This window comes from Oryx dammah, unplaced genomic scaffold (assembly GCF_014754425.2).
Source record: "Oryx dammah isolate SB20612 unplaced genomic scaffold, SCBI_Odam_1.1 HiC_scaffold_23, whole genome shotgun sequence".
In the NCBI taxonomy this organism is placed as follows: Eukaryota; Metazoa; Chordata; class Mammalia; order Artiodactyla; family Bovidae; genus Oryx; species Oryx dammah.
Window position 1 is genome coordinate 20,929,729 of NW_024070207.1, and position 144,179 is coordinate 21,073,907.

The following is a 144,179-nucleotide window of genomic DNA, read 5'->3' on the forward strand; positions in this document are numbered from 1 at the left end:
TTTCCTTCCCCAGGGTGTGTTGTTGATATTTGTTTAGTGTCTTCCCTTAACCAATTCTTCAGAGATTATATTCTTAGCTTTTTGTGGCTACTGAAGTCTCTATTCAGATAGCTCAGTGGTTAGCTAATGACTGAACAGCAGTTACCTCAACCATCTCAAACTAGTAAGCCTCCTACCTTTTACTGAGGTAGGTGGTTTGTTGACAAATGCCTTTAATATTGGCAGTTTACAATCCCATCTTAGCCTTTATTTCCTGCTTTTGCAGAACTTCAAGGTCAGCCAGATAAGAGATTAGGTCTTCTCAGTTCTTTCTTGGGTATTTGCTCACACATGCACATGTTCATGGCCACCTAGATCCCCAGGGATACATCAGAACTTTTCAAAGATTCCTATGGACACTTCATTCCCCAGATTTTTAAGTTTTTGGGTTGCTGCCTGTTTGTCCCATCCATTGATGCCCCCTGAAGAGACTGTGATGTTAAACAACTGCCTCTAATTTTTTTTTTTAATGAAAAGTGTTCTAAGGACAGACTTTCCTCATCAAGCAAGCCCAGAGTCAGGTCAAACAAAAGCCAGTTCTGATAACAAGGATTTCCCAGAGAAATACCAAAAGGTCAAATGTTCTGGGAATGAGGCTCTTTGGGGAGCTCCAAATCCATTCTATTCCTTTTTATGTATGTGAGGCTGTAGTTATTCACGGCTCACACGGTCCTGACACTGTTGGTTTTCAAGGCTACCCCAGAGCTCACAAAAGGAGAATGGAAACAGGGCAAGTCAAAATTTCATAATGCCTACTATTTTACTGAGATTCATTCATTTCTCTTAAATAAATGCTGTATTGCCACAAGGCTTTAGTAAATCAGAGTTGTGAAAGAGTTAATTTTGACAAATTTTGCTGTTCTCATTTCTTCTATGAAGGAACTGATTTCCATAGGTCCATACACTACCAATGTGGAAGTGCTTCTCTCATCATCTATTTTGATTGACTCTTTTTCTCAAACCATTCATTCCTCCTATTTTAGAATACTTTTTCTTTAATCTTTTAGTTGTTACTGTATTTTCTTATACACGCTTAAAGTCCAAAGTTAAAAAAAAAAAATCTTACCTTCTCCTGAAAAGATAAGCATCATAGAACATTAACGTAACAATGTCCTCTCAAGGTATGTTAAATATGGTCGGGTATTTTATCATATATAGTCTTTTTAGCCATCACTGTTATAATTTAATAATCAATGTTTATTCTGATTTACCCGTATGTTTAGCTTTAGTCTTATTTATCATTTGTTCTTGAATCTCAGATGATCTCACATCATTTTCCCTCTACCTAAAGTGCTTCCTTTAAATTTTTCATTAATGTGATTCTATGAGTGGTAAACAATCTTATTTGTTGTTGTCGCTGAGTCACTCAGTCGTTTCTGACTCTTTGGGACCCCGTGGACTGCAGCATGCAGACTTTCCTGTACTTCACCATCTCCCGGAGTTTGCCCAAACTCATGTCCATTGAGTTGGTGATAACATCCAACCATCTCATCCTCTGTTGTCCCCTTCTCCTCCTGCTTTCAATCTTTCCCAGCATCAGGGTTTTTTTCAATGAATCAGCTCTTCACATCAGGTGGCCAAAGTATTGGAGCTTCAGCTTCAGCATCAGTCCTTCCAGTTAATATTCAGGGTTGATTTCCTTTATAAATATTTTGTCCTAGTTTTGAAAAACCAGTCTGACTATACAATTCTAGGTTGATAATGACTTTCTAATAGATACTGAGGATATTATTCTACCGTCTTCTAGCTTTCATTGTTTTAGAGAAATAAGTAATCAGCATAATCACTGATGGTTTGTAGCTCATTTCACTCTTAGTGCTTTGTCTTTTGCTTTACCTCTGGCATTCTATATTTGTTTGTAAGTTTGGATATCTATTTATTTTGCTTGAGATTTGTTGGTCTCTTTAAGAATTATTTTTTATTCCATTTTGGTAAATTTCAGGTTTCTTCTATTCAAATATTCCCTCTCGCCCATTTTCTTTCACCTCTTCTTTTGGAAATCCCATTATAGAGATTAGACCTTTCCCCTTTTATCTCCCATATCTAAATTTCTCTATTCCTCACTTTGATGAATTCCAGGTAATTTCTTCATTCTCTCTTCAGCTACCTCTGTGCTCCAAAATCTGTTCACTGAATTTTTAAAATTTAGTGATTATAATGTTATTTCTGGATCATTTTGATAGTTTTAAAAACATCTGCTTGGTCTTTGTTATAGTCTTTGGTCCTTTATTCATACTATCAATTTCCATATTTAATATCTCCAAACACTTTCAAAAATCTTTATATTCTGTGCTCAGTAATTTCAACATCTAAAGTCTTTTCACTTCTTAGTCTATTTTCTATTATCTCTGTTGAACCCTTGTCTTCTTGTGGTTTGTTTTTGAAATTTGACTGTGAGTTTATATTCTATAAAACTCTGAGAATTTGTCATTGAAGATTCACTCCTCCAAAAGAGACACTCTTTTGCTTTGTTCAGTTCAGTTCAGTTGCTCAGTCATGTCCGACTCTTTGCAACCCCATAAATCACAGCACGCCAGGCCTTCCTGTCCATCACCATCTCCCGGAGTTCACTCAGACTCACGTCCATCGAGTCCGTGATGCCATCCAGCCATCTCATCCTCAAGTCGTCCCCTTCTCCTCCTGCCCCCAATCCCTCCCAGCATCAGAGTCTTTTCCAATGAGTCAACTCTTCACATGAGGTGGTCAAAGTACTGGAGTTTCAGCTTTAGCATCAGTCCTTCCAAAGAAATCCCAGGGTTGATCTCCTTCAGAATGCACTGGTTGGATCTCCTTGCAGTCCAAGGGACCCTCAAGAGTCTTCTCCAACACCACACTTCAAAAGCATCAATTCTTTGGCGCTCAGCCTTCTTCACAGTCCAACTCTCACATCCATACACGACCACAGGAAAAACAGCCTTGACTAGGCAGACCTTAGTCGGCAAAGTAATGTCTCTGCTTTTGAATATACTATCTAGGTTGGTCATAACTTTTCTTCCAAGGTAAGCGTCTTTTAATTTCATGGCTGCAGTCACCATCTGCAGTGATTTTGGAGCCCAAAAAAATAAAGTCTGACACTGTTTCCACTGTTTCCCCATCTATTTCCCATGAAGTGATGGGACCGGATGCCATGATCTTCGTTTTCTGAATGCTGAGCTTTAAGCCAACTTTTTCGCTCTCCTCTTTCACTTTCATCAAGAGGCTTTTTAGCTCCTCTTCACTTTCTGCCATAAGGGTGGTGTCATCTGCATATCTGAGGTTATTGATATTTCTCCCGGCAATCTTGATTCCAGCTTGTGTTTCTTCCAGTCCAGCGTTTCTCATGATGTACTCGCATATAAGTTAAATAAGCAGGGTGACAATATACAGCTTTGACATACGTTACCTGGAAACATTACCAATCTGAGTACACTTCAATTAAACTCTATGTGTGAGGCTTTTGGAATATACACAAAAAATGTGTAATAAGTTACAAGCCCATGCTGGACATGGTTAATTTGAGGTTTTAAATAATTATGAGAGATTTTTTTTTCTTTTCCACTTAATGTCAAAGTCAAGCAAGGCAATTTCCTTTCTCTCCTTATTACACAACCTTTTGAAGTTTAAGCTTTATGCCACATTCTCTTTTGGAATGCCAACTTTGAAAAATCTCAGATTTTATCTCCTATCCTCAAGTCCCATGCAACTGTCAAAACACAATATTTTCAGAAAACATCAGGCTAATCTGCAGCTATGGTGCCTTAAAACTCAGCAATGTCTTCAGCAATATATTTTATTTTTGTAGTATGACCTCATAACTATTATTTTATATATATATATATATATAATCAAGTACTTTTAAGGAGGTGGATGGTTCTCATGTTATTTCACTTATAATAACATAGGAAACAGACTATCTTGAAGTACTGTTCTAAACATCTACATCTCATTAAAATATGTGAACTGCACTGATATCAATATTCCAGACAAAATTTTAATTCTTATTTTTGCTTAATATTTTTCATAAATAATTGAAATGAATTAAGCTAAGCAAAAGTAGCTTTTCATGGCATGTCTAAAATATGTAGAAACTAATTACAGGCACCCTGAAACTTTAGAAACACCTACTTACCATTATCTAGATGATTTTTAAATCAATCATAACTGTATATCAAGCATTCCTCCACATTTTCATCATAGCCAGGAGCCTAGAAACATGCAAATAGATGGAAGTAAGAGAATGAGAATTTCAAAGTATTTTGGTCTAATTTGTCAGTCTGTCTGAGTTTGTTGAAGACTTGGCAGAAACTAAGCTGGTCCAAAATAGGGCTTATTACTAATAATACCGTTAACCAAAAATTGCATCTTCAGTGTTTTCAGGATCCTGGCAATGTACAGAGAGATTAGTAGGCAGCTTCCTGTGGCAGTTTATAGAGCAAATTTAATTTCTTTTTATGGTTTTTCCTGGCAGGCAAGTCAGGGAAAGTCTTATTTTTAATGCATCTTATTCCTGAAGAATAAGGAATAAGATATTTACAAAGCTTTATTTACAAAGCTGCTCATGATTACTTTATTTGTGATTAAGAAATGTGCCTAGGTCCTTGCTACTCAAAGTCTGTTCCACAGACCATCAGCAACAACCTCACATAAAAGCTTGTTATAAATGCAAAATCTCAGACTCTTCCCCAGACCTACTTGATCGGTTCATTTTAACAAGATTTCCAGGTAATTTGTGTGCACATTAAAGTTTGAGAAGCACTGACCTAGATGACTCTGGCAGATTCATAACTGGTTGACAAATGACATTCACAGTGTTGATTGCCATCAATAGTCAATAAGATCTCAACCAGACTACCACATTCATAAAATGCTGAACATCACAATGTATAAAGACTTAGATGAAGACATAAATGGTGTGATTATAAAATTTTGAACTGCAGAATCAAAACTCAAAAAATATTTTGGAAAGGTCTGACAAATCACAAGATAAAATATATTGAGAAGAAATGTAAAGGTTCAAAAACTAAACTGTACAAATACAAAAGAGGGGACTCTGGTTTAATAGTAGCTCATATATAAAATACCTAAACAAGACTTCCAAAGGTCCTGTCAATGATGGAAAACGAGCAAGATTACTAGCTTTTTTCCCCATTAATTTTCAAGAAACTATACAGGTAAACATAGACCCAAATAACTAATTTTAAGAAATTCCTGAAAACCCCTTGTGAAGGTGTGACAACGGGCTGAAGTCTGGTGCAAAGGTTTGCTGGAGGCAGCAATGAGGGGAACGGTTAGGAAAAGAAGAGGTTTATGTTTTGGTTTTGTCTCTAGTCTGCATCTCCTTGAAATACGCATAACATAGGGCTAGCCAAATAAAATATGAGGTTTAAAAAATCATTATGAAGAAATATTTATCCTATGAATACAAAGCTGAGTCAACATCAGAAAATCTGTTAATATAAATCTTTGTATAATAGACTATTGGATTAAATTACAATTGATGCAGAAATATATTTGGTAAGGTTCAACATCTATTTATGATTATTTTTAAAAGTCATGAAAGCTGGTTACTTGATAAATGTTCAAAAACTTATAGAAAATATTATACTTAACGGAATAACATTAGTTATATTTCCATTAAAACCAAAATGAGTACAAAGCTGCCAGCTATCACTGCAGTTTAATGTAGTATTGCAGGTTCCAGACAATGTTATAAAAAATACATAAAATATAAAGAAGTTTAAAGATTAGAAGGAAGACCTTAAAACTATTGTTTGAAAATTATATGATCATTTGCATAGAAGAATGTGTAGAATTAGTAAATCATTAAAACTATGAAGAGTTAAGCAAGACTTCCAGATACAAAATCAATAGCATTTTCCCATGCCAGCAACAACCAATTAATAGAATTTAAAATATAATATTCACAATTGTATCAAAATTAAAACAATATCTTAGGCATTACCTTAATCAGGAAGGCCTAATACCTTTATGGAGAAAATTATTAACTCTAATGTAGGAAATATAGGTGGTATTGGAGAAGACTTTTGAGAGTCGCTTGGACTGCAAGAAGATCCAACCAGTCCATCTTAAAGGAGATCAGTCTTGAGTGTTCACTGGAAGGACTGACGTTGAAGCTGAAACTCCAGTACTTTGGCCACCTGATGCAAAGAGCTGACTCACTTGAAAAGACCCTGATGCTGGGAAAGATTGAGGGCAGGAGAAGAAGGGGATGACACAGGATGAGATGGTTGGATGGCATCACCGATTTGATGGACATGGGTTTGGGTGGATTCCGGGAGTTGGTGATGGACAGGGAGGCCTGGCGTGCTGTGGTTCATGGGGTCGCAAAGAGTCAGACACGACTGAGCAACTGAACTGAACTGAACTGAACATAGGAAACAGATGAGCTGAATAGAGATATATTCCATGCTCTTGAATGGGAAGACTTATTATAAATATATCAATTATTTCCACTTTAATATTTAAATTCAATGTAATCTCAACCAAAATTTCAGCTGATTTTTAAAGAAACTAAATAAATGTAATAAAAGTGTACACAGTGTAATAAAAGCCCATAAATTGCTATGCCAACCTTAAGATAGGTGAAGAGCCATAATAACATTTTTACTTTTTAAAAAACTGATCTTTTTGCAACAAATACTTATCCCATTTCTTAAAGCCTTACCTCTCCAAGATTACAATTTATCAATTTTCTAAATATTTCCAAATTCTTCTTTCTTTTCTCCTTTCTCCACCTCTCAAAAATGCTCTTTAAAAAATAGAAATGAAGAAAAAAAAAAAGAAATGGCTTTCTTTTAACTATTACTTAACTCTCTATTTTCATAAAATTGAAGACTTAATAACTACATAAGAATTTTACAGAAAATAATGAAAAACTTTTGACTGTGGGTATATAGATTGGAGCCATCGATGAACTATGCATGGGGCTTCGGTGGTTCAGTGGTAAAAACTTTGCCTGGCAACATAGGAGACACAGGCTTGATCCTGGGTTGGAAAGATCCCCTGGAGAAGGAAATGGCAACCCTCTTTGGTAATTATGCCTGGAAAATTCCATGGACAGAGGAACCTGGTGGGCTATAATAGTCATGGGGTTGCAAAGTGTCAGACATGACTTAGCAACTAAACAACTGATATAAATCTTACCAACTAATTTTCAAATAATATCAAAAGTACCTAGAAACAAGCACAGAAAATAGTGAAAATTTTCCTGCTACTTTATAATTTGTTTTAAAAAATACTTTTGATTAACATTTTCATAGGCCAAAATTACCAGAGCTTCTGAGTAATATTAATGATTTATCTGCAACAGAACCATAAACATAAAAGCATTATATTTAAGCTAATGTGAAATATTCTAAAACAGAGAAAGACTTCAAAGTTAACTGCTTTAGAAATAAACTGTTTTAAGCAAAAGAGACACAGATGTATAGAACAGGCTTTTGGACTCTGTGGGAGAGGGAGACGGTGGGATGATTTAGGAGAATGGCATTGAAACGTATAATATCATATATGAAACAAAAAAATAAAAATAGTTGAAAATTTGAAAAAAAATAAAACCTAATGAAATACATTGTTTTCTACATAGAATATTTTACAAATCTATGGGATATATCAATTTTCTCCATGAAAATATAGCATACAATCATTCAAAATAATTATTTTTTAAAGAAATATAACTGTCATAACCAACTAGCAGAAATGAATAGTCAATGACAAACGTAGTACTGAGAGGTAAATTTCAAAAATTAAACTTGCAAAATATGAGCATGAAAAACAATTAAATTCTAATAGGTGGCAACCTCATTGACATCAGTCTTAGCAATGTTTTTGCAGATCTGACTCAAGGGAAACAAAAGCAAAAATAAACAAATGAGACTACATCAAACTAAAAAGCTTTCACACAACAAAGGAAATCATAATCAAAATAAAATGGCAATCTCCTGACTGGGAAAGATATTTGTAAATCACATATCTGATAAAGGGTTAATATTCAAAATAAATAAAGAACACATACAACTCAACAGTAACAACAACAAAAAAACTGATTAAAAATGTGCAGAGGATCTAAATAGACATTTTCCCAAAGACATACAGATAACCAACAAGTATATGAAAAGATGTTCAACATCACTAATTATTAGGGAACTGCATATCAAAACCAAAATGAGATATCACCTGCCTGTAAGAATGGCTATCATTTAAAAGACAAGAAATAATAAGTGTTGGCAAGGATGTGGAGAAAAGGGAACCCTTGTACACTGTTGGTGGAGTAGTGAATTGATAGAGCCTCTATGGAAAACAGCAGAGAAATTTCTCAAAAAATTAAGACTAGAACTACCGTAAGACCCAGCTATTCCATTTCTGGGTATTTATCTAAAGAACACAAAACACTAATTTAAAAAAATATATGCACCCCTATGTTAACTGCAGCATTATTTACAATAATCAAGATATAGAAATAAACTAAGCATCCATTGATGGATGAATAAAAATATGGTTTATATACACAATAAAATCTACTCAGCCATAGAAAAGAATGAAAGTCTGCCATTTACACAAGGATGGACCTTGAAGGTATTATGCCAAGTGAAATCTAAAAGAAAATAAAACAAAAACAAACTGATAGATTCCAAGATCAGATTAGTGGTTTATCAGAGGGTAAGGGGGTGGGGGAAAGGCAATATAGCTGAAGTGGGTAAACTGTATAGTGATGGATGGTAACTAGCTTTGTGGTGGTGACCACTTTGTAGTATATGTATACATGTTGGATTATAATGCTGTATACCTGAAACTTATATAATGAAAAAGAATAATAGCCCTAGGGTATAATTTCAATTACTACTTTATAAATTATACAACATTACTTTGTATTTCTCTGCATTAGAAGTGACTGAGGTATCTAAACAAAGTTCCAGAAAATTCAACTTGCTAACTGAAAAATCTATTTTTTTCCATGTATTTACACATGTACATAATACATTTCTTATTTATTTAGGTAGCGACTTGATGCATACTAATAGAGCACAGTAAAAATAAATTTATTTTTAACTTTGAATGACAGGAAGCGCAGAGAGTCCTGTATAGGATTAAGATGACATCATTTTCTAAGATATCCAAAGAAACCATTTTTTTAAAAGAAAACATTGCATACTAAAAATATCATGATGTACAGAAAATCTGGACTAAACTTACTTTGAATATCCTCTCAAAGTCTATTTTTCCATACTAGGGAACATAGACACAAGTTATCAAATACCTACAGAAAATGGATGCTGTGATATTAAGAGAAGAGGTAGAAAGGGAAAAAAAGAAATCTCAGCCTTTAATTTTTGTGTTCAACTTTATACACAGTTTGCATCGGTAATATACATTTAGTGTTCCATTTATTTTTAAATGCATCAGAAAATCAATCATGATAGATCTGTGACCAATACAAACATTTCTGAATTCAAAAAATTCAGTTAGAAAAGTCAATAAACTAGCACTTCTGTAAAGATAATTATTAAACAATGGTAATGTATATTTACTCCTTATTTCAGTTCTAACATATCCAACGTCACTCCTTTCTTGTGCCATATAGGAATAAAATTTAGCAGGAAGTAAGCTATCTACTATGTTTTAGGGCCTAATAAAATATTTTAGTTTGATTACTTAACGTTCTTCAAATCACAAATCCAATTCAAATAATGATAATCATTCCTTATTCAATAACTGGTGAAGTAAATATATAATAACCATAAAAACTATTTTGAATAAATTTTACACTTACTCAAAAACTACTAAAAGAAATACATCAGAGACTTGGTATAATGTTTGCTTGGGGACTATGCTGTGAAACTGCCAGAGAAGTGTTCTTTTTGTCACTCAGTAAATAAAACTGCCATGGTATTGACCTCAGATAGACCCATCTTAAATGGAACTTTGCTTTACAATAAAGAATGTTGCAGAGGTTCTGGTGTATTTTCTCTTTAAAGTAATAATTAATTGACAAGTAAGTGAAATGCAATAAGGAAATGGCCTATAATTTCACTAGTATTTCAATGATACAAAACATGAAAATACTTGTAAAATAATTAACATCTAGATTAATTAACAAGAGGAATTCTACAGCATGATAACTATGAAAGCAGTATGAATGATTGCTGTAGCTTTTTAATGATCACTTTATTTGTAACACTGTCAAATTTTTACATTAAAAACTAAAAACTAAGGTACATATTTGTAATTTCTTACTTTATTACCGAAGTTTTCACTAGAGAGAGATTTTGTCAATGACTTTTTTTAGATCCAACTAAAAAATAACTAATTAGCTCAAATATTTAAAGTAATAAATTATCAATAATTTAATTTTTAAAACTTTTAGTCATAAAAAGCTTTAATTCTTTAAAAGCTCCGATTTGACCCTCGGGGAATGTAAAGAACACATCTGTATCCTAAAGCCAAAACTTAATTATATGGCTTCATGCCAACTGATCAAAAAAAGTAGAGTTGCTCTTAAACCAATCCTTATTATATCATTTGGCACAATAGTTTTCACCTTTTTTATATATCATTGAAATACCCAGGCCAACATTTCTAATAAGTTACATCCATATTAAGAGGTAACAAGTGCAAATAATCACATACTTAAGATATGATACTTGCTTGACTACTACAAAAGTAATTATACTTAAGTTTTTCTATAGGAAACTGAGTTATTCATTACAGTAATGTTTTTGAAAAATTCCTGCACTACTAAAAATGTAAATTTATCCATCTTTAAATTAAACAAAGGCTTTATATAATAGTATGCTAATGAAAAGACTTATAAAGTGGTCTGTATTTATTTCATCATGTTAATTGAGGATCAGTTAAGATTTACAGGATCCACAAATGGACATATTTTCTAATAAAAACCTATTCCTCAGCTGCTGCTCTCTGAATCTGAATATAACCAAAGGCAGCATACTGATGTAGTAATGTTCCTGAAAGTCAAGACATAAACCCAAACTTTGGCAGTTTTATCAAAATCTCCTTGATAATTAAATACTCTGCTAGTTCTCAAAAACCTTACTGCTTTGTGTAACATTCTCATTACAGAAATAAAATACTCTTCAAATAATACATTTCAAAAGATGATTAAGTTTTGCAAAATTAAATAGTATAAATTAAGCATATTAACATCGTTTTTCTGACAACATGAAATAACCAGTTTAAGAAAACTGCAATGGACTAAATAAAAAACACAAATGTCACAATGTGAGGCACATTTATCCTCACATATTACTGAACTTACAAAATCTACTAAAATATTTTAAAATTCCATTAATACATTTAAAAAACTGCAAAAATGCTTAAGACTATAGGAGAGTCATGAATTACACAGGCACTTCACATGTAAACAATCTACAGTACAACTGAAAATATTTTGGCACCAACCTATAATACTAAAAGAATTCAATATAAAGCCAGAGTTCTGTAATTTCTACTCACTTTTTTCTATAAAACTAAGACCAAAGACTGAAGAAATTATGTATAAACTAGAATCACAAGTATATTAAATAACTCAAATATAGAATTAATTTTAAATTGGTAAAAAAATGATTACCTTATCCAGATGTTTACCAGTATGCTATGATAAAAAAATTAAACCTAATGTGATTAAATTGAAATCACATTTTAAACTTAGTATTAATCTGATTATTGAAAAATAATCAAGATTATTAGCTAACTTAGTAAAAAGAGAATTTGAATTTATCAAAAACTCTTATTAAGTGGATCTAGTTTTCCCTCAAAAGAAGTTTGGGCAATTCAAAATTGAATTTTGATGTTTTAACATGATTTTTCTTACATCTAAAGCTTGAATAATAAAATTATTTTTGACTAGACATCCTTATTCATAAATTTGAGATATTTGAAATCACTTCAAATAAATGAAACTAGACATTTAGGATTTTTTAATGTTATGTCAAGCCGTAGAAAGCTGAGATGCCTTGGTTGTAGGTAATTCAAGAAGAGCCTGAACTGTGACACCAACTTTCACAAGACCTCTTTCTTCCAAAATATGATGAGGCAAACAGAGTCTTTCCTGAAAAAACAAAACAAATGATATCTAAACATGTGCTTTTTAATAGTACAGCAAAACCTCAGTTAGTCAGAACTGAGTTTTTATAAAACTTCAGGTAAAAATTATACAATTCTAATGAAATAAACTTTAAGATGTCTGGTTCAATAGATTTTTATGGTATGGAATTCTATTTTATGGGCTGTATTTTTATCTGAGGTTGATCTGATCTACACAATAAGAAAATATTTTTAAGTGAGACAGCGGTGCTAGATGTTCCCTAAGCCCTTGTGCTAGAGCAGAAAGAGCACTCTATTTCCAGCCAAGAGATCTAAGGGTCATATGGAGTACTAAAGGTACTAAAATTCCCTGAGATACTGTTTTTTCATCCTGAAAATGGAACTGTACGAGAAACAAATAGAAGAATCTATATATGGAAGCATTTTAAACATTTTGTAACCTGCTCAGTCCTATACAAAACTAGCCACTCTGGTTCCTTCTACCAGTTCTTAGGTTCCATGGTCTGTGATGTATATAGCACTTCAGTACTTTTTTTGTCATAAGATGACTTCCCTCCAGCTTCTAGTGATGTTGTGTTGCTTCTTAGTTCAAATAGTCTAGAATTTGATAAATAACAACTGTCTTCTCTTCTAAGTCATTATATATGTCATTTCTTCACAATTCTATGAGAAAGAAGGTTTAGAGACAACTTTGCATTAGGTTTCATTAGCCTTCAGTGATCCTCTTTTAACATTCTTAATGTTTCCAAGGGTTCTGTCTTCACCCTCTTCTCTTTCTGTACTGTATTCTCTCCTTGGTATTCTCAAAGCCTCATCAAAATCACAAAGATTTTATTTGAAGATATGCATGAATGTGCACAGCATCAAATAAATTTGGTAGCATTTTTTGAAGAAATGATACAGTCTACTGCTTCAGTTGGAACACTCACTCATCTCAGGAAAATAAGCTAGTAGTCGATAGAGTAGACAGCAAACAGACCATTTATAGGTCCCATATGGTCCATGATTTGTTTTAGGTGACTAGCATAGTGTTTTACAACATTACTTTTTTTAATCCAGTTTTTCTTGAAACATTGGAAACTTTGGCAAGATAAGGCCCCTAATCCCAATGAGTAACAACTGTATCTTCCATCCTGATAATTTTCAAATCTTTATTTCCTGCCAAGATCTCTCTACTGAGCTCCAGATACAAACGTCAACTTGATACAGCCAAACGGATGTCCAACAGACATATCAAAATCAATGTCCACAACAGAACTACTTCCTTACTAAATTAACTTTTCTGTCTGTATTCTATACCTCAGTCAGTAATACACTATTCAGTCTCTCTCAACATAAACCTGGGAATCATAATCGTGTTTCTTCCTCATTCCCCTAAATCAGTCATCAGATACTACTGATACTATCTCATTTATCAAAATAGTTCTCAAAAACTATCTTCTCACTCCATTTTCACTGCAACATTTATTGCCCTCCTAATATTTCACTTGTTTATTCAAATAATCACCAACATATATCAGAAACTAAAAAAGGTTTCAAATCAATGGCATCAGCTCCCACCTTAGAAACTAGAAAAAGAAGAGCAAATTAAACCAATGGTAAGCAGAAAGCAGGAAATAATGAAGGTGAGAGAGGAAACCAATAAAATTAAAAAACAAAATATTAGTGAAAAAAATCAATAAAACCAAACGTTAGTTCACTGAGAATTTTTTTTTTAATTCACAAAATCCCTAGCTAGATTAATCAGGAAAAAGAGAGAACAATACACGAATTAACAATATCAGGAATAAAACAAGTGATGCCACAGGAGAGTCTAAAAATACTAAAATGATAACAAGGGTGACATTATAAACAACATTATAACAACACGTTTGACAAACTAGATGAAAAGGACAAATTCTTTGAAAGACACCATATATCAAAGCTCATACAAGAAGAAACAGAAAATTAGAATAGCCCTATATTCATTAAAGAAATTGAAACTGTAGTTAAAAATTTTCCTACAAAGAAAACCCCCTGCCTAGATGGATTCTAAGTTCAATAATGACTGTGACTAAATAGTTAATGAGTAAATAATATTAATTCTATCCATAATATTGAATAAAAGTAAAGAGTGGGAAATACTTCCTAACATGTTCCATGAGGTCAGCATTACCTTGACACCAAAACCAGACAAAAACTTTAAAAGAAAGAAAACTAACGAACAATAACCCTATTGATATAGATGCAAAAGGGCTAAACAAAATTTTAACAAATTGAATCCAACAACATAAAAATAGTAACAACAACAAAATCCATCATGACCAAGTGGGACTGATCCCAGGAGTCCAGGTTTGAGTTAATATCTGAAAACCGACCAGTGTAATTAACTATGCTGTGAAAGAAAAAAATGTTAACTCAGTAGATGTAGAAAAAGCACTTGACAAAATTCAACATTCATTCCTGGTAAGAACTCTCAGCAAACTAGAATCATGTATCTCACAAGGAACTTGTATCTGGAATATATAAAGAAATAATAAAAGGTGACTAATTCAATTAACAAATGAGCACAGGATTTGAAAAGACATTTCTCCAAAGAATATATACAAATAGTTAACAGGCACACAAAAAGATGACCAGCATCATTAGCCATTAAGGAAAAGCTAATCAAAATTTAAATTAAAAAATAAATTAATTAATTTAAAAAAAAACACAATGAGACCACTTCAGACCTCCTACTAGGATGACTAGAATCAAAAAGGTAGACAAGAATAATTGGTGAGGATGCAGGGAAATTAGAACCCACATACATTGCTTCTGTGAATGTAAACTGGAAAATAACTTAGCAGTTCTTCAAAAAGATAAAACAGAGAGCAGATATAACAGATATAACCCAGCAGAGAGCACCATTTAACCTACCATATAACCTTGTTAACTAAGAGAATTAAAACAAGCATTCAAACAAAAACATGTTCATGAATGTTCACAGTAGCATTATTCATAATAAACAATGAGTGGAAACAGCCCAAATATCCATCAACTGATGAATGGTGAACAAAATGTGGTACATACATACAATGGACTATTACTCAACCCCCCAAAATGAAGTACAGTCATGCCTCAGAGATAGTGAGACTCCAGTTCTAGACCACCAAAATAAAGCATATATTGCAATAAAGTAAGTCACATGAATTTTTGTTTCCCAATGTATATAAAAGTTATATTTACATTATACTCTAGTCTCTTAGTGTGCAATAACATTACATCTTTTTTAAAAAACTTAATTAAAAAATACCTTATTACTAAAAAATACTAATCATCATCTGACAGTGCAGGGTTGTCACGAACCTTGAATTCATAAAAAATGCTGTATTTGTGATGCACAGTAAAGTGAACTGCAATAAACCTGAGTATGTCTGTACTGCTTTATGCTACAACATGGATAAACCTTGAGAGCATTATGCTAAATGAAAGAAGCCACACACAAAAGACCCCATATCATATGACATTATTAATATGTAATGTCAAGAATAGGCAAATTCATACAGATAAAAAAGAGGCGGGACTGCTAACAGCTAAGAGTTTTCTTTTGGGGTGATAAAAATATTCTACCCTTATTAATAGTTTGCTGTCCAACTCTGTGACTATACTAAAAACCACTGAATTATACACTTTAAATGGGTGAATTTTATGATATATTAAATATTTTTTAAAATAAAAAAACAATGTGTACGCCTAGGACTAAAAAAAAGATAACTTCAATCCATACCTTTCAACATATATAAAAATTAACTAAAATTTGATTATAGACCTAAATGTAAAAATTCAGACCATAAAAATTCTAGAAATAAATATAGGAGAAAATCTTTGTGACCTTAATTTATCCAAAGATTTCTTTGGTTTGACACCAAAAGTACAATCACTTTTTTTAAATGACAAATTACAAAAAATTTAAAATTTCTGCTCTTTGAAAGATACTATAATGAGAATGAAAAGACAAGGCAAAGACTGGGATACAGTATTTGTAAATCATATATTGTATCTGATAAAGGACTTGATCCACACATCCAATAAAGGACTTTATCTATAATTTATAAAGAATCTCAAACTCAGTAAGAAAACAACTCAAAAGATAGACAAAAATTGGAACAAACACTTCATAAAAGTCATACAAATGGAAAATAAGACCTTGAAAAAATGATCAACATCATTAGTCTTCAGACAAATGGAAACTAAAACCACACTGACAAACTGTACATACCTATTAAAATGAATAAATTTAAAAAGACACTGACCATATTGAATATTACTGAGGATGTGGAGGAACTGGAACTCTCCTACGCTGCTGATGGGAGTGTAAAATGATATAACCACTTTGGAAAAGTTTTATACTCAATGTTAAGCATATACCTCCTGTATGTTCTAACCATTCCACTTTCATGTGCCTATCCAAAATTAAAGAATGTATATATCCAAAGACTGGTACATAAATATTCATAGCAGCCTTATTTATAGTAGTCCCTAAAACTACAAACAATCCAAATGGCCATCAACAAACGGGTCAATGGACTGACAAATTGTGATATATTCATATAATAAAATACTACACAATAATAAAAAGGAATGACCTTTTTATACATGCAATATTGATGAGTCTTAGAATAGCTACACTGAGCAAAAGAAGCCAGAAAAAAATCATACACATTTTATCATTCCAGTTATATATAACTCCAGATGGAAAATGAAAACTAAACTATAATAACAGAAAACAGCTTTTAGTGGTTGAATAGAGGATTGCAAAGGGATAAAAGGAAACTTTTGAGGCTAATGGACATGTTCATTATCCTGACTATGGTAATGATTTCATGGTATACGCATATGTCAAAATTCATCAAACTGTATACTTATATGAACTTTATTGTATGTCAATTATACTTCAATAAAACTGTTAAAAATACAAAAATATCCTAAAAATTTAAATTTAAAAACTGACTATATATGATCATTTTCAAGTCAGGGAAAAACAAATTGAAGCTAAAAATAAAATCTCTCCTTTCGTTACCAATACCTAGAGAGTTTTGAAAATGAAAGCTGATGAGCCACCTTTATGGTGAGGATGGGTGAGTCACTAACTCTATCACAGAACAAATAGGAGAAAGAAGATGAAAGCATACTAAGTAGAATGGTTTTCATAAGACCTTTCCTGTCATTCTCCTTGCCTAATGTATAAAGAAAGTGTCAGGAATAAGTTAGATTGTCTTTCATTTCATGTAAAAGAACAGAAATAGAGAATATCCAAGTTAGAGGGTGGGTTCTGGAATTAGATCACTGGGATTCATAGTTTGCTTCCACTGTTTACTAAAGTTTTAATAAAAGTAAAGTTTAGCAAACTTGGACAAGTTTTCTCAGCTCTCTGTGCCTCAGTTTCCTCATCTGTAAAATGTCATTCATTTAATAAATGTTGACTGAGAACCCTTCATCAAAAAACTCTTAAAACAAAAATTGACAAAACAGGAAAATATATACAATGCAATAACAAACTTGAAAAATAACCATCCTAATTTTTCTTTCTCACTAAGAGATTAAGAGTGAAGTATAAAAAGAAAGAACTAACATAAAAATGCTTAGGAATTAAAATTGCAAAACATCATGTCAAGCATAGACAAGAAGTAACTAGCTTGCATATAGCTTCCAAATTAAACAGTAATTCAACTGATTCTCTCTATATAAATTATATTTATTCACTTGCAGGAAGAGGTTACAGTAGAATTTGTAAACCAGATTATTATGACACTATTGAAAAGAGAACTTAATAATCATAATATTTAAGTGTATCAAAACAACACATGGTACACCTTAAACTTACAAAATGTTATGTCAATGATATCTCAATAAAATATACTTTAAAAAATAAAAGGAAAAAAGTACAACTACATTGTGATCTGCTAACAATTCCAAGTCCTCTCAACAGTTCATCATGTTGTTAAGTTTATAATGTTATCAAAAAAGCAATATTTTGATTTTTCATTATATATTTATAATATTGCTTTGTTAATTTAATACTATTACAATTATTATATAAAACATAAGCTAATTTCTACAAATGTCAGAAAAAGTTTATCCAGCGAGGTATTATCATGTTACTAAGATTTCCAAATTGACATTTTAAATAAAGTTTTAAATGTTGTTCACACTGAATGCAAATTTCCAATCAGAGTCTATTCTTAAATTAAAGGAATCCAAATATCCTCTATCAGGAAAAATAAGAGTAGCAACAGCATCACAATCAACCTGTCAAATGACCAGTAAGTTATGTTTATTTGATGATGTGCATGGTTAGTAAATTTTTCTACATATGTAGCTATTTTATAATTACTTTAAAAGCAGCTTAAAATCATTCAATAGACAGCTTTTACATTCAAATATGGAATTCAGTAGAAGGTGAAAAGGAAGGTATTCATTTTCATGTTCAAAAAGCATTACTCATGCCTACTGTGAAGAGGCCAGTTTGTATGTAATAAATTCATATTTAAATGATCATTTTGTTAGAAAAATAATTACCTGTGAGACACCCAACTTTTTACAAGCATCAAGAAAATTTTCTACATTTCTTCGACATTTCGCCATGCTAAGTTTAGGCTGTAAAGTAAGAAAAATAGTATATTTTCAGGTATATTTGTACAAAACTTATAAAAAGTGAAAATTATATTTATTGAAGAATATTATTTAAAGATTGTTTCAAGCAGCTTTATGTTCCTTTAGAGAACTAACAAACTGTAGCCAAAACTTACCACTGCTGGTGATGGCACATGAATACTAGCTACAGAGCGTGGCCTTATATGATTGGCTAAATGGCAAAGAACAACCCCATCCATCAGTGCAGCTCCTATGTCATCAGGCAAAATTACTTTTAACCTGGATTCAAGATTCTGTAAAAGAAACGGGTATAAATCACAGACATTCTATTTAAACATATATGTATATAACTAATCATTACATAATCTAAAATTTTAAAGAGTACTGAAAATAATATATTCTTTTTTAATTTTCCAAGTTAAACCCATTTCTATAAAGCAGACCTGAAATGTCAATGTGACTTACATTGCGAAGCTGTCGTATTTGTTCTCGCTCTTCCCGTAGATGTTCCATCTTTCTTCTCATTGTAAAACCTGGATCTGCTGCCCCATATTCCTGGCGAGATGAGCGGCTGAAAGCTATAAAAACAGAAATTTCCTAGCTTATTACAAAGCTAATTGGAAGGATCAACCATCAGCGGGGAAAGAGGCATGATACAAAGAACTAGAACAAAATGACATAAAGCACTTGCATTATTAATGAATTCTAAATATTTTTTACAGAATATAATTGAAATTTACTTATCTGCATAATTGAAAACAACAGGGAAGACAAGTGTAACAACTGCTACCACCTACAGATGTTCTTACTTAAACATATGTTATTAGAAACATGATCCAAGTTAAGAAATCAGCCTTCATTATCTTTAAAGAAATAGGAAATTATTCTTGAAGGTCAATACAGTTATTCAGGAATAAAAACTATAATTCAATACCTTGCCAAGTAACATGGATCCATTTTCTTTTGGGCTTGCCAAATGCGAAAAGATCCCTTTTTAAAACCACAATATAATGGAGTGCTATAATTTCAAACAGTGTTTGGTCTGCTGGCAGAGTGGTCATTCTAATAGCAGTCACAGTAGAGTAGAAATAAGACTGCAGTATATCTAAGGCAAAAAGCTGAGGTTTCAGGAGCTTGAAGGTAAACAGGAAGAAAGAAATGGGGAATGGGAATTGGAAAGACAAATAAGGTTAAGAGAAAATTACTTTTAGGAGAGGGGAAAGAATGAATCTACGTGTACTTAAAAGTAAGGAATCAATCCCATTTAAGCTGAGAAACTCTAGTTTTGTATATAACCAATAGATTGTATTTACAGAATATATATTTACCTGATCTAGGCTTCAAGCCAAAGGGACCATGTGAAAAAACATCAGTTCTATCATACTCCTAAAAACAAAAAACAAATAAAATCTTTTTTCTTTCAAAATAAAGTAGTTATATTCATTCCAATTTTGAGAAGTATTTTTTTTCATAATTAGTGGAGTAGAGAAAGGTAAACTGCAGTTTAATTCAAATATATGTTTCATTTTTAAAAGGTCTACAAATATTTGCTAATTAACTTCTCTCTTAGCATAAGGGAAATGAAAGTTATTGAAGTGAATCAAATAAACATTTACTCTTTTTTTTGAATGAAGAACCAGATTAAAGTCTCCTGAAAAATGGAAAAAAAGTTTCAATGAAAAGATAAGTGAAATTAGTGACACTTACTCACTATCTACTATGGACTTGACCCTTAGTGGATAATCTGAGGCAAATATACACATTCAAACTAACAGTGACTGCAGAGTGATAGAGAATAAAGCATTATTTCTTCTATCTGAATTCACATTATTTCAAAGTGCTTTCAAACAGTAGTGTACTGTGAAAAGAAACGTGGTATATTTTAAAAATCTGAACTTAGAGTCAGAAAGTTTAGACTAAGTTTTAAGCAAAACATTTAATTTTTCTGTAACTATCCTGTCACCTTTAAAATAGGCTACTGTAAAAATTAACTGAGATAATTAAAAGAAAGCACTTTGTAAATTATAAAATGGAAAGATAATGCAATTTTAATAGCATCTTATTTAATCTGTACAACAACTGTGAAGTTGTTAGAGTTTGGGCTTCAGTCACTCCTCTATCATTTATTGACTGAAGTCTTTAGGAAAACTTATCACTCTTGAGCTGTAAAAGGATGAGGATAATACCCAGCTCGTGGGACTGCTCTTAGGTTTAAATGTACAGGCAAGCACTTTGTTAATAGTAAAGCACTATACTAATTGTTTTTACCATTTTCCTTTCACTGATGAAACTGAAACAATCAGCATTCTGGTGACTCTCTTAATTTTATGATTAACATGGGATAAGCAATTCAAGTTGAACATCAGCTGAGCTACCAAATTACATGCTCACCCCCTATCTATCCACAAGCCTGTCTGTCTTGATTATTTCAGTTAAAGTACTATGAATTTCCAGACAAAAATTTAATTTATCCAAATGTAAGGAAAATGTGTTACAAAAGCAATATAATTTGAGAAAATTGGCACTGATCCTCTTCTCACTGAGCATAGATCATAAAATCATAAAAAATCTAAGAAAATAAGTCATCACCTACATTTGTTATAACTGAAAGTAAAAGAAAGGATTTACAAAAGCATGTGACAGAGACGAATTTTAGCATATCCTAATTTAAACTGTTTTGAAAAAAGAATGTAAACCAGTTTACCTGCCATATAAGTAATTCAGAAACATGTTTAGAAAACTAATGTCCAAGTCCATCTTAAAGTTTTATAATGCAACTGATCCAAAACAATACACAAACAATTCTGGCTTTAAAAAGATCTAATACCACCTATATAAAATGAAACACTGTCTAATTAACCAAAATTATATTGTGATTTTGGATCATCCAAATATTTAGACAAAGTCCTGAATTCACCAAATAAATAAAAAATCATCTATTTACTAATGCCAGTACAGTTTTAGAATACTAAGTAATCTGAAGTAAAAGAGCTATTGTTTAGAATTTTTAAAATTTATCTTATAACATATTAAAAGCAACAGGTTTAACTAAATTAGAAGAGTCAATCATTCAAACCAAAAGAATATTTGGTTGAGATCTCAGAAACTCTTAACTTTCATCTACCCCTTTTCCCCATAAGATGCTAGGAAAAGTGTACCCTCTTGTCGATAGGAACAACCCACTACAGGGATGTTTCTCGTGGAAAAAGGAAGTTTTTCTTGCATTGCTTTCAGACCTAATTGGTTATGAGAAAAACCAAAGGCCATTGCACAATGCTGAAGTATTTTTTTCAAATTTAAAATCTGAAAGCTACTCTTGTCATTTATTTCAAAATATGGATGAATTATAAAACATAAAAAATTTATAAAGTAAATTATTTCATGTGATCTATAGGCATTTTTCAATAAGTAATTTAAGTGATATTCATTATGAATATTTGTACCAAAACATGGTGTTCTTAGACGTTTTCGTAGGCTAGTTTTGTACAAATTAACCTACTATGGATTTTTAAATATGGGTGAATAAATTACATTTACAAAAGAAAGATGAGGTTAGAGAAGCGACAAAGAAAACCTATGTAAACACATTTAAAAAACAGAACTTGTACCTCAGATGATACTGGCGATTGTGGTGACATATTAGCATTATCACTGTCTTGCTAAAATATAAAAATAAAAACATGAAACATGAAATTAAAATATGAATGATGATTCAGACATGTAAAAGGAAAACTGAAACTACTAAAGAAGGATCTGGAAAATACCATCCACCACCTTGCCAAAGTGTGGTCTGTAGACCAGTAGCATCAGCATCTTCTGGAAGCTTGTTAGAAATGCAGAATCTCAGGCCCCACCCAAGACCTACTGAATCAGAATCTGTATTTCAGTAAAATCCCCAGGTGATTCATAAGCAATTTAGAGTTTATAACCAGTGTCTACTTACATCAAATATTTTCTTACAAGTGTATTTCCTTTAAATATTACTAATGAAAAACCTTTCTATATTTCTTAGGAAATAGCCACACTTTAAGATTAATTCCTGATAAGAAATGGCAGCAATATATTCTAATGTGAGACAGACACATGGACGCATGCAAAAATTCCATCACCCCAAATAATAACATTTATCTGGAAAATTACGTTTATCTAATATAAGCTTAGAAATAATGACAAAGAACTGAACTGCATAAAATACTACTAAATGGTTCATGTTTTTTCTCAATAACTACTACTAAACAAATACAAAAATCTTAACATTTAACCTTGAATATACATACAAGGTAAAGTATACATTCATCATCAACAAATGATTACTGACTGTCTCCTATATGTCAGACACTGGTGGTAGACCCTGGGAATATTGAAACTTAGTAAAATATCATCCACTCAAGGATCTCTCAGTCTAGGGGGGAAAATAGATTCATTTACAGAAGCAATACAAACTTCTCAGAACAATAACAGAGCTATGCATGACATATTATTATTAGGCACAGATAAGGGATACTTGGGGAAATGGTGGGGCTGATAAGTAAAGGCAAGTTTCCTGAGAAACTAAAAACTGAGTAGATGTTTAACAATATTCCAATATGAGAGGACAACAAGGACAAAGGCACAGAAACAATAAATGTAAGGATGAGTGCAGAAAACCTTGTGCTGTGCTGTTCTTAGTAGAAAACCTATAGTTCCATATTTTTGAAGAGTATGGTGAAAGGAAGGTAAATCGTGAATTGAGGCTGATGTGGGAAGCCGAAGCTTGATCAAGAAGAACCCTGAATTTACCTTCTAAGTGATGAGACAGAGAAGGTTTCTAAGCAAGGGAACGGCCTGATCATATTTGCATTCTTTGAAACAATCATTGGCAGCAGAGAGGAAAATGGATTGGAGAAAAGGAGATTGAGTATGCTATTGCAGTAGTACAGGCCAGAAATGATAAGGGCTTGTGCCAGAGCAGAAATGCAGGTGGGGAATGTATTCAAAATATTTCTGTATCCAGAAAAAAAGAGAGTAGGTTTTGGTAACTGATTAGATATTGAAGCATGCAGGACCAAAGTGGATTAAACATAAAAAGGAACAAAGAAATCATCCAAGCTGAACCTCGAACCTACAGTACAACACACACTTTTTGGGTGATTCCATATCGTAAAATTAAAAGAGTTTTCAGAAGTCCTCCCAAGTATCCAACATCAAATTAATTACCAATCTGTCCAAACTAAAGTACATAGAGTTACTTAAGTATTTATGGTGATGAGATTGTATCATTTAAAAAATGCCAGGCTGTTGTACAAGTTAAAATGATGAGGTAGAAAAATTTATAGTAATGCTCAAATTGTAGAAATCTAATTTTAAATGTTAAAATAGTATACAGAGTTGTGAAAAGAGATTAGTAAGTTCCAAAGGAAAAATCTCAATTGACCACCATGCTGATTTAAGAAGATAAAATATGCAAGAATTTTAGTTACAGTTTTAATATAAATGTTAATAAAATTCTAAGACCAAACTACTAAGAACATGTGGAAATTATATAATCAAATTAATAACAGTCTAATCATGCTAATTTTTTTATTATTGGAGAAAACCCACACATTAAATCAATAACAAGATGATTATATTTTACCCTGATTGAGCCAATTACATATGAAAATAAATGTTTTAGATAATTGCTAATATTACTCTCTTTTCTCACCTCATTGTTTTCATTGCCACTTGAACTCTTCCTTGATGATTTATACTGAAAAATATTTAAAACACATACTTTATTTTTCCTTAGACACAAATTTTCTAACTAGTAAATTATATATAAGGTTTATTCACATTTTGATACTTTTAAATTATCTAAATTATACGTAAAATGTAAATTGTATGTAAATATATTTAAACTTTTTAATTTCATAACCATTTTAAACAGTCCTACTACTTACTAATAGCTAACACAAATAGTACTTTCACCATGCAAGGCATTGTTCTAAGTACATACATCAAGTAACATTTATTTCCTAAACCAATCTATTTCCCATTCATTCAGGTTTGCTGAGTCTTGTCTTAAATCCTCCTTTTTCTTAATCCACTATATACAAAACATCAGGTCAGTTCTTTCTGAAAAGTCTCTCAGACTTCTGAATTCTCTCAACTATTAAACTATTAGTCTATTCTAGGCCTTATTACCTCATGCTTAGTCTGCAATTTTACCATTCAAAAATGTCATTAATTTTTAAGAAACCTATTGATTTTAGGTTAAGAAATACTACATTACATGTATATATTGACTATACAATAATAGTAACAGTGATAATAGCTAACACTTATACTAGTGCTTACTATTAATATATACTTTGCACTGACTGAAGTGTCTTATACGTATGGACCCACTTAATCTTAACAACTCTGAGGTAAATACTATTATCTCCATTTTATACAAGGAACAGAGGTAATATGCTTAATATCATAAATGCTGGAATGTAAAAAGTGCTTTTACTAGGATCAATAATCAAGGTAATATAGTTTTGACACATGGCATCTGGTGTCATCACTTCATGGGAAATAGATGGGGAAACATTGGAAACAGTGTCAGACTTTATTTTGGGGGGCTCCAAAATCACTGCAGATGGTGATTGCAGCCAGGAAATTAAAAGACACTTACTCCTTGGAAGAAAAATTATAAAAGAGAGCATACTGAAAAGCAGAGACATTACTTTGCCAACAAAGGTCCATCTAGAAAAGGCTATGGTTTTTCCAGTATTCATGTATGGATGTGAAAGTTGGACTGTGAAGAAAGCTGAGCGCCAAAGAATTGATGCTTTTGAACTGTGGTGTTGGAGAAGACTCTTGAGAGTCCCTTGGACTGCAAGGAGATCCAACCAGTCCATTCTAAAGGAAATTAGTCCTGGGTGTTCATTGGAAGGACTGATGCTGAAGCTGAAACTCTAATACTTTGACCACTTCATGTGAAGAGTTGACTCATTGGAAAAGACCCTGATGCTGGAAGGGATTGAGGGCAGGAGGAGAAGGGGATGACAGAGAATGAGGTGGCTGGATGGCATCACTGACTCGATGGACGTGAGTTTGAGTGAACTCCAGGAGATGGTGATGGACAGGGAGGCCTGGCGTGCTGCGATTCATGGGGTCGCAAAGAGCCAGACACGACTGAGCAACTAAACTGAACTGAACTGAACTTAAAGTTCTTCTGATTCCTCCATCACATAAATTTTCCTGCAAATCAGTGGTAGATTGACCTTTTTCAAAACATTAACTCCAGATTTCTCTGCTGGCATTCAAGGTTCCATTTAATGCCCCCCTTTACTTATGCAGAATTATCTTCCAAAACTCTTCGAAAAACAGATAACCTACCTGGTAACTCATCCACAAACTGGAGGATGAACAGTATCAGGGATTATAAATATAAGACCTAAACTCCTCTACTGTCTCTCCTGTGGCTTACAAAAACTATCAGTAATCTACCAAAGTGTTCTTGGCAGCCAATCCCAGACAAAGCCTCAATACACTTTCAACCCAGTGTTCCAGATAGCCATCGAACAGAGCTGGCATGTGTGAATATACCTATTTTCCACCCTTAAACATGATGTCACTGATGGCACTTGTTCTATTTCAATAATAGAGTGACACCTGGAGAGTGAACACCAGGACCCCAAGAAAGCATCAGTCATAATATTGAAGAAGAAACTCATGGACGTCAAAACAGGGGCACTGCCCAAGCTTGTTACTGCTGCTGGATTTCACCTCTAAAGGCACTGTTGAAGAGTTTCAAAAAGGTTTTCAAAAAGGTATTACAAGCATGTCACTGGAGTTTCTATGCTTAAATGCTTTTTAACTACTGCCTTTCTTAAAAGGAACTCAAACATGAGCAGTTATACAAGTACCCACTGAAGAGGACACAGTGTGCATTCCTGACCATGACTACCTTTGCCCAAAAGCCCTGATCTTTACTGAATCCTTTCATATTTTAATTGAGAATTAACACCTGATAAAAGATGACTAGTAGAAAAACAAACCAAACACAAAAGAATGACATTTTAGTAAATAATAAGCTAATTAAGTCTGGAGAAATAAATACAGAAATACATGCAGGTCAAGAAGCAACAGTTAGAACTGGAAATGGAACAACAGACTGGTTCCAAATCAGGAAAAGAGTACGTCAAGGCTGTATATTGTCACCCTGCTTATTTAACTTATATGCAGATTACATCATGCGAAATGTCAGGCTGCATGAAGCACAAGCTGGAATCAAGATTGCCAGGAGAAATATCAATAACCTCAAATATGCAGATGACACCACCCTTATGGCAGAAAGCGAAGAAGAACTAAAGAGTCTCTTGATGAAAGTGTAAGAGAAGAGTGAAAAAGTTGGCTTAAAGCTCAACATTCAGAAAACTAAGATCATGGCACCTGGTCCCATCACTTCATGGCAAATAGATGGGGAAACAATGGAAACAGTGACAGACTTTATTTTCTTGGGCTCCAAAATCACTGCAGATGGTGACTGCTGCCATGAAATTAAAAGATGCTTGTTCCTTGGAAGAAAAGCTATGACCAACCTAGACAGCATATTAAAAACCAGAGACATTACTTTGCCAACAAAGGTCCATCTAGTTAAAGCTATGGTTTTTCCAGTAGTCATGTATGGATGTGAGAGATGGATCATAAAGCTGAGCACTGAAGAACTGATGTTTTTGAACTGGGGTATTGGAGAAGACTCTTGAGTCCCTTGGACCGCAAGGAGATCCAACCAGTCAATCCTAAAGGAAATCAGTCCTGAATATTCATTGGAAGGACTGATGCTGAAGCTGAAACTCTGGTACTTGGCCCACCTCATGTGAAAAAGTGACTCATTGGAAAAGACCCTGATGCTGAGAAAGATTGAAGGCAGGAGAAGGGGACGCCAGAGGATGAGATGGTTGGATGGCATCACTGACTCGATGGAAATGAGTTTGAGTAAGCTCCAAGAGTTGGTGATGGACAGGGAAGCCTGGCAAGCTGCGGTCCATGGGGTCGCAAAGAGTTGGACCTAACTGAGCGACTGGACTGAACTGAACTGAAGTCTGGAGAAGGGTATGGCAATCCACTCCAGCTCTTGCCCGGAGAATCCCATGGACAGAGGAGTCTGGTGGGCTATAGTCCGTGGGGTCGCAAAGAGTTGGACACGACTGAGTGAATCACACACACACATACACACACACACACACACACTAATTAAGTATACACTCTGTGGCAAGTACTGTTTTAAGCACTTTACATTATTCATTAAATAATTCAGTAGCTACAATAATCCTATGAAGGAAGATACCAAAAGAGTCATTTGAAGATAAAATAAAAATAATAAGCTCAGCAAGATTAGGTAATTTACCAAATTTACCAAAGTCACTCAATTAGATATCTAAATGAGAACTGGAACCAAAGTGGTTTGATTTCTGAGGACAAGGCTCTTAACCACTGTGCTATACTCTCATCCCTAAATCCTAAATGATTAGTAGGGATTTTTCAGGAATAAGAAAATGAGCATGCTCAAAAGGAGAGCACAAAGGAAAAAAAGTTCAGCCTAGGAAAAAGTCAAAGAGTTGCTAATGAGACTGTGTCAGGTAATAGAACTTAGGTAAAGATGGACATGATGCTTTTAAAAAGTCCATATCTTGTTATTGCTAATGAGGAGCCAATAAACAATTTTAAGCCAGGGATTTCTCTACAAACTGTGAAACTAGAGAAAGTGGAACCATTAAGAAGTTATTATTAACACAAGTGCCAATAAAAGAAAGAATATGGGTTCCAACACAAGCAAGGGCAGTAGATATGGAGAAGGGGTAATGAACTGGAGAAAGATGTATAGTTAGCATTCTGGTGAACAAGTAGGTGAGGAGAAAGAAAGAGAGCAAGATCAAGGAAGACTGAGGTACAGAGCTTAGAAAACTGGGTGGGTAATACTGCTATTAACTAAAATAAAGAATAGAGAGGAGGAACAAGTTCCATGGTGGTGGGATGGGACAGGGAGACACGATGGATATGAAACACATGGTATCCAGACAGTTAGAAACACAGGTACAGAGACAAGTGAAAAAAAGTTATGAGATGTAAATTTAGACCCAGGAGAATATGAGGCATCTGAAATCATAAAAGCTTCAGAGAGAAGGAAAGAGGATGAGACCCTAAAAGCAAGTAAGAGAAAAATCAAAAGAAAAGTTAGCCAGGAGTATCAGAAAGAAAAAGGAAGAATCAGGGAAGGAAAATGAGGAAGAAACCAAGCAAGGGGTTTTGAGAAGAAAGAGGTCTCATCACTGTCAAACGCTAAACTGAATTTTGCCATTAGTAGGTATGTTACGCTCCAGTGAGGCTATTTCGGAGAAGGCAATGGCACCCCACTCCAGTACTCTTGCCTGGAAAATCCCATGGACGGAGGAGCTTGGTAGGCTGCAGTCCATGGAGTTGCTGAGAGTCGGGGACAGGACACGACTGAGCGACTTCACTTTCACTTTTCACTTTCATGCATTGGAGTAGGAAATGGCAACCCACTCCAGTGTTCTTGCCTGGAGAATTCCAGGGACGGGGGAGCTTGGTGGGCTGCCGTCTATTGGGTCGCACAGAGTCAGACACGACTGAAGCAACTTAGCAGCAGCAGCAGCAGCAGCAGTAGTTGGACTATTTTAATGGAGAAATGGAAGTAAAAGCTGCACTGCAGTGAGTTAAGTGAAGTGAAAGTCGCTCAGCTGTGTCCGACTCTTTGAAACCCCATGGACTGTAGCCTGCCAGGGTCCTCTATCCATGGAATTCTCCAGGCAAGAATACTGAAGTGGGTTGCCATTCCCTTCTCTAGGGGATCTTCCCAACCTGGGGATTGAACCCAGGTCTCCTGCATGGCAAGCAGATTCTTTATCGTCTGAACCACCAGGGAAGTCCAAGAATAATGGAGTGGGTAGCCTATCCCTTCTCCAGGAGATCTTCCCAACCCAGGGATCAAACCAGGGTCTTCTGCATTGCAGGTGGATTCTTTACCAGCTGAGCTACCAGGAAAGCCCACAGTGAGTTAAGTAGTGATCAAAAACTGCAGATCTAGCAAAGGTAAGTTGGTCCCAGAAGAAAGCAAAGAAACAAGGCAACAGCTGTTTGGGAATCAGGGATAACGGTAGAGGTCTGAGCACATTTATAAGATGGAAGGTAAAGAGACAGGACATAGAAGAGTGAGCAGATAATTGATAAAGGAAAGAAACAACAGAGGATGATGCAGTCAAAAACTTGATGAGACTTGTATTATTGTTACTCAAGTACTATTCTTATTTAAAATATCCATTATACACAAAAACTTAGAAAGATACTTGTTTTGCATTACTGTACATATTTAAATATCCTAAAACTCAAAACTGAATATATACAGAGATTTAAAATATTCTGTAAGTCCAAATTCTTACTAATTCACCTCAGCTGTCCTCAATTAATATTAGTTTGAAAAACTGAAGTTTTATTAATTCTAAATTCAAATACTATACAATAAAGGCCTATTTAGGAAACAAAGATCAGTTCGTTCATCTCTGAAGCTCATATTAACTTCACAGGAAAGACAGTACTAAACATGGTCAGAGAAAATACGAAAATATTTTCCTTCATGTTAAGCCTAATTAAAATATCATACTATATTTACAAATTAAATAGGTATTCTAAGAGTCATAATGCTTTATCACAAAAGTAATGAGATACATTTAAAGACAAATATATTTGGCATTTAAATAAATCAAATAATCCTTCATGTTGATGTATGGCAAAACCAATACAATAAAGTAATTAGCCTCTAATTAAAATAAATAAATTTATATTAAAATAAATAAATAAAATTATGTTAAAAAACTAATTTAGCACAGTTATCTAGTGTTTTTAACTTTATTTAGAAAAGAATCATCAAATGCATTTAGAAATTTGTATTGTCATTCCTACAAGAAATGAAAACTACTAATTTACATTGAACATTATCAACAAAAGGTTAAATTTTCATACTTTGTTTATATACTAACACATTTCTCTAAGATTTTCTTTTTTAAGGTAATGTATTTTCTGGAATATCTTTACTTTGAGAAATGCAGTGATTGTATTTCAGTAACAATGACATTAAATTTTATTTACTAGAATAGTAATCTGAACAAGGGTGGCCAAGAGTCTAAAAGAGTTAACATGACTCTCCTACAATGATCTACTTACTCATATAGTCTGACCTAAATTATCTTCTTAATCACATCATCTGGCCAATTATGTTGAAACATTTTTTAATTTCATTTCAGGGGCTTACCTGAAAAACATACCTCCCCAAACCAGTCCCAGCAACTAAGAAACCGGAGAGCTAGAGTTTACACACACACATTTTCAATAAATCTCCTAAATAACAGCATCATGAATAATTTATCATGGGACACAAACAAAGAAATCCTGTGGTTCAGTCATTTATATGTGCTGAGGTAAAGTTGCACAAAAGCTCTATGTTTCATAACAAAGCAAAGTTAAAGGAGCCATCACTGAGTGAGTTTAGTGATAATTTGATATGTAACTCTATAGTCAAGGTGAAGTCGCTCAGTCATGTCCGACTCTTTGCAACCCTGGGGACTGTAGCCTACCAGGCTCCTCCATCCATGGGATTCTCCAGGCAAGAATACTGGAGTGGGTTGCCATTTCCTTCTCCAGGGAATCTTCCCGACCCAGGGATCGAACCCAGGTCTCCCGCATTGGAGGCAGACGCTTTAACCTCTGAGCCACCAGGGAAGCCATTTCTATAGTAGTATACATTAAAGACTTACTCATAAGATATAATATTGAACTTAATTTAGATATATAGTTAATCTCTATAGTAGTAATTAAGTTCAATATTATATCTTATGAGTAAGCCTTTTGATTCCTGAGGGATAAGTGATTAAAAGAAATTTTCTTTTTGAAAGAAAGAAACTTCACAGAAATTGATGATATTTTAATCATGAAAATATTGGCAAATCTGAATAACACTTTTGACTTCACTTAGTAATATCTCAATTTTACAGTTTTTTTTAACATCTTAGGAAAAAATTGTTGACATTCAATTTTTTACAGTGTCCTAACACTGACATCTTCTGACTATTGAGGAGAACTACATAATTGCTTAAAACATTTCCAGTAATTTAAGCTTATCTTTGCACCTACTTTATTAACTATAGTAGAAATTCACATTTGTTGAATGATGATTATGGACTCTTCAAATATTATCTTATTTGATCCCTTAGCAGCTTATAAAATGGTAATATTATGGAAGGTATACTTAAGCCATAGAAAACAAAATATTAAACAAAAATTATTCTAATTAAATCAAACAACTATTTTTTAAGTTTCACTGAGGCTTCCATTAAGACTTTTATTGAGAGTTTTACTTGAGTTACAATAAATTAAAAACACAAAAGTGTTCATTTGGTATTAGGCTATCCACAGTAGATCAACAGGCAGCACAGCATAGGCTCTGGGTTCAATGAACTCAGACGTCTGTTATCCTAAGTGACCTGGAGCATATTACTTAGCCTCTCTGTGCTTTAATTTGCCCATCTATAAAGTAAACATGGTAATAAACGTACTTACTCATAGGGTTGTTATAAAGATTAAATGAGTTGATATTTGTAAAGTAAGTACTTAGAACAGTGCCTGGCACTTACTAACTGCCATATGTAAGTATTTTGACAAACAGAATCTGTATGCTTTTACTATACTAACGATCAAATAAATATCAAATCTCTTTTATTAGTTAAAAATATTAAAATTTATACCACATCATCAGTTATTCATCAAGTTTTATCTGTTAACAAATTTCTTTTAGTGCCTTTATTCAAGTTCCATAAACAAAAAGAGGGGACTTTAAATTAATAAATGCCAGAATGTAAATATAACTACAGATTTGTAAAGGCTTTTGACCAGGGTTCTATCTAGAATGTCTTTCCCTTTTTCCCTGTGTCTTTTATTTCTTCATTATCTCTCATATTGACCAGGTAACATGAGGCTCATTAAAAGGATCCAGTAATTATTTGTTGACAGCATAAACTTACACAGACTAAGACATATAACATTTTTGTTTTGGGCATATGATACTACTTCCAAATATATGTTACACCTCCATAAAAAGAAAACTGATCAATGTGCATAGAGATTCACTTTTATCAAACTGATAACAGCATGAAATAAGAACTACGTACTTATATATGTATTTATTATTAGACAAAATTAGGTTTGGGGAAACAGAAAAAGTTCACAAAGACAACAAAATTTGCTGAATAGAGCAGGAACTTCTTTTCACTGTTCATTTGAATCAGAAATCCCAATAACAAATTCAAGAGTACTCCAATTCTAATGACTGGTCACTATAAATACAGCAGACTTGAATCACAAATAGACAAAAAATATTACAATGTTTACGAAGGTGTATGCAACGAAATTTCATTAAAATTCTGCTAACTAGAAATTTGAGATAATTCAGATGGCCCGAGCCTTTAATTGAGCCAAAATGAAACATCATCCTAAGAAATATATTAAGGTAATAAGAAAATGGGGGAGAGGCTTTTTAGAATAATATAAATAGCATTTATTTACATTGAAACAGTTAAACGCTAATTGTGAAAATGTGTCAACTCTTTATTGAAACAAACTCAATGAAAGACCTTTTTTAGGCAATTCTTTTAAAACATTATTACATATTGCTACAACAATCAATGTAGTAAACATTCATATTTCTTGTAAAGTATCTGGCAAATCACAATTCACTCTGATCTACTCTTAATTATTTTGAATTGCTGAAATTTTATGGAAATAACTGGATCATATAATTATACCACATGCATGTAGGAAATCAAGATAACACATTTAGTATATCTAACTAGAGAGTTATATTCTGTCATATTAATGTAAAACAAAATGGATAAAATCAAAACTAATAAGTACAAAGTACATTTTATAATTGAATAAAGTACCTTAAAATATTCTTTTCTAATCTGTTTACTCCGCCTCCTTTCTTCACTCTGCCAGATTATCGGGTGAGATTCTGGCCATTGCTGCTCATCTGTTTGATCCTTTTGATTTTCTAAGGGCTGTAAAAAGATAATTTCTTTTAATGAGATAAATGGTAAAAAAAAATATTAGATATAACAGCAATTTAATTTCTTCTTACCTGCCATATGAGGGGTGATAATGGTGAATTAACGTCATCTGCTGAGACACTAAAAAATTAAAAATGCCTTAATATTTAAAATATTTAGAATTACTCTTAAGTATACATTATTAACATTATAAAGTTATCAGTTTTTTCTTTTTACCAGAAATCTAAAGAATTTACCCATGCCTATGCTTTGAACTAATAACATAAAACTTTTATAAAATGTATTCAATTCCGAATAACTTATGCTCCTTTAAAAAACATCAAAATGCATTTATTATTTAATCACACCCTATGCATAGAGCATTTCGGCTCTTTTGGGCTCAAAAGTAATGCAGTATCTAGAGACATATAGTCAAAATATATTAAAGGATATTTATTATATTAATTCATTAAAGTGAAAGTGAAGTCACTCAGTCATGTCCGACTCTTTCCGACCACATGGACTGTAGCCTATCAGGCTATTCCGTCCACGGGATTTTCCAGGCAAAAGTGCTGGAATGGACTGACATTTCCTTCTCCAGGGGATCTTCCCAACCCAGGAATCGAACCCAGGTCTCCCGCCCTGCAGGAAGATGCTTTACCATCTCAGCCACCAAGGAAGCTCCCAATTATCGTCTATTAATTCATTACCAAAAACTAAAAAAAATAATAATAATACAATTTCTTTAGATGATCTGCATGAAACTTCAAGTGACTTAATATAATTGGAGTTCAAAAGAACTCCAGTTGAGCCCAAAAGAAATGTAGTATCTAGAGACATATAGTCAAAAAATATTATAGGATATTTATTATATTAATTCATTACCAAAAACTAAAAAAAAAAAAAATACAATTTCTTTAGATGTTTTCCATGAAACTTCAAGTGACCTAATATAACTGGAGTTCCAAAATAATATGCTATGTGATAGGAAAGATGAAGATAAATAAAGACTTCAAATTTTCAAATTTCATGAAAACAATAAACACACAAATTTGAGAAGCACAATGAACTCCAAGCAAGAAAAAAAATGAAGAATACTACAATAAGATACATCACAATTAAATTAAAAGCAAATGATAAAGATAAAATGTAAAAAGCAGCCAGAGAAAAAAAATACACATTAGGTTCAGTGAACTGACAAGAGAGTTCTCACAGGAAACAGCACAATCCAGAAGACAGGAGAAAAACCTCTTTAAGGTACCAAAAGAAAACAAAATTATCAAATGAGAATTTTATACTAGCAAAGATATCTTTCAAAAATGAAAGTGAAATACTTTTTTTTGGCCACACCACGTGGCTTATGGGATCTTAATTCCCTGACCAGGGGTTGAACCCAGCACCATAGCAGTGAAAGCGCCAAGTTCTAACCACTGGACAACCAGGGAATTTCCAAGACTTTTTAAAACATTACAGAAACTGAAGGATTCAACATCAGCAGACCAGCAGGAAAAGTAATGCGAAAATAGTTCTTTCAGATAGAAGGAAAATGATATACATGGAAATACAGAGCTACACAAAGGAACTAAGGCTACTGGAGATGGTAATTAAAGGGGTAAAGATAGAAGACATTATTCTGATTAAATCTCTTTAAAGAAACAATTGACTATTTAAAGCAAGAATAATAACCACGTAATATCCCACATCCGAGGTCAGGGGTGGCGGCTGAGAGGAGATACCCTGTGTCCAAGGTCAGGGGCGGCAGCCCTGAGTGCCAGGCTGTGATGGCGCAGGAGCGGCCGAGAGGAGCTACCCTGCATCCGAGGTCAGGGGCAGCGGCCGGGAAGAGCTACCTCCTGCCCGAGGCCAGGGGCAGCAGCCAAGAGGAGCTACACCATGCCCAAGGTCAGGGGCAGTGGCTGAGAGGAGCAAACCCACACCCAAGGAGCAGTGGCTGCGCAGGCATAAGAGGGCCAAGAGGAGCTACTCCACGTTCAAGATCAGGAGGGGCAGCGGTGAGGAGATACCCCTCATCCAAGGTAAGGAGCAGTGGCTGCGCTTTGCTGGAGCAGCCGTGAAGAGATACCCCACGTCCAAGGTAAGAGAAACCCAAGTAAGACGGTAGGTGTTGTGGAAGGGCATCAGAGGGCAGACACACTGAAACCATACTCACAGAAAACTAGTCAATCTGATCATACTAGGACCACAGCCTTGTCTAACTCAATGAAACTAAGCCATGCCCTGGGGGGCCACCCAAGATGGGCGGGTCATGGTGGAGAGGTATGACAGAATGTGGTCCACTGGAGAAGGGAATGGCAAACCACTTCAGTATTCTTGCCTTGAGAATCCCACGAATGGTATGAAAAGGCAAAATGACAGGATACTGAAAGAGGAACTCCCCAGGTCACTAGGTGTCCAATATGCTACTGGAGATCAGTGGAGAAATAAATCCAGAAAGAATGAAGGGAGGGAGCCAAAGCAAAAACAATACCCAGTTGTGGATGTGACTGGTGAGAGAAGCAAGATCTGATGCTGTAAAGAGCAATATTGCATAGGAACCTGGAATGTTAGGTCCATGAATCAAGGCAAATCGGAAGCGGTCAAACATCGACATTCTAGGTATCAGTGAACTAAAATGGACTAGAATGGGTGAATTTAACTCAGATGACCATTATATCTACTACTGCGGGCAGGAATCCTTCAGAAGAAATGGAGTAGCCATCATGGTCAACAAAAAAGTCCGAAATCTAGTACTTGGATGCAATCTCAAAAACAACAGAATGATCTCTGTTCATTTCCAAGGCAAACCATTCAATATCATGGTAAACCAAGCCGATGCACCAACCAGTAACGCTGAAGAAACTGAAATTAAACGGTTCTATGAAGACCTATAAGACCTTTTAGAACTAACACCCAGAAAAGATGTCCTTTTCATTATAGAGGACTGGAATGCAAAAGTAGGAAGTCAAGAAACACCTGGAGTAACAGGCAAATTTGGTCTTGGAATATGGAATGAAGCAGGGCAAGGTTAATAGAGTTTTCCCAAGAGAACGCACTGGTCATAGCAAACACCCTCTTCCAACAACACAAGAGAAAACTCTACACATGGACGTCACCAGATGGTCAACACCAAAATCAGATTGATTATATTCTTTGCAGCCAAAGATGGAGAAGCTCTATACAGTCAGCAAAAACAAGACCAGGAGCTGACTGTGGCTCAGATCATGAACTCCTTATTGCCAAATTCAGACTGAAATTGAAAAAAGTAGGGAAAACCACTAGACCATTCAGGTATGACCTAAATCAAATTCCTTATGATTGCACAGTGGAAGTGAGAAATAGATTTAAGGGCCTAGATCTGATAGATGCGTGCCTGATGAACTATGGAATGAGGTTTGTGACACTGTACAGGAGACAGGGATCAAGACCATCCCCATGGAAAAGAAATGCAAAAAAGCAAAATGGTTGTCTGGGGAGGCTTTACAAATAGCTGTGAAAAGAAGAGAAGTGAAAAGCCAAGGAGAAAAGGAAAGATATAAGCATCTGAATGCAAAGTTCCAAAGAATAGCAAGGAGAGATAAGAAAGCCTTCTTCGGCGATCAATGCAAAGAAATAGAGGAAAACAACAGAATGGGAAAGACTAGGGACCTCTTCAAGAAAATTAGAGATACCAAGGGAACATGTCATGCAAAGATGGGCTCGATAAAGGACAGAAATGGTCTGGACCTAACAGAAGCAGAAGATATTAAGAAGAGGTGGCAAGAATACATGGAAGAACTGTACAAAAAAGATCTTAACGACCAAGATAATCACGATGGTGTGATCACTCACCTAGAGCCAAACATCCTGGAATGAGAAGTCAAGGTGGGACTTAGAAAGCATCACTACGAACAAAGCTAGTGGAGGTGATGGAATTCCAGTAGAGCTATTTCAAATCCTGAAAAATGATGCTGTGAAAGTGCTGTAGTCAATATGCCAGCAAATTTGGAACACTCAGCAGTGGCCACAGGACTGGAAAAGCTCAGTTTTCATTCCAATCCCAAAGAAAGGCAATGCCAAAGAATGCCCAAACTATCATACAATTGCACTCATCTCACATGCTAGTAAAGTAATGCTCAAAATTCTCCAAGCCAGGCTTCAGCAATATGTGAACCGTGAACTTCCTGATGTTCAAGCTGGTTTTAGAAAAGGCAGAGGAACCAGAGATCAAATTGCCAACATCTGCTGGATCATGGAAAAGCAAGAGAGTTACAGAAAAACATCTACTTCGTCTTTATTCACTATGCCAAAGCCTTTGACTGTGTGGATCACAATAAACTGTGGAAAACTCTGAGAGAGATGGGAATACCGGACCACCTGACCTGCCTCTTGAGAAACTTGGATGCAGATCAGGAAGCAACAGTTAGAACTAGACATGGAATAAACAACTGGTTCCAAACAGGAAAAGGAGTACGTCAAGGCTGTATATTGTCACCTTGCTTATTTAACTTCTATGCAGAGTACATCATGAGAAATGCTCGGCTGGAGGAAACACAAGCTGGAATCAAGATTGCCAGGAGAAATATCAATAACCTCAGATATGCAGATGACACCACCGTTATGGCAGAAAGTGAAGGGGAGCTAAAAAGCCTCTTGATGAAAGTGAAAGAGGAGAGTGAAAAAGTTGACTTTAAGCTCAACATTCAGAAAACAAAGATCATGGCATCTGGTCCCATCACTTCATGGGAAATAGATGGGGAAACAGTGGCAATAGTGTCAGACTTTATTTTTTTGGGCTCCAGGATCATTGCAGATGGTGACTGCAGCTATGAAATTAAAAGATGCTTACTCCTTGGAAGGAAAGTTATGACCAACCTAGATAGCATATTGAAAAGCAGAGACATTACTTTGCCAACAAAGGTCCGTCTAGTCAAGGCTATGATTTTTCCAGTAGTCATGTATAGATGTGAGAGTTGGACTGTGAAGAAAGCTCAGTGCCGAAGAATTGATGCTTTTGAAGTGTGGTGTTGGAGAAGAAGACTCTTGAGAGTCCCTTGGACTGCAAGGAGATCCAACCAGTCCGTTCTAAAGGAGATCAGTCCTGGGTGGTTTTGGAAGGAATGATGCTGCAGCTGAAACTCCACTACTTTGGCCACCTGATGCGAAGACTTGACTCATTGGAAAAGACTCTGATGCTGGGAGGGTTTGGGGGCAGGAGGAAAAGGGGACAACAGAGGATGAGATGGCTGGATGGCATCACCAACTCGATGGATGTGAGTTTGAGTGAACTCCGGGAGTTGATGATGGACAGGGAGGCCTGGCATGCTGCGATTCATGGGTTCGCAAAGAGTCGGACACAACTGAGTGACTGAACTGAACTGAATGATGTTAACACAAATGTAAAACATATGGCAACAATACTGCAAAGGCCAGGAGGGAAGAAATAGAAGTAACTCTTGTTCTTATCCAATATATACATGGCATAATAGCACTTAAAGGTAGACTGTCATAAATTACATATACTTTAAACTCTAAAACAATCACTAACATAACAACTAGTTATGTCTAATAAGCCCACAACAGAGATAAATAGGAATTTAAAAATATAATTTAAAAGACAGGAGAAAAAGAGGGAAGATATCTAAAAATAATGCATAAGACAAAAATTAAACACCTAGTAATACAGTAGACTTAAATCCATTAATACAAGCAGTTTCAATTAAATATTAAAAATCCTAACAGTGCAATTAAAAATCAGATTGTCAGATTTGATAGAAAAGATACTACCATATGCTAACAACAAGAAACTGCCTTTCTCCATAAAGACACAAATAGGTTAAATATAAAAGGAAGAAGAAAGATATATCATATAAACACTAAGAAAGAAACTAAACTAGAAGAAAGCTGAGATAACTATATAATATCAGGGAAGTATACTTCAGAGCAAAGAATATAACCAGGGGACTTCCCTGGTGGTCCAATGGTTAAGAGTCTGTGCATCCCTTGAAGTGGGCATGGGTTTGATCCCTGATTGAGGAACTAAGACCCTGTACACCACACACAAACACGCCACCCTAACCAGAAATATTTAAAAAGTCATTTTATAATGACAAAGATAAAAATTCACCAAAAGGACATTATAATCCTAAACATTTATGTATTTAATAACAGCTTTAGAATATATGAAGGAAAAATGAAAGAACTTTAAAGAGCAAGACAAATCCACAGTGTTGGAAATTTCAAATAGTCTCCTCTTACTAATTGATAAAAACAACACTGTAATGCACCCAGGTGGTGGTGGGGTGGTGAAGACAAACAATGAACAAATAAAGAAGTCTGAGATATAAATAATAAAGTACTGAGAAAAAAAAAAGTATATATTTACAATGTCAGACAGTACTAAGTTCTGTGGAGAAAAGTAAAGCAGGGTATGCAAAAAGGGAAAAAGGAATGGGGAAGGGATGCTCTTTTATCTAAGTTGTCCAGGGAATCTCTTGCTGAAGCAATAAAAGTTGAGCAGAAACGTAAAGACAAGGGAATAAGCCATATGATTTTCTGAGAGGAAATCATTTCAATAGAGGCAAAAGCTTTGAAAGGGTGGGAAACTTGGTGTATTGGGAGTCAACAAGGAGGCCAGTATAACTAGAGAAGGACTAACAAGCAGGAAGAATAAGGCAAGAGGAACACAGTAGGGAGCCAAATAATGCAGAAGTTCACAAGTCCTTAAAGGACCCTGGTTTTTATTCTGAATGAAATGAGAGATCATTAGAAAATTCTGAAGAACGACATGATGATATTTACATTTTAAAAATATCAAACTGATTCTTGTTTTTTTTTTTTTAATTGAAAACAGACTAGAGAAAAGCAAAGATGGAAAGGAGACTTGGTAGAAGGCTGTTAGAACTGAAGTAAGAGATTTCTAGGGCTGGGGTGATAGGTGTGGAAGTGGTAAGACATGATCAGATTCTGGGCATATTTTGAAGGTAGAGTCAGCAGGATTTCCTAAAGGATTAGTTATGGAATGTGAAAGAAAGTGACAAGTTACAGATGACTCTGAGGTCTTTGAGCTGAGCAACTATTAATAGAAGGATGAAGCTGACATTTTCTGAAATGGGGAAAAATGTAAGAAGAGTTAAGTTTTGAGGGACAAAGTGAATGATTAAAAGTGCTATTTGGGAAAGTTAAGTCTCAAATGCATCATACATCCTAGTGGAGCTGTTGAGTAGGTTAACAGGCAATGCAACTCTGCTCTGTGTGTGTGTATGTATATACATACATATGTACACAGAAATACACAATGCACATTGTCATATAGAAAACTGGTTTAAGGGGAAAATACCAAAATATTAAGACTTGTCATCTCTGGGGAGCAGGATAATAGATGATTCTTTTTTCCCTTATGACAAAATTTTCCTATTTTTAAACAAAATTCTTATAAACAGGAAAAAACTAAAATTTTGTTTTGTTTTTAAAGAAGAAATTAGGTGACTGTTCTGAAAATGAGAATAGCGACCGTAAGAGTTCTGTAAAGAAAAGGCCAAGATTGAAAATCACTATTTTGAAGTTTGGGTAATTGGGGCTTTCTCAAGAGAATGTTAGGAACCTGGTGAGGAAGCTTAAGATAGAAATGAAAGAAACTGACAATGTATGGAAAAAAGTACTATAATATTGTAAAGTAATTAGCCTCCAATTAAAATAAATTAAAAAAAGAAAGAAACTGAGAAGGAAGGTAATAACAGAAACTTCAAGGACAAAAACATGTAAGATAAAGAATCAGTATTCAAAAAGGGAGAGAGTGGGTTAAATCCAGTTTAACGCAGAAGATATAGAAGATGAGGGCTCAATCCCTGGGTCAGGAAGATCTCCTGGAGAAGGAAATGGCAATCCATTCCAGTATTCTTGCCAGAAGAATCCCATGGACAGAGGAGCCTGGTGGGCTACAATCCATGGGGTCACAAAGAGTTGGACATGACTGAGTGAGCACACACATGCACACAAGTGAAATTTGAGACAGATGAATGTTTCTCGATTTGGATATAAAAAGTTATCTTATGCCTGAACTGAATTCTAAAAGCCTAAGTGAAAAATGGAAGAAGAAGGGGAAATTCCAGCAGAAACACCAGGACACAGAACACAGAGATGCGAAATCATGTTGGAATAAAGGAAGGAGTACTACGGTTCCTAGCTGTAAAAGGTGCCAGTGCAAGAGTACACAGGCTGAGGCTTTCAAGCTAAGCAGAAACTCACTTCAATCTTATGGGTTAAGCCAAACATTTTAAGCTTTATCCTAAAAGTTAGAAAAAGAAGATTAATAACTTGGAAACACATAGTCAGGCCTGTGCTTTAGAACCATCACTCTTACACCACTAGCACAGAAAACAGATTTAAAGGTAGGCCAAACTTGAGAAACGAGGTATGGCTGCAACTGTTGCAGTAGTCCAGGTAGAAAAGACGGCCTGAGCCAACATAACTGCAACAGGAATGGAGAGGTTGAGACAGATGCAAATAGTGTTAAGAAGCTAAGATGCAAATAATGTTAAGAAGCTTAATTTTTCTGTGACTGACTGGATTGGGAAGAATGTGTAAGAGAAAGCAATTTCCAATGATTCCAAAGTTGACTATATAAACAGTGGCACATTCACTCAAGGTAATAGATTTGGGAAAAGTAAGTCTAGTTTGGATTGTAAGGTAGTTTGGAAAAGACATCAATGAAATGTATGCATCTGGAGAAAGCAAGCTGTTCTTGTTTCCAAACATTAAAAGTTGGGGTTCCGAAGCCAGACATCCTGGGTTTAAATTCTCACTATACCATTTACTAGCTGTGTGACCCTGAAAAGCTATGGCAATTTCTGAGTCTCAGTTTCTCACCTATAAAATGGGGATGACAATAGCAACAACTTCATAAGTTATTATGAGGATTAAATGAGATCATACAGCTAAAGCACTAAGAATAGTATACATACAACAACCATTTAACAAATGTTAATTTTCTCTCTGTGTTATTCTGTACCCACACCCTAGCCTTCGACTTTTATATTCCCACAGGAATAACTCAGAACTTGAGGCTGGTGCAAATTTTCAAACCAACAAAAAGAATAAATAGAAACTTTCAAGGTCTTCTAGTTCTCTGGAATTCATATACCTGGATTTAGACTATGTATTCATACAGAAGAAGTGAATAAAACCTAATTAAAAATAAATTAAAAAGTGAACTATAACATAGAGAACAAATACAATCAATGATAATATATTATTCCTGACCATAACAGTAATACAATAAATATCTGCTAAATGGATAAGTATTGAGAACAAGAGGAGAAGGAGGTGAGAGAATGAGATGGTTGGATAGCATCAACACAAGGACACAAGTCTGAGCAAACTCAGGAAGATAGTGAAGGACAGGAAAGCCTGGTGTAGTGCAGTTCATAGCATTTCAAAGAGTAGGACATAGCGACTGAACAACCACAACAAATGGATAAATGATTCTGTCATCAAAACAAAATGCAGGTATGAGCACAAAAAGTTTAAGTTGGCATTCTTGCATTTGTTTACATCAAAAGTCAATTTAACTTGTGTTGCATAATACATTAAAAAAACATTTTAAAAGCCATTTCTTCTTTAAATTATCTCATTATATTAAATTGATATCAATTATTCTATTAAAGCCTACATATAGGAACATTACTGTCAAAGGATCAACTCTCATTATATAATATTAACCAGAAGAACTAAGATATTTTTATACCTCTTTTCACATTCCATAGTTTGTTTTGGCTTGTTTCTTATGACATAAGTTGAATGATTAAGAATCCTAGAAATAAATCAGCACATTAATTTCATAATATATTAAAGAGAATAGTGTATATACATGATCTAAAAATGTTGATAATAAACTGCATCTGGTCCATGAAGATCTTTGCTAGAAAACAATATTTAAATATTATTTAGATCAGATGCCCATAAGTTCACTGGCTATTATGAAGGAATGAAGCTCACCAATTCCTCCATGCATTTTCTTTTATAAACCCTTTTTCGAGGCTTGGATATTTTCCAGCCATGTTATTTTCCTGTGCATATCTAACTTTTAGCTGAGATAGAAAATAAAGAGATGCAGATTGTTTAAGTGTATCATAACTGATTTCATTTTTCCCAGCATAGCAAATGATAGGGCCATGCAGATGTAATAAACAATCATTTTGCCAAATAATAAACCTTAATTCCAAATGCAAAGCCAGTGCTAAAGTTCAACTCTTTAAAAAAATCCACAAGTCTATAAAACTTTTAATAACAGAATGAAACAATATATTTGAAGAAAATCAAAAAAAAGAAAAATAAAGTGATAAACCATTACATGAGAGAACCATTTGTTCATAATTTTATATAATTCTAAGTATTGATCTCAAAGTCAAAAGCAATGAATAATAATCTATCTTTAATATAAGTAACTAATATATTTGAGTTAATATTTATCTATTTATTATGGATATAAATGTTAATTTTCAATTTTAAAGTTTAGTTTTATAAGGAGTAGAATATCTGCCTTTTATTCAAAATAATATAATCAGATGTCAACTATCAAAAGAATACAGAGAAGAAGAGAATTTCAAATTAAAGATACATATTGACTATTAAAATATATAATGAAATAAATATAAGTTCATAATTCCAGAAAGATGGTTTCATAAAGAAACCAATTTCCATTACCCCAGTTTTTTCTCACTAGCTAAGATCTAGTAGAGCCTCAACAGGAGGAAGCTACAGCGAGAGGCAAATGACCAGTATCACACACAAAGCAGTGTAGCTTTGCACCAAGTAATTTCTAGATTACTGACACCTTTATTCTTCTTTGTGTGGACAGGCACTAAAATTGTATTGAATCCCCAAATGCAGAGGAATTTAGATAATAAAATATCTAAGAACATCAGGAAAAAATACATCATTAAAGAGTAATTTTTTTTTAAAGGAAGTGAATCCTAAGAATTCTCTTCACATGGAAAAACATTTTTTCTGTTTCTTTAGTTCTGTGTATGAAATGATGGATGTTCACTAAACTGCTTATGATAATGATTTCATGATTTATGGAAGTCAAATCATTATACCAAACACCTTATACAAGGCTGCATGTTAATTATATCTTGATAAAACTGAAAGAGTAAAAAGTGATTTAAAAAGGAAATGTATCCTTTTTAGCACTGCAAAGTATCCTTGGAGAGGGTGAGGGTCAGAATTATTCCCTTGGAAGGGGGCATCAAACTACAATGCCCTCCACTGCAGTAAATTCGGAATTCTCCCCACACCACACATCCTAGTGTTGTGACTACCGATGTACATGAGTCACATTAGAGGATAGAGGAAAATGTTGAGCTCTACTTACTGATAAAATATATTTTATATTGAAAATTCTCTGAAAATTTTTACTCTGTACATTGATATTTAATGTTTTACTGTGTGATACTCAGAGTCAAAATAAATGTCTGTTTTATCTAAATATCTATTCTAGATTATTAAAACACTTCCCTAATCCAGGTACCAGTACTGAATTTTAGGTAAAAGAGTATATATATAATTCAGCTGCATCAACCTGGCCACTTAATACTTAAGGTGTCCACAAACTCTAGATACCTTGATGCACGTCCTGCTGCTCTGGTCCTCTGGAAGAATTTTTCACTGAATGATGCTCTATAACATAAAGGCCTCCGTCTGTATTCATATTTCACGTACATCAACCAAACCAAAAGATGGAAGAAGTAAAATGTTTTGGGAGAGGATAGGGAAGTCATTAGTAAAGCAAGCAGAAAAGAAAGAATGGATAGATTTTAGGGGTTGAGAGAACTACCTAATTAGTTATAACAAGCTAGAAGTTAACATGATGCTCCTCAAATTAAGAGTTCATATGATCAGAAAAAGAAAAAAAATCACATGAAAAAGTAATGTACATAATTTCTATAATTCAAAACTAAAATACTAAACTGCTCAAAATCTGATTTTGCTTTACATGATCCGTAATTAATTATACTTCCATATAACTTTTCATAATTACTTTTTAAAATTTAACTGTATTACATAGTACTCAGAAGTACATCTTTCCACAGTAAGTAAAAACTCTCAGGACACACATAAAAGCAAATCAAATAATTATTAAAAGTAAATATATATTAGAAAATACTACAGAATAAGCTAACAGGAATGAACATGCTATGGGGAACCAATCAACTGAAGCTATTCATTGCAAAAGTCTTCATATAATCGTTTCTTTAGCATGAAAATTAAATTTTAAGAAGCCAGCTAAACATTTACTTAATAAGCCACACAGTAAGAAAATCAGTATAAGAAAGAGCAGTAGCCACTTCTCTAATACAAAGATATCCACTTCTCTAATACTAAGATACATAAGTAGAGTTGATGGAAATTTGAAGAATTGGTTAAATAATTTACAGAGCAATATTATTTTAAGATAATAGTTTTTTATTTAACTTCCAAAATTATAGTAAAAATAAAATTATGATTTGTGGAACAACTATTTTAATATAGACAAGGTCACTGACTCATGGGGACTTCAATACACTCAAATACAAGTAAAAATAATCCAATCTTTTAAGAAAGAGGATAAAGATTAGCTTTTAAAAATTTAACAATAAACTGTCAATATAAAGTAGTTTAATATATGCATCTCAATTAGACAAAGAAGGGCAGTCTTCTAAATAACTAGGCTTCAGACTTTGAACACTTAGGATTTATCTACTTGATGGTTTACATGGTGATCTCTTTTCCCACCCTTTTTGATTACTAATTCTGTGCAATATTCTCTTGTTATTTTCCTAGGATAGTTCATCTACCAAGTACTAGTATAAACCTTATTAAAGAATTACATATATCTCTGAAAAGAACAGTGTGAACTAAAGTGGCAAAGCTGCTCTAAGAAAATCATCACTGAACTCAACATAAGCTGTTTTTAAATTCCCTCTAATTTTGAAACAATGGCTGGCTTCTTTTAGATTTAGCTGAGAGTTAACACTGCATTTACTTTCCACTAATAGCTAGCTAAAGAACAGCTAAATAGTAAGCATACAGTCAAAGTAGAAATCCTAAGTGGTACTTCTTGCTATACAAGAATAATCTTAACCCAGATAAATTATTTTAAATCAATACTAACAATAAATAAACAAAAATATTGCAATGATTATATTCAAACTTAAAAATAAAATTAAAACTTCTGGTTGATTTGCAATTTTAAATAGCATTTCAGATTCTTCATTTAGTAAAGCTAGAATCTAAAACAATACTTTGTGAAAGGGGAAATCTACAACCAGAGAAGGTATAAAAACTCAAATCCTCTAAGGAATATATTCTTTTAAAAGATTACTTTTGATTTTTAGACTAACTCAAATTTATGTGTTGTAACAGTAAACAACAATTTTAATTATCTAAATCTAAGAGATATAAGTAATAGCAGGATATTTTAGAAGGAAGGATGATATGATTTAATGGAGAGAATAATAGATTCAGCATAAGATAATTCTGAGCCCAGTTTAAGTTTAGCCATGAATAGAATTGGTTAGGGATGTAAATTGTCTATAGATTACACATTTTAAAAGTAAAATGTACTCCTTACTTTATATCCAGATATCATAAAATTTTAATGCCTTCAAAAATTAGACATAGTTATTATAATATTAATGTCACTGATTATTAATCCAAAAAGTTCTTATATTTATATGCACTAACATCTGAAAAGGAGAATGGAGAAACAGTTCAGAGAAAGAAATTAATTTTGCATAAATTTCAAAAATAACAAAAATTATGTAGAGAGAACATATTAACTAAATTAATGGTTCCTACTAGCTTTAAATTTGATCTCATTTTCAAGTAATTAATCAGTAACAGTATTAACAAATACCTACTATGTACAAGGCAGAGCTAGGTACTGCTTTGTACTTATTACAAACTATCAAAAAGCAAGACCTATGAAAGATCATTTGATATATTTAGGTTGAAAGAGTAATTTAAGTCAGAGGGATAGATGTAAAACTATACAATAGGAGAAAACTGAAAATATAGAAATGATATATATGGCTATATTAAAATCTAAAATTATACACTCAAATGCAATTCTGGACATGAGGGAAATACATATTGTTGTGGGTTCTTATAAAATCAATATTCTCTGTTCATAATGATAAATGCAATTTTTTCACCTGCCAAGTAGGGGAGGTAGAAAACTTAACTACTTTATAAGCTACATAGAGCAGGTGGTGGCTTGCTTCATCAAACCTCTTAAACCAATGGGGCCATCAATACTTTAATTTTACTGAAGGGGGGAAAATACATACAACCTCATAAGTAGTCAATTTTTAAAAAGGCCCATTAGAAATGAATCACAGGAAAGATTAAAAGATAAGCTTCAAAAAGGATGACAGAAAAGTGTGACAGAAAGTTATGACAGAAGAAAAATGTCAATTGGGAATGAGGATACATTAGATATACAAGGGATAAAGATATTTTCTAGTATGTTTTTTAATTCTATAAATGTAGTAGCAGTGTAAAAAGAGATACATAGTGGTTATTTTAAAAACTATTATAGTGGCCCCTAATACCACACATCAGTCATTGAATAAGTTTTAATAGTAATTATTTTTTAAAACATCTTTAAGCAAATGCCAACATACTTTTTTAAACATCCTAAAACATGGTCTTGTGATCCATAAACATTTATTGCTTTGAATATGTAAAAAACATAACAGTTATCCAAGCTAAATGCACCAAAATTATTCTTTTAATTTTCTCAAAACAAACAAAATCTCAATTCTGCTTTATGATTTCGAAATTATTAACATAAATGTAGCACTCTCAGTACATGAAGATGTAAATAACAGCCAACCCTCAGCAGCACGCAGAACCTTCTCTGCATAAAAAATGGACTTGCACTGATTTTATACTCATTAACACAAGGTCCTGCTCATTGCCAATAACATGCCTAGCCAGAGGGAGAAATGCTCCTTGACCAAGACACAGACTAAAGTGAACCTGTGATTCTCAAACTGTCACACTGATTTAATCAGTGATTATATAATTCAATTTTAAGGAGTTTACACATATCCTGAGTAACTCAAAATCAGACAAAAAGCACACTATATACTTGCGACATGTACTTGGAAAAAATGCTTATAACATATAATGCTATTGTTAGCTAAGATGAATATCAATTATTATTATTTAGTACAAATGAATAAAAAAGATACTTAAGCAATAAATAGAATGACTATATGAGTATAAATTATTCCGTTAATTATATATGTAATTTTATATTTCTTTCCTAAGTATTTCCTATTTTCTTTTAGTAGATGGTCTTCTTGTTTACTGTTTATTTGACAATCTTTAAATATCAAATTTAATGATTAGAAAATTTTCCCATATAAATCTCATTACTGAAAAAAATACCTGTTCTTCTGCTCTTGCTGCAATAACTGAACGGCTATTTTCCTCAAATCAGTTACTTCCTTCAAACCATCATCCTCTTCCTCAGCAAGTAGTTGTTCTTTCCCAAGTCTGAAAGGTAACATAAATGTGATTTAAGTAAGGCAGATGATATTTTATGCCAGCTTTCAGATGTAGAAACCATGTTTTGTTTTTAATAGCACGTGAAATGTTCTTTTATTTAAAATGTTAAAATAAGAAATAAAGAATATTGAAGGAATATAAAAACATATTAATATCTATCCTCTCTACTCAATAGGAAATGTCACATTCTGGTTATATTAATATAATTAATGGCTAACAAAGTAAACTGCATTACTATTTTGTAATTTCTGAAATGTGAAATGGCCATAGTAATTTAACAATGCATATTCTCCATCTTGAGTATAATAAGGACCACAGAGCTCTATTTGGCCTATCTTTAGAAAAAAATAGAAAATGTTATGAAAATGTTTTATTTTATCAAACCACTCTGCTTTGATCAGTTCATTTATTTTGATTTTTTAAATCTCTGTATAAAATGTTTAAGTAGTAGAAACGCAAAATAGATTCAGATAAGATTGGAAAATTTGCCCAAAAAATTCATTAAAATATATGTATCTTTTTGGTCATTTAAAAAGAACAAAGAAATTTTAAAATTGTTCTCTAAACTCTAGTAATTTTATCCCAAAGGCATTTCATTTAAAAAATGGTGTCAGTGACTTCCCTGGCAGTCCAGTGGTTAAAACTCTGCACTTTCACTGAAGAGGACACAGATTCAATCCTTGGTGGGGAAACTAAGATCATGCATGCTGCATCGTAAGGTAAGTAAGTAAATAAATAAATAATGGTATCAAACCTAAGACTCTGTATCTTTATCATATCTTGCATGCTACTGGAGTCTCTCAAGGTAAGACAACTGTCCTCATGCAATAACATGAGAAACTAAGAGAAAAATGAAACACAGAGAGTAAAGCAAAGCACTGTATCTCCTTATGGGGCACCAGAGATGACTAATTAATGACTATTAAAAAGTTACCAATGAGGTCATTTGATGGAAGCACAATACAGAGAAAAGAGAAAAAGTTGGGGATCAGAGAGCTAGACTCACACTCAAGGTTCTAGTGGACACTAGCTAAGTGGTTTTAGAGAAGAAACTTTATAGTCTACCAGCTTCACCTTCCTTATCTGTAAAAATGTGGACAATATCCACCCAGTAGGATTTAGTGACAGAGAAGGCAATGGCAACCCATATCAGTACTCTTGCCTGGAAAATCCCATGGACGGAGGAGCCTGGTGGGCTACCGTCTATGGGGTCGCACAGAGTCGGACACGACTGACATGACTTAGCAGCAGCAGCAGGATTTAGTGAAGATTAAGTAAGAAACTCCCAAAGAGGAACTCCCCAGGTCATTAGGTGCCCAATATGCTACTGGAGATCAGTGGAGAAATAACTCCAGAACAATTGAAGAGATGGAGCCAAAGTAAAAACAATACCCAGTTGTGGATGTGACTGGTGAGAGAAGCAAGATCTGATGCTGTAGAGCAATATTGCATAGGAATCTGGAATGTCAGGTCCATGAATCAAGGCAAATTGGAAGTGGTCAAACAAGAAATGGCACAGGTGAATGTCGACATTCTAGGAATCAGCGAACTAAAATGGACTGGAATGGGTGAATTTAACTCAGATGACCATTATATCTACTACTGCGGGCAGGAATCCCTCAGAAGAAATGGAGTAGCCATCATGGTCAACAAAAGAGTCCAAAATGCAGTACTTGGATGGAATCTCAAAACCGACAGAATGATCTCTGTTCGTATCCAAGGCAAACCATTCAATATCACAGTTATCCAAGTCTACGCCCCAACCAGTAATGCTGAAGAAACAAGTTGAACGGTTCTATGAAGACCTGTAAGACCTTTTAGAACTAACACCCAGAAAAGATGTCTTTTTCATTATAGGGGACTGGAATGCAAAAGTAGGAAGTCAAGAAACACCTTGAGTAACAGACAAATTTGGCCTTGGAATGCAGAATGAAGCAGGGCAAAGACTAATAGAGTTTGCCAAGAAAAAGCACTGGTCATAGCAAACACCCTCTTCCAACAACACAAGAAAAGACTCTACACATGGATATCACCAGATGGTCAACACCAAAATCAGACTGATTATATTCTTTGCAGCCAAAGATGGAGCTCTATACAGTCAACAAAAACAAGACCAGGAGCTGACTGTGGCTCAGATCATGAACTCCTTATTACGAAATTCAGACTTAAATTGAAGAAAGTAGGGAAAACTGCTAGACCATTCAGGTATGACCTAAATCAAATCCCTTATGATTATACAGTGGAAGTGAGAAATAGATTTAAGGGCATAGATCTGATACACAGAATGCCTGATGAACTATGGAATGAGGTTTGTGACATTGTACAGGAGACAGGGATCAAGACCATCCCCATGGAAAAGAAATGCAAAAAAGCAAAATGGCTGTCTGGGGAGGCCTTACAAATAGCTGTGAAAAGAAGAGAGGCGAAAAGCCAAGGAGAAAAGGAAAGATATAAGCATCTGAATGCAAAGTTCCAAAGAATAGCAAGGAGAGATAAGAAAGCCTTCTTCAATGATCAATGCAAAGAAATAGAGGAAAACAACAGAATGGGAAAGACTAGAGATCACTTCAAGAAAATCAGAGATACCAAGGGAACATGTCATGCAAAGATGGGCTCGATAAAGGACAGAAATGGTCTGGACCTAACAGAAGCAGAAGATATTAGAAGAGGTGGCAAGAATACACGGAAGAACTGTACAAAAAAGATCTTCACAACCCAGATAATCATGATGATGTGATCACTAATCTCGAGCCAGACATCTTGGAAAGTGAAGTCAGGTGGGCCTTAGAAAGCATCACTACGAACAAAGCTAGTGGAGGTGAGGGAATTCCAGTAGAGCTGTTTCAAATCCTGAAAGACGATGCTGTGAAAGTGCTGCACTCAATATGCCAGCAAATTTGGAACACTCAGCAGTGGCCACAGGACTGGAAAAGGTCAGTTTTCATTCCAATTCCTAAGAAAGGCAATGCAAAAGAATGCTCAAACTACCACACAATTGCACTCATCTCAAATGCTAGTAAAGTAATGCTCAAAATTCTCCAAGCCAGGCTTCAGCAATACGTAAACCGTGAACTCCCTGATGTTCAAGCTGGTTTTAGAAAAGGCAGAGGAACCAGAGATCAAATTGCCAACATCCGCTGGATCATGGAAAAAGCAAGAGAGTTCCAGAGAAACATCTATTTCTGCTTTCTTGACTATGCCAAAGCCTTTGACTGTGTGGATCACAATAAACTGTGGAAAATTCTTCAAGAGATGGGAATACCAGACCACCTGACCTGCCTCTTGAGAAACCTATATGCAGGTCAGGAAGCAACAGTTAGAACTGGACATGGAACAACAGACTGGTTCCAAATAGGAAAAGGAGTACATCAAGGCTGTATATTGTCACCCTGCTTATTTAACTTCTATGCAGAGTACATCATGAGAAATGCTGGACTGGAAGAAACACAAGCTGGAATCAAGATTGCCAGGAGAAATATCAATAACCTCAGATATGCAGATGACACCACCCTTATGGCAGAAAGTGAAGAGGAGCTAAAAAGCCTCTTGATGAAAGTGAAAGAGGAGAGTGAAAAAGTTGGCTTAAAGCTCAACATTCAGAAAACAAAGATCATGGCATCCAGTCCCATCACTTCATGGGAAATAGATGGGGAAACAGTAGAAACAGTGACAGACTTTATTTTTTTTGGCTCCAAAATCACTGCAGATGGTGACTGCAGCCATGAAATTAAAAGACGTTTACTCCTTGGAAGAAAAGTTATGACCAACCTAGATAGCATATTCAAAAGCAGAGACATTACTTTGCCAAATAAGGTCCGTCTAGACAAGGCTATGGTTTTTCCTGTGGTCATGTATGGATATGAGAGTTGGACTGTAAAGAAGGCTGAGTGCCGAAGAATTGATGCTTTTGAAGTGTAGTCTTGGAGAAGACTCTTGAGAGTCCCTTGGACTGCAAGGAGATCCAACCAGTCCATTCTGAAGGAGATCTGCCCTGGGATTTCTTTGGAAGGAATGATGCTAAAGCTGAAACTCCAGTACTTTGGCCACCTCATGCGAAGACTTGACTCATTGGAAAAGACTCTGATGCTGGGAGGGATTGGGGGCAGGAGAAGAAGGGGACGACAGAGGATGAGATGGCTGGATGGCATCACGGACTCGATGGACGTGAGTCTGAGTGAACTCCGGGAGAGGGTGATGGACAGGGAGGCCTGGCGTGCTGCGATTCATGGGGTTGCAAAGAGTCGGATACGACTGAGCGACTGAACTGAACTGAACTGAAATGAACTGAACTGAACTGAAGTAAGAAACATAGGAAAGCATGTAGCACAGATGCTGGTAGATGGTAGGTATTCAACAAATACTCTTTCTTTTCTGAAAAAATGTGGTAGGTCAATTTCTATCATTTCATAAGATAAAGGGTACAGAGAAGATCCAAAGTAAATTATTTTAATAAAATAGAGAAGTAAATACCCTTAAAATTACCATAACCAGTCTCATGTAATGTAAAGTTTATTAAGCCAAGAGTCAGAACACCTCAGTTTGAGACATTTGAAACTCTAGGTCTTAGTTTCCTAATCGGTCAAATTATACCAATACTATCTGTTTTAAAGAACAGCTAAATAGCTTAAATGAGGCAATGTATGGGAAAGTATAATTTTCTTCAATAATAGTAATAGGGGTCATTATAATTACACTTATGGAGAAAAACAGTGTATATACTACATTCAGCTTATATGTTTACTATAATTTTCAGCTTCATTGAGGAAAGCAGACAGATGAAATATTCACAAATTATCTGAAATTAACAGGTAAATGAACAAAAAATTTATTCATTTAAGCAGAAATATCTAATGATATTTCAAGGATTAATAAGCACTACTTCAATTTGCAAATTCAGGTGTGCTTACCTTTTTTCATCTCCCAATTCTTCATTTTTCTGAGATTTTTCAGGACCTTTCTCTTTTCCCTTACATAAAAGAAAGTTATCATTTTAAATTGTATGTTTCACTTTTGTGAGATTAAGGAGAACGTGTTATTGATATTTGTTCAAAGTTTTCTTTACCTTAAGAAAAGCAACAAATGATCCAATATGTGCATCTCCTTGTTCAGGAACTACTACATCATCTGTGTTGGCATCAGTAAAATCATACACCTCCTGGTCTAAGTATAGATTAATACTTATTAGAAAACATGAATAGTAAACAGTGTGCTCTGACACTGCAGTGCTTAGAAAAAAGTATCTTTTTCTCAATAAAAGAGTTTATCAAAGATACTATAATTTGGGGGCTTCCCAGGTGGCGCTAGTGGTAAAAAACCCATCTGCCCATGCAGGAGATGCAAGAGATGTTGGTTCAATCCCTTGGTTAAGAAGGTCCCCTGGAGGAGTGCACAGCAACCCACTCCAGTACTCTTGTCTGGAGAATCCCACAGAGAGGAGCTTTACAGGCTATGGTCCATAGGTTGCATAGAGTTGGACATGATTGAAGCAACTTAGCAAGCATGCACACACTATTATTTTTAAAGCCCACTTTAAAAAATATATTCATTTTTTAAAAGGGATATATACATGACATAAAAACAGCAGACACCTTATGAATTACCTTTCTGAGAATCAGGTTTACTTCCTGTTGAGTGACTGTCATTTCTTGATGTCTGCTCTCTATTTGATTCTGAGACTTGAGAATGAAGGCTGATTGTGTCATCATCTGATGGCTGAATGCAATAAGTAAAAAGTAAAAATGAGGCATTTTAAACATATGATAAGGATTAGTTGCTTTAATTACATATATGAAGTACAGAATACCTGATTTAAATCTCCAGTTTTAAAACCAAAAATTAATATGAGGTTTACTGTTTTGCTTTTAAAACTGCACATGTCTTTTGTTTAACTTGAGGTCATAAAATGCAATGCTGATCACATTTTTAAGCAAAATAAATGAAATGTGTGCAAGTGCCTATCTACTTCAAAGCTCTAGTAAATTTTTTTTTGTTTTTTCTAATAAAATCTTAAAATAGTTCAGTAATAGAAAAGACTCACTTCTGTTGTAGACAATCGTTTCTCTCCATTATCACTTCCAATTCCAGAGTCAGGACCATGATTTTTATTTGGATAAAAATCTTCCATACTATGGAAATACAAATTCTAAGGGCAGTCAAGGTTTTCTTCTTAAATAGATAATACATAATTGACCTAAAATTTCACTAGATAATATAGAATATATACTTTTGATATGTAAGATCCTTAAAAACATGAGGAAAAAATATTGGATCATATAAAACACTTTATTCATGTCCCTCATGTAATATTTTCACATGCTCTGTTGTAAAATAGGTTACAATAGCCTTAACAATAGCCTATTATTTCTTCTGAGAGATTCAGAAAAACAGATAGTCCTGCTAGAAAATCATCTTGATAAAGACCTATTTTTCTTATGAGTTTGTCAAATTTCACCATACAATGCTGAAATGTCTTTTAACCTTAATACAATCATTTCTTCACTATCTCTAAAAATATATTTAGCTTCATAAATAAGGACCATTAAGTAATTAAGAGAAAAAAGGCCAAAAAAAGCCTGTAAAACATTGAATAAGCAATTCTTTTGGTGTGAGGAAAGAGCTGTCCTTGTAAATTTCTGAATTACAGTATGCCACCCAAGTTGCAAAATAGTTTTAACATTAATTTGCCAATTTACCATATACTGTACATTGACCACTGGTTATATGCCAAGAACTAGGCTAAGTATTTTTTTAAGTATTTTAAAGATAATATTTCACATTCCTCGTGAAAATTCTAGCAGGTTATTGGTGCTTTCTCATTTTACAGAAAAGGAAACTGAGGCCAGAAGGGGCTGAAAAAATGACCCAATGACATACAACTTGCAAATGGCAGTCTAAGTTTTATCCCAAGATTATCTAACACTGAAGTCCCTGATCTGCTATATTTCTTCCCCAAATACTGATTTTATACTTTTCAGAAGTATATCAACAAACTTAGGGAAGCAATTACCAAGGGTTAAGGCACTATGCTGAACACCTGAGATGAGATGAATTTTAATGTTTGCTTTCAAAGCATTCTCAGCCCAGAGCAGGAGTATGCTTATCTGTTCTGAAAGATATGACAAAGGTAAATGGGGCTTCCCAGATGGTTCAGTGGTAAAGAATCCACCTGCCAAGCAGGAGACGAGGGTTTGATCCCTGGGTTGGGAAGATCCCCAGAGAAGGAAATGGTAACCCACTCCAGTATTCTTGCCTGAGAAATCATAGTCAGAGGAGCCTGGCAGGCTATAGTCCATGGGGTTGCAAAAGAGTTAGACACAACTTACCAAATAAACAACAAGAACAAAGGTAAATATAAATTTCTCCCTGGGAAGGTGAGGAAAGGCTTCACCCAAGAAAGAAGCATTTGAGATTAATCTTGAAGGATGAAAAACAACAATTGCTAGCATTTGCTGAGTGTCTACATTGTGTTAGATACTATGCCAGGTGCACCTCATATTTTATTTATAATGAAATTGTACAATTTATGCATTATTACTTTCTTCTTACAAACAAAGAAATAAAGCTAATAAAAGTTAACCTCCCAAAGGGAAATATTATGACATTTACTGGGTATCATTTACTGAACTAGTTGCTAGGCATACATTTAATTCTCACAACAAGCTTTTGAAATATGTATTGTTAACATTTTAAATAAAGAAACAGGCTCAGAGAGATTAAATAACTTACATAGGCCAAGGAGGAATTAAGAGGTTAAACCATGATTAGAACTGAAATCCATCTAACTCCACCACCCAATAATACATCCATATACTATACTATATTAACATACATTGGCGTGTTTGAAACAGATGACAATGATAATAATAAGCTATTTGTTGAGGAATTAATAAGACACTGTGATAAATACTCTATATGCATTATTTCATTCAATCCTGACAACATCCATATGATTATTTTCCTTTTCATATACAAAAAAGCTAAAAACCAGAGATTATATGATAAAAGGACATACAATTATTAAGAGTTGGAGAAGAGCTTCATGAGGATATTATGTCTAACTACAAAAGCTGAAGATGAGTATAACTACTACAATGCCTATATAGAATAAAGAGTTTACAAAATATCAAGGAAAGGTGTTCTAAGTAGTAAGAACCATATAGCCAAGAACATGAGTGAGAAACTAGAAAGTACATACAAGTGAGTAATTCAATACCAGCTCTGTGTGAGAGATAAGTGCACCCAAGAGCCACAAATAAACTCTATTGATCTGTCCTGTCCAATACAGTAGCCACTAGTGATGCTTGGCAACAGAGCATTTGAAATGTAACTAGTCCAAATTGAGACATGCTACAAATGTAAAATACATGCTAGATTTCAAAGATTTAAAACAAAGTGAAATAACTCACTAGTGTTTTATATGTAATTATATATTGAAATTTCAATTATGTAGAAGCTTTATACAGTCAGCAAAAACAAGACCGGGAGCTGACTGTGGTTCAGATCATGAACTGCTTATTGCCAAATTCAGATTTAAACTGAAGAAAGTAAGGAAAACCACTAGACCATCAGGTATGACCTAAATCAAATCCCTTTCGATTATACAGTGGAAGTGACAAATAGATCCAAGGGATTAGATCTGATAGACTGCCAGAAGAACTATGGATGGAGGTTCAAGACACTGTACAAGAGGCAGTATTCAAGACCATCCCCAAGGAAAAGAAATGCAAAAAGGCAAAATGGTTGTCTGAGGAAGCCTTACAGATAGCCAAGAAAAGAAAAAAAGCTCAAGGCAAAGGAGAAAAAGAAAGATATACACATCTGAATGCAAAGTTCCAAGGAATAGCAAGGAGAGGTAAGAAACCTTTCCTCAGTGATCAATGCAAAGAAATAGAGGAAGACAACAGAATGGGAAAGACTAGAGATCTCTTCAAGAAAATGAGAGATACCAAGGGAACATTTCATGCAAAGATGGGCACACTAAAGGACAGAAGTGTTAAAGACCTAACAGAAGCAAAAGATATTAAGAAAAGGTGGCAAGAATACACAAAAGAACTATACATAAAAGATCTTAGTGACCCAGATAACTACGATGGTGTGATCACTCACCTATAGCCAGACATCCTGCAGTGCAAAGTCAAGTGGGCCTTAGGAAGCATCACTACAAACAAAGCTAGTGAAGGTGATAGGATTCCAGCTAAGCCATTTCAAATCCTAAAAGATGACGCTGTGAGAGTGCTGCACTCAAATGCCAGCAAATTTGGAAAACTCAGAAGTAGCCACAGGACTGGAGAAAGTCAGTTTCAATTCCAATCCCAAAGAAAGGCAATGCCAAAGAATGTTCAAACTATGGCACAACTGCAAGCATCTCACACGCTAGCAACTGCTACTGCTGCTAAGTCGCTTCAGTCGTGTCTGACTCTGTGTGACACCAGGCTCCCCCGTCCCTAGGATTCTCCAGGTAGGAACACTGAAGTGGGTTGCCATTCCCTTCTCCAATGCATGAAAGTGAAAAGTGAAAGTGAAGTCGCTCAGTTGTGTCTGACCCTCAGCGACCCCATGGACTGCAGCCTTCCAGGCTCCTCCATCCATGGGATTTTCCAGGCAAGAGTACTGGAGTGGGGTGCCATTGCCTTCTCCACACGCTAGCAAAGTAATGCTCAAAATTCTCCAAGCCAGACTTCAACAGTGTATGAACCATGAACTTCCAGATGTTCAAACCTGGATTTAGAAAAGGCAGAGGAACCAAAGATCAAATTGCCAACATCCATTGTATAATAGAAAAAGCAAGAGAGGTCCAGAAAAACATCTACTTCTACTTTACTGACTATGCCAAAGCCTTTAACTATGTAGATCACAACAAACTGTGGAGAATTCTGAAAGAGATGGGAATACCAGACCACCTGACCTGCCTCCTGACAAACTTCTAGGCAGGCCAAGAAGCAACAGTTAGAACTGGACATGGAACAACGGACTGGTTCCAAATCGAGAAAGGAGTACATCAAGGCTGTATATTGACACCCTGCATATTTCACTTACATATAGAGTACATCACACAAAATTCCAGGCTGGATGAAGCACAAGCTGGAATCAAGATTGCCGGGAGAAATATCAATAGCCTCAGATATGCAGATGATACCACCGTTACGGCAAAAAGGGAAAAGAAATTGAAGAGCCTCTTAATGAAAGTGAAAGAGGAGAGTGAAAAAGTTGGCTTAAAACTTAACATTCAAAAAACTAAAATCATGGCATCCGGTCCCATCACTTCATGGCAAATAGATGGGAAACAATGGAAACACTGTCAGACTTTATTTTCTTGGGCTCCAAAATCCTTGCAGATGGTGACTGCAGCCACGAAATTAAAAGATGCTTGCTCCTTGGAAGAAAAGCTATGAGAAACCTAGACAGCACATTAAAAAGGTATATAAAAATAGACATTACTTTGCTGACAAAGGTCCATCTAGTCAAAGCTATGGTTTTTCCAGTAGTCGTATATGGATGCATTAGACCATAAAGAAAGCTGAGTGCCAAAAAATTGATGCTTTTGCAACTGTGGTGTTGGAGAAGACTCTTGAGAGTTCCTTGGACTGCAAAGAGATCAAACCAGTCAATCCTAAAGGAAATCAGTTCTGAATATTCATTGGAAGGACTGATGCTGAAGCTGAAGCTCCAATACTTTGGCCACCTGATGAGAAGAACTGACTCATTTGAAAAGACCCTGATGCTGGGAAAGATTGAAGGCAGGAGAAGGGGACGACAGAGGATGAGATGGCTGGATGGTATCACCAACTTGATGATCATGAGTTTGAACAAGCTCCAAGTGTTGGTGCTGGACAGGGAAACCTGGCATGCTGCAGGCCATGGGGTCACAAAGAGTTGGACACAACTGAGCAACTGAATTGAACTGACATACTGAAATGACATTTTTAATATATTGGGTAATGTAACATGCATTATTAAAATTAATTTATTATTTTTTAAATGGGTTACAAGAAAATTTAAAAATTACCAATGTGGCTCATATTGCCTTTCAATTGGACAGCATTGCTAGACACCATCTTCAAAATCTATCTCAATTCTGTCCACTCCTTTTCATCTCTACTGCAATAACCCTATTCTAGACCCCTTGATCTTTTGGTAGTACCACAACACCCTAAGTAGTCCCTGTGTTTTTACTTGTTTGCTTCCAATGTATTTTCTCTATAAGAGCCAAAATAGTTTCTTTAAAAATAATTTAATCATGCTATCCTCCAGTGACTACCTACTGTACTTTAAATAAAATTCAAACTTCTTACCACAGCCTCCAAAGCCTCCATATAACTTCAGCCCCGACTAACTTTCCAAAGTCAACTTGTACCACAATGCTGGCCTCCTCTCAGGTTTTTTTAGCATACCAAGTTTCTTCCTAACTTAAGACCTTTGCATATGCCATTATTTCTGCCTGAAATGCTCTTTCCCTCACTCGTTCCACAGCTAGCTTTTCTCCTTTCAGGTCCTGACTTAAAACCTCACCTTCCCAAAGAGACACTCCTCAACCACACTCCTGAAACATGTTCCTTCCCTTCAAAGCACTCACCAAAATTTGAAATTATGTGTGTGTGTGTCTATGTTCTTGTTTTATTTAACAACCAACTCATCCACTAGAATGTGAGCTCCATGAGGGCCGAGGCCAATATGTAATTCAACAAACCCTGAATCTAGTGGTAGGCACTCAACTTAAATAAATAAATGATTAATATAATGTATGTCATTACTAAAGTAATTTTGAAATAAATATAAAAACATACTAATAGAGATTAGTATATGAATTAATTCTAACTTTTGTAGAATTGTTTGGTCTACTATCATTGGAAAAGACTCTGATGCTGGGAGGGATTGGGGGCAGGAGGAGAAGGGGACGACAGAGGATGAGATGGCTGGATGGCATCACTGACTCGATGGACGTGAGTCTGAGTGAACTCCGGGAGATGGTGATGGACAGGGAGGCCTGGCATGCTATGATTCATGGGGTTGCAAAGAGTTGGACACGACTGAGTGACTGAACTGAACTGAACTGAACTATCATTTATAATATTAAGCAAACTAATCCTTTGGCAACTAAATTTAATGCTCAGATTCTTAATCATTCTAAGGCAACAAAAATATTTGAGAAAAATCCTATTTCGGATTCAAAAACTTGCACTGTTAACAATAATACTTACTACGCTGGCATTCCATGTAGTCTAAACTATGCCATAAATACAATAACAAATCTTTAAATATTTTAGTCAGGGACAGTCTCCCTTTGTATAGTCTCATCCTACTCCAAATTATTTTCCATACTATTGGATGGAATTATGTTTTCATAAAATCTTTCAGACCAATCTATGTCTGAAAAGGATGAATTAAAAAAAATATCAAATCTAACATTTCAAAATCTTTTAAGGAAAAAAAACCAATATCAAACAGAATATCAATGATAAATCATCCCTGATCCATATAGAAATGAATCAAAAAATATCCATATAGAAATGCATCAAGAAAATGGAGGTGAAAGGTAACCAACCACACGTCTTACTCTTCCACTAACCTCAGTTCAAAGTCAAATTCTACTTATTCCAAATATACAGCACAGTGATTACAGTAGAACATTAACAGTTGTCAAGTGCTGAGAAATTAGTTCTTCTGTACTAGAATGTCATAAATATATTTTACTTTACATTTTACTACTAAAAGCTTTAATAATAAATTTTTTGAGAAAACTCCAAATTTATTCTATCAGAGGTTCACTCTATGATGGTGATATTTCACTTCAGCTAATTACTGATTTTAACACCAGACTAATCATCCTAAGTATATTCAGTTCACTCAAAATAAACAAATATCATCTATATATAGAGAGAAGACACCATTGTCATGAAATTAGAATATTACAGAATATTACATTACCTGTCTGTGAGAGGTTGGGAGGGCATTCTTTTACTCAATGATGGGAGATCCAGAGAATCTGGTTTCTTATCCATTCTGCAACACGCTTGGATATTTAAGTATTTAAATATGTGTACTTTACCTTTTAAACATATCTGTCAATAAATAATAGAGTAAGATTATAGTTCCAAATATAAAGTCATTTACCAATTTATTAATAAATTTTAATAATTTCAAATTACTCTGAGATATAACAATCATGATATCATGATAGATACTTTACATATTTAAATACTTTGTACTTCTAACACTAGGTGAAAAAAATCTGACAGCACTGACAATAACTAAAACTATTCTGCCATGCTGCGATTCATGGGGTCCCAAAGAGCCGTACACGACTGAGCAACTGAACTGAACTGAACTGAACTGAACTGATTGTGGTCTCTTTTCTTATTAGAAAAAACTAAGTTAATTTTTCTGTATTTCCCTGAACTATTTTGTTAAAAGCACAAAGTACAAACCACTAAGCAATATAAAATTTATAATTCATAAAAGTGTTACAACCTCACCAGAGCCATGACAGACTCAGAGAGGTGCACTAGGCCAAAAATAATCCCTGAGTCATGTTTTTGGGGCTTTAGAGAGATGATAACTCTGGCAAATCAGAGGGATGATAAGTGGCCAATCAGTCAATACCAGGAAACCCCTGCAGCCAATCAACCCTTGCCAACTCCCTGTCTTTGTTTTAAACTTATAAATACTGCTGAAAATCTGGGCTCGGGGGTCTCATCAAGACTCCACTGTGCTGGATGAGACGGGGGCCCTGGCTCGAGCTAGAAATAAAACCCCTTTATGCTTTTGCATTGTTGTGGACGTCTTATTTTCTCAGTTTTGGGGACTCGGACTCTGGGCAAAACATTTGGGGGCTCGTCTGGGGTAATAAAAAAATCTATGGCAAAAGTAAAAAAAAGACTAGCCCAGCAAAAGAGAGAGCAAAAAGCCCAGCAGGGATGGTGTGAATCTTGGTTTCAACAATCTCCATGGCTGACAACATTAATTTCCACCCTGGTGGGACCTCTTACGGTGCTTTTACTAATACTCACCATTGGCCCATGCATCCTCAACAGGCTCATTACGTTTATAAAAGAGCGTATTAATACAGTTCAACTATTTGTGCTTAGACAACAATATCAAACTGTACCCCAGAACAAAGAGGAAGATTCCTCTATATGAACTAAAGACACGGGGGAATGTTACAACCTCACCAGAGCCATGACAGGCTCAGAGAAGTGCACTAGGCCAAAAATAATCCCTGAGTCATGCTTCCGGGGCTTCAGAGAGATGATAACTCTGGCAAATCAGAGGGATGATAAGTGGCCAATCAGTAAATACCAGGAAACCCCTGCAGCCAATCAACCCTTGCCAACTCCCTGTCTTTGTTCTAAACTTATAAATACTGCTGAAAATCTGGGCTCGGGGCTCTCGTCAAGACTCCACTGTGCTGGATGAGACAGGGGCCCTGGCTCGAGCTAGAAATAAAACCCCTTTATGCTTTTGCACTGCTGTGGACATCTTATTCTCTCAGTTTTGGGGACTTGGACTCTGGGCAAAACAAAAAGTTGCCTTCACTAGAAAAAATGCTGCTGCTGCTGCTGCTGCTAAGTCGCGTCAGTCATGTCCGACTCTGTGCGACCCCATAGACGGCAGCCCACCAGGCTCTTCCATCCCTGGGATTCTCCAGGCAAGAATACTGGAGTGGGTTGCCATTTCCTTCTCCAATGCATGAGAGTGATAAGTGAAAGTGAAGTCACTCAATTATGTCTGACTCCTCGCAACCCTATGGACTGTAGCCCACTAGGCTTCTCCGTCCATGGGATTTCCCAGGCAAGAGTACTGGATTGGGTTGCACTGCCTTCTCCAGAAAAAAATGAAAAGAAATATATTCATTGTAGTGGTAAGAACAGAAGAAAAAAAATAACCCACGTAATTCTTTAAAGTAACCTCATCAGAACCACTAAGTTTAAACACTGGAAGAAAGTTAATCAAAAGAATGCAAATACAGGATAAATTTGTTGAAAGGTGGGATGGTAAGCCACTTAAAATAAAACAAAACAAATTTTTCAATGGTCAATTCCACTAATATAATATCCAGGAAAATTATTTTCATTGGCAATAAAGAAAAAGAATAATGAGGGGGAAAATACTGTGTGAAACAAAGTATTTTATATAAAAAAGATAGACAATGAGCAGTAGGGAAACAATAATTTTGCTTTACAAAGGATAACTGTAGTCACCATAAATGTTATCAAATAAGTATTTCTCAAAATTTAGAATAGAAAATGTTGTTTTATGGAAGCACATAACCTAGCAACACACAAAAACAATCAATAAAGGAAACAATAGAAATAGCACATTAAAACATAATTATCATTTCAGGTAGAAAGGAAAAATAGTTCTTAGGTAAATCTAATGGATACCAGATCTGACCTGACCACTGAAAAATTTCATTTAAAAGGAAAATGTAAACCATTTGTGCTTTAGAACATAAATATATTACCAATTAAAATATATCCTATCATTTATCCAAATTTGTAAAAATTATCTATTTCCAAGTTAAATGCTGAAAAATTACTTTTGTAAATTTAATTTATATCATCATAATTCACATACAGTTTTAAAATCAAAGAGAATTATAAAATAGTTAACAAAAAATTAATCCCCTGTTCCACCTCTTTGGGCTTCCCTGGTGGCTCAGAGGTTAAAGCGTCTGCCTGGAACGCAGGAGACCAGGGTTTGATCCCTGTGTCGGGAAGATCCACTGGAGAAGGAAATGGCAACCCACTCCAGTACTCTTGCCTGGAGAAACCCATGGAGGGAGGAGCCTGGTAGCCTACAGTCCATGGGGTCGCAAAGAGTCAGACACAACTGAGACCCAGTCCCCACATTTAACTCTTTCAGTTGGTTTCTGCTTTTTACCTTCATATTTATAAATAACATGGTTCTAGTGGTATTTTTTATTTTTCAATTATGGATTTTATTTACCAAGATCTTACTAAGGAGGATGAGGACTTAGATTTCTTGTGTTATCAACACCACTGACGTACCAGATAGATGGGCCCCAGGCTGAGCAGCTGAAATCTGTCCCCTGTGGACAGATACTTCAAGATAAAGATAGTGGCAGGAACAAGGAGGAGCCGAGTCCTGCTTGAACTTGGATAGAAGATAAAGAGATCACGTATTTCTCATTCTTAAGGTCAAAGAAGCCTCTCTGACTACACATGTGCAGAAAGGTTCCTCAGTAGGTCAGAGAAGGAAGGGGGCACCAGACCATAATATGCTCTTCTTCCCAGAAGCCCTTGCCTTGGAATCCATCTTGGCTAAGCGATACACACACACACAGGGGAGGACCCTGAGTTAAACCAAATAGGGATTCAGAGCCAGGTAAAAGCCAGATGACTGGCCAAGTGAGACTTGGAAAAAGTGCCCTCTATGAGTGATTTAGGGCTGGTGTGCTCCTCCTCACTGGCTGGGGAGGGGGGTGCAGGGGGGTGGTGTTCATGGTCGACCACACACACTTTCTCTCCAGGTATGTATCTCTGCCTTGCTTCTCTCTTAAACTGTTTCTCTGTGTACTCTCCTACTTGTGTTAGTCGCTAAGTTGCGTCCAACTCTTTGCGACTCCATGGACTGTACCCCACTGGGCTCATCAGTCCATGGACTTGTCCAGGCAAGAATACTGGAGTGGGTTGCCATACCCTTCTCCAGGGGATCTTCCTGACCCAGGAATCGATCCTGGGTCTCCTGCATTTTAGGCAGATTCTTTATCGTCTGAGCCACCAGGGAAGTGCTGTGTCTCTAATAATATACTATGTACCTTTTTTCCAGTTTTTGCCTCCTTGAAACATTCTTACTTTCAAACAGGGGCAAGAGTTAGCTAAATTTTGCTTCTAGCCTCTAGGCAGAGGTTCAATTCCTAGACAGGGAACTAAGATCTTGCTTCAAGCCACTGCTCACTGCCATCTACATGATATCACCACCACTATCACATATCATCAAACCACCATTCTCCCATCACCAATCCCTATCAACTCATATAAACATACCTGCTCCCTCTTCAGAAGCATAACATAGTGGTTGGAACATGAATTCTGGAGTTAAGATTGCCTTGGTTTGAAACCAGGCTCCACCACATGCTAGTCATGTGACCTTGGAAAAGACAGGAAACAGCTACAGCTCTGTTTTCTCTTTTATAAAATGAAGTATAATGACAGTACTTATTTTATAGGGTTGCTATAAGAAATGAGTGAATGCATGTAAAGCATGTTTAATACAGTGCTTGGAGCATGGTAAGTGCCATATAAATCTTTGTTATTATTACATCTATGTCACAATTTTTCATTAAATCAAACTCTAGTATTTACAACAATATGATCAAGAAAGTCACAGAGGTTAGTTAGATTCATTTCCTTTCTCTTGTAAGTTTTTGTTTTCCTAAAGTGACTACTTGCCCCATTTTCCTCCTTTGTTTAATGTTCTGATGTGAAGAACTGACTCATTGGAAAAGACCCTGATGCTGGGAAAGATTGAAGGCAGGAGGAGAAGGGGACGACAGAGGATGAGATGGTTAAATGGCATCACCAACTCAATGGACATGACTTTGAGTAAGCTCCAGGAGTTGGTGATGGACAGGGAAGCCTGGTGTGCTGCAGCCCATGGGGTCACAAAGAGTCGGACATGACTGAGCAACTGAACTGAACTGATAATTTTCTGTGTGCCTACTACTAATTCATTCCTGACTCTGACAGAACTGTAAAACGTCTCTCCATACTGACAAGTACATCAACTCAACTGTTAACTTCTTTATTATTTTTCTATTTTCCTTTGGGAGACAACCCTCCCCCCACCAAACTGATTGGTTGCTAGACTCTAAGTCCATGCATACCAGTCTATCTTAGACATGAAGAATTCTTCTTAATTTGTTCCTTCATTTTGATATAGTACACCCTCTACTGGCTTTCTAGTAAAGTGTGTAGGACAGCTAAAATTTCTGAGATCTTGCATGTTTGAAACTGTCTTTTTTTTTTCTATCTTACAATTGACTGATAGTTTGACTTTACAAATTTGGGAATATTCCTTCAGTCACTGAAGGCATCATTCTAACATCTTCTAGTTCCCCATGGTGCTGCTGAGAAGTCATTCTGACTACCACTGCTATCAATATGACCCATTTTGTCTTCATGGAAGCCTTTCAGTCTCTTTCATGTTAGAAATTATTTCTACAGTGTCTAGTGATCCATGGCTGTCTGTTCATTTTCAAAAGAAAAATGATAAGTCAAATGGAAGCTCTATGTAAGAGGGAGAAGTTTATCAATGGTCAGCCCGTGTCTAGAGAACAGATCGTGACTTGTGCTTCAGGGGACTGCCAATGATCAGTATACCTATAGGTCTTTTCCCCTAGTTCCATCAGTCTACCAAAAGAGAAATCATCCATCCTAAGTCACATAAGAGAGGCTGCCAGCATTCTGGGAGCCAAGCAAGAGAGGTCTACTGACACTCTGAATATTCAGTACATATGCATTCACTGTTGTCAGTATGGGATCTCATTCGTGCCTATAGCTGTACCTGCAGCCCCTAACTCTGGTTGAGTCTCTCTACAGCTATGCTATCCAATATAGTAGTCACTAGCCATATGTGGCTATTTAATTTAAATAAAACTAAAAATGCAATTTTTCAATCACACTATATACTTTCAAGTGCTCAATAGCCACTTGTGGCTACAATACAGGACAGTGCAAATATAGAACATTTCCATCATTACAGAAAGTTCTAATAGACAGCACTGCTCTAAAGAGTAAACTCTAGGCTTATGCTGAGGGAAGGAATGATACTCATTTCACTGATGAGCTGAAGAAGAGAATCTGAGAGAACCCACCTACTCCTCAGAGTAAACCCTAGGTTTCTGCTAAGGCAAGAAGTGGAAGTTATGTAGATGCGGACCTAAGGGCAAAATCAGTGCAAATTTAGATCTGTATTGTTGAATATATTAACAACTAGTCATGTAAAACTATTGAAATTTCAATTAATCAAAATGAAATTAAATGGAAAATGTTGTTCCTTAGTCACATGAGTCATATATCAAGTACTCAATAGCAATAGACGAAAACAATAGAATGGGAAAGACTAGAGAGCTCCTCAAGAAAATGAGAGATACCAGGGAACATTTCATGCAATGATGGGCACAAAAAGGACAGAAATGTTGAGGACCTAACAGAAGCAGAAGATATTAAGAAAAGATGGCAAGAATACACAAAAGAACTATACATAGAAGATCTTAGTGACCCAGATAACCACAATGGTGTGATCACTCACCTACAGCCAGACATCCTGCAGTGCAAAGTCAAGTGGGCCTTAGGAAGCATCACTACAAACAAAGCTAGTGAAGGTGATGGGATTCCAGCTAAGCCATTTCAAATCCTAAAAGATGACGCTGTGAGAGTGCTGCACTCAATATGCCAGCAAATTTGGAAAACTCAGCAGTGGCCACAGGACTGGAAAAGGTTGGTTTTCATTCCAATCCCAAAGAAAGGCAATGCCAAAGAATGTTCAAACTATGGCACAACTGCAAGCATCTCACATGCTAGCAAAGTAATTCTCAAAACTTTCCAAGCCAGGCTGCAACAGTACATGAACCATGAACTTCCAGATGTTCAAAGCTGGAATTAGAAAAGGCAGAGGAACCAGAGATCAAATTGCCAACATCTGGTGGATCATAGACAAAGCAAGAGAATTCAGAAAAACATCTACTTCTGCTTCACTGACTATGCTAAAGCCTTTGACTATGTGGATCACAACAAACTGTGGAACATTAAAGAGATGGGAATATCAGACCACCTGACCTGCCTCCTGACAAACTTCTATGCAGGTCAAGAAGCAACAGTTAGAAACAGAAATGAAAGAGTGAACTGGTTCCAAATCGAGAAAGGAATACATCAAGGCTGTATATTGTCACCCTGCATATTTCACTTATATATAGAGTACATCATGCAAAATGCCAGGCTGGATGAAGCACAAGCTGAAATCAAGATTGCCGGGAGAAATATCAATAGCCTCAGACGTGCAGAAGATACCACCGTTATGGCAGAAAGCAGAAAGGAACTGAAGAGCCTCTTGATGAAAGTGAAAGAGGAGAGTGAAATAGCTGGCTTCAAACTCAACATTCAAAAAACTAAAATCATGGCATCCAGTCCCATCACTTCATGGCAAATAGATGGGGAAACAATGGAAACAGTAACAGACTTTATTTTCTTGGGCTCCAAAATCCCTGCAGATGGTGACTGCAGCCAAGAAATTAAGACACTTGCTCCTTGGAAGAAAAGCTATGACAAACCTAGACATATTGAAGAGAAGGCAATGGCACCCCACTCCAGTAGTCTTGCCTGGAAAATCCCATGGATGGAGGAGCCTGGTGGGCTGCAGTCCATGGGGTCACTACGAGTTGGATACGACTGAGCAACTTCACTTTCATGCACTGGAGAAGGACATGGCAACCCACTCCAGTGTCCTTGCCTGGAGAATCCCAGGGATGAGGGAGCCTGGTAGGCTGCCGTCTGGGGTCACACAGAGTTGGACACGACTGAAGCGACTTAGCAGCAGCAGCAGCAGCAGACAGCATATTGAAAAGGAAAGACATTATTTTAGTGACAAAGGTCCATCTAGTCAAACCTATGGTTTTTCTATTAATCATGTGTAAATCTGAGAGTTTGACCATAAAGAAGTTCAGTTCAGTTCAGTCAGTTGTGTCCAACTCTTTGCAACCCCATGGACTGCAGCATGCCAGGCTTCCCTGTCCATCACTGACTCCCAGAGTTTGCTCAAACTCATGTCCATTGAGTGGGAGATGCCATCCAACCATCTCATTGTCTGTTGTGCCCTTCTCCTCCTGCCTTCCATCTTTCCCAGCATCACGGTCTTTTCAAATGAGTCAGCTCTTCACATCAGGTGGCCAAAGTATTGGAGTTTCAGCTTCAACATCAGTCCTTCCAATGTATATTCAGCAATGATTTCCTTTAGGATTGACTGGTTGGATCTCCTTGCAGGGACTCTCAAGAGTCTTCTCCAACACTACAGTGCAAAAGCATCAATTCTTCGATGTTCAGCTTTCTTCACAGTCCAACTCTCACATTCATACATGACTACTGGAAAAACCGTAACCTTGACTAGACAGACCTTTGTGGACAGTAATGTCTCTGTTTTTTTAATATGCTGTCTAGGTTGGTCATAACTTTCCTTCCAAAGAGCAAGCGTCTTTTAATTTCATGGCTGCAATCACTAACTGAAGGGATTTTAGAGCCCCCCAAAATAAAGTCAGCCACTGTTTGCACTCTTTCCCCATCTATTTGGCATGAAGTGATGGGGTCAGATGCCATGATCTTAGTTTTCTGAATGTTGAGCTTTAAACCAACTTTTTCACTCTTCTCTTTCACCTTCATCAAGAGGCTCCTTAGTTCTTCACTTTCTGCCATAAGGGTGGTGTCATCTGCATCTCTGAGGTTATTGATATTTCTCCCAGAAATCTTGATTCTAGCTTGTGCTTCATCCAGCCCAGCATTCCTCATTATGTACTCTGCATATAAGTTAATAAGCAGAGTCACAATATACAGCCTTGACGTACTCCTTTCCCGATTTGGAACCAGTCTGTTGTTCCATGTCCAGTTCTAACTGTTGCTTCCTGACCTGCATGCACATTTCTCAAGAGACAGGTCAGGTGGTCTGGTATACCCATCTCTTTCAGAATTTTCCACAATTTGTTGTGATCCACACAGTCAAAGGCTTTGGCAGAGTCAATAAAGCAGAAGTAGACGTTTTTCTGGAACTCTCTTGCTTGTTCGATGATCCAACAGATGCTGGCAATCTGATCTCTGGCTTCTCCACTTTTTCTAAATCCAGCTTGAACATCTGGAAGTTCATGGCATAAAGAAAGCTGAGCGCCAAAGAATTGATGCTTTTGAACTGTGGTGTTGGAGAAGACTCTTGAGAGTCCCTTGGACAGCAAAAAGACCAAACCAGTCAATCCTAAATTAAATCAATCCTGAATATTCATTGGAAGGACTGATGCTGAAGCTGAAGCTCCTATACATGGCTACCTGATGTGAAGAGTGAACTCATTGGAAAAGACCCTGATGTTTGGAAAGACTAAAGGCAAGAGGAGAAGTGGACAACAGAGGATGAGATGTTTGGATGGCATCACCGATTCAATGGACATGAGTTTGAGGAAGCTCTGGGAGATGGTGAAAGACAGTGAAGTCTGGCATGCTGCAGTCCATGGGGTCACAAAGAGTCTGACATGACTGAGCGAATGAACAATAATATTGGACATCACAGATTACACAACATTTCCATTATTTAGAAAGTCCTATTAAATAGCAGAGCCTTAGATATTCTACAGACCTCCATGTTTTCAGTCTTTCATCCCTCTATTTAGTTACATGTTTCATTCAATAATCAACAAAGAAACACCCAAGCCATTCCCAGATTTAACCCAGTAAAATCAACTCGCTTCTTGTTGCCTTCTCCCATAGCAGACACAGGTTTTAGGTTTCCACATCCTGCTATGGTAGCTACTACCAGGCCAGGACTGCAGTCAGCTTTTAGTATTTGAATTTAGAAAAAAGGTACTCGTTTGCAATGAGTGGAATGCACCTTAGTAGGAAAAGAGGGAAAAAAGGCAACTCTTCTGGATGTATACAAACCCAGTGCCAGGGCACATAGCTTGGAAATAGAGTACAGGCTGGCACTTCACTACCATGTGCCTCCTCAATCAGATACTCTTGTGCAATGTAAGTGGAGATCCTAGTTACCACTATTTCACCTATTTTCCATTTTCCAAAATTCTGTTGCCATCTCTCCCCTGCTGTCCTCTTCTCTCTCAATCTTTGTTTGTCTTCATGGGTTTAGAGTTTAGTGTACTCCTTTACTATCATTTTAGTGGATTCCACATGAATTTAATTCTCAAACTTAAAGTCAAACCAGTCAGTCTCAAAGGAAATCAACCCTGAATATTCATTGGAAGGACTGATACTGAAGCTGAAGCTCCAAAACTCTGGCCACCTGATGCAAAGAGCCAACTCATTGGAAAAGACCCTGATGCTGGGAAAGATTGAAGGCAGGAGGAGAAGAGGGCAACAGAGGATGAGATGGTTGGAGGGCATCACTGATTCAATGGACACGAGTGAGCAAACTCTGGGAGACAATAAGGGAGAGGGAAGCCTGGCATGCTTCAGACCATGGGGTTGCAAAGAGTCAGACATGACTGAGTGACTGAACAAAAAAGTAGGAATTAATATTTTTAACTTGCATCTTTCTGTTATGATTCCACCTATTGGTGCTAAAAATATATTTCAATCAATCACACAACAAATCTCAAGTAAATATATACCTGAGTAGGACAGAGGTAGACAGAATCCTTAGTCAATCCTTTTAAAATAACACAAACAACCAGAATTATCAGTTCACAAGCAGAAAGTTGGTATCTGGGTTATCCAAATCCTATTCTCTAGAAACAAAGCTAAACCTCCTACCAAAGTGAAAAAGCCACTTCCCAGAAAAAAACACTTTTGAGAGTAATACCTCAAAAACAAACTGACTCCTAATTCTGATGCTTTTGTATTTACCAGAAACATGTAATTCTGAATAAAAATAAAAGAAGCAAGTATCATTGTTTTAAATTACAAACCTGTGCTGGTGGTACTTGCAAAGGATTGTTATCCAAAATTATTACTTGTAAATGATGCAGCTTCCTGTAACAAACTGGAATTTCGGTCACTTTATTACAAGAGAAATCCAGCTTGACTAAGGGAAGATCTCCTAATTCTGTTCAGAAACAAAAATAATTTAATTAAATTCTATATAGTTATTCTCTTATTCATGTGAGTAAGAACAGTGAGCATCTTACCATCTGGTAATGCCTGAAGATTATTTCTTCTTATATTTAGCTCTCTAAGTGATTGTAATTTTCCCATTTGTTGGGGAAGAACCTGAATCTCATTGCAGCTAATATCCTAAGGAAAAAAGAAAATAAAATTATAACAAACTAATGGAGAAATAGAGATATATTTCTAATTTTAATTAAAGCACATGGCTAATAGCTAGCAAGTCACCTTCAATGTCATTTCTCTAAATATGGATTATCAGGCAGATTTATATTTATATTACATCATAAAATCAATCCAGCACAATTAACATAATTTTTTTTGTGTGTAAAAGTGTGAGGTTATAACTTAGTAATACACAAGTCAGCATTTTGAAAATCTCAACTAAAGACCACTCTTATCAACTAAAACCAGAAGATGCTCTTCATTCATAGGTAAAATGAAAGAGAACTATCAATCACTGGGATAATTTGTCAATTATAGTAGTTGTTTGGGCTTCCCTGGTGACTCAGACGATAAAGAATCTGCCTGCAATGCAGGAGATCTGGGTTTGATCCCTAGGTTGGGAAGACCCCCTGGAGGAGCACATGGCAACCCACTCCAGTATTCTTGCCTGGAAAATCCCCATGGACAGAGGAGCCTGGTGGGCTACAGTCCATGAGGTCTCAAAGAGTCAGACATGACTGACTGACTAAGCACAAAAAGTAGTTGTTTTGAGATACCTGTTTGGGCAGGAGGTGAGAAAGTCAAGGATTTACAGATGTGAGCTGGAGAATCAAAGCCCATGGTCAGAATCAATTTAACAAAACCTGTTTCTATGAGGGATTACAGGCTCAAAATTTGGTGGCTCACATCATAACCCAAGGACATTCTAAGGGATCTGGTCCAGAACTGCCTCATGGTTAGGTTGAAATGCAAACCTCAATTTAAAGGTAAACAATACCACATTTCCATAATAATAGAAGAAAGGAACAGCTTAAGTTATTAAACTGTGCACTCCTCTCCCCCTTTCTTATCACATCAACAGAAAGGGAAGAAGAATCTGCAAGATCTCAGGCAGTAGTCATTCTAGACACACTGCAAATGAAATTCATATTCTACTGCAACTGCCCCCAATTTCCAACTTTGACTGGAAACGACATTTAGCTTGGAAGGAAAGGTGTGGCACATACATGTATTGTTTTATCAAAAGTAAAAAAGGCAGGAGGGTAAATTCAAAAGAAGAATATTGTTGTTTAGTCACTGAGTTGTGTCCAACATTTTTGCGACTCCATGGACTGTAGCCTGCCAGGTTCTCCTGTCCATGGGACTTCCCAGGCAAAAATACTGGAATGGGTAGCCATCCCCTTCTTCAGGGGATCTTTCCAACCCAGAGATCAAACCCTCATCTCCTGCACTGGCAAGTGGATTTACCACTGAGTCATCGGGGAAGCCCCTAAAGAATATTAAATAATATCTAATCATCTATAGATTTTAAAATGTATCTACATGCCATCTTCATTTAACAACTATTTATCAAATACAAACTATTTGCTGGGCACTGTTCTAGGTGCTGGGGACATATCAATGAATAAAACAAACAAAAAGTCCTGCCCTCATAGCTCCTTATGAATACTGCATTATAGCAAAGGGAGCAGATTACACAATATGTTAGAAGTGCTATGGAGGCAAAAAACAGAGCAGGGTAAAGGAAAATGGTAGTTTTAGTAATATTGGGGAAGGATAGGAATTTAGATTGTTTCATAAAGTAGTTAATATTTGAGCACTATTATCAGAAGTGAGAGTATGAGCCATGCCAATACATAAGAAAGGAATATTCCAGACAGAAGGCCCAATAAATGTAAAGGCTCTTAAGCAAAGCATATATAACACGTACTAAGAACAGCAATGAATCCAGTGTAGCTAGAGAAAAGTGGGCAAGGGGAAGACTAGGATGGAGGGAAAAGTTTTGGCTTTTACTCAGAAATGTGGCCAGGTACCAGAAACTTTTAAACAGAGGTATGACACAATCTAACTTATGTTTTGACAAACATCATCTTAGCTATTGTGTTGAGGACAGTCCAAATGATGGATAAGAAAACTTCAGAAAAACATCCATTAAAGTAGATACCATGGCTCCCTCCCAAAGATGCCTAATACTGAAGATGTCCGTACAAAAAATTAATAAAAATTTGACAGGAAGCTGCCACTTCATAGAAGAAACAAACCTGGCACAGGATACTGAACTACTCACCAATGGGTACTCTACAAAATACTCAGCTGGGATTTGAAGACCTGAGAGTATTTCCTAGATCTAATGACAGACTTCACTATAGCTGGCTATGACATTCCTAGGATATACTGTCCTGGGAAAACATTCCAATGACAGGTAATATCCACAAATTAATTCTGTGATGTAAATTGTCAATTAAAAAAATATAAAATAAAATTATCAACTAGCCACCCTAATGCAACCTATCCAGTTACTGATTTTGAAAGTTGAAAGTGCAATAATTTTACAGGGCTAGTAAAATAATGATTAATATGTTTTAATATTCTGTTTAAAAATACTACAGTGAATCTCAAAATTCTAAATATTTTTGAAATTTCATTTATCCAAAAACTATCTCATGTAATATAATTTAAAACATAGGTCAAAAACTGAATGAAAAAGAAAGAAAAAAGAAATTACAGAGCCATAGAATCTTTTTTAAAACATATTTATTTGGCTGCATCCAATCTTATTTGCAGACACAAGATCTTTGTTGCATCATGCAGGATCTTCCCTTGCAGTACTCTGGCTCTCTAGTGGCAAGTGGGCTTAGTTGCTTGATGGTATGTGGGATCTTAGTTCCCTGATCAAGGATGGAACCTGCATCCCTTGCATTGCAAGGTGAATTCTTAACCACTGGAGCAGGAAGTCCCAGACTCATAGAATCTTAAAGGAGAATAAGCATAAAATCTTTAAAAACATTAACAGTGTGCATGTCAAAGAAAGCAATGAGCCCCTTGTATTATGAATTTGTTAGATCACATCTGGCATCTTCTGTTCATTTCTGAGTGTTACATTAAAAGAGACTATAATAAAAGGGAGCATTTTCAGGATAGAAATAGCTAAAAATAAAAGGCAATAAAGAATAGAAATATAGAAAATAAAAAAAGGAATAAAGATAATAAAAATATTTAAGCCATAGAAAAACAAGTCTTAGAGTTTGGTAAAATGGAGACTACACACATAACAATTTATAAATATCTGAAGGGAAGAAAAGTTATCATTATCTATACTTCTTCACATGATAGTCTCTAGACCAATGCATAAAAGTGATGGGGCATGTATCTTAGTTCAAAACAAGAAAGTTAACAAAATTTTGCAAAAGAGAATTAGGGCTGCCTCAGATACACAAACACAAAGATTTGTCCACCATTGAAAATATACAACTAGATGTGTCAGGGATTCCTGCATTAGGAAGTGGTTTTATATGACTACTTACAAGATTTCTTACAATAATAAAATTATGTGGTTCTACAACATAACAAGACTAAGCTCAAGGAAGTTTCCTTGCATTACAACTACATATGCTTATGAATTTTACAAAAAGGTATTCCTGAAATTTCTGTTCATTACATTCCATTTGTACATTAATTTCCCATTATAAACTAGTACATAAGTTCCTCAAGAAAACTTTTCACCCTCCACACATAAAAAATCATATTTATGAACACTTGAAAAAAATCTATGATTGGAAAAGCATTACTCAAGATAAAATAGAAAATAAAAAAATAAACAGCATAGTATATTGTGTAAGGTAGAAGTAACAGAAAGATGTGAAAATAGCTCACTGTTTTGAAGATTTGATTATGTTTCTCTGAGTTCATTGTCCTATAATACCTAAAATGATATGTTCAAAGTAATGACTTTAAATTATTCTTCTATTTCTACAATCAATTGTATATAAAGGCCTCTTTCCATTTATCTTCATTCCAAAGTGTTATAAAATTACATGGGGATATAGAAGAAGGTCATTTTATTAATTCTACTGCATGTAGGCATTGTACTCTCTTTCTTATCTCCTCTCTCTGAAGCCTTCATTGAAGTCCTGCAAAACCTTAAAAAAAAAAAAAACCTTACCTTTTCCTGATCTAAGAACTTTACTGTCCACAAAAAGGATAGACAATTGGTTATTTGTCTGAAAGTATTTTTTAAGATTTGTAAGCAAGTCTTCTGGTCTCACTAAGAGTAAGGAACAACCAAGGTTTTTATTGTAGTTGTGAGCTAAAATCAGACATAAGCAGGGGTATCTCAAAATATCACTGAAGAGAACTTAGGCATATACCAAGATTTTTTTTTTAATTAGAGTGAAATTCCATAAAGGAATTAATCTCCCAAAATATAAAGATATGCGTTATACACATTACATGCAATCGATACAACTATTTTACTCACCAATTCCATTAAATCTTTTAACTTTCCGATTTCTTCTGGAATGGATACCAGTTTATTATTACTGAGGACCAAAACTTTAAGGGGAAGATCGAATAGGTATTTTGGCAATGTTGATAAAAGATTTCGACTGAAAAGAATAAGAAAGTCTCATTATGAGAAATAAGTCTGAAATGAAGTATGTTGAAAAAGAACAAATTACTTCAAAATTAAGAATTTTTCACTAAATAACAACTATTATTTAATTAATGCTTACTTTGTAACAGGCTAATATCTTTACATGCACTGTCTCATTAAATCCTCATATTAACCTAACAAGGCAGGTGGTATTACTTGCATTATACAAATAAAGTTAAAGGTTAAATTTGGTTAAGTCACTTGCCCAGGCACAAGCCTGCACTGTGATCTGTAATATTGTCCTACACATCACCAGCTCTCAAAACTCAGAATTTTTCTGAGCTAGAGAAAATTCTAACTCAGAATTCTCAAAATTCTTCTGAGCTAAAGAATTGCCAGAACCTTGCTCTCTGGTATAATTTCACTATATTCAATACCTCTACACCTCTCACTAGGGGAAGGCTCCAAGGATAAATTTGCATGCACTGTTTTCAAATTTATGAAAGAATGAATAGAATTATACCTTTAAAATGTAGTAACCTTAACCCATTCCCTCTTTTTTTTAAATTTATTTATTTATTATTTTTTTTTTTTACTTTACAATATTGTATTTAACCCATTCTCTTTTGTTGCAGGTTTATGGTGGAACAGTCTACTAGCACCTTCTTTTCAGCTCACAGTTGATACAACATTCCTATCTCTGCAGATATATTTAAGTATAAGGACAACTAACATTTGTTACTATGTAGCAGGCCATGTTCTGGAGAAGGCAATGGCACCCCACTCCAGCACTCTTGCCTGGAAAATCCCATGGACAGAGGAGCCTGGTGGGCCACAGTCCATGGGGTCGCTAAGAGTCAGACACGACTGAGCAAATTCACTTTCACTTTTCACTTTCATGCACTGGAGAAGGAAATGGCAACCCACTCCAGTGTTCTTGCCTGGAGAATCCCAGGGACGGGGGAGCCTGGTGGGCTGCCATCTCTGGTGTTGCACAGAGTTGGACACGACTGAAGAGACTTAGCAGCAGCAGCAGCAGGCCATGTTCACAGCACCTCACATGAATTAACTTGACTAATCCCCACAACAACCTACTTTAGGAAGATAGATACTATCATAATGCCCATTTTACATTTGAAGAAAAAGTCTAAAAGAGATTAAGTAAACTGCTCAAAGTCACAGAGCTGGTAAGTGAGAGAACCAGGATTCAAATCCAGGCGATTTGGCTTTGGGTCCCTTACCCTCAAACTAATTTTGGCCAAATTTGCATGCCAATGTAGACTGACCCAAACTATCTCTGCTGTAGACTAAATGTTTGTGTTCTCCCCACTCAAAACTATAATGCTGAAGCCTAATCCCCAGTGTGATGGTACATGGAGGTGGGGCTTTTGGGAGGTGATTAGTGGCCTTAAAAAGAGACCTCAGAGTGCTCCCTTGCTATTTACTCCATGTAAGGAGTCAGCTAGAAGAGAGTCATCTATCTATATAAATCAGGAAACTGGTCTTCACCAGACACTGAATCAGCTTGCACTTTGATCTTCAAATTTCCAGCCCTTAAAACTATGAAAAATAAATTTCTGTTGTTTATAACCACCCAGTCTATGGTATTCTGTTATAGTGCCATGAATGGGCTAAGACAATTCTATTACCAAAATATATATAAAGTGTACCACTACATTTAGATACTATCAAGCATTCATTAGCAATTTGCTATTATTTTCCCTGCTTTTCAAAGTGATATTTATAGTCTTGTACATAGCATTTTATATAACATACACAGTAATAAAACTCCAGTGTTACCCCAAGAGAGGGACTTCAAGCCCTTCTGCCCCATTTTATGCCTGCAGAGGATGTCCAGAAACACTAGACTGGTTTAATCACATGGCACAGACTTTAATAAAAAAGGCTAATGCCCCAAGACCAAAAATCCTAGCCAGACTGTTGGAATGTCAAACATGCTAGGTGTTTGTCACAACTCTTGCACTTTAAGGATCAAGTACAATCCTTGGGAAAGTGGTCTGTCTGGAGCACAAAGGGTCTTCCTGAGGATTCTACTGAAAAGAAGCATAGTATACAGGAAGAAAGAATAAGCTAAAAATTATCTTACAAGTTTCTCAAAATCTTTTAACCAAAATAAAAAATAAATAAATAGGAAAAAGAATGGCACATACAAACTCAATCTAATCTCCCTCATACCAGGAAAGTTTAAAAATTGGCTTCTCTTCTTCCCTTAAGAAGCAAGTTTATTGAGTTAGCAGTCAGCTCTCTATTTCTTTATACATAGATAATAATCATAAATCTTCACTTTTTCCACATGCTTTAGAGATAGCCAAAGGAAGCCAGTCATTAGAACAAGTGTTATGTTAATATTGTGTCTGTAAACAAAAATTACAAGTCAACTTTTAGAGATCAAAATGGGAAAGAATCACAAATAGTTTTAGTAAAACTATTTATTCTAAGATGTACCATAAAGGTTAATATATAAATGCAACAATTTTTGACAAATTTTTTTTCCATAAAAGAACAAAATAAAATGATAATAAAGACAAAAAACTTAAAAGTACCTCACTTCCCTCAAACCTTTCCCAAGCCAGGCCAAGGAGATTATGTACCCAGTTAGAGAAAGCAGCAACCCAAATGACCAATATCTATGGAAGGAAATTAAAATACTCTCACATTTTAGGTTAAAATGGTTTCAGTTAAAGTGATATGTACTGCCAGGTGATTCCACTGAGGGAGATATACATAATAAATAGCACAGAGAAAGGAACACTATCATTTACGTATATTAATTATATTTACTACTTCCCTATTTGAGAATTTAGACAAGTAATTTCATTAAGGAAGAAGTTTTCCCTTATAATTCAAAACATAAAACAAAAATAAGAATAAGCTTCTAAAATTAAGTCATAATATACCAGTTTCTATTCACTGTCACTCATTTGGTAGGGCAATTATTTTCTTATACTTATTCAATGTTCAGTCTATTATAAAAACAGCATAAAGCTAAGAATGAGAGTTCTACAGCCATTACTGCTGCTTTGATTCGAATCTTGTCTCTACCAGTTGCAGTATGTGTAATTTTGAGCAAATAGTTAACCTATGTGCTTCAATTTCCTCATCTGCAACACAGGGATAATAACTATATATCTGAAAATGTTGTGAAGATGAGATGAGGTAATAGGGGTAAAGTATTTCTAACACTGTTTGGCACACAGTAAGAACTTATTATTAACATCAACTATTATCCACTTCCTAACCTTCCAATAATCCCAACCCAATCTATCCATCCTTGAGGTAGCAACAAGAAGTCACAAGAGTGAAAAATATAACTCAAGAACTGTTTCTTTATAATGTTCCACTTTAATTGGGGGTGCTAATAAATAAACCTGTGTTGTGGTACTATGATTTCAACAAAATATTTCTGGTCTAAAGCCTTGGTACTCAAAGTGACCTAAGGACCAGCAGGCATGGGCATTACCAGAGAGTTGTTAGAAATGCTGGCCTATGAAATCAGAATCTGCATCTGGTTCCTTTGGGCATTGAAGTTTGAGAAGCACTGCTCTCAAGAACAAGACCTAAAACCTATAAAGTAATGTGGACATATAGAAAATACAAATAAGATGCTGTTGAGACATAGGTTACATAGCCAAACCAATTACATTCCTTTGCAACTAAAGAATTAGAACTGTATTAAAAAACAAAATTTATTCCCCCCAAAACTGTTTCCTTACCTAATGTTAAGGTATGTTAACATCTGCAGGTTTTTAATGGCTTCAGGAATGATTTTGATGCAATTATGATATAAATTTAATGTTTCAAGAGGTGCAAATAACCAGACCTCAGAAGGAATTTCTGTAAAACGATTTCTTGAAAGATCTGAAAAATAAAAATAATATCTGCATGTCAAACATATACCTACATTTGTGGTAATTAACAGAGCTATTTACATACTTGCTGAATCACTGAGAATCCAACCAACTATTCAAAATACTGACCTTGACCTTTTGCCTTCACCAGGCAAAAAATATATAGAAATATACTCACGGAAAGTCTGTTCATTAACAAACTGCACTTCAATATCTTTAAATATTATTTTTTAAAATACCAATGAAGAATTCTCTCTAATATTTAAAAATATGAATAAAACCTTCCCTGATCCCACATCCCCCTCCATCCACCTCTTCCTCCTTTACAGTAAAACTTAAATAAATCTACAACATAACTATATTTCATACTTACCATGGACTTTTCAACCCATTATAATTTGCCTTCTATTCATTTTTATGTCTACCAAGGTAACTAAGCCTCCATATCAACCACCACTCATCCATTTGGAAATGTTTCCCTTCCCTGGGCCTGGAAAACTACACTTCTGGATCATTTCCTATTATCTCCCTGGCTGCTACTAAGTCTCTTGCTAGATTCTCCTCTACCCATTCTGTGAATGTTTTTGTTCCTAAGGACTCTGATATAAGGTACTCTTTCCTTAAGACATACTCTATTAGATGATTTAATCCAAAACTAGGGTTACTATTCATATACTGACAATTTCAAATTAAATATATGTTTGAACACTTATGTGCTAATCTTTAGGACTTCCTCTTCGTAACTCTCAAGTACCTCAAATTCTGCAAGTGCAAAATCTTAACTGAAGATCTTCTTCCACATATCTGTTTCTTTCACTTTATATAATGTCACCAACATACTCCTCATGAGCTGCTCAAGCCAGAAACTCGGCATTTACACTTGATTCCTTCCTCTCCTAAACTATTCCAAGTACAAACAAATAATTCTATTCACTTAAGTTTTCACATGCACACGCACAGACACACACACATACATACACAAAAACAGATTATAACTATTATACATCTATTGATACTTTGTTAAATGAAATTTTGAAAAATACTTACGATATCATGTGGCAGGAAAAAAATACCCTAAAAGAGTTTCTCAACCAAAGTATTACTGACTTTTTGCATTGCATAGCGATTTGTTGTGTAGGGCTATCATGGGCACTGTAGGATATTTAGCAGCATCCCTAACATCTATCTACTAGATGCCAGTTAACACCCTCTGGTCATAGTAGTCAAAAAACATCCCACGGAATACAAACCCTCCTACCCCTGTTGAGAACTTCTGCCTAAACAATTATCAAATTAGCTATCTTACCATCGGAATATACTTTGCTAAGGGAGAAGGCAATGGCAACCCACTCCAGTACTCTTGCCAGGAAGGTCCCATGGATGGAGGAGCCTGGTAGGCTGCAGTCCACGGAATCGCTAGGAGTCGGACACGACTTCACTTTCACTTTTCACTTTCATGCATAGGAGAAGGAAATGGCAACCCACTCCAGTATTCTTGCCTGGAGAATCCCAGGGATGGGAGAGCTGGGTGGGCTGCCGTCTATGGGTTGCACAGAGTTGGAGACAACTGAAGCGACTTAGCAGCAGCAGCAGCGAGGGCTCCCCAGGTGGTACTAGTGGTAAATAACCCACCTGGCAATGTAGGAGACTTAAGAGATGCAAGTTTGATCCCTGGGTGGGAATGATTCCCCGGAGAAGGAAATGGCAACCCACTGCTGTGCTCTTGCCTGAAGAATCCCATGGACAGAGGAGCCTGGAGGGCTACAGTCCACAGGGTCACAAAGAGTCAGACCTGACTGAATCAACTTAGCATGCACGCAGACACACATACTTTGCTAACACTACTTCATTATACTTATTTGGTTAAAAACATAAGACTATCATTTATCTTTATCAAGAAAAACATCTATGCAGTTAAGGAGTTTGGAACCAACATGTACACACTGATGCTGCTGCTGCTAAGTCACTTCAGTTGTGTCCGACCCTGTGTGACCCCACAGACGGCAGCCCACCAGTCTCCTCTGTCCCTGGGATTCTCCAGGCAAGAATACTGGAGTGGGTTGCCATTTCCTTCTCCAGTGCATGAAAGTGAAAAGTGAAAGTGAAGTCTCTCAGTCGTGTCCGACTCTTCTCGATCCCATGGACTGTAGCCTACCAGGCTCCTCCATTCATGGGATTTTCCAGGCAAGAGTACTGGAGTAGGTTGCCATTTCCTTCTCCATTGCTATATTTAAAATGGTTAACCAACAAGAACCTACTATATAGCACAGAGAACTTTGCTCAATGTTATGTAGCAGCCTGGACAGGAGGGGAGTTTGGGGAAGAATGGATACATGTATATGTACAGCTGAGTCCCTTTACTGTCCACCTGAAACTATCATAACATTGTTAACTGGCTATACTCCAATATAAAATAAAAAGTTAAAAGAAGAACATCTATGGTGTATCTTAGGCCACTGTACCTCATCTGGTGTGCCCACACAAGAACAGCTTCCTACCAACATTAAAATTTCTCACTCTGAGGGATGACACCTATTTATTTAGCAGCATAATAATTTGCTAATCAGAATATTAATATCCATGTATGTTTTTACATATGTGTGTATACATGTACACATTCATTCACCTAATGCAAAATTTTGTAACTGACTAAAGAAAATATTAGTTATGATTATATAATATAAAAGTTAATTTGGATTCTTTTTCTTCTCACCAGAAGACTCTGAATAGCTAAATAAAAGGATAGATGGAATTATTAGAAATCAAAACCTGAACCTGAAATAGAAGTTTTCAATTTACTGGCTCACCTCCTCTAGATACCCAGGCATCATGCAGTTCTATTGAGGGGGAAAAATTATGACTTATTTTTTTTAGTTTAGAATATTTCTTTTACATTTGACTTTTACCTCTTATCCTTATAACTTCAGAATTCTAGGAGATGAAAATTACTGCTTACAGTTAATTTGAAATCCTAAAAACAAATTCTGCCCAGTTTGTTATTCTGTATAATATTTAGTAAGTACTCATAAATAATACCTAAATTCTAGTGGCCCTAGAATTAGATGATGGTAGCTTGCATGGAGATGGCAAGAATAAAGATAAAAAATAGAATTTGAAATATATTTTGATATTAGTACTTACAGGAATTGGGTATATAATTGTCTATGTGGGATAAATAAGAGACAGCAATCAAGAATGGAATCCAGAGAAGACTAGAAGGAGAACAAGATGGCGGAAAGTAGGATAGAAGTGCTTGCAGAATACCAGCTGAGAGCTGACAGGAGTACCTGACTACCAGAAAAGAATATATAGAACCAAGCAAAACTCAGTAGGATAAAGGAACTAGAGGGGAAAACAGGAGTGTTAGTAGGACTGGACCTGCCCTTGGTGGGTGGGGGAACTGAAACAGGGGTCCAATTCCCACATCAAGGCAATTGTCTGGGTCACAAGAGTAACATTTAAGGCTGAGAGTGAAGCAGCTGATCTGTGGTAGCCTAAATGGAATGAGAATCAGACAGTCCTTGCCACAGCCATATGTACCCCAGAAAGGGATGCAGGTCCCCTAGAAGGTACAGCAGCTGGGAGCTGGAGCATAGGGATTGTAGAGCAATCCCAGGGTGAGAGATGGACTCAGAGAGATGGACCAAGGGGACCTGAGGGAGGAGACTGTGGTGGGAAATGCCTGTGGAGGAAAGCCATGGAAGCGAAGCGAGTCATGCATAGGGGGTGGAGCCATCACCACAATCTCTTTCTCCCCACAGGCCAGCACTGGCAACTGAACAATAGAGAGGCTGGCCCATCAAGCACCTGATGCACCCAACAACAGAGAAGGACCCCAGACAAGGGAGCCTTCTATGTGCCTGAACAGGTGGGGCTATGGAGAAAGACTAGCCAAAGAGGCCTTCTGATCACCAGCTACCAGAGGCTTGAAAAAAAAAAAAAGACTCTGATAGGGCCATAAATCCTGTGGCTGAGGCAGTCTGGGTCCCTGAACACTTGGCACAGCCAGGGTCCCTGCAACCCAAGCAGCTGTGCCACCTTCACGTTTAACCCTCACTGGGGCAGACACAAGTCTTCCAGGGCAGCCTCAGGAGCAAACCCTAGTGGACGACCCACATACACAGGTAGAAATAAAACCACAATTGAAACCCAGAGGCAGTGTGGCTAAGGAAGAAGACCCAAAACCTTCCCACCAGCTGTACAAGCTGCAGATTAAATCCACATGATCAACTAGGCAGCCTATGTCTATGGAATATATAAAAGGACATTGAGAATTCCCACAAGAGAAAATGCACTAGTTCTGATAGCTGTGGACATTGGAGGCAAGAACACAAAGGAGTAGGACCAGATTAGAGTCTGAGCTGCCCTCACTGCAGATCTGGAGACCACAACAGTGCTGGGGGGCATCCTAGGTAGGCGAGGTGGACTGTGACTCCCAGCAAGGGAAAGAACCCTGACAGCAGTGACTCAAGAAAAACATTTATTCTTCTTGTATTTTGACTTATCCTGTAGTTTCTTTGGTTTTTTTTCTTTCCTTTTTTTCCCCTCTGTTGTAGTTGTTGATTTTATAAGCACTATAAAATATAATTAAGCTTTTGAGGTTTTTTTTTTTCAATTACACTTTTTATTCCTGTTATAAACCTCTACCTCTACATTGGCCTTTTGCAGTTCTGTGGAGTTATTCTTTTTTTCCCCTCTTTTTTTTAATTTTAATTTTTAAATTTCTTAAACCTATCATTTTTTCTACATTTATTCCTTTGTTTGCTTTTTCTACTGTTCCTTTCCCCTTGCAGTTAATTTTTAATATATATAAATTTTCTTTATCTACCTCTATTTAACTTTGCATATCTACTCCTTCTTTCTTTTTTTTCTTTTTTCTCATCATATTTGTTAGTTTTGTTTTCATTGCTTTATTCTCCAGCTGGTACCTTGCCTTAGTTTTGTTTTTCAGTTTGTGTTTCAGTTAGTTTTGTTCTTAACTGGTGGATATCATTTTTGGTTTCCAGTGTTTGTGGGGTCAATCTATTGTACTTCATTTTTGTTGGACTATTTTGATTTTGCTTATGTGTATATGTGTATATGTGTATATTCCATTATTTTAATTATTATTTGCATGATTTTGTAACTGCCATTTGTCTGGGGATCATCTTGAGTTTCTCATTTTTGGGTATTTGTTTTAATCTCACTTAATGCCATAACAAACCACCTGTGGAATCTCTGTTCCTGGCCAGAGATCAAGCCCTGAGCCTTCAGAGTGGAAGAACTGATTCCAAGACCCTAGACTACCAGAGAACTCCTAACCCAAGGGAACATCAAATAGTGAGAACTCCCACAAAGGAAACCACTTGAATACAAGACCCAATATCACCCAACTACCAGTAGCACCCTGTGCTACTACTCATCCAAATAACAAACAAGACAAAAATACAAACCAAATCATCAGCAAACAGGATTATCACCTCACTCAGCCCTGCCCATCAAAAAATAAATAAATAAACTCAGCACAAATCTCATGCTACACAAAGCCTACACAAACCACTGGACAAACCTTAGACAGGCAGAAACCAAAAAGAAGAAAGAATTCAACCTTGAAGGCTGGGAAAAGGAGACCTCAAACACAGTAAGTTTTTAAAAAAATAATGAAAAGGCAGGGAAATATTGCACAAATGAAGGATCAAACTAGAAACAAAAAAGTCCAAATAAATGAAGAGGAAATAGGCAAATTATCTGAAAAAGAATTCAGAATAATGATAGTAAAGATAATCAAAAACCTAGAAAATAGAATGAAGAAAATGCAAGAATCAATTAACAAAGACCTAGAAGAATTAAAGAGAAAATGTACTGAGACAAAGAACACAATAACTGAAATTAAAAATACTCCAGCAGGAATCAATAGCAGAATATCTGAAGCAGAAGAAAAGATCAGTGACCTGGAAGATAAAATGGTGGAAATAACTGCTAAAGAGCAGAATAAAGTAAAAAGAAAGAAAAGAACTGAAGATAGACTCAGAGACCCCTGGGACAATATTAAACACACCAAAATTTGAATTACAGGAGTCCCATAAAAAACAGAGAAAAAGAAAGGGTATGACAAAATTTTTGAACAGGTTATACTGATCTTTCTACAGAAACTCTGCACCCCAGAAGGGAATGGCAGGATATAGTTAAAGTACTGAAAGGGAAAAATCTAGAACCAAGATTACTCTACCCAGCAAGGATCTCATGCAAGATTGATGGAGAAATTAAAAGCTTTTCAGATAAGCAAAAGTTAAGAGAATTCAGTACCACCAAATCAACTTTACAACAAATGATAAAGAGACTTATGTAGTCAGGAAATCGAAGATCTACAAAAACAAACCCCAAACAATTAAGAAACTGGAAATAGGAACAAATATATCAATAATTAAAAGTAAATGGATTAAATGCTCCAACCAAAAGACACAGATTGGTTGAACGGATACAAAAACAAGACCCATATACATGCTGTCTACAAGAAACTGACTTCAGACCTAAAGACACATATAGACTGAAAGTGAGAGGATGAAAAAATATATTCCATGCAAATGGAAAGCAAAAGAAAGCTGTAATAAAGGAGTAATAAACCTCATATCAGAAAAAGTAGACCTCAAAATAAAGAATACTACAAAAGATAAGGAAGGACACTACATAATGATCAAGGGATCAATCGAAAAGGAAGACATAACAATTGTGAATATCTATGCACCCAACATAGGAGTAACTCAATACATGAGACACACACTAACAGACATAAAAGGAGAAATGGGCAGTAACACAATAATAGTAGGAGACTTTAACACCTCACTTACCAATGGACAGTTCACCAAAACAGAAAATTAATAAAGAAACATGTCTTAAATGATACATTAGATGAGATAGATTTCACTGATATCTTCAGGACATTGCATTCAAATGCAGAAGAATACACCTTCTCAAGTGCACATGGAACATTCTCCAGGATAGACTACATCTTGGGTCACAAATCAAACCTCAGTAAATTTAAGAAAACTGAAATCATATCAAGCATCTTTTCCAACCACAATGCTATGAGACTAGATATCAATTACAAGGAAAAAAAACTGTAAAACACAAATGCAGGGAAATTAAATAATACATTTCTAAATAACAAACAGGTTACTGAGGAAATAAAAAAGGGAAATCAAAAATATCCTGGAAACAAATGACAATGAAAACATGACAGTTCAAAACCTATGGTATGCAGCAAAAGCAGTTAAGAGGGAAGTTTGTAGACATACAACCCTACCTCAAGAAACAAGAAAAACATCGAATAGACAACCTAACATTATACCTAAAACAACTGGAAAAAGAACAACAACAACAAAAAAAAAAACAAGATTAGCAGAAGGAAAGAAATCATAAATATCTGAGCAAAAATAAATGAAAAAGAAATAAAGGAAAAATAAGTAAAGATTATTATATAATTAATAATTTAATAATTAGTAAAGGTTTACTAACAATTAGTGAAGATTAATAAAACTAAAAGCTGGTTCTTTGAGAAGATAAACAAAATTGACAAACCTTTAGCCAGACTCATCAAGAAAAAAATGAGAGAAGAATCAAATCAGCAAAATTAGAAATGAAAAAGGAGAGGTTACAACAGACAATGCAGAAATACAAAGGATATAAGAGACTATCATGAACAACTATATGGCAACAAAATGGATAACCTGGAAGAAACAGATTCTTCAGTTCAGTTCAGTCATTCAGTCGTGTCCGACTGTTTGTAACCCCATGAAACGCAGCACACCAGGCCTCCCTGTCCATCACCAACTCCCAGAGTCCACCCAAACCCATGTCGCTCGAGTTGGTGATGGCATCCAACCATCTCATCCTCTGTCGTCCCCTCCTGCTCCTGCCCTCAATCTTTCCCAGCATCAGGGTGTTTTCAAATAAGTCAGCTCTTCGTATCAAGTGGCCAAAGTACTGGAGTTTCAGCTTCAACATCAGTCCTTCCAATGAACACCCAGGACTGATCTCCTTTAGGATGGACTGGCTGGATCTCCTTGCAGTCCAAGGGACTCTCAAGAGTCTTCTCCAATACCACAGTTCAAAAGCATCAATTCTTCAGCACTCAGCTTTCTTTATAGTCCAACTCTCACATCCATACATGACCTCTTCCTAGACTGAACCAGCAAGAAATAGAAATTATGAACAACCCAACTACAAGCACTGAAATTAAAACTTTGATCAAAAATCTCTCAAAAGAACAAAAACCCAGGACCAAATGGCTTCATAGGTGAATTCTATCAAACATTTAGAGAAAAGCTAATGCCTATCCTTCTAAAACTCTTTCAAAAATTGTAGAAGAAGGAACACTTCTAAACTCATTCACCAAAGCCACCATCACCCTGATTCCAAAACTAGACAAATACAACACAAAAAAAGAAATCTACAGGCCAATATCACTGATGAACATAGATGCAAAAATCCTCAACAAAATTCTAGCAAACAGAATTCAACAACACATTAAAAAGCTCACCATTAAAAAGCTACATCATGATCAAGTTGGGTTTATCCCAGGGTTGCAAGGATTCTTCGATATATGCAAATCAATCAATGTGATACACCAAATTAACAAACTGAAAGATAAAAACCATATGATAATCTCAATAGATGCAGAAAAAGTTTTTGACAAAATCCAGCACCCACTTATGATTAAAACTCTTTAAAAAATGGGCACAGAAGGAACCTACCTCAACACAGTGAAGGCCATATATAAGCCAAAAGCAAACAGTATTCTCAATGGTGCAAAACAGAAAGCATTCCCCCTAAGATCAGGAACAAGACAAAGGTGTCCACTCTCACCACTATCATTCAACATAATTTTGGATGTCCTAGCTACAGCAATCAGAGAAGAAAAAGAAATAAAAGGAATCCAGATCAGAAAAAAAGAAGTAAAGTTCTCACTGTTCGTAGATGACATGATACTATACATAGAAAACCCTAAAGAAACTATCAGAAAATTACTAGAGCTGATCAGTGAATTTAGCAAAGTCACAGGATACAAAATCAATACACAGAAATCACTTGCATTTCTATATACTAACAATGAAAAATCAGAAAAAGAAATGAAGGAATCAATCCCATTCACCACTGCAACAAAACTAATAAAATATCTAGGAATAAACTTACCTAAGGAGACAAAAGAACTCCATACAAAAAAATTGTAAAACACTAATGAAAGAAATCAAAGATGACATAAACAGATGGAGAGATATTCCATGTTCCTGGGTAGGAAGAATTAACATTGTGAAAATGACTATAACTACCAAATGCAATCTATAGATTCAATGCGATCCCTATCAAATTACCAAGAACTAGAACAAAAAAATTCACAATTCATATGGAAACACAAAAGACCTTGAATAGCCAAAGCAGTCTTGCAAAAGTAGAATGGAGTTGGAGGAATCAACCTTCTTGACTTCAGACTATACTACAAAGCTACAGTCATCAAGACAATATGGTACTAGCACAAAAAGAGAAATATAGACCAATGGAATAAGTTAAAAAGCCCAGAAATAAACCTATACACCTATGGGTACCTTATTTTTGACAGAGGAGGCAAGAATATACAATGGGGCAAAGATAGCCTCTTCTTTAAGTGGTTCTGGGAAAACTGGACAGCTACATGCAAAAGAATGAAATTAGAACACTACTAACATCATATACAAAGATAAACTCAAAATGGATTAAAGACCTAAATGTAAGACCAGAAACTATAAAATTCTTAGAGGAAAACATAGGCAGAACACTTGATGACATAAATCAAAGCAAGACCCTCTATGACCCACCTCCTAAAGAATGTAAATAAAAACAAAAGTAAACAAGTAGGATCTGATTAAACTTAAAAGCTTTTGCACAGCAAAGGAAACTATAAGCCAGATGAAAAGACAACCCTCAGAATGGGAGAAAGTAACAGCAAATCAAACAACTGACAAAGAATTAATTTCCAAAATATACAAGCAGCTCATACAACTCAATACCAGAAAAACAACCCAGTCAAAAAGTGGGGAAAAGACCTAAGCAGACATTTCTCCAAAGAAGACATACAGATGGCTAACAAACACATGAAAAGATGCTCAATATCGCTCATCATTAGAGAAATGCAAATCAAAACTACAATGAAGTATCACCTCACACCGGTCACAATGCCCATCATCAAAAAGTTTACAAACAATAAATGCTGGAGAGGGTGTGGATAAAAGGAAACCCTCTTGTACTGTTGGTGGGAATGCAAATTGATAGAGCCACTGTGGAAGATGGTATGAAGATTCCTTAAAAAACTAAGAAGAAAACCACCATATGACCCAGCAATCTCACTCCTTGGCATAAACCCTGAGAAAATCAAAACTGAAAAAGACACATGTACCCCAATGTTCACTGCAGCACTATTTACAATATTTACAATAGCTAGAACATGGAAGCAATCTAGATGTCCATCAACAGATGAATGGATGAAGAAGTTGTGGTACATATACACAATGGAATATTACTCAGCCATAAAAAGGAACACATTTGAGTCAGTTCTAATGAAGTAGATGAACGCATCTATCTTAAAAGGATAGATCTCATGTTAAAATGATAGATCTCATGACATGCACTCACCACAATATAAAGGAGTATTTTTCAAAATAAGTAGATCTGTTATACAGAGTGAAGTAAGTCAGAAAGAGAGATAAATATCATATACTAATGCATATATACGGAATCTAGAAAGATGGTACTGAAGAATTTATTTGCAGTGCAGCAATAGAGAAACAGATATAGAGAAAGGACTTATGGACATGGGGAGAGGGGAGGAGAAGATGAGATGTATAGAAAGAGTACTTACATTACCATATGTAAAATAGATAGCCAATGGGAATATGCTGTATGTCTCAGGAAACTCAAACAGGGGCTCTGTATTAAACTAGAGGGGTGCAAAGGGGAGGGGACATATGTTTACCTATGGCTGACTCATGTTGATGTTTGACAGAAAACAAAATTCTGTAATTATTCTTCAATTAAAAAATAAATAATTTTTTTAAAAAAAGAATGGAATCCAGAATTCTGGCTTAGGCAACTAAATGATGCTACTTAACAGAAAAGTGAGAGGTGGAACAGGATTTTTATTTTTATTTTTGCTATACAGTTTTGTTTTGCTTTTTGAAGAAAAGGATAGACTCAAGGGTTCAATTTTACATTTGTACAAACTGAGATATCTGAAAGATAAGGGATTGTGAAATGGCCAGTTAATCAGATCATTCTGGATTTCATACGTGAGGTCTGGGATGGATACATAAAATTGAAAGTTGTGGGAATATGGTTAGCACTATAAAATCATAGAAATGGAAGACATCATCTAAAATCAGAGTACTAATTCAAAAAGAAATTCAAGACTGGGCCATCCAGAAGACCAATGTTTAAAAGTTAAGCAGAGAGAAAAAAAAGAGCAAGCAGAGGAGACTAAAACTAATAGTCAAGAGAAAATACAAGAACCATAAAAAAGAGAACATTCAAAGAAGCAACTGGAGAAAAAGCAAAAGTATCAGTATCAATAACCAATGGTTTTAATAATTTAAATAAAATCAAAGTATTATTTTAATAATTTATAGATTTATTATTGTGTGATGCTTTATCTTCCTTCCCCTCCAAAAACAAGACTCAGTTAAATTACAAAGTAATATTATGAGTTCCCTTAGGGAATTTAAATGAATTTTCATTCATAAACTATTTTCTGAATGAGCTAATATATTTATTTAGTAAACACCACTTAAAATTACAATTATTTTTGGGGTATAATTGAGTAAAGCAAATAAAGCATAATAAAGTCAAAATTAAAACTCAAGCCATTATAAAGTCTCTAAGAAAATCTTGTTCTAGGCTTTTTCAGATTTTTTTTCTTTTTCGTTTTGTTTTATTTTAGGGGGCTCATTGCATTGTTTACTTGTTAATTGGAGTATAGTTGATTTAGGCTTTTCCAATATTTTAAATCTGTATTTTCTAAGAATGGGGTAAACAGAACAGTGCCAAAAGAAAAATACAACCATAGAGACAAAGGTGGCCAATAACACAAAACAATCTGTATTTTAATTTCTTGATCTATCTCACACTAACAGCATCTCGTATTTTCCTTCAAAAAAGTAAAAATTAACTTTTACATAGATATAATGGATAAAATTTAACCTCTGATTTAATTTTTTTATCTTGTGATGTACAATTAAATAAGATTTTATAACATTAAAAATCATTTAATGAACACATGCACTAAGGCAACTAGAATAATATAAAAAAAGAAAACATTATACTCAAGAAATACATGCAAAATTGGTATTTTATTTAATATGGTTCCATCTAAAAATGGAAAACAAACTTTTAATTTCTTCCTGATGGTGAGATTCATTTCACAAACAGCTTTAAAGTCTACCTTCTTAGGGGACAAGTAAGACTTGGGAAACGACAATTGTAAAAATGTTTCACCTTTCCCACATACACACAAGAAAAGAAATTAAATTCTGCTCTTTATCTTCCTGTAGTGAGCTGAATGGTAGCCCTCAAAGATATCAGGTCCTAATAATTCCTGGAACCTGTCAATGTTAGCTTATACGGTAAAATTTTTTGGCAGATATAATTAAGTGTCTTGCAACGGATAATATCCTGCATCATCCAGGTGGGTGCTAAGTGCCATCGCACATATCTTTACAGAAAGACGACGGAGGGAAACAAGATGCACATTGAGGAAAAGGCCATGTGAAAGATGGAGGAAGACACTGGAGTGATGAGGTCACAGAATGCCAGCAGTTACCGGACGCTGGAAGAGATGAGGAGTGGATTCTCTCAAGTCTCCAGAGGGTTTATATCCCTGCTGAAACCTTGATCTTAGCTTCAAAAGACTTATTTTGGACTTCTGGTCTCAAGAACTATAAGAGAGTAAATTTCCGTTGTTTCAAACCACCAAGTTTATGGGTCATTTGTTACAGCAGCCACAGGAAACAAACGCATTTCTCAAAACTAGTTTATCAGAATTAATGAGAAAATGCCTGCAAAAATATTCTAATAGTTGTACATTTTTTTCTTTAGTAGTAAGGTGATAACTCAATTAATTAGTATCCTTGAGGATAAAAACCTGTATCACCAGTGAACTAGGTTTCATCTTAGTTCTTCTTATAGATCATATCAAGTAGTATTGGCAATAACTCAACAGTAGACAGACTGTGTACTGTTTCTTGTCTTCCTTCAAACTGCTCCTTGTAAAACTGCTGGGAGCCTGTTAAAGACGTTAATAGATCATTTTAAATAATCTGATCTAAATTATGTTCTGTATCACTCAAGTTTCAGAGGTCAAAAAAGCTAGAGAAGGGAGGAAAGGAGTCAGATGGAAAGGAAATCTGTTTGCTGCCTCCCAAGCTGCAGCCACAAGAGCCACAGATGGGTCCATCTGTCACCAAGTACAATTCTTGGCCCACTGGCTATCATTTCTGCCAAGGTATAGCAAATTATTTCAGAACGTATACTATTATACTATACTAATTTCAGTTTTGTCTTATTCACTGTACAAAAGGCTGTATGACTTTTGTCACAAATTGTTAAAATGAACTGATACATGAGTCTTCTCTGGGTGGTATTTAATAGTACAGGCTGCTATAGTTCCTCTTACTTAAAAAAAATCCTAGATCAACTGAAAAACTGTCACATTTTCACCTATGGAAAAGTGTCTAACAAATGATGGGTGTTGTTAGAACACAGATTCATCATTAACAGAGACAGAGAATTTTCTGCTTAAAGAAATATGACAGTTAAGTAGAGAAATAATTTGAAATCAGAATTGTAAAATCACATCAACAATAAGCTAAGTGGAACTAAAGCAAATACCTTATACATACATTTGCACGTGAACATAAACACGCACCTTCCATATATGCTAGATCTGAATGCTATAGGCTTTGCACAATTTCAAATCTTCAAAACAATCTTATGAGGTAGCCACTACCCCTCATTATACACATGAATCAAAGACATATTGAATGGCATGTCTAATGTTAAAAAACAACTAGTAGTAATTGACAGCACAGAGGTTCCCAACTCAGATGTGACTTCAAAGTCCATGTTTTATGTGTGCTCGTCCATTCCTCCAACACATTATGCATTGTGACTTCCTGTCCCAGACTTCAAATATTCTGTTCCACTGGAACCCCAAAGTAGAGTCAAAGAAATTCTAAATCTCCTAACTACATTCATATCCTAGGTTTCTTCTTGCAATAGGAAGCAGAACAAAAATCTTACTTCAAGCCCTAATTTTTAGTTAAGAAAATAATGAACATTAAAAAACTTTCAGCTGTTCCCAATTTAGCATTTCAGAACTGCTTAGTCTGAGCCAACACACAGCTTTCTTGGCTCCTTAAAAGAGAGGACCCTTATTAATTTTTCAATATTTTAACCAACTCAATTAACAAGGATTAAAGAAAATTAAACAAGTTTCTTCAAAAGGTTTGTAACATCTTATAGGCAAAACCATTCTGTTGAGTACTTGTCAAGAACTCTAAAGGATCTGAGACTTCAACCTACTTGTCAGCCAACAAGCTAGCCTAACAGTTTAACGGGTGCTGGCAGAAGGCATGAAACCCCTGTGTGAGTCAAAGGACTTAATTACCCACAGCACAGCAAGTGGCATGACCAGCATATCTGTAGCAGTTCCTCTTTCTCCCCAAAACTCACAGGGGCAACATATATGGGTATAGATGGATACTTGCACATACAATACACCACATTACAGAAGAGGAGCTTCGAATTAAGGGAACTCAAATCTTTTATAATAGACAGTACATATGCCTGCACTGTGTTCAAACGGAAACATTATTTTTCTTGATAATAAGCATAATTGTCCTTTGCTCTCAAGACAGAAATTATCTCATTCTTCCCAAAGATGGTCCTGAACAAAGGGCTGTTAGTGCTTCACTGGCAGGATGTATAAAAACATGAGACCCATGGAATATTATCTCCCAACTCTACCATGTACATTCCTTACTGACCAGCAATTGGAAGTTGCAGCCTCACCACAGAAAATATACAAGGTAAAATAAATATCATAAGCACCAAATTCTCTGTAGTTCTGCACTCAGAGCCTGAGACAGAGGCAGGCAAATCCTCATTCTCACCTTCCAAGTCTCATTCTTATTTCCCAGGCAGCATCCTAAATTGAATCATAACCTGTGTCATTCATTCAAAATTCCATAAGGACTGAATCAGATACGACATGTTAGGGTAGGTTAAAAGCAAATCAGATATCACCTCTAAGAAATTCTAATTATTGTTCCCTAACACTTCGGTGAAAGGAACTATGCAAAAAAAAAAAAATTACCCCCACTTAGTTTGACTAAAATTGTGATTTGTACAAACATGTTGTGATGGGACCAATACTTCATCATCCTTGGGGTTTATCTCACAGTTTACAGAAGTCCTGTAGACTGAAAAATGCGATATAACTGTTATTTAGTAGATGAGCACTAGACTGTATCTGAACTATATTCTAATTCTACTCATGATTACGTATAAAAGATTGTCCAAATCACTTAATTACTGCTCCTCACTACCTCAGAGCTACTGGAAATGAGTAAACATTCTTAAATCCCTAGAGGAAATAAACAAAAGAAATGAAAGGAAAATTATCAATTTGTAGCCAATGATGTATAATGTTCATAAAGGTACAAAATAAAATGCTGAAAACTATTACATTCAGTTCTTATTTACATTAAAAATATATGCTAGAATTATATGTCTTCAGGAAAGTGCATAAAATCAACTAACTTAAATACTTATTTCCTAACATAAAAATGAAAAAAATAAATTTTCTGTGCTTTTCAGTAATTGGTGTACATAAAATCTGAGTAATATGCTCTAAAATACTAATGTTTCATTATCTATTTTCTCATCTAAAAGAAATGTTAGGAGTAGAAACAAAAGCAACAAGAAAACATGAGGCACCACAGCTGTCCGTCGATAAAAGAATGGAGAGTATCTTTGAAGTATTAAGACTCTGATGTTGGAACTTGATGGGAAATGACAACCCCATGGCTCTGGCATCTGCTTTCAACAGATGCCCTCAGCAAAGACAGGTGATTTCTTGATTCAGTATTCCCTAAAAAGGTATTGTGCTGTCATTCAGAACAAGATAATGAAAAATCAGTCTATAGCTGCTGCTGCTGCTAAGTCACTTCAGTTGTGCCCGACTCTGTGTGACCCCATAGACGGCAGCCCACCAGGCTCCCCTGTCCCTGGGATTCTCCAGGCAAGAACACTGGAGTGGGTTGCCATTTCCTTCTCCAATGCACGAAAGTGAAAAGTGAAAGTGAAGTCGCTCAAGTCGTCTCCGACTCTTAGTGACTCCATGGACTGCAGCCCACCAGGCTCCTCCATCCATGGGATTTTCCAGGCAAGAGTACTGGAGTGGGGTGCCATTGCCTTCTCTGCTATAGCACTGAAGCCTCACTGAGTAAGATGCACAGCTCAAGAATTTCTAAGCTACTTCATGATGAGTTAAAGTATTACCATAAGTACAGTGGAGAGAAAAAAGTGATGTAAATATTCAAAAAAGTGAATAAAAATGCTTTAAAGCCAACAGTTATGAGAAACAATAACAAGCAGACCTCAGTGACCTGCAGGAACCAACAATGGAAGACTCCTTTTGAGCACAGGCGCTTTGAGAAACAAGGGTGCAAACAAAAACAGATGTTGCAAGGAGAAACCACAGCTGCTAACCAGAGGACAGATTACATGCATGCTCAGTGAGAAAAGGACTTTGAGTCATACAATTACTAAGCCACGTGGAAAGACAAGACTTTATTTTTTAAGGGGGGAAGGGGAAGCTCTATGCACAGCTGTATGTAGAAAATTCTACATATTGTTTCAATTTCACAAAAAAATAATGCAGTATAATGACATTCAAACATCAAAGTGATGGTTGAGAATGGCACTCTACTTCAACCCCTATAAAATTTATTATACTATAAATTTAGCATTTTGAACTTATGTTGTATTATTAAGTGGTTCTCAAAAACTTTTTATTTTCAAAAGACAAATGTTATAGCCTCATCACATAACTTTTACTAAAATAAGTTTCAGATGGAAGAAAAAGATAAACATAATAATGAATCATAAAAAACTAGAAAAACATTTTAGTGAACAGTCACTCAATTCTAGAATTGGGGATGGACTTTCAAAGCATCAAATGAAGAAATAATTCACAAATGAAAAGATTTCTAGATTTAGCTACATAAGTTTTACATAAAGAAAACTACAGTCTATCAAAGAGCAAAATGAGGGACTTCTCTGGTGGTCCAGTGGCTAAGACTCTGTGCTCCAATGCAGGAGCCTGTGTTCAATACCTGGTCAGGGAACTAGATCCCACATGCACCAACTGGGAGTTCACAAGCCACAACAAAAATCTTGCATACTGAAACTAACAGTTCATATGCTGCAATTAAAGATCCCCATGCCACCAACGAAAATTGAAGATTCAGAGTGCTGCAAGTAAGACCCAGTGTAGTGAAATAAATTTAAAAAAATTTTTAAGCAAAATGATACTAACAGTTCCTATATAAAGCCTGGGCCAAGGACATAAATAGATTCAAAAATAAAAATTATCAATGACCTAGATATATGTGAAAATACATTCAACCTCACTATTAATCAAAAGAAGAGTAAAGAATAAGAACTATGATTTGCCCATCATTTTAAAGGTTCTCAAAGATATTACAGGAGCTTCCCTAGTAGCTCAGCTGCTAAAGAATCTGCCTGAAATGCAGGAGACCCCAGTTCAATTCCTGGGTCGGGAAGATCCCCTGGAGAAAGGATAGGCTACCCACTCCAAACCCCAGCTGGGTTGGTATAGCTGTCACAGCCAGAATCCCAAGTGGCGGCCACCAAGATCTGCAGGTTGAGGAGGAACCAGTCTGGCTTAAGTAACTGATGACAAGTGTGTTGACCCGTGCTTAGGGAATGTGTCTAAAAGCTGCTGGTCCCCATAGTGTCTAGAATCTGCTGGCCCCCTGACAATCTTCAGATGTGTAAATGAGCACAGGAATCAGAGAAGGATGTGCGCTCATCTTCTCCTCTGAAAACTCCAAAACTGCAACTTGATGCTGAACAACCATTGACAGGAGAATGTTGGATCCCACCAAAAAGATACCTCATGTCCAAAGGCAAAGGGGAAGCCCCAAAAAGACAGTAGGAGGGGAAAAATCACGTTTAGAATCAAACCCTATACCCACCAGAGACGCCTGGAGGGCTCAAACAAAACCTTATGTACACCAGGACCACACAGACAGCCAGACCTGCCTTTGAGTGTTTGAGTGTCTCCTGCAGAGGCACTGGTCAGCAGTGGCCTGCCGTGGGGATAGGGGCTCTGACTGCAGCAAACCTGGGTCACACAGCATGTGGCATAAGCCCTCTTAGAGGAGGTCACCATTAGCTGCACCATAGAGCCGCCAGGCAGATGACCCACAAACTGCAGAACAATTACATCAAAGAAATTCCTGCACTGTTAAGAAAGTTCTAGGACTGACAACAGATTTACCAACCTGAGGATCCAGCAAAGGGACTGAGAACCCTCAGGGAATTTGACTTTGGAGGCCAGTAGGATTTGATCACAGAACTGCCACAGGACTGGGGAAACAGATTCCTGGAAGACACAAATCAAACCTGTGTGCACTAGGAGCCAGGAGAATGGAGCAGTGTCCCCACAAGAGACTGAATCAGACTTGCCTGTGAGTGTCCAGGAGTGGAGGCATGGGTCAACAGTCTGGCCTCACGCCAAACAACTGGGAGGAAACACGGCCCCAACCATCAACAGAAAATTAGATTAAAGATTTACTGAGCATGGCCCTGCCCATCAGAACAAGATCCAGCTTGCCCAACAGTCAGTCTCTCCCATCAAGAAGCTTCCATAAGCCTCTTATCCTTATTCATCAGAGGGCTGACAGAATGAAAACCACAATCACAGAAACTAATCAAACTGATCACATGGACCACAGCCTTGTCTAACTCAATGAAACTATGAGCCATGCCATGTAGGGCCACCCAAAATAAACAGGTCATGGTGGAGAGTTCTGACAAAACACAGGATGCTGGAGAACAGAATGGCAAATCACTTCAGTATTCATGCCATGAACAGTATGAAAAGGTAAAAAGATATGACACTGAAAGATGAATTCCCCAGGTCAGTAGGTGCCCAATATATCACTGGAGAAGAGTGGAGAAATAATTCCAGAAAGAATGAAGAAATGGAGTCAAAGCAAAAACAACACCTACCCAGTTGTGGATGTGACTAGTGATGGAAGTAAAGTCCGATGTTTTACTTCCAGAACAATACTGGAAAGAACAATACTGCAATAGGAACCTAGAATGTTAGGTCCATGAATCAAGGTAAACTGGAAGTGGTCAAACAGGAGGTGGCAAGAGTGAACGTTGACATTTTAGCAATCAGTGAACTAAAATGCACTGGCATGGGCGAATTTAACTCAGATGACCATTATATCTCCTATTGTGTCAAAGAATACCTTAGAAGAAATGGCATAGCCCTCATAGTCAACAAGAGTAAGAAATGCAGTACTTGGGTGTAGTCTCATAAACAACAGAATGATCTCTGTTCGTTTCCAAGACTAACCATTCAATATCACAGTAATCCAAGTCTATGCCCCGACCACTAATGCCGAAGAAGCTGAAGTTGAATGGTTCTATGAAGACCTACAAGACCTTCTAGAACTAACACCAAAAAAAGATGCCCTTTTCATCATAGGGGACTAGAATGCAAAAGCAGGAAGTCAAGAGATACCTGGAATAACAGGCAAGTTTGGCCTTGGAGTACCAAATGAAGCAGGGCAAAGGTTAACAGAATTTTGCCAAGAGAACACACTGGTCATAGCAAACACCCTTTTGCAACAATACAAGAGCCAACTCTACACAGGGACATCACCAGATGGTCAGTACCAAAATCGACCAATTATATTCTTTGCAGCGAAGATGGAAAAGACATATACAGTGAGCCAAAACAAGACCTGGAGCTGACTGTCACTCAGATCATCAGCTTCTTATTGTAAAATTCAGGCTCAGATTGAAGAATATAGGGAAAACCATAAAGCCATTCATTATGACCTAAATCAAATCCCTTATGATTATAAAGTGGAGGTGACAAATAGATTCAAGAGACTAGATCTGGTACACAGAGTGCCTGAAGGACCATGGATGGAGGTTCATAACATTTCACAGGAGGTGATGACCAAAACCATCCCCAAGAAAAAGAAATGCAAGAAGGCAAAGTGGTTGTCTGAGACAGCCTTACAAATAGCTGAGAAAGGAAGAGAAGTGAAAGGCAAAGGAGAAACGGAACTAAACTAAACTAAATGCAGAGTTCCAGAGAATGGGAAAAACTAGAGATCTCTTTAAGAAAACTGGAGTTACCAAGGGAACATTTCATACAAAGATAGGCACAATAAAGGAATAAAACAGCAATGATGGAACAGAAGCAGAAGAAATTAAGAAAAGGTGGCAAGAATACACAGAACTGTACAAAAAAGCTCTTAATGACCCAGTTAACCATGATGATGTGGTGAATCACCTACAGCCAGATGTCTTGGAATGTGAAGTCAAGTGAGTCTTGAGAAGCATTACAACAAAAGTGGTGTAATTCAATTCATTACAAAGGACTGATGCTGAAGCTGAAGTTTCAATACTTTGGCTACCTGATGTGAAGAACTGACTCATTGGAAAAGACCCTAATGCTAGGAAAGACTGAAGGTAGGAGGAGAAGGGGACAACAGAGGATGAGATGGTCAGATGCCATCACTGACTCAATGGACATGAGTTTGAGAAAACTCGAGGAGTTGGTGATGGACAGGGAAGCCTGGCATGCTGCAGTCCATGGGATCCCAAAGAGTCGGACACGACTGAGCAACTGAACTGGACTGAAAAACAAACAAAGCTAGAGAAGGTGATGGAATTCCAGCTGAGCTATTTCAAATCTTAAAAGATGATACTGTTAGATTGCTGTATTCATTATGCCAGCAAACTTGGAAAACTCAGCAGTGGCCACAGGACTGCAAAAAATCAGTTTTCATTCCAATCCCAAAGAAGGGCAATGCCATAGAATATAAAAATTACTATACAATTGCACTCATTTCACATGCCAGCAAGATTATGCTCAAAACCCTTCAAGCTAGGTTTCAGCAGTACATAAAAGGAGAATGTCCAGATGTATAAGCTGGATTTTGAAAAGGCAGAGGAACCAGAGGTCAAATTGCCATAGGCTGATCATAGAAAAAGTAAGCGAATTCCTTAAAAACAAATGGGACCTAATTAAACATAAAAGACTTTTGCACAATAAAGGAAACTATAAGCAAGGTGACAAGACAGCCTTCAGAATGGGAGAAAATAATAGCAAATGAAGCAAATGACAAACAACTAATCTCAAAAATATACAAGCAACTCCTGCAGTTCAATTCCAGAAAAATAAACAAACCAATCAAAAAATGGGCCAAAGAACTAAACAGATATTTCTGCAAAGAAGACATACAAATGCCTAATAAACACATGAAAAAATGCTCAGCATACTCATTATCAGAGAAATGCAAATCAAAACCACAGTGAGGTACCATCTCATGCCGGTCAGAATGGCTGCTATCAAAAAGTCTACAAAAAATATATGCTGGAGAGGGTACAGAGAAAAAGGAACCCTCTTATACTGTTGGTGGGAATTCAAACTAGTACAGCCACTATGGAGAACAGTGTGGAGGTTCCTTAAAAACTGGAAATAGAACTGCCATACAACCCAGCAATCCCACTGCTGGGCATACACAGCGAGGAAACCAGAATTGAAAAAGACACGTGTACCCCAATGTTCACTGCAGCACCGTTTACAATAGCCAGGACATGGAAGCAACCTAGATGTCCATCAGCAGATGAATGGGTAAGAAAGCTGTGGTACATATACACAATGGAATATTACTCAGCCATTAAAAAGAATACATTTGAACCAGTTCTAATGAGGTGGATGAAACTGGAGCCTATTATATAGAGCAAAGTAAGTCAGAAAGAAAAACACCAATACAGTATATTAGCACATATACACGGAATTTAGAAAGATGGTAATGATGATCCTGTATGCAAGATAGCAAAAGAGACACAGATGTAAAGAACAGACTGTTGGACTCTGTGGGAGAAGGTAAGGGTGGAATGATTTGAGAGAATAGCATTGAAACATGTATATTATCATATGTGAAATAGATCGCCAGTCCAGGTTCAATGCATGAGACAGGGTGCTGAGGGCTGGTGAACTGGGATGACCCTGAGGGATGGGATGGTGGGGAGGAGAGTCAGGATGGGGAACATATGTACACCCAAGGCTGATTCATGTGAATGTATGGCAAAAACCACAATATTGTAAAGTAGTCTCCAATTAAATTTTTTTTAAAAAAACATCTACTTCTGCTTCATTCACTATGCTAAACCCCTTGACTCTGTGGATCACAACAAATTGTGGAATATTCTTAAAGAGATAGGAATACCAAAGCACCTTACCTGCCTTCTGAGGTAGGTATGCAGGTCAAGAAGCAACAGTTAGAACTGTACATGGAAAAAACTTGGGAAAGGAGTATGTCAAGGCTATATATTGCCACCCTGTTTATTTAACTTATATGCAGAGTATATCATGCGAAATGCTGGGCTGGATGAAGCACAAGCTGGTATCAAGATTGCTGGGAGAAATATCAATAACCTTAGATATGCATATGATACCACTTTAATGGCAGAAAGTGAAGAGGAACTTAAGAGCCTTTTGATGAAGGTGAAAGAGGAGAGGAAAAAAGCTGGATTAAAATTCAACATTCAAAAAACTAAGATCATGGCATCTGGTCCCATCATTTCATAGAAAATAGATGGGGAAAATGTGGAAACAGTGTCAGATTTCATTTTCTTGGGCTACAAAATCAATGCAGAAGTTGACTGTGAAATTAAAAGATGCTTGCTCCTTGGAAGAATAGCTATGCCAAACCTAGCCAGTATTTTTAAGCAGAGATATCACTTTGCCAAAAAAGGTCTGTATAGTCATAGCTGTGGTTTTTCCAGTAGTCATGTACGGATGTGAGAGCTGGACCATAAAGAAGGCTGAGTGGTGAAGAACTGACGCTTTCGAACTGCGGTGCTGGGGGAGACTCTTGAGAGTTCCTTCAACTGCAAGATGAAACCAGTCAATCCTAAAGGAAATCAACCGTGAATATTCATTGGAAGGACTGATGCTGAAGCTGAAGCTCCAATACTTTGGCCACCTGATGCGATAGCTGATTCATTGGAAAAGACTCTGATGCTGGGCAAGACTGAAGCCAGGAAGAGAAGGGGACAACAGAGGATGAGATGGTTCAGTTCAGTTCAGTCGCTCAGTCGTGTCCGACTCTTTGCGACCCCACGAATCGCAGCACGCCAGGCCTCCCTGTCCATCACTAACTCCCAGAGTTCACTCAGACTCACATCCATCAAGTCAGTGATGACATCCAGCCATCTCATCCTCGGTCGTCCCCTTCTCCTCCTGCCCCCAATCTCTCCCAGCATCAGAGTCTTTTCCAATGAGTCAACTCTTCGCATGAGGTATCCAAAGTACTGGAGTTTCAGCTTCAGCATCATTCCTTCCAAAGAAATCCTAGGGCTGATCTCCTTCAGAATGGACTGGTTGGATCTCCTTGCAGTCCAAGGGACTCTCAAGAGTCTTCTCCAACACCACACTTCAAAAGCATCAATTCTTCAGCGCTCAGCCTTCTTCACAGTCCAACTCTCACATCCATACATGACCACAGGAAAAACCATAGCCTTGACTAGATGGACCTTTGTTGGCAAAGTAATGTCTCTGCTTTTGAATATGCTATCTAGGTTGGTCATGACTTTCCTTCCAAGGAGCAAGCATCTTTTAACTTCATGGCTGCAGTCACCATCTGCAGTGATTTTGGAGCCCCAAAAAATAAAGTCTGACACTGTTTCCACTGTTTCCCCATCTATTTCCCATGAAGTGATGGGACCAGATGCCATGATCTTCGTTTTCTGAATGTTGAGCTTTAAGCCAACTTTTTCACTCTCCTCTTTCACTTTCATCAAGAGGCTTTTTAGTTCCTCTTCACTTTCATCAAGAGGCTTTTTAGTTCCTCTTCACTTTCTGCCATAAGGGTGGTGTCATCTGCATATCTGAGGTTATTGACATTTCTCCCAGCAATATTGATTCCAGCTTGTGCTTCTTCCAGCCCAGTGTTTCTCATGATGTACTCTGCATAGAAGTTAAATAAGCAGGTGACAATACACAGCCTTGATGTACTCCTTTTCTTATTTGGAACCAGTCTGTTGTTCCATGTCCAGTTCTAACTGCTGCTTCCTGACCTGCATATAGATTTCTCAAGAGGCAGGTTAGGTGGTCTGGTATTCCCATCTCTTTCAGAATTTTCCACAATTTATTGTGATCCACACAGTCAAAGGCTTTGGCATAGTCAATAAAGCAGAAATAGATGTTTTTCTGGAACTCTCTTGCTTTTTCCATGATCCAGCATGGTTGGATGACATCAACAACTCAATGGACATGAGTTTGAGCAAACTCCAGGAAATGGTGAAGGACAGGGAGCCTGGCATGCTGCAGTGCATGGGGTCAAAAAGAGTCAGACACAACTTGGCGAATGAACAACAACAAATATTATTATATAACCCAGCTATTTCATTCACAAGTATACACACAAGAAATTATTGTATATTTACAACAGGACACATGAATAATAATGCTTACAGTAGTACTGTTCACAAGAGTAAAAATATGTTAACAATATTATGGCCACCAGTGAGAAAGTGGATAAAGTATGCTATAGTTGCACAATGAAAGATAATTCAGCCATCAAACTGCAGTTTCATACAATTTGTATCTTTGCAACTTAGTAGTAAGTAATATAATATTAAAATTACCAGTTATATAAAGCAGAGTTAAGTATTACATTTTTTAAAAGTTCAAAACAAGAACTAAGCAATGTATTATTAAGGAGCAAGCTTACTGGCTGGAAGCTGTCTTAGTAACAACAAGTGAGAAGCAGATTTGCATATAAGAGTCCTCAGGCTACAGTATGAAGAACGAATTGGACTTGAAGCAAACTGAACATGAAGCAGAGAAATCATTTGGGAAAAACTGCTGATAGGGTCAGTTAAAGGTGAGGAGAAAAGGACATAAACAATAACAACTGACACAGATTAGACCGGAATGGAACAGAATTGAAAGCTATTCAAAGAGTTATGATCAAGAGCCCTTAAGTTCCAACCATATATAGAGGGTGAGGGAAGGTGAAGAGTCAAGAATAATTCCCAAGTTTCTGGTCTGCAAGACCAGAGGTCCTAGGGTCAATACAAAAGTTGAATTTTTTTTTTTTGACATTTTGAGTTTCAAGAGACTCTGGGATGTCAATACTCATGTAGTATCCTCTTTTTTTTTAAATGGGCTTCCCTGGTGGCACAGTGGTAAAGAACCCGCATGCCACTGCAGGAGATGCTGGAGACACGGATTCAATCCCTGGGTTGGGAAGATCCCCTGGAGGAGGAAATGGCAACCCACTCCAGTGTTCTTGCCTGGAGAATTTCATGGACAGAGGAGCCTGGTGAGCTATAGTCCATGGGGTCACAGAGAATTGGATCCTCTTTTTATGATTAAGTATATAATCTGATCCTTTCCCCTTCAAAGCCTATCCTATAATCGATGTCACCACTCCCTTTTCAAATTTGCACACTGCTTTGTTTTCACTTATGACATTCATCTCACTTTAGCCAAGCAGTGCTCAGTCTTGGCACCATTGACATTTTGGACCTGGAAAGTCTTTGTTGTGTGTGCAGTCCTGTTCATTTTAGGATGCTTAGCAGCATCCCTGGCTTCTACCCATTAGATGTGAGTAGCATCCCCAAGTTATGACAATCAAAACTGTTTCCAAAAACCAATGAAGTTGCTCAGTCATGTCTGACTCTTTGTGATCCCATGGACTGTAACCTACCAGGCTCCTCCATCCATGGAATTTTCCAGGCAAGAGTACTGGAGTGGGCTGCCATTTCCTTCTCCAAGGATCGTCCCAACCCAGGGATCGAACCCAGATCTCCTACATTGCAGGCAGACACTTTACCATCTGAGCTACCAGGGAAGCCCCAACATTACCAAATATCTCTTGGGGGCAAGATCCCCATTCCTTAAAACCATGATCTAGTCTATATAATAGATACATGAATACTTAATTTATACCACCACTTAAAATCATAAATTCCCTAAAGGCAGCAACTTTATACCATCTTGTCCATTTATATAAAATAGATATGACAAATATATTCTACATACTCATCAAGGTAGATTAAGGAGATAGTTATCTATGTTTGATTTACTATTTTTAAATTTATAAATATCTTTAAAAGTAATTGATTTCCCATTGACACAGGCATCTCTAACCAATTAGCTAAAGTACTAAGGATTTATATACTGGAATTATTTTTTTAAGAGGGGAAAATTTCTATGCTGCATATTCTGGAGTCTCTTAGGGACATAAGCATTTAACGAAGTCATTTTTGAATCAAATCCAAATTCACAAATGTTCTAGAATTGGTTAGTCTCCATACAGTTCGAATAAAAGTTTATACACAATCATTTTATTTCTGTCTCTTGTCCCCTTAAATCCCTAATATTATGCATAAAATTTCACCGAAAGAAGCATAATTAATTTAAACACCAATCCATGCCTCAAATTATAAGAGGACACAGATAAACAATCTCCACAAATAGGTAAGACTTTATTTTCCTATTTGGAAAAAAAACTTAAAATAAATTTTTTATCAAAACATATATTAGACAATATATATTGTTTAACTATCCATTACAGTCTACTGACTGGCAGTCTATAAATGGAATGCTATCAATTTATAATTTATTTGAAACAGTAGAAATGTAAAGACTAAAAGTTAGACCTTTAGCAGACTGAATACACTAGTTTAAAATGAAACTAAACACAAACTTAAATTATTGTTATAAAACTCACTTGTACAGTTTTCTTTTATTACATTAAATGGTTCCCTGGAGTATAAGGTATTTTTTTTTCCTATAAAAGGGAAATGGGGGGGAAAAAGGGAAGCAGAGAAAACTTTCTGAAATTTTTCAGAGAACTGATTGTATTACAATGCTTCAAGAACTACCTAAATATACACAAAGTATAGAGAAAAATAAAAGGTTTCCCCTTCTAAATTGTTCATGATGATGAACAGTCTCTGTACAATGGCGGTGGGCATCACACAGTTTAAGTATCCCTTAGAGTGTACTGTTGGGATGGGCTAGGAGAATGATATACCCTTTTGCAAAGTGTGACTGTATGCCTTGGAATTTAAATACCACCTCCCAGGAAATCAATATGCTCTAAGTCTTCAATTACTTTTATTTGTGAAAAGTGTCCTGAACATCACTTCTCATGCTGTCAATGAGGTTCTGGATCTTGTATATCTTTATGCTTTTGATGATAAATAAATACTTCAGAGTTTATGTTACAAACAATCTAAATCAAAATATTAAATTTTAAACTTTAAGCCAGTGTCTCTAATCCCAATTCTAAAATATTTCAATCAACCACTTCTGTTCTTTTACCTGTCATGAAGTATATATGGTAATTTTTTCCAGAAAACATGGTAAGATCATATTTTCCAAATGCAATTAATCTAGCTGCTTATCACACAGTCCTAATTCTAAACTGTGGCTTATTCTCCATAATGATTCCTTAAAGCATTTTGCTCTATTGAGTACCTATTCCTATGCTTATACACTTGTTTTCCCAGATGACACTGCATTGATTAACATTAAAATTTAAGACATTATTATCCCCACGGATCTACATTCCCGCCACCTTAGCAAAAGTCAGAGAACTAGGTAACCCCTCCCTTCCATTGCTAACGACCATGTTCATTGCCAACGACCAGTCCATGAAGATCCTCCCTCCCCGTCTTGTATTTTAACACTGAACTCTCCACCAATTGCATTCTCTCAGCCTCCAAGTATGTTTGAGAAAATACAGAGTGAACTTTCAGTTAACATCTGCCCTTAATATGCAATGCCATTCTCAACTCCATATGGGTGTAATTTCTCCCCTGAAAGCCTGCAATTGTCCCTTTCTGCTTAATCCTAACCAACCCGGCATGCATGGGGTCGCAAACAGTCGGACACAATTTAGCAACTGAACTGAACTGAAGCTGATCCCATAGTGATCATTTAACTCAAGATTCAGCGAGAGTTAACTTTATAGGAAATTTTCTCAAACTAACTTAACTCCCAATAAAATTAAGCCTTATGCCACAGTTTCATATAACTTATTTGTATCATTTATTAAAATATATATTTTTAATATTGCTACATCTCTTTTCTAATAATTACATATATTACTGTACACATGCACCTATTTTATAAACCTTTATAGGATCATGTTTCCAGAGTTAGAGTTTAATAAAAGCTTGCTTAATGTACCTATTGTCAAACCAATACCATGAAGACAAGCTATGCAAATATCATGTGCAAAACAAAACACACTGCACCATAAACAGAAACTATATAATCTATGAAGCTAAATAAGCATTCATCTTTCAGATTAAATCACCTATTTATTAGCACAGTGTTTATTAATAGCTTTGTTATAAGAAGAGAAAGTGTTGCAACAGGAATAACACTGGAATAGTGTTAGATTTAGGAAATCTAGCCTCTGACCCACACTCTGCCATATACTAGCCATTCAACTTCGGGCAAATCACTTAACCTCTCTCAACAACAAAGGGTAATTACTATGCACTCTACAAACCCACAGGGTTATTATTAGGATACAAACGGGTAATATATGAAAGTGCTTAGAATTTACAAGGAGCTGTATAAATGGTATGAGTTTAATGACAACCATACACTCTGACTTAAGATAACATTTTTTTTTTATTTTGTGTTTCTTATTTACCATGGGTTTTGGGTTGGTTCTTTTTTTTTTTAACATTTTAAAATGTGAACTTGCAAAAGAAAGAAATTAAAGGGCAACTATTTATGCTCTAGAAGAATTCATCACTGAATAAAACACTGCAAGGTTTAGCAACTCAAATTCAATCTGAACCAATTAAAATATGAGTCAACTAACAAAAATGTCCTTCATATTCAACTTTTCAGCAAGATATTTATTACATAAAGCAAGGCAGATATTTTATTCCGGCCACAAAATCACAAGCTTATTCCACCGAATGCACTAAGATGGCCTTCACCTATGTAACAAAATCAGAGGCTGCAAAGTTTAACTGGCTCCATTTTACAAGCAGATACAATACACCATGCTCCACAGTTGAAGAGGTGAACCAGCACATGTAGGAAATACTAGAGTTGACTCCAGGTTTACAGGAAAACATGTGATTCACCAGGACACAACACAATCTGATATATGTAAAGAATTCCTAAATCTGTTTCACAGACCTATTGTTTATGGACATAAAGAACTATGAAGAAGCAGAGGGGGCAGCTGCAAATAGACTGAGACTTATTTGTAGTACTGGTGACAGTCAAATATGAAAAGTTTCCAAATTTGTTTGCATAGCCATTACCCATTATCATTTTTAAGCTCTCTAAAAGTCAACAAGTATCACAGTATCCAGATAGACTAAAACTTTCTAGGCAATTTCCCTTTATCTTGCCAAGTCTACCCACAGACCAGCAAAGATAAGACATTACAACCAGAGTTAGCTATTTTCTTGAAACTTTCTGATCCCTGATTTCCTGTTTTTATATGCATGAGTATTTTAATAAAGAAGTATCTGGAAGGCATATCAATTCAAAAGAGGTCATGAGCACAAACCACCAAATGGAGAATCAAGTAAACTGACAAACTCTCCCTTTTAAATGTTAATCGCCTAGAAAGGCTGCCATAATTAGTTATTAGCAGTTGAGCTTCCTCCCAGCAAAGAAAGGGGAGTGAGGCTGAAGAGGGAAAAAGAAATAAGGAGGGCAGCAGGAGAAAAGGGACAGGTGAAGAAGAACAGACACCAGAAATGCAAAGAGAAATAAAAAAGATACCAAAGATAACTTTGCCATCAGCTACATACAATCCAGATTCCCTCACAGGAAGACTATTAATAGAGAAAATAAGATTTTACTGCTACATATTTTACAGTCACTATTTTAACACAGGTTTATCCAATAATGATAAATGTAAAACAGTTATTCAAGGGAACTGGAGAAACTATAGTTTCCTGTAAGTTCCTAGTCACTAAAGACATAATACGATGAAAAAATGAGTCTGCTTCACACAAGTCTATCAGAAAGAGTACTGAACTAGAACGTGAACATTTGGTTCTGATCTCTGTACTAGAACTTGAACATTTAGTTCCTTCCTAGCTTTGGTTTTGACCTTCTTGACAATTAGCTTTAGGTTAGTCACCAAACTTTTATCAATGTTCTCATTCACTCAAACAATAAATATTTCTTAAAAGTCTAAAAAATTCTAGAGTTTTCCAACCCTGACTGCACAGAAGAATACCTGGGAATACTTACACACACATACACACACACCTCTTTGCCCCTGAGACTGATTTAATTGGTCTGGGGTGGAGCCCGGGCATAGATTAAATAACAAACAAAAAAAAACTCCCTTGCTATCTTTTTTTTTTTTTTACTTTATTTTACTTTACAATATTGCATTGGTTTTGCCATACACTGACATGAATCCGCCACGGGTGTACATGAGTTCCCAATCCTGAACCCCCCTCCCACCTCCCACCCCATACTCTGGATCATCCCCGTGCACCAGCCCCAAGCATCCCGTATCCTGTATCGAACATAGACTGGCAGGCAAGGTGGAAAGCCACAGGTCTATTTCATCTTTTATGTACATGGTAAGGAACAGCAAACAATGTGAAGAGCCATCTCCCTTCCTTTAAATGTATCAATTTCCCCTTTTAATCCAATTTTGTTTTAACCTAGATTCCCACCACCTCACACCTAGATTCTCACCACCTCACACCTGGATTCTCACCACCTCACACCTAGATTCTCACCACCTCATACCTAGATTAACAAATAGTTTCCTACCTCTTTTCCCTTCTTCCAGTCTCTTCCCAACTAAATAAACCATTGCTGTCTAACTAATCAATTTGGTACTGAAACATTATTCCACTGAGAGTCATTTTAAATATAACAATAACAACAAACAGAAATGTTTTCATTGAGCAGAGACTATATTGCATATACATATTTATACGTTTGTATATACACAAGTATGTATGTATAATCTCAAACATGCTCTATTTTTCTTCAATTCCATTTATATATAATGGATACTAGTCTCTTTACATACAAGATTATTGCCCCTAACTAGTTGTGGTTGAATTTGGTCAAAAATGAATGGCAAATGAATCACCCACAGATCTCTAATTTAAATTCTCACATGTTCCCACAAGGAACACCAATTCAATTTTTTTAAAAAAGTAAAATGAGGTGGAATTATTTCAAAAAGTTCTCTGTTACTGTAGACACTGATAAAATTTATGATGAATGAATTTTACCAAGAATAAATATGGTTCTGGTTTGTGTTAAAACTTGCCTCAGAAAACAAACTGAAGCCTTAAAAGCCAATGGTTATAATCACATAAGATACTCATATTTATGAAAAATATTAAGTACAATATAAGATGTATATAATGAGAAAACTAAGGAAGTGCATTACTTATTCCCTGCCCATAAGCAGTTTTCCATCTTCCCAGGGAAAGCAAAACATATAAAAGAAAATAAAGCCAGCACTAGCACATAAGTGGTAAAGACATTAAGTACCATGGGAATTCAAAGAAACAGAAGACTGCCCTGGACTAAGGGAGTTGGAGACAGCATCTTGGAAAAGCTGGGGGTTGAACAAAATTAAATAGGTGGAGAAAAGGAAATCTCATGAATATGGATCTTCTACAAAAATGAGGCAGAAATTCATAAACTATGTTTGAGGAACTGGGAGGTGACCTAGTTGGAACAGAGGGTTCTATGTAGGAGCATTTGAGGACTTAAGGTTGAAACAATAAACTGGAGCCAGACAGTGAAAGGCCAGAATGCCAACCTAGGATACTTCAACTCTGCACTATAGATAGATAAATCTTTTATAGCTAACAACAAGCAAAACAACATATCCCTATAATGATGCAGTCTGAAACCATTTTTCTTGAAGCCTTTGAAGAACACACCTAGTAGTACAATGTCTTGCCAATATATCTTGAATATGTGAACATATTGTTTAGGAAATCTGTTCAAAGTGAAAGAGTAAACACTCAAATATGCTTTCCAACATACAAAATCATTGATGGTTCTTAGGATAACTCCTAAGAGAATAACTGGATAGGAGGCTTCAAATTTGGGTTCTCTTCCTCTCCCCACCCTCATCCAAACACACATCTTGATTTAATACCTAGAAACACAATACAATGAAATAGTGTTATTCTGAAAATAAGAGATCTTTTATTACCTCCCATTATGAGTGAATTTACTTACTACATTGCCTCAAAATTGCCCCTAAATTTATTAAGATCATTTTGTCCATGATTTCTTTCAGCAAAGCAGATGAAAACAGATACATAAATAACAAATTTGAAGATTATGAAAAGTGAAAAGTCCTTCATCAAATCAAAACACACCTAAAATAATCAGCCTTGGCTTATAAGGCAGAGAGGAGACTGTTCATAACAAAAAAATGCCATCCACAACAAAGAGTACCAGAGAGTATATGAAGAACATTACAATAGCCAATTTCTCATCCAAAATGATAAACTGTTAACCCACAACTCCAAAAAGAATGGAGTTAATTTTGATTCTCAAAAATGCCCTTAACAATTTTTGGTTACATCTGTAATGAAAATTAACACTCCAACACAACTCAAAACAAGGATTCTTTTCCTTAGTAAAGCAGACACATAAGTGATTGATGATTTAATTTGCCGTTGCAGCAAATACTAATTTAAGCACCACTACCTCAACACGAGGAAAATGACAAATCTCAGTATTTAAAGGCATACGTGACAAGAAGGCAAGACTATTCTAGGATGATTAAAACACACACAAAATAAGAACACGGAAAAAAAACCGTGGCAATACTGCTGCTGCACTAGGAAAAGGGATATACCATTCTTACAGGCACGCATGGCTTTAAAGAATATGTGTAGATTATGGTCTTATGTATTGTCTTTTTTTCCTCCAGGAAAGACTGGAACATTCACGAGAGTTGGAAGAAGTGCATTGAGGAAGGTGTCAATGCCTCCCTCCCCACCCCGTTAGTGGGGAAACTCGCTTTAACAATAATGCTCTTTCACTCCTCACATCCCACCCGGTTTCCACAGACCCTTCAGTCAGCATTCCTGCCCACCCGCCCGCCGCCACTTCCCTGCTCTGCCCCTCACATTCAGAACTGGCTGCTCCGACTGTCTCGCCGCCCCCGCGCACCCGCCCAGACCAGCGGAGTCTAACAACGCAGCCACGCAGCCACCCAGAAACCCACTGCCCCCACCTCCTCCTCGCCCAGCTTCCCCTCCCCCTCCCCGCCCTGTCACCTGCTTGGGTGGTGTCCGTCAGGTCGTAGCCGCTGCCCGGGAAGTCTCGGAGCTTCCTACCGCTGAGGCTCAGGATGCCGGAGTTGCCCGCCTCCTCCAGGGCCCGGTCCAGGCTCCTCACGGTGTGTTGAGGCTGCAGGCTCCCCGGGTTCCACTGCGGCCCGTTGGGGAACGGCTGACCGAAAAGAGTCGGTACCGGGATGGGCACCACCAGGGTCCCGCCGCCGCCGCCGCCTCCCACTCCGGTTCCGCCACCTCCCCCTCCGGCCCCACCACCGCCACCGCTACTTCCACCTCCACCACAACTGCCGCCCCCACTGTTACCACCACCTCCCTGACTCGCCGCCATGTTCCTGGGAGAGAGAATAGCCCCCGACAATACTCTGAGCCTGTGCCGCGAGTGTAGGGGGTTCTTAGGACGCATGCGCAGGCTGGGGGCGGGAGGTGGGGGGTGCGAGGTAGAGGGTGGGAAGGAACCAGGGGGCGGGCTGGGAGGAGGTGTTGGGTATGGAAGAGACGCTGTTCAAACGTGCAGAATGCTTGCTTTAAAAAATGTGCTATCAGAGGAAGGATGCTAAATCCCGGTTCCGCTGCTTTGGGTACCAAAATCTTGCGAAGCGACACCAGCTTAACTCTAGGTCGTCAGGGATGTGACCCCAGATCTCTAAGTTGCTTCACCTTTTGAGATCTGCAAAACAAAAGTAAATATATTAGAGATGAAAGAGATTCGTTTCAGAATATTTTGAAGCGGCATTTAGAGGACTATCAGCTACCTGATTGAAACGCTTACTGCAAATGCCTCAGGAATCCTTTAGCAGTGTTAACACGGAGACAAACTTTGAGGAGGAATATGGGTGCAGAATTGTTTTTTAAGCCTGCATGAATTTTCCCATAATTTAGAATTCCAAAATAAGAAAAGCCTTTTAAAATGTTTTCAAGGAAGCCTCTCGTTTCAGTGTGTGTGTGTCTCAGCCAAACTGCTGCCTTCCAAAACTTGGAAAAGTTCTCTACATTCTGTTCTATATCTCTTTGAAGTCCTGCCAAGGTCTCCAAAATATCTCGAGTTTCTTATCATGTTAGTATGGCTGATGGAAAACTCTGATCATCAAACAACCTTAAAGTTTATTTTTTATATACAGCCTTTCTGAAGATTTAATGCTGTGGATAGGAAGCTAATCAATCTTGGATTTTCGGAGTTCATTCTTGGAACCTGAAGCCAACCATTTAGGTAGGTCACTGCCATCCCTCCACTCCCACTCAGAGTTTTTCAAATCTTTTTCACTCGTAGAAAAGTTAGACAATAAAACTATCAGAATACTTGCTCATATTAAGTTATCATTAATTAGAATATCTTGTGCATCTCTTTTACATCCACTTCAGTTTAAACAATCTATCAACAGTCTCATTTTCTTGGAGAAAGCTCCACAAAAATTACTACTTTGGGGAAAAAAAATACAGGAAAAAATTACAACTTGTCTAAATTTCTTTCTCGCCCTATAGGTTAACTAAGATAACTATGGTGCAAGAAATCACATTTGCCACATGCATGACCCACAGAAGGACCAGTACTGAAAATCAGACCTCCACAATGAATTAGGAAGTGAAATCAAATTATTTAAACTCACTGGTGTCAAAAAAGAACGTTCTACCTTATATCTCATCTTTCTTACATCACAAATCAAATTAGGTATTAATTGAGAATTCCCAGAATCAAAAAGGGTGGAAAGGGAAACTAAATGCATTAGATAGAGATAAGATTAGGAAAGGAACATTTAATAACTAGGCAATAAAAAAATTAGTGATTATTTAAAACAATGTATTGGACTCCAGGAAAAGTATGTCCTCAGAATACCTGTCGAGAGAAGAAGACCTTATACAACCAATTTAAGAAGAAAAGTAATCTTTCAAAGAATTTAAAAGATAGTCTAAGTAGAAAAAACAGGAAGCCTACAAGGTAGGCTATATATACATGAAAATCAGGCAAAATAACACATTCTGAAGCTCTTTAACAAAGAGTTTTGAACAAAATATGCAGTCTTTATTGAATAAAGCACTGGAAAACTACAAATGTGATTTGTATTCAAGAGAACGAAGCAAATTGGTAGGTAGTTACCCAACATTTATAAATAATATAAAGAAGAAGAGGCAGAGTCCAAAGCTCCAAATTCTTCTATTAGAGATCAAGATTATTGGGATAGACTACAGGATGTTCTTATCAGCATATATAAATTAAAAGTGAGATGTTTTATCTCGGGATCTTGAAGAAGGCAATGAACTTGGGGATGAACTGGACAGAGCTATAATATTAATTTAGGTTAAAATTCTGATCAGGATGCAGGAAAAAGCCAAGGGAGTCTCTGCAGTTTGTTTCCTGAAAACATTAGTATTTAACATCGGTTAAATACTAAACACTGCAGATGGTGACTGCAGCCATGAAATTAAAAGACGCTTGCTCCTTGGAAGAAAAGTTATGACCAACCTAGATAGTGTATTCAAAAGCAGAGACATTACTTTGCCGACTAAGGTCCATCTAGTCAAGGCTATGGTTTTTCCAGTAGTCATGTATGGATATGAGAGTTGGACTGTGAAGAAAGCTGAGCGCCGAAGAATTGATGCTTTTGAACTGTGGTGTTGGAGAAGACTCTTGAGAGTCCCTTGGACTGCAAGGAGATCCAACCAGTCCATCCTGAAGGAGATCAGCCCTGGGATTTCTTTGGAAGGAATGATGCTACAGCTGAAACTCTAGTACTTTGGCCACCTCATGAGAAGAGTTGACTCATTGGAAAAGACTCTGATGCTGGGAGGGATTGGGGGCAGGAGAAAAAAGGGACGACCGAGGATGAGATGGCTGGATGGCATCACCGACTCGATGGACGTGAGTTTGAGTGAACTCTGGGAGTTGGTGATGGACAGGGAGGCCTGGCGTGCTGCGATTCATGGGGTCGCAGAGTCAGACAGGACTGAGCGACTGAACTGAACTGAACTGAACTGAACTGAAATACTAAAATCAAGAGAGAAGAAACAGTGAAATGTTGAGTATCGTCAAGACATATCAGGGGGGCTTCCCTGGTCTCTCAGCAGTAAAGAATCTGCCTGCAATGCAGGAGATGTGGTTTCTATCCCTGGGTCAGGAAGATTGCCTGGAGGAGGGCATGGCAACCTACTCCACTTAAGATTTTTTAAAAATTTTTAAAAAGACATATATTAGAAACCCTGAAAATATTATGTATATCATACTGAACTATTCCACAGCTGCTGCTGGAATGTGATATGAAGTTCTGCTCACTCCTCTCTCAGCATAAGTCCTGAATTAGAGAAAGCCCTAAGAAGTACACCTAAAATAATCAGAGAAATGAGAGAAGGAGAAATTTACTTGGCCTTCATCTCTGTGGTAACCTGATCTTCAGTCCCTTCCAAAATCCCTGTTCTAGCATGGGACCATCAGAGGAGTGAGTATAGTTTAGTTTAGTTTAGTTTATTTCAGTCGCTGACCTGAACTGAACACAGCTTTCTGGATGGGATCTTCCCCCATCAGGGATCAAACCAAGGTTCCCTGGCAGTGAAAGCACTGAGTCCAAACTACTGGACCACCATGTAATTCCCCCTTTGCACTGCTTTAACCAATCCTAACAAATCCATGAGAAACGCTTGACTGGAAGAAATACAAGCTGGAATCAAGATTGCCGGGAGAAATATCAATAACCTCAGATATGCAGATGATGCCACCCTTATGGCAGAAAGTGAAGAGGAGCTTAAAAGCCTCTTGATGAAAGTGAAAAAGGAGAGTGAAAAAGTTGGCTTAAAGCTCAACATTCAGAAAGCAAAGATCATGACATCTGGTCCCATCACTTCATGGGAAATAGATGGGGAAACAGTGTAAACAGTGTCAGACTTTTTTGGGGGGGGCTCCAAAATCACTGCAGATGGTGACTGCAGCCATGAAATTAAAAGATGCTTACTCCTTGGAAGAAAAGTTATGATCAACCTAGATAGTATATTCAAAAGCAGAGACATTACTTTGCCGACTAAGGTCCATCTAGTCAAGGCTATGGTTTTTCCTGTAGTCATGTATGGATGTGAGAGTTGGACTGTGAAGAAAGCTGAGTGCTGAAGAATTGATGCTTTTGAATTGTGGTATTGGAGAAGACTCTTGAGGGTCCCTTGGACTGCAAGGAGATCCAACCAGTCCATTCTGAAGGAGATCAGCCCTGGGATTTCTTTGGAAGGAATGATGCTAAAGCTGAAGCTCCAGTACTTTGGCCACCTCATGCGAAGAGTTGACTCATTGGAAAAGACTCTGATGCTGGGAGAGATTGGGGGCAGGAGGAGAAGGGGACGACAGAGGATGAGATGGCTGGATGGCATCACAGACTTGATGGACGTGAGTCTGAGTGAACTCCGGGAGATGGTGATGGACAGCGAGGCCTGGCGTGCTGCTCTTCATGGGATTGCAAAGAGTTGGACACGACTGAGCGACTGAACTGAACTGAACAAATCCATTAATCCCAAAGTTAACATTTCTTAACTCAAAAGGGATTTGGAGAAATATAGAATGATTACTATTACTAAAAAGAGACTATTATATAACTAATCTTTAATGGTGATATCCATAAGCACTATTATGGTCTGTCTTGGTTAGAATCCCTTCTATGATGCTTACAAGATGCAAGATAAACCATTTAAGCTCTCAAAGTCTCAGATTTCTTGTCTATAAAACAAGGATCATAACATTATTAGCTATCTCAGAAGACTTTAGTGAGGATTACATGAGGTATTTACACAAAGCACATATATTATGATTGTTATCTTTTTTATGTTTACTTTGCCTGTAGAACACTGAGCAAAGTGAATGATGAATTATCAGCACAGCAGTTCTTAAATTCCTCTGTACTACTGTGCTACCAGTATTAATAGACCTTTTCCTCTGTGTTGCTCTTGAAGTTACATCCTTACTGATTCACCCCAGGTTTCTGCCTCTCCTAATGTTTGTGTTTTCACTATATGATTCAGTAACTTGATTCCAATTCTTGCTTACTGTCTCTAATGCAATCCCAGGTTTTTGACCTCTGTGTTCCTAGTATGAGACCCGGGTTCAATCTCTGGGTCAGGAAGATCTCCTGGAGAAGGAAATAGCAACCCACTCCAGTATTCTTGCCCCCCCCCAAAAAAAAGGGGCTCCTGATATCATGAAATCCATTTAAATATCTGTTCCAAATCCTCCTTTAAAATATATCTTAAATGTTTTTGCTTTATGTAAACAACACAGAGGTTCTCAAGGCAAGAATACTGAAGTGGTTTGCCATTCCCTTCTCCAGTGGACCACGTTTTGTCAGAACTCTCCACCATGACCTGTCCATCTTGGGTGGCCATACATGCATCATAGCAGGGATTCTAACCAAGACAGAACATAATAGTGCTTACTGACATCACCATTAAAGATTAGTTATATAATAGTCTCTTTTAAGTAATAGTAATTGTTCTATATTTCTCCAAATCCCTTTTGAGCTAAGAAATATTAACTTTGGGATTAATGGATTTGTTATGAGCCATACAACTATGGCATGACTCATAGTTTCATTGAGTTAGACAAGGCTGTGATCCACGTAATCAGTTTGGTTAGTTTTCTGATATTGTGGGTTTTCATTCTGTCTGCCCTCTGATGAATAAGGATAAAGGCTTATGGAAGCTTCCTGATTGGAGAGACTGACTGTAGGGGAAACTGGGTCTTGTTTTGATGGGCAGGGCTCCATAAATCTTTAATCTAATTTTCTGTTGATGGGTGGGGCTGTGTTCTCTCCCTGTTATTTGACCTGAGGCCAAACTATGGTGGAGGTAATGAAGAACTGACTCATTAGAAAAGACCCTGATGCTGGGACAGATTGAAGACAGGAAGAGAATGGGACAACAGAGGATGAGATGGTTGGATGGCATCACCGACTTGATGGACATGATTTTGAGTAAGCTCTGGGAGTTGGTGATGGAAAGGAAGCCTGGCGTGCCACAGACCATGGGGTCACAGAGTCAGACATGACTGAGTGAATGAACTGAACTGAAGAAACAAAGGTCTATTAAAAAATCCTGAAGTTTCTTATTAGTGTATAAAATACAGATTGCTGAATTTTTGCTTAGTTTAGCTTGGCCAAAAGAAAGTAAATAAAATATCACATTAAATTATTCAGACTCTTATGTCCAATTAGAAAATATAAGGTTGAGAAAGACTTTTTAGTTTTCTTTGGTATTACATTGGAAAGTCTCCTTTTTATAGGTAAACATGGAAACAAGCCATATGCCTTTTGGGCAATCTTGTATAATTATCTTCCTCTGCTGGCAGTATGTGAGAGAAAATGATGAAATTGGGCCTTTTCAAGCAAAATCTAAATTCCTAAAAGGAAGACCTAGGCAACTGTCATGTTACCTCTAAGCAGGCTATACATGTGTAAGGGAAAAAAATAAAAGATGTTAATGACATTTCAGTAAAACCTGTTAAAGGAATTGGGCTTCCCAGGTGGCTCAAATGGTAAAGAATCCACCTGCCAATGCAGAAGACTTGGGTTTGACCCCTAGTTCGGGAAGATACCCTGGAGAAGGAAATGGCAACTCATTCCAATATTCTTGCCTGAAGAACCTCAGAAACAGAGGAGATTGCAAAGAGTTGTACACAACTTAGCGACTGAACAACAACATTAAAAGAATTATAATATCAAGATAGATTAAAACCCCAGGAGAAAAGATAAATCCCGAAAAGGTTTAGATTCTGTATTTCCTTAAACAGAATGAAATAGAAATACTGGACCAAAATCTGTGTATAAAATGAAGGTTGGAATGAAATGATGAAGAATCAAGTTGGGCATCTACCAAAGTCTAATTATATTTGTTTACCTTAAATTTTGCTTCAAATCTTCATCACTATATATGGCAAAGTGTTAGAGGTTTATGGGGTTTTGTTTCTTTCTCTAAATCAAATAAATATATGAAATAAATCTCTGTGGGACTGTGACTGAAGTGACTTCAGGCCTGGTGGCAGTGTGCCTAAATTATAAGTTTTTTTTTTTTTAATTTATGATGCAATTTCTTTAAAAGGCTGAATCTGTTAACCTGAAGCTCTCAAGTGATAACTGGGTCACACATGTCCTTAAAATCCAGTGCTTCTCTCTATGTAGCAACAAGACTATTTCTTCTGAACCATGATCATGATCATGACCCCAGTTAGCCTATTGGTGGGTTGTCAGAAGAAAGGTCAAAGCTCTGTTCCCTCAATAAGAGAGTGTGTTATGAAATATTGCAGGATATTTTAGATGTGTTTTGTTTTGGTGTGGCAGTAAGAAATTTCAGCCTTCACTTATAAGTATAGGTTGGCAATGCTGACCCTTAAGAAGACACTTGCTTCTGCTTAAGTACTTTGTCTACAATTATGGTATGATTCTACAAAGTAGGAGAAAATATATTGGTTCTGATGACCTCATGTTTCACACTTCCAGGCTTTAATAGCTGTATTGATGTAGGAAACTAACATACTTTGCCACTCTTTTGTGGTTTTAAAAATCTCTTTCTTAAAACAGCTAGCCATAGTCATTAAATAATGGAGTAAATAATTCTAAGGTAGTCAAGTAGTAGTCAAAGTCACTCAGTCGTGTCCGACTCTTGCGACCCCATGGACTGCAGCCCGCAAGGTTCCTCTGTCCATAGGATTCTCCAGGCAAGAATACTGGAGTGGGTTGCCATTTCCTTCTCCAATTCTAAGGTACTAATTAGTAAAGTGTTAGGTTATCCTTGATGACTTCATCCCCTTCTTCCATTTTGTATTTCTTAAACTCTCCTTAATAAAATCTTCATCTTAAATACCTCTACTTAGAATAAATTCTTTTTTCCAAGATACATACTTAAAATTTCAGAGGACTTTAAAATTTCCTGAGCTGGTTGTGATCTCTCCTACTGGTCATAGACAATAGACTTTTGATAAGCTGACAAAACCAAAGATATAAATGCACCGTACTGTTTGACTACTAGCATTATCTCCACTGCCACAACCTTAACTCAAGTCACTATTTTCTCTGGACTACTACAGTTGTCTCCTAATTAACTTTTCTACTTCTACCCTTCTACCACTTAATAATTATGTGGCCTTGGGCAAGAACCTTAGTTTCTTCATGCCTTCATTTTCATCTGAAAAATAGGAATGATAATATACCTTCCTTATAGGGATATTATGAGGATTAGAATTAACATGAGTCTAGCATATGGTAAGAACTTTAGCTAGTATCATTGTCATTATTGTTATCATTAAAATTTTCCACTAGCTAATAATATCTAGCAGTGAAAGGTAAATTATCTCTCTTAATTGCACAAGTGTCTTGTGCAGTGGACAGTATTATCCCCATTTTACTTGTGAGGATACTACACTCCAGAGAAATTAAGTAACTAGTTCAAGGTCTCAGTTGAGAAGTTCAGTTCAGTTCAGTTCAGTTCAGTCGCTCAGTCGTCTCCGACTGTTTGCGACCCCATGAATCGCAGCACGCCAGGCCTCCCTGTCCATCACCAACTCCTGGAATTCACTCAGACTCACACCCATTGAGTCCGTGATGCCATCCAGCCATCTCATCCTCGGTCGTTCCCTTCTCCTCCTGCCCCCAATCCCTCCTAGCATCAGAGTCTTTTCCAATGAGTCAACTCTTCGCATGAGGTGGCCAAAGTACTGGAGCTTCGGCTTTAGCATCATTCAGTTGAGAAGTGGCACAGCAAAAATTTGAATAGAAACATACCCGACTGCTAAACTGAGGCTCTTAACCACTGTAACTTCTGGCAGTAATCTATTGATATTTGCCTTGTATGTTTTCTCAGTCCAAAAATTCTTAGTTGTTTAACTCCTTCCAAACTATCTCCATAAAACAGTTGCTAAGTGCTGCCTGGTTAACTTATATAAAATCATTAAGTTTATTCATTAACAACTTTCATCAAGTTTCACATCAACCTTTTTTTTTAATTGAAATATAATTTATGTTTCAAGTGTACAACAAAGTGACTGACTTATATATATATATACACACCATATATATATATATACACAATATATGTATATATATATACACATACACATGCTAAGTCTCTTCAGTCGTGTCCAATTCTTTGCAACCATATGGACTATAGCCCATTAGGCTCCTCTGTCAGATTCTTTTCCACTATGGGTTATTACAAAATACTGAATATAGTTCCTTGTGCTATACAGTAGGTCCATGTTGTTTAACTATTATATATATATTAGTGTGTATATGTTAATTCCAAACTCCTAACTTATCCCTCCCCCCACTTCTCCCCTTTGGTAACCATAAAGTGTTTTTTCTGTGAGTCTATTTCTGTTTTTAAAATAAGTTCATTTGCATCATTTTTTTAGCTTCCATATACAAGTGATATCATATGATATTTGTCTTTCTCTGACTTACTTCACTTAGTATGATAATCTCTAGGTCCATCCATGTTGCTGCACATGGCATTATTTCATACTTTTAAAAGACTAATATTCCATTATACACGCACACATGCATATATATATATATATATACACACACACATACATACACACAAACACACAAACCACATCTTCTTTACTCACTCATCTGTCAATGGATATTTACATTGCTTCCATGTCTTGGCTATAGTAAATAGTGCTGCTACGAACTTTGGGGTACATGTATCTTTTTGAATTATAGTTTTGCCCAGCAATGGGAACACTAGATCATATGGTAACTAACTCTATTATAGTTTTTTAGGGAACCTCCATACTGTTTTTTATAGTGGCTATACCAATTTACATTCCCACCAAACTGTGTAGAAAGTTTCCCTTTTCTCGACACCCTCTCCAGCATTTACTATTTGTAGACTTTTTGATGATGGCCAATTATATAACCACATACCACTTGATATGTACATCTGCCATGGGATAGCTAGGTTCTTACCAATATTCCTTTATTATATATAAGCTTTCTATTAACATTCTTATTAATAAAGAATTTTTCTTATTATTCCTTTATGTTAGATTCTAAGAAATTCAGTTTTCAGTCATAGAGTAGAAGTACTTTAATCCTCTTAATAAACATTGCCAAGTTATTTCCAAAAGGCTTGTACCAATTTACATTGTCAATAGCAATATAAGCAAGAAAAAAATTTTTTTGGCTGTACCACATGGCTTGCGGGATCTTAGTTCCCAGACTGAGGACTGAACTCATGCCCTCATTAGTAAAAGTACAGAGTCCTAACCACTAGACTGCCAGGGAATTTTCTAAGTAAGACTATCTTTGCCAGTATTGGGAACGTTCAGTTTTTAAATATATTTACTATATTATATATGACACAGAAAAAAAAAAAAAGTTAGTTCTTCTGCTTTAAAGACAAAACTTAGCCTCTCACCTGAAACCATCAAAAATTTGGACAATGTATATAGAACGATGACTTTCAAAATACTATCAGTCAACAAAAACAGTAATACTGGTATGAGACACAAAAGAAGTAAGGCCTGCAACTGCCCAATCTTATTGTTTTGAGTGAGTTTCCAGAAACTTCTTCAGCTGGAAAAAAGAGGATCTATGAAAAACCTACAGCTAACAATAAACCTAATGGTGGAAATGTGCATGAGTGCATGCTCAGTCGTGTCAGACTCTTTGCAACCCCCTGGACTGTAGCCCACCATGCTTTGCAGTCCATGAGATTCTCCAGGCAAGAATACTGGAGTGGGTTGCCATTCCCTTCTCCGAGGTATCTTCCCAACCCAGGGATCGACCTGCCTCTCTTATGTCTCCAGCATTTGCAGGCAGATTCTTGACCACTGAGCTGTGATTGCAAAAGACTGAATCTTTTCTCTCTAAGATCAGGAACAAGACAAGGGTGTTCAAGGGTGTCCAATTCATGAATATTGTACTAAAGTTTCCAGATGGAGTAAGAAAGCAAGAGAGAATGAAGTGAAGAAGGTAGAGAAAAGAGGGAAGGAAGGATAAGAGGATAGAAGGGAAGTGGGAAAGGAAAGAAGGAAGGGAAGGAGGCAGGCATCCAGATTGGAAAGGAGTCTTTATTCATAGATAACATGATCATCTATTTAGAAAATAAATGGAATCTATAATAAAGCTATAAGAACAAATAAGTGAGTTTGGCAAAGGTAAAGGATAGAAACTCTTGACAAAGATGTGAAAGACCTGCACACTGAATACTACAGACCATGGCTAAAGGAAATTAAATAAAACATAAATAAATAAATAGAGAGATATATCATCTTCATGGATTAGAAGACAATATTGCTATAATGCCAGTTCTCTCCAAAGTCTCAGCAGGCTTTTCTTAAGAGAAGCTGACAAGCTAATTTTAAAATTCATATGAAAATGCAAATACTCTAGAATAGTGGAAACAATTTGGAAAAAGAAAACAAAGTTGGGAGACTAAGACTATGAAAATGCAAGACTTACTACAAAGCTACACTAAGATAGTGTTGTACTGGTATAAATATAGATACATAAATCAATTGCACAGAATAGAAAGCCCAAAAATAATCTCTTGTTTATGGGTAAATGACTTTTGACAAAGGTGTAAACACAAGTCAGTAGGAAAAAGACAGTTTTAGCAAATACTGCTAGCACAATTGAATATCCATATGCAAAAAAAAGACAAAGTTGGATCCATACTTCACATTACATCAAAAAATTTACCAGTAATCCATCATAGACTTATGTAAAATTGAAAAGTGAAAACAAAGGAGAAAATGTTTCTGGCCTTGATTTAAACAAAGACTTCTCAAATATAACACAAATAGCACAATCCATAAAAGAAACGATTTATACATTGGACTTTATCAACATTATAAACCTCTGCTCTTTGAAAGACATTGTTCAAAGAATAAAAAAACACACAGAATGAGAGAAAATATTTTCAAACTATACATAAGATAAAGACTCATAATTACACTATGTACATAACTCTCCAGAGTAGTGAGAATCATAAGTAATATTAAGAAAACAAACAACCCAATAAAAAATGAGCCAAAGATTTGAACACTTCACCAAAGAAAATATCTGGATGGCAAACAAGCACATGAAAAGGTGCTCAACATCATTACTCATTACTGAATGAAAAATAAAACTATCAGATACTACCATACCTCTATTAGAATTACTAATATTAAAAACATTGACCATACCAAATGTTAACAAGGAGGTGGAGAAACTGGAACCCTCATACTCTGCTGTTGGAAATGTAGAAGGGTAAAACCACTTTGGAAACAGTATGGCAATTTCTTAAAATGTTTAACAAACATCCACTGTATGGTTTAGTTGGTCCACTCCTAGATATTTACTCAAGAGAAATGAAAGCTCACAGACATACAAAGATTTGCATATGAATGTTAACAGAGTATTTGTCTGGAATAGTCAAAAACTGTTAGTAAAATAGTCAAAAACTGAAGACAGCTTAAATGTATATCAATAGAAGAATGGACAAAAAATTGGATTATTTCCATACAATGGAGTACCTTTCAGTAATAGACAGGAATGAACTATTGATACAACATAACAATGTGAATGGATTTCAAAATAAATATGCTGAATAAAAAAGCCAGAAAAAAAAGAGTATATAATGTATGATTCCCTTTACATAAAACTCAAAAAAATGCTAACTAATCCATGGACAGAAAGCAGACTAGTGGTTTTCTGGAGGCATGTAGAGCTTGGGATCATGGGCAGAGAAATCACAAAGGAGCATTAAAAAATTCTTGGGGGTAATAAGAATATTCACATCTTAATCATGATAATGGTTTCATGGGTATGTATATATGCCAAAAATTATCAAATTTACACTTTCCATATGTACAATTTATTTGATGTTAATTATACCTCTAAAAAAATGTTAAAACTGACAAATTATTCATTGCAAAATGAACAAGGAAAAGATTTTTTAAGAATAAAATTTCAATAAAATTAAAGTTAATACAAAAAATATTTAAATGTTTTAATAGCATTTAATATAAATTGACCAAAGAATTAAATTGAGTGGGTTGAGTTTATTCTTTTTTTAATTTTTATTTTTAATTGGAAGATAATTGCTTTACAGTACTGTGTTGGTTTATACCATACAACAATGGGAGTTTACTCTCAATATGCTTTCTTGACAAAAATAATGAAATGTAATTCTGAATTAAATGTTTGTATATAATTAGGAAATAAATATGTCCTTAGAGTCCAAATATCTACTGCATCAAAACGGCCTAAAATATTTGAATAAAAATGGTTTAGCTCCAATTGAGATTATTGAGGCAATCATCAATTATACCCCTTTGATGAGTTTGCAATGTAGTTGTAGAAGCAAGACTTGCATGTAATAATTGATTCCATTTATAATGGTACTGGGAAATCAGAGAATAGAGTTAAGGAAATATTTATGGAGGAACTTGATCTGAATCTTGAAGAGTGATGGCCTAGACAGAGCAGAAGGTATATGACACCTCAAGAAAGGGCAAACACAGAAAAAAGCATGTGGTGTTTTAGGAACAGTATTCAACATGGCCTGACCAGAGCAAAGGGGGCATATTGGGAGAATGGAAAATAAGCTTACATAAGTAAGATAGAACTGGATTATGGTTGGTCTTGACGTCAGAAAGAGGTGATTAGGTTGGATTCATTAGATAAATTTCTCAGAGGATCTGGCATCATTATGCTCAATGAGTTTAGGCAGAAGGAAACTGGCGTGGGGGAAATTAATTGTGATGTTAGACTAAGGTAGTGGTGTTGGAGAAATGTTTAGGAGACAAATTTAAGAGAGGTTTTACAGGAAGACTTAACAGGATTTGGATATTTATTCCCTAGTTCTTTTCCTTGTTTCCTTGACATTAATAGATATTTAGTGTTAATTTAACATTTATATCTCCTTTCACATCTATATTCAAGAATAATTGCATAGTCACATTTAAGTAATCTAAGCCTGGGATCTTTTCTCTTCTTTTCCAAGCATAATATATCATCTAATTCTTCCTGATTAATTTATTCAGTATTAAGAATTCTGAGTTCATTTTCATTGATGTGCTTTGTATAATTACATTCTACTATAACCTTATTTCATAATCTGATACACTGTTTATTCTGACTTTTTTCTTACAAAAGATTCATTTTCCAATGTATAATCAACCTTTATCTTTAAAAAAGTTAATGTTTTAAACTTAATTCTCTGTGATTCAGTGTAAATCACTAACAATTTACCTTTTATTCTAGTTACTTCTTACTGTTCTTGTACATTCTGAAGTGATACATTATCAATTGCATTCCATATGGTCTTCTGGACTCTTCCTTTGCAAAATAAACATTTCTGGCACAGAAAGCTCCTTTTTGTGTGTGTGGGGGATTACTTACAGGATATTTGTGCCTTGCAAGAAAGGGAAAGGAGACAGCTGGCAGAGCCTGGCTCCCTCATACTAACCCTAATTTTCTTTATTCCCACTGTAAAATTTAGCCTCAGTTCAGTTAGTTCAGTTGCTCAGTTGTGTCCGACTCTTTGCGACCCCATGAATCGCAGCACGCCAGGCCTCCCTGTCCATCACCAACTCCCAGAGTTCACTCAGACTCACGTCCATCGAGTCTGTGATGCCATCCAGCCATCTCATCCTCTGTCGTCCCCTTCTCCTCCTGCCCCCAATCCCTCCCAGCATCAGAGTCTTTTCCAATGAGTCAACTCTTCGCATTAGGTGGCCAAAGTACTGAAGTTTCAGCTTTAGCATCATTCCTTCCAAACAAATCCCAGGGCTGATCTCCTTCAGAATGAACTGGTTGGATCTCCTTGCAGTCCAAGGGACACTCAAGAGTCTTCTCCAATACCACACTTCAAAAGCATCAATTCTTCGGTGCTCAGCCTTCTTCACAGTCCAACTCTCATATCCATATATGACCACAGGAAAAACCATAGCCTTGACTAGTTGGACCTTAGTCGGCAAAGTAATATCTCTGCTTTCGAATATGCTATCTAGGTTGGTCATAACTTTTCTTCCAAGGAGCAAGCGTCTTTTAACTTCATGGCTGCAGTCACCATCTGCAGTGATTTTGGAGCCCAAAAAAATAAAGTCAGCCACTGTTTCCACTGTTTCCCCATCTATTTCCCATGAAGTGATGGGACCGGATGCCATGATCTTCATTTTCTGAATCTTGAGCTTTAAGCCAACTTTTTTATTCTCCTCTTTCACTTTCATCAAGAGGCTCTTTAGTTCTTCTTCACTTTCTGCCATAAGGGTGGTGTCATCTACATATCTGAGGTTATTGATATTTCTCCTGGCAATCTTGATTCCAGCTTGTGCTTCTTCCAGTCCAGCATTTCTCATGATGTACTCTGCACATAAGTTAAATAAGCAGGGTGACAATATAAAGCCTTGACATACTCCTTTTCCTGTTTGGAACCAGTCTGTTGTTCCATGTCCAGTTCTAATTGTTGCTTCCTGACCTGCATACAGATTTCTCAAGAGGCAGGTCAGGTGGTCTGGTATTCCCATCTCTTTCAGAATTTTCCACAGTTTGTCGTGATCCACACAGTCAAAGGCTTTGGCATAGTCAATAAAGCAGAAATAGATATTTTTCCTCTGGTTGGTCCTACCTATTTCCACATTGTTGCCAGAGTGACTTATCAAAAATAGTCACTTGCCACCTTCCTTATTTCCTACAAAAGAAGGTCCAATTCCTTTAGTATTGTATATAGGGCCTTTCATGATTTGGTTCCTGCCTATTTCTCCAGTCTCACCTCACCATTCAGATGCTTTTTACTTTATGCTCTAGTCTAGCCATACTAAATCACTTATATTTCTTGCCACACACCATGCTGTTCCTCTTGATATAAATGACCTCCTCAAACTATTTCCTCTGAGTAACTCCTACTCATCCTTCAAGATTCAGTTTGGCATCACTTTGCCAAAAAGCCTTTCTTCAATTTCTCATCAGTTGACTTCCCTCCAGATCATTGCATTCTCGAAACACTCTGTGTATATCTGTATCACATTAGTTATTACACATTAGCACTTTTGGTCTTGTTTCCTTTCTCTCAGATGTGAACTCCTAAAAGGTAGGGACTGTGTCAAATTCATATTTGTGTTCTGGAACATAGTATAACTCAAAAATATTTGTTCCAGAATAGAAAAATGCAAAATAATTCTTAGGATAAACACCTTATATTTTGCTCCCAACCTCTTTTGAGGCACACATATATTTGTATGAGAATCAAAGTCATTTAATCCTAACATCCACAATAGAATGATTTTTTTTCTCAGAATCATGTTCAAAGCTTGCCTCTCTCCACATCATAGTTAGAATCCACTCTCTATTCTTGTATTTAGCACAAAGTTGCCATTTTCCAAAGTTTTGTTATTTGCAAGCCTGGCTCCCTTGTTAGACTTAATAAGGCACTAACAACCAATTTTCCTCAATATGACTGCCCCCTGTCCCTGGCAATTTCTGGAAGCCTCAGACTCCAGCCTTGTGAGCAACTAAATTCCATTGCTTACTGCCTTAAGGTCATATCTAAGAAAAGTTTTCTGGCTCATAAATTTTTCCTGCTTTTTGGAGTAGAGGGCACAGAGCCTGGGTGTCATAAAAGAAAGTGCTAATCTGTACGTGGGGTGTATTGAAGCATGTAAAGCCAATTTGCAACAGTCTATGACATTTTTATGAGGTTAAAAGCATCTTGCCAGACCTATTCAAATTGTATACATGTGGGAGAACTATGCTCATAGCTATTTTTAGAGTTTTAGATCATCTTCCACAAATATGCCAAGGTATCCTTAGTAGTCTATTAGAAATCAAAAATATTTCCAAAGATGTGTGCCAAGGTCCAACTTCTTCTGATGTGGCAGGACTGACTACAAGATGCTAATTCTTACTGTAAGTTAAGTAGGTCTGCTGCTGCTGCTGCTAAGTCACTTCAGTCGTGTCCGACTCTGTGCGACCCCATAGATGGCAGCCCACCAGGCTCCCCCGTCCCTGGGATCCTCCGGGCAAGGACACGGGAGTGGGTTGCCATTTCCTTCTCCAATGCATGAAAGTGAAAAGTGAAAGTGAAGTCGCTCAGTCGTGTCCAACTCTTAGCGACCCCATGGACTGCAGCCTACCAGGCTCCTCCGTCCATGGGATTTTCCAGGCAAGAGTACTGGAGTGGGGTGCCATCGCCTTCTCCTAGCTTTCTAACAAGGAGCTAAACAGATTGCTTATCTGCTGACCTCAGAGAGAGAATCAGTAGGTAATAGTGAGTACCAGCTCACTAGCAGTAGGAAATCTAATGGGCAGTGGGAGAAGGAAACTTCAGTCTTTGAGGAGTCTATGTGCCCCCTTTGGCAGAAATACTATCCATTGTTACTCCGCTTCAGGATATACTTCTGTCTACTGTCATCTCCTCCCATTCCCTCTTTCCTCTTTTCTGTGACTTTGGGTAATCCATTCCCTGTAATTCATTCCAGCTCTTTCAGGTTTTAGTTAATAACAGAATCACAGTCAATAATGTGACACCTCTACTGAAAATTGGTGACACAATTGTGTACAATTTCAGTAGAAGTACATGAATCAGGTTAAAGGAGATACTATCTTCCCTTTACTTTTTGTTCATCAAAATACAACTGGATCTTTGGTTCCAGCATGAGAGCTACAATTAAAGAGAATAAACAAAAATATCCAGGGAGTTTGAAGATCAAGTGTTACAAATATCATTTATTGTGAAAAATTTTAAATTTATTTTCCTGGGCAGTGTTTCTTGATGAGTAGTTTATTTGCATCAAAATTATCTGGGATGCTTGTTAAATTTTTAGATTCTTAAGAGCCATCCCAGACCTGCCCAATTGGTATCTCTGGGAAATGCACTAGGTGATCTAGATTTCTTAACATGCCCTCTAGACAATTATTTTGCATTTTAAAGCTTGACAACTAATGATTTGCAAAGTACATCATAATGGCTTTCAACTGTTTGTAAGGGTTCTTATATGGAAAAAGGGAAAGATTAACTCTGAATTGCTCAAGAAAAGAAAAGCATAGTTTTGTGTTGTTTAAGAAGGTAGAACTTAAACTATGGATAAAGGCTATAGCAGGAAAGTTCAAATATGAGGAAGATATTTTTAAAGCAATTAGGCATAGCCATCAAAAGAAGTTGCAACTGTCTTGCAAAATACTGAACTGTTACCCCTGGAAGTGTTCATATAGAGAGGATAGAGAGTTCTCTCTAAGGGACGATGTAGTAGAAATTCTTACATTGAGTAGGAAGTTTAGTAAACTGACTTCTTGCATCTCTTCTAGCTTACATGTTTGATAAATTTATACAAAATGCTTTGAATCATTAAAATTATGTCAGGGCCTCCAACGCTGATATTCCTGGTCTCTTTGATTTTTCCTTCATTTAGCATTCATTAATAAGCAACTACTATGTGCAGAACATTGTGCTACATTGTAGAGATACAATGGTCAACAGGCAGCAGCATTCCTGTCTTTGTGGAATTTATAGTGTCCTGAGTAAAGGGTAAAAGTACCCTTAAAAGTTATAGAGTGACTCGGTGGTAAAGAACCTGCCTGCCAATGCCAGAGATGCAGGAGACATGGGTTTGATCCCTGGGTAGGGAAAATCCCCTGGAGGAGAAAATGGCAATATGTTCCAGTATTTTTGCCTGGAAAATTCCATGGACAGAGAAACACGGTGGGCTACAGTCCATGGGTTCATAAAGAGTCAGACACGACTGAAGCAACTGAGCACACACTCACAGTCATAGAATAAGTGGTGTGGTGGAGGAAATGTAAGGTACTAAGGGGACATAGAGAAAGGGCACCTAACTGAACTTGGGAGTCAGGGAAAACTTTCTGGAGGAAATACTACCTAAGCTGAGAATTCAGCCATTAGCAGTACTTAGCAAGGCAAGGGAGGGAAGAGCTTGTGCAAAGGGCAGGAGGTAAGAGACAGCATACTCAATCAAGAAAATGAAGGTAATTCAGAATGGCTAGAGTAGGGCTTCCCTTGTGGCTCACTTGGTAAAGAATCCACCTGCTATGCAAGAGACCTGGGTTTGATCCCTGGGTTGGGAAGATCCCCTGGAGAAGGGAAAAGCTACTCACTGCAGTAGTCTGGCCTAGAGAATTCCATGGACTGTATAGTCCATAGGGTCACAAAGAGTCAGACACGACTGAGTGACTTGCACTTCAGAGCAGAAGTGCCACAAGATACAAAATGACTGAAATGGTACCTACAGTGTTCACACTCTCTGGGCCACATAGATTATCATAAAAGTTTGGCTTTTACCCCAAAGGCAATGTGGAACCATTGAAGGGTTCTAATACAAGAAATAATATGAACAAATATTCAGTATACAAAAAAACCCATTCCTTAGTACACAGAATAGCCTCTTGCTCTGTCTTTCAGTACCAGTGTTCTGGAAACTTACCCACTTATCTAGAGTCAACTAGCTTTGATCTCTTGCACACAGTTTCCTATGACTACTGCCTGCTTTCTGAGTGCTACTTCACAGCCATCATAATATAAAGTAGAAAGTAAATATACGGTTGTGGATCCACACTAACTGATCTTAAGCTAGGTATACAACCTTTCTAAGACTCGGTAAGTGGTTCATCACCACAAGATCATAAGCTCCATAGGACAAAAGTCTGGTTCACTATGCTATCCTTAGAACCTGGGACATCTTTATTACTTAGTTAGTATTTGTTGACTGAACAATGAATCCAAAAAATGGGGACTCTGGTGCATACTTACCCCACTGTTGTGGTTAGTATTAAAAGTGATAGCTACATACTGAGTGTAATGCCCAGAACATAGTGACGGTCCACAAATAGAGCTGTCATTATTATGATGATGCCTTGTTGCTCTTGGCTCTAGAGCACCACTTTATCTCCCTTTTCTGTTATCTCCCTTTTCTGGCTGGATTCCAGTGACCCTGACTTTTCACCTCCTTTACATGAGATTGCCAGTTGCCTCAAAACTTGGTAATAATTTCTACATTCTCTCTGTTTCTGTAATTGTGATTCTGATTACACCCAAACCAGAAAGATGAATAAAAGTGTCATTTAATGTGTGAGTCCCTTCAGTGTTCACCTGAAACTATCACAGCATTGTTTGTTAATCGGCTATGCCCCAATACAAAATAAAAAGTTTAAATAAAGAAGAAAAAATACCTGCATCCATTAGTAGTCACTCCCTTCTTTCCCCAATCTCTAATCTACTTTCTATTGCTATGGGTTTGTCTAGTCTAGACATTTTGTGTAAAGGGAACCATAAAAAAAGTCATTTAAAAATTCTAATGTATTGAAATTAATGCTGAAAATGTATAATTCAGAGTATTAAAAATATATTATTTACAACCTTCATAATAATAATCTCTGAAATTAGAGTTGTACGATATAATTAAAAATAAAAGGAAAACGAGTCAATCAAAAAAAGGGAGCATAGTACATAATTTCATAAAAGAAAACCCTATCAACTAATATAAAAACTGATATAAATACAACTTTGTTTTCAGCTGCTTTTATATATTAGACACCCTCAAATTCTTAGAGGGCAAAAGCAGTTGATTTGGAAATAGTGATGATGTGAAATGAACTAGGAAAAGATAAATTTGGTGAATTGTTCTGTCAGCCCTGAGGCAGGGAATGAGTCTGTTTACCAGCTGTCTGCCTGTCTTCCTGATGTATCTGCTGGTACATTAATGCCATAGAAATGAAAACAAACAGTAGTCTTGCCAATATAGGTGAAATTCTGAACAAGTGACCTAAATAAAGGTAACTGATATGGTAAAAGAAAGAATAATGCTACATTAACACTTTGCTGAACTTTATATTTTAAAGGCCTTAATCTCTAAAACCAGAGTGATTCATAGAGATTAGATTTAAATTTTTGTAGGTCTAATAATTGGGCTTCCCAGGTGGCTCAGTGGGTAAAGAATCTGCCTACAATACAGGAGACGCAGGAGATGTGGATTGGATCCCTGGCTCGGGAAGATCCCCTGGAGGAGGACATGGCACCCCACTGCAGTATTCTTGCCTGGAGAATCCCAGGGACAGAGGAGCCTGGCGGGCTACAGTCCATGGGATCACAAAGAGTCACGGCTGAGCAACTAACACTCAGTCACAGAGTGTCACAGGGTCACACACTCAGAAAGGACTGAAGCAACTGAGCACACGTGCACTCAGGTCTGATAGTAATAAAAATTTTAGTTCATCCAAAGATAAAAATAATTAAATGACTAAATGAGGAAAAGACATAAATTTGTGTTAGTACCTTGGTTAACTCAACATCACTGATCAGCTTTAGAACACTATTATAGAAACAAAACTGTAATACTTAGTATAAATTTACTTAAATGCTTCAAAATAGTTGATAATATATGAAAATGTTCAGTTATTGTATAGTAAGTAAAGAGCCAATCCTATTTTGTCCTAACTTATTCCATTACATTCAAAGAAATGTTTAGAAAGCAAAATACTTGTTATACTAAAAATAATAGCACAAAGCTATTCTATCCTCAATATGTCAAACCTCTTCAGAGATTAGGCTTCATAAGTCTATCTAGTGGATTATATTATGAATCCCTATCAAAGAAGATCCTGTGAAGAACATAAATAGATTTTTAATTCATGATTTTAGAATATACATAGCAACAGTCACAAAATTACAACAAGCAGAACGCATGCAGGTTTACACTTACCAAATGAAAGGGTATAGGCAGAGATAAATCTTTCTCTCCAAGATTTAATAGGTCTCCCTGTAGAGGAGCAAATCTCTCCTTTCTTTATCTGCCAGTCCAATGTTGAATACAGGCCTTATTGTCTCAGCTAACTAACATTTAGGAAATCATGTGTCTTCACTGTAAAGCCTTTCACAAAGTTGACATATGAACTGAGACAGAATGCAGAGGAGAATGAAACAAAAATGTGTAGCTGAAATGCTATCAGGAAATCTCCAAAAAATTAAGGCCAAGTCCCGTTTATTTGTGAGAGAACCAGTTCTGGAAGGCTGAAGATACCTGAAATATATTAAAAGAGCCGTTTTTCTATCCATCTGATTTGGCAGTGGAGTGCCTCTTAGTGTCCATGGTAACTCCCACAGAGTGGTTTGGAAATTCATCATTAAAAGGCTTACACATTAAAATATAATGGATCAGCCATAGTACTTAGGTAATGCTCAGTTTCTGAACTTCAAAACAAGTTTAAACCATTCTATACCTTTAGGAACATATTATCAAAGCAATTGATATATTAAAAAATTACCCAATTTTTAAAATCCACATCTATATAATTTTTCAAGTACTACAAAGTATAGCTAGTGATTATAGCACAGAAAAGATAAAAACATGACAGGCTTTGGAAATCTAAAATAGTCTCACAAAATACAAATAGCATATATAAATTATAATCATAGAAATATTAATTAAGGAATATTGGAAAGTACTTCTATTGATGTCCTTAAATGGCCATTTTGTTTTGCATTCTTTGTTTTAGAGGAATGTAAAATGGTTGTATTTTTAACTTTGAAACTTCTAACATTTTTTTGGTTATCCTTTCAGCATTAAAAAGCTAGCTAAATTGAGGCAAGACAGGATTTAATATAGTGAATTGAAACTAAAGAAATCTGTCTTGGTTCCTACTTAAAGTCCTTCCTTGGCAGGTTTCATAGTACAAATTGAGAAATTGGTTAAATGCATGGAAATACTCATTGGCCTGCTTGAAAGCAACTGACCTTTACTCAGCCTGTTAATCAGTAAGTGAAGTCAGTGAGACATGACTAATCCCAGAGGAAGAGCTTTTGAATATACCTTAGTGTGGGTAAGACCTGGTGGAAACTCAGGGTGTATTTAGCTAAAATTAAGAATTTGAAAGTCTTAACCCTTCAGTGGTTTGAAATGCATTATATACATTTAAAAAAAAACTCTCCAAGTGAACTGTACTCAATTAAAAGAACTATAGGCTCCAAATACAATATACCCCCAATATTTTTGGATAAGGTCAGGAATGTTGTGGTCTGATGGGAAAATTAAAATAAAACTAAGTGATAAGATTAATCACCTGGGAAAACAGTCTCAGGAAAATAGCCCACGTATGAAATGACTTATAAGCATTTTGACATTGGACTAGAAGTTTTCTAAGTCAGAAACACCCCCTTTAAAAGAAGGTGTCAACTTTAAATATAACAATCAACTATAATTAAGGCTTTAAACATTTCTTTCATGATGAAATTTGAATAGAAGAGACATCTTGATGATTGATAAAGAGATATATTAAAGTGGGCATCCCAGGAGGCTCAGTGGAAAGAATCTGCCTGCCCGTGCGGGGGCAGCAGGAGACATGGTCTCCTGTCAGGAAGATCCTGGAGGAGGGCATGACAACACACCCCAGTATTCTTTCCTGAAGAATCCCATGGACAGAGGAGCCTGCTTGGTTACAACCCATGGGGTCTCAAAAAGTGTGACGTGACAGCACGCATGCCCTTCAAAGTAAGGTACGTGAAGTATAACAATTTGTCCATTTCTTCAGTGCTATGCAATTGCGAGGACTAAAGAAAGATTCTGTTCTTTTTGACAGCTTCATCCCTATAGAAAGAGTGGATGTATCTAATTATCATAATTGGATTACAGCAACCTATTAAGATAATTCGGTCCCTCATACTTCTTTTATACCAAAGGAGACTTTTATCTAGCATGTTTTTCATTGTGAACATTCCCACTCAAGTCCCTGATAAGTAGACTCTGTGTGCACTATGACTCTCTACCCCGCTACCATGTATAGAATCCTGTAAGATACAGCCTTAGCAGCCAGCAAGCTAATGGAGGTGATGGAATTCCAGTTGAGCTGTTTTGAATCCTGAAAGATGATGCTGTGAAAGTGCTGCACTCAATAGGCCAGCAAATTTGGAAAACTCAGCAGTGGCCACAGGACTGGAAAAGCTCAGTTTTCATTCCAATCCCAAAGAAAGGCAATGCCAAAGAATGCTCAAACTACAGTACAATTGCACTCATCTCACATGCTACTAAAGTAATGCTCAAAATTCTCCAAGCCAGGCTTCAGCAATATGTGAACCGTGAACTTCCTGATGTTCAAGCTGGTTTTAGAAAAGGCAGAGGAACCAGAGATCAAATTGCCAATATCTGCTGGATCATGGAAAAAGCAAGAGAGTTCTAGAAAAACATCTATTTCTGCTTTATTGACTATGCCAAAGACTTTGACTGTGTGGATCACAATAAACTGCGGAAAATTATGAAAGAGAAGGGAATACCAGACCACCTGACCTGCCTCTTGAGAAATCTGTATTCAGGCCAGGAAGCAACAATTAGAACTGGACATGGAACAACAGACTGGTTCCAGATAGGGAAAGGAGTACATCAAGGCTGTATATTGTCACCCTGCTTATTTAACTTCTATGCAGAGTACATCATGAGAAACGCTGGACTGGAAGAAACACAAGCTGGAATCAAGATTGCTGGGAGAAATATCAATAACCTCAGATATGCAGGTGATACCACCCTTATGGCAGAAAGTGAAGAGGAGCTAAAAAGCCTCTTGATGAAAGTGAAAGAGGAGAGCGGAAAAGTTGGCTTAAAGCTCAACATTCAGAAAATGAAGATCATGGCATCTGGTCCCATCACTTCATGGGAAATAGATAGGGAAACAGTGGAAACAGTGTCAGACTTTATTTTGGGGGGGCTCCAAAATCACTGCAGATGGTGACTGCAGCCATGAAATTAAAAGACGCTTACTCCTTGGAAGAAAAGTTATGATCAACCTAGATAGCATATTCAAAAGCAGAGACATTACTTTGTCAGCTAAGTTCTGTCTAGTCAAGGCTATGGTTTTTCCTGTGGTCATGTATGGATGTGAGAGTTGGACTGTGAAGAAGGCTAAGCGCCGAAGAATTGATGCTTTTGACCTGTGGTGTTGGAGAAGACTCTTGAGAGTCCCTTGGACTGCAAGGAGATCCAACCAGTCCATTCTGAAGGAGATCAGCCCTAGGATTTCTTTGGAAGGAATGATGCTAAAGCTGAAGCTCCAGTACTTTGGCCACCTCATGAGAAGAGTTGACTCATTGGAAAAGACTCTGATGCTGGGAGGGATTGGGGGCAGGAGGAGAAGGGGACGACTGAGGATGAGATGGCTGGATGGCATCACGGACTCAATGGACGTGAGTCTGAGTGAACTCCAGGAGATGGTGATGGACAGGGAGGCCTGACATGCTGCGATTCATGGGGTTGCAAAGAGTTGGACACAACTGAACGACTGAACTGAACTGAGACTCTTTTTATGCCATTTTATATAGAATATGGGCTTCCCCGATGGCTCAGATGGTAAAGAATTCACCTGCCAATGCAGGAAAGCCGGGTTTGACCTCTGGGTTGGGAAGATCCCCTGGAGAAGGAAATGGCAACCCACTCCAGCATTCTTGCCTGGAGAGTTCCATGGACAGAGACTACAGTCCATGAGGCTGTAAAGAGTTGGACATGACTGAGCAACTCACGCACACACACACATACATACGTATATAAACATATATGTTATACAAACCCAATGGAATATTATTCAGCCATAAAAATGAAAGAAATTCTAACACAACAACATGGATGGGCCTGGAGGACATTATGCTAAGTGAATAAGTCAGACACAGAAAGACAAATACTGTATGATGTCACTTATATGTGGAATGTGAAAAAGTTGAACTCAGAGAATCAGAGTAGAATATTGGTTACCAGTGGCTAGAGTGTGGGAATTATGAAGAGTGTGGGAGTTATAAGTAGATGTTAGTCAAAGAGTACAAACTTCCAGTTATAAGATGAATAATTTCTGGAGATTTAATGCACAGTATGGTGATTATAGTTAATAATACTCTACTGCATACCAAAAATTTGCTAAGACACTAGATCTTAAGTGAAATGATGGATGTGTTAATTAATGTCATTTTAGTAATCATTTCATGATGTATATGTATATTAAATCATTATGTTGCACATATTTAAAAAAATCACATGTATAACCTAAATATATACCACTTTATTTGTCGATCATACTTTAATAAGGTTATAAAAATTAAATAAATGGGTCTTATATTTTGCTTACATTTTACATTTACTTACATTTTATATACTGCTTTTACAAAAATCAGTAATATATATAAACAATGGCACCAAAATCAGAAATTAAGCAATCAACAAATTATTTTTAAAATATTTTTCTTATAAATTCATAGTTTATTTATTGTTGATAATAAATTACTCTGACAGCTTTCAAATGTGAATCAGTTATTGACACAACTTTTTAGAAATGTTTCTAATATTTAAAATGAGGGATAACTTAAAAATATGTAGAACGTTTGACAATCTTGTTATCTTCATTTCTCTCACACTCCACATCCAGTTTTGCTCCTTCAAAATATACTCCAAATCCAACCACTTTACACTGTAATGTACCAAATGGCCATCAACTATCACCTGCATAATGGGTCTCCCTATTTACCGCTTCCACTCTTGCCCTCTATAGTCTTTTCTCAAAACAGCAACTGGAATGATTCATATTTAAAACATAAGTCAAATCACCACTTCACTCCTCTGTTCAAAACTCTGCAAACGGCTTCCCACCTTAGTCACATAAAGAGCCAAAAATGTTATGATAGCTCCTTCCTAGTCATGCACAACTTTCCCTCCTTCCCTTCCCCAACATTTAATACTCTGACCTCCTGTTCAAGAATGGGGAAGAAGATGGTCTTTTCTCCCTCCACACTTTTCCTTTGATTATAAACTGTAGTCCACTAAGTTATCAGCATGGCACCCTCTCCTCTGCCTGCTTGTAAGCCTCACAAGCTTCCTATTCTAATAAATCACTTCTTGTCTATTACTTTGTCTCTCACTGAATTTTTCCTGTGCTGAGACACAAAAGACTGGAGCTTTTTGGAGTCCCCCAAAACGCCATCTAAAGGTTTCAAAATGTCTTCTCATCAAGGCATTTCTTGACCATTCTATTTAATATTACAACTTCCCGCAACACAAAACTTCTTAACTCCATATTTTTTTCTCCATAGCACTTATCACTTACACTATTCATTTTACTTACTTATTTTGTATATGATCCATCTTCCCTCACAAGAATGTAAGTTCCATGAGGACAGGGATTTTTTTTGTGTTCTTTATTCACTGTTGTATCCACACAATGTAGAACAGTATCTGGTTCAATATATATTTATTAAATAAGTGAATGAATGAATGAAGCATATGAGATGATGCTTCTTTCTAGGAGTATTCCTTTCCATATATATTAATATGGAAATAACATTCTCTGGACTCTTCTTTAGCTCCACATATTCCTGAAAATATCCAAAAGTCTTCAGGAACACCAGACATAGCAACTTGATTGCTTTTAGCCATTGACCACGTGGAACATCTAAAAACTGTGGACTGTAATGAACTCAGTTCACATAATTGCTTGTGATGACAATCCAAAATGCTGACTTCTGCCTTTATCAAACTAAGTGGTCCTGTATTTTGCCTTCCTATATTAATAATAACAAATTAGATAAATGTGCAATTGTAGCTTTACAACTCTGTCATCCAAGGGAATCTGTGCCAATGATTCCCTTATCCCTAAGTGTACATACCCAGAGAACTTGCTCTCTATTATTTTTCAATACAGAGCAATAGAGAGGAACTAAGACCTGAATTTCTGTTCATGGGGTACAGTTCTATCACTGATTAATTTTTTTCTTATATCACTAAAAACCCTGGTATACATACTGTGGTTGTGTATGTGTATACAGGCTTTTCATTTTGTCACATATTTGTAAATGAGTATTCAGTTCAGAGACTAGTCAAATTCTACATGTTGAGTTAAATAGACTCCAAATCCTCCCACATGAACTAAACTAAGGTAGTGAGATGTAGCAGAACATGCCACTCCAAAACATGCCTCTTTAGCATATGGATTCTTTTGAGAGACAGCAGACACAGAAGAAGCTCTGAAAACAGAGAAGTTACTCTTTCATAAGGGAAATTTACATTTATAGAATAAATGTCCACTTGTATGTGGTTCCCTTTCTGTACCAGGAAGAGAAGAAAAACTCTAAATCAGAAGAGAACCTTATTAATGGACGAGATGCTTACTTAAATCTGCATAACAAACCTTACCCTTGTCTACTGTGCTTTTCCTGGCCACCTCCCAGGACTGGTTCCCAACTTCCAATATCTTTATTCTGTTTTTAACTAAAGATGGAATTTACTTAAGGTGATGGCTTGGGCCATCTTGGGGAGTTAGTTTACCTGGGTATCTCCCATGTATACATGAAGTATACATGTTAATAAAGTTCTGTCTGTTTTTCTTTTGTTAATCTGTCTTTTGTTATGTGTGCGAGGGGGAGTAGTTTAGTCTCGAAGTCATATCCAACTCTTCATGACCCCATGAAGACTCCCCTGTCCTTGGACAGGCTCCTCTGTCCATGGGATTTCACAGGCAAGAATACTGGAGTGGGTTGCCATTCCCTACTCCAGGGAATCTTCCTGACCCAGGGATGGAACCTGAGTCTCCTGCATCGGAGGTGGTTTCCTGCATTGAAGGCCGATTCTTTATAGACTGAGCCACCTAGGGTTCTCATCCAAGAACTAGGAAAGGTAGAGGGAACATTATTTTTCCCTCCCCTATAGTAGATAGGAGATGGCAACCCACTCCAGTATTCTTGTTTGGAAAATCCCATGGACAGAAGAGCCTGGTGGACTACAGTCCATGAGGTCACAAAAGAGTCAGACACCTCTTAGCCACTAAACAATAACACAACAGTAGCTGTAAACAATCCACCAGTTTTTAGAGGAAAGAGAAGCCTGTAGGAAATCTTTGCAGGTAAGGGGAGTTAGTAGTAGCTTGCTGTGTCCTAGTGACAGTATCCTCATTTATTAGTTAGGTAGCACTATCACCAAAATATGTGCACAAAGAGCATTACACATGCTACTGCAGAATTATGAGTCATGAAAGTAAAGCAATAGTGATAT

The 144,179-nt window shown here is 36.4% G+C and overlaps 1 protein-coding gene and 1 non-coding gene across 2 annotated transcripts; both read right to left on the reverse strand.

Moving 5' to 3' along the window:
• Nucleotides 1–9,360: 9,360 nt before the first annotated feature.
• Nucleotides 9,361–115,545, reverse strand: LRCH2 (leucine rich repeats and calponin homology domain containing 2). The gene is made up of 21 exons (XM_040265119.1): nucleotides 115,187–115,545; nucleotides 81,419–81,563; nucleotides 77,571–77,697; nucleotides 73,171–73,276; nucleotides 72,952–73,088; nucleotides 62,241–62,374; nucleotides 55,354–55,441; nucleotides 54,917–55,028; nucleotides 54,379–54,476; nucleotides 54,224–54,282; nucleotides 49,197–49,304; nucleotides 43,504–43,569; nucleotides 33,875–33,923; nucleotides 33,678–33,794; nucleotides 24,401–24,445; nucleotides 22,326–22,376; nucleotides 20,046–20,103; nucleotides 19,183–19,295; nucleotides 18,873–19,010; nucleotides 18,643–18,720; nucleotides 9,361–12,106 (listed from the first exon to the last, which is right to left on the reverse strand). Exons 1-21 carry the CDS (start codon nucleotides 115,533–115,535, stop codon nucleotides 11,987–11,989), a joined length of 2,298 nt encoding a protein of 765 aa, XP_040121053.1. The 5' UTR covers nucleotides 115,536–115,545; the 3' UTR covers nucleotides 9,361–11,986.
• LOC120882703 lies at nucleotides 21,868–21,996 on the reverse strand. Its single transcript, XR_005725563.1, has one exon. It is a non-coding gene; the product is annotated as a small nucleolar RNA SNORA35 (small nucleolar RNA).
• Nucleotides 115,546–144,179: the final 28,634 nt, after the last annotated feature.

What these genes read in the sequence shown, in the direction of transcription:
- LRCH2 (XM_040265119.1), bottom strand. Translation starts at nt 115,535, where the DNA reads ATGGCGGCGAGTCAGGGAGGTGGTGGTAACAGTGGGGGCGGCAGTTGT. An exon ending in TGCAAGTACCACCAGCACAG is followed by an intron (nt 62,375 to 72,951) that starts GTTTGTAATTTA and finishes ATTTATTGACAG; the next exon opens with ATATGTTTAAAAGGTAAAGT. An exon ending in ATGTGCCATCACCAGCAGTG is followed by an intron (nt 18,721 to 18,872) that starts GTAAGTTTTGGC and finishes CTTACTTTACAG; the next exon opens with CCTAAACTTAGCATGGCGAA.